General features: G+C 47.2%; 1 protein-coding gene across 8 annotated transcripts; it reads left to right on the forward strand.

Annotated features, from left to right (window-relative positions):
- Positions 1-52,988: 52,988 nt before the first annotated feature.
- Positions 52,989-120,236, forward strand: SMCO4 (single-pass membrane protein with coiled-coil domains 4). Of its 8 annotated transcripts, none has more exons than XM_054725053.1 (3): positions 52,989-53,099; positions 94,597-94,673; positions 119,482-120,236. In XM_054725053.1, exon 3 carries the CDS (start codon positions 119,567-119,569, stop codon positions 119,744-119,746), a length of 180 nt encoding a protein of 59 aa, XP_054581028.1. In that variant the 5' UTR covers positions 52,989-53,099; positions 94,597-94,673; positions 119,482-119,566; the 3' UTR covers positions 119,747-120,236. The 8 variants fall into 8 exon arrangements, with proteins under 8 accessions (XP_054581028.1, XP_054581030.1, XP_054581032.1 ...); XM_054725055.1 differs by having other exon boundaries at positions 119,485-120,236; XM_054725057.1 differs by lacking the exons at positions 52,989-53,099; positions 94,597-94,673 and adding an exon at positions 112,188-112,333.
- The last annotated feature ends 12,591 nt before the right edge of the window (positions 120,237-132,827 follow it).

Consider the following 132,827-nt stretch of genomic DNA (forward strand, 5'->3'; position numbering starts at 1 on the left):
GAGCTCCTTTATAGGTAACTAACTGCTTTTCTCTTGCTGCTTTTAAGATTCTCTCTTTGTCTTTAACCTTTGACATATTAATTATGATGTGTCTTGGTGTGTGCCTCTTTGGGTTCATCTAGTTTGCTACTCTCTGCACTTTGTGGACTTGTATGTCTATTTCTTTCACCAGATTAGGGAAGTTTTCTGTCATTTTTTCACATAGGTTTTCAATTCCTTGCTCTCTCTCTTCTCCTTCTGGTACCCCCATGCTGTGAATGTTTATACACTTGAGGTTGTCCCAGAGGCTCCTTATGCTATTCTCCTTTTTCTTTTTTATTTTTTTATTATTCTTTTTTCTTTTGCTGTCCTGATTGGGTGTTTTTTGTTTTTTATTTTTATTTTTGCTTCTTTATCTTCCAAATCTCTGATTTGATCCTTTGCTTCATCTATTCCATTATTGATTCCCTGTAGTGTATTCTTTTTTTAAAATATTTTTATTGATTTCAGAGAGGTAGGGAGAGAGATAGAAACATCAATGATGAGAGAAAATCATTGATTAGATGCCTCCTACACACCCCATACTGGGGGATCAAGCCCACAACTAGGCATATGCCCTGACCAGGAATCGAACTGTGATCTCCTGATTCATAGGTCGACACTCAACCTCTGAGCCATGTCAGCTGGGCTTCCCTGTAGTGTATTCTTCATTTCTAACTGGTTCTATTTTATGTTTTCTAGTTCCATTTTTATGTTTCTTACCTCTTTGTTGAAGTTCTCACTAAGTTCATTTACTCTTCTCTAAGTTCATTTAGCATCCTTATAACCAATGTTTTGAACGCTGAATCTAGTAGATTACTTGTCTCCATTTTGTTTAATTCTTTTCCTGGAGTTTTGTTCTGTTCTTTCATTTGGGACATGTTTCTCTGTCTCCTCATTTTGGCAGCCTTTCTGTGTTTGTTTCTATGTATTAGGTAGAGCTGCTATATCTCCTGGGCTTGGTATAATGGCCTTCTTTAGTAGGTGTCCTGTAAGGTCCAGTGACAGCCTCCCCATTCTCCCAAGTTGGCCACTCCAGTTGCGCCGCCCCCCCCCCCGCCAACCCCCCCATGTGGACTGTGTACATCCTCCTACTGTGCTCGAGCCTTGATTGCTATTGGCACATCAATGGGAGGGATTTATCCCCAGGCTGATTAGCTGCAAAAACTGGCTGCAACCATTGTGGAGGATCAACTGCAGTGGCCCACTCCATGGAGTAGGACTTACTTCCTCTGGTGCCTGCTGAGTTCACCCTTTGTGTGTGTCACTTGTGGAGATGGTTGGGTGGTGCTTTGACATGGTATGAAGCTGTCCACCAGGTGTATTGGCTCTGGGGCCTCCCTGGAAGGGCAGGCCAAGGTCAGCCACCACCTGTGTTCTGTCTGGGGCCACCTGGTATGAGCTATAAAGTGATCTGCAGATGGCTGCTACTTGAGTTGGGCTTGGAGGTGTCCAGGCAAGGCTGAGCTGCAAACCAAGGCCAGCTGCCACAGGGCCAGGCCTGGGGCCATTTAGTGATAGCTACAGAGCATGAGGCTAGATACTAATTGTTTGAGAGATTTTAGGAAAGTCTGAAGTATTAGCCACAATGGGCTGTTTGTATGAAAAAGCTACTGGAGACAGCTTGGGTGGACTGGAAAGTTGGTGGGGCAGGGCCTCAGGGAATCACCAGTATGGGGTGAACAATGAGAGCCAGATTGATAGTGACTCAGATATAGTGACTTCCTGCCGGCTCTGTGGGGGAGGGCTCAGAAATGGAACAATGGCCTCTGCCAGCACTTCTGTTTGGGAAAAGACGAGCTTCCAGCTTTTCCCCTGATGCCTGACAATTCAGTTCCTCCCTGTATGCCCCTGGTGCCTTTTGAGCTGCTGCCCTAACATTGGAACTCAGAGGGAGTGAGTCTGAGTAAGCCCATGTGTGGGCCCTTTAAGAGGAACTGCCTGGGACTCCAGCAGCCCTCCATCTCCCTCAGCCTCAATCCCTGCTGGTTTTTACAGCCAGAAGTTATGGGGACTTTTCATCCTGGCACTTGAACCCTGGGCTGGAGGGCCAGGCATGGAGCTGGGACTCCTCACTCCTCAGGGGGCACCTCTGCAGCCAAGATATCCCTCCTAATTTTTAACTGCCACAAGTGGGTGTGGGACCAGCCTGATTCCTGTCTCTGCCCCTCCTTCCAGTCTCCATGGGGCTTCTTCTTTACATCCTTAGTTGTAGGACTTCTGTTTGGGTAGATTTCAAGCAGGTCTGAATGATGGTTGTTCTAGAATTTAGTTGTAATTTTGATGTGGTTGTGGGAGGATTTGAGTAGCACACTTACTTACTCAGCATCTGACAGGAAGCCTCACTTCTCTCTTTTTAATAAGAGACTCTTTACAGGGCGGCTCCTTACATTGTACAACTGAATTATGAAAAATTTTGAAACCTAGCATTTTGCTGGCCCTTCCAGGCAAACAGCAAAGCCGGGCATGCTGGGGGCTTTGCTTAGTGGGAGTGGACATACTCCCCACCTTGGGCTGGGAAGTGTCCGTGCCTGAAGGTCAGCTGGGAGAGTGAGCCTGCAGCTCCCCAGGCACAGAGTCCTTGGCTGTCTCTGGGCTATGTGAGTTTGGCTGTGAAATAACATGTCTATTACACAGGGGCTCTACCTTCTGACAAGAAAACCCCTGGGAAGCACTGGGTGTGTCACTCACTATTAGGGGCTGGAGGAAATCCAGCTGAACAGAACAAAGTGGTTCTGAGGATAAAATGGCTCAATCAAATGAAAAGTGATTTCAGACAGAGCTGACATCAGCCTGACATTAACAGCCAGGTTCTTACTATTCTCTGCTTTTGAACCTCAGTGGGAGAACTTGCCTACCTTTGATATTATAAGCACAATGCTTCATGTTTAAAGATTAAAGCAGCTTTCTGGCTTGTTAGGAAGAAATCACAGGGGAATGGGTTTCACAGCCGGAAGCTGGGCTCCCTGAAGAGGATGTCACTGCAGCAAGATTATCGCCCCCTTTCGTGAATATCAAAAAAGCCATGACTAATTCTCTCCATTAGCCCCATGGTCCACTACTGTTATGTTTAGAATTGAAACAATAGAGTCAGATTACAATTGTGCCCTGTGCATTTTAGACTGTGAGTGCAAAATGTGAAATGTAAAAATTTTTATTTTATTTAAAAAAATATATATTTTATTGATTTTTTTATAGAGAGGAAGGGAGAGAGATAGAAACATCGATGAGAGATAAACATCGATCAGCTGCCTCCTGCACCCCCCCCACTGGTGGTGTGCCCACAACCAAGGCACGTGCCCTTGACCGGAATCAAATCCGGGACCCTTCAGTCCGCAGGCCGACACTCTATCCACTGAGCCAAACCGGCTTCGGCTAAAAATTTTTATTTTTTTTACATCTTGTCGCTCCAGGTGAGGTTAAACTTTGAAAGTGGAATTAGAAACAAAGCAATGGTAACTGAAGACTGGTCTCTTCCCTGGGACTGCACCACAGCCCACAGTGCCAATGTTTTGATTGACAGTATGTAATTAAAAGTTGCTTTAAGTGGTACTAAATATAACCAGTTATAGAAAGTGGATAGGAAAGGGTCATTTTAATATAGAAAAAATTTAAAAGTTAGACACATTTAGAATATGTGTAAAACACCTGATTAAACATTTAAAATTAAATCCCCAGGGTGTACTGAAATGGTTATACTCCACAGTTTTTGCTTTCTTGTTTATATAAAGCAACAATTTAGTGTACACTGTATTTGCAACACATTACCAGTTAATATGTATAAATATTTAGGGAAAAGGAGAAGTGTTGAGACTACAGAAGGATGGTATATTAGATGACAAATTCCAATATGCCTGAATTTATTCCTTTTGCTATTGTATTCTTTAAAATACATTTTTTTTATTGATTTCAGAGAGGAAGGGAGAGAAAGAGAGAGAAACATCAATGATGAGAGAGAATCATTGATTGGCTGCCTCCTGCAGGCCCCCTATTGGGGATCGAGTCCTCAACCTGGGCAGACGTAGGCCCAGGCCAACGCTATATCCACTGAGCCAAACCAGCTAGGGCTGCTATTGTATTTTTAAATGTAATTAAAATAATTAAACATTTTAGTCACTAGTTTTACTGTATATAAAATACACCTCAATTAAAAATTTTAATTATTAGTCAATTTGAGTACAATGTTTTGGTGGAAAGGAGGAAACATCTAAGAGAGGGGAGAGGTGACAGACAGCACAGGAGGTTTCTTCCTGCTCCTACATCCCATTTCCATAAAGGCTTATATATTTGCAAAAGCACCGGAGTTGCAATGTCACTAGGGAGTTACCAAAATGCAGAAAAAAAAAGCTTGTTTAAACAAAGATCAAAAAGTTTAAGTTGATTTCACATATGTATTTATGAGTTTAAAATAGTTCGCACTCTTTGTTAGTGTGAGTTTTATTTGTTTTTACCGGACACACTACCGTTGATGGCCAAGCCCAAGGCCACCTGGTTATGCATACCCATGCCCACGGCTGGGGAAAAGCACCGAGGGAAGCAGAGAGCATGGATGCCAGCCCCGCAGGTCTCCCAGGCCCCCACCAGGGACTGGTCGCTTTCTCACAACCGTACTTACACTGCAGCAGGCCCTGTTAATGATCCATGTTCTGAACTGTCTTCTTTTAGACCTTAAGGAAGAGATGAAAGTTACCTGAAAACAAATAAACAGGCATAGACACTCGTGATTGGCATTATTAATCTTCCCTAAGGAGAAACACAGCATGGCCCTTTAAAATGTCAGGTGCAGAGTATTCAACAGCTCAAATGTTGCTAAGCCCCGCATCCCCCTGTGGCCTACTGTGAACTGCTTTGTGACCATGGGGGATGTGGACAACCTGGGCTCTTCGTTATTCCCATTGGGGCAACCCGGGCTCTTTGTTAGGACTTGGTTCCATCCTGACTTTCACATCAACTCTGGTGACAGTTCAGGTTACTGTCCACAAGGTACTGGCTGTCTTTTTCAGCATTAGCAGTAAACTCTGCTGTCTCATCAAGCAGCCCAGTCACCTATGGGGACAAAAGTGTAAGCCATAACCCCTACCTCAAGGAGCGCTTAATCTGTTTGGGAGCATTGTACACACACACACAGAGCTTATTGGCCACGAAAAGAAGGAAGGGAGGGAGGGAGGAAGGGCGAGAGGGAGGGAGGGAAGAAGTAGGAATAACTTTGAAACAAAACCTATTGGGTCCAGGTGAGGCCATGTGTCCCTGGATCCGGGTGAGGCTGGGTCCCGGGTCCGGGTGAGGCCGCGCGCACCTAGCTCCGGGTGAGGCCACGTGCCCCTGGGTCTGGGAGAGGCCACGCGCCCCCGGGTCCGGGGGTGAAGCCGTGCCCCTGGGTCCGGCCGAGACCAAACCAGAGGGAGTCGGACCTCCGTTACCAACATTTGTCCACCATCCAGAGCTGAGAGGTCAGTGCTGACATGTACACATAAGGAACTGGTGGACATTGAAATTGGGTCTCTAAAGAACTGTTGGTCCAGAAAGAAACTCACTACAGACTGATTCATTTGCCTGTCAGCATAACTATTATTGCTTGTCTCACATTCAGTTCTTATAAGTATATCTCTAGTGACACATGATCTCGCTCATCTAGGGGAAATGATGAACAACATAGACTGATGAACAAGAACAGAACCAGAAACAAGGAGGCATCGATCGGACTATCGGGCCTCAGAGGGAGAATAGGGGAGGTTGGGGGGAGGGGGGAGAGATCAACCAAAGGACTTGTGTGCATGCATATGAGCCTATCCAACGGTTAAGTTCAACAGGGGGTTGGGGCATCCGTGGGGAGGGGTGTGGGATGGGAATGGGGGGATGAGGACAAATATGTGACACCTTAATCAATAAAGAAATTAAAAAAAAAAGAAACAAAACCTATTGCTTTCCATGTGATCTCTGTTCATTATTTTTAAATTGTATTACTTAAGATTAATTATTAGAGGTTCAATGCCTAATTTCTTAAAATCATTTTAAGAAACAATATTTAAAACAATATTTAATAGTAAAGAGAGTTCAGAACATCACAAATCTTAATACTTAATATTTTATTTTGCTTATAAAAAACAAACAGCTTTTGTTATAAGCAAAAAAATAAAAAAATAAAAAAGTTTTTTCCCCTTTGAAAGCTCTGCTTTTAACCATGTTCTCATTTTTATTATTTTAGATGAATGGGGATTTTTGAAAAATTTATCTTTATTGCTGAAAGTATTACAGATGTCCCCCTTTTTTTTTTCATGTTTTTTTCCCCCCATTGACCCTGTCCACCCTGTGCCCTCTCCTCTCAAGCCTTCACCACCCTATCGTCTGTGTCCACGCGTATGCATATATGGACATAAGTTCCCCGGGTAATGACTCCCCCTTAACCACGCCCTCCCTCCCCCCGCCCCCCCCCCCATCATTCCCTCTGATATTCATCAGTCTGTTCCATGGTTCTATGTCTCTATTTTGTTCATCAATTTATTTTGTTCATTATATTCCACATATGAGTGAGATCATGTGATACTTATCTCTCTCTGACTGGCTTATTTAGCCTTCATCTTCATTGTTTGCAATAGCAGTGAAGTCACATTCTTGCATTATCCATGAATCTTTGAGTTTCTGAGGAGAGAAATGAAAAAAAGTGTTCCCACTTCTCCACAGACCCACGAGGGGGCAACAGCTCAGTAGATACTGCATTTAGTTACACAGTGTCCCAAATGGAGACTTGCCACAGTAGTCTCTTATCACTGGTTTCACTGTCTGCAGTCTCAGTTATCCACTGTCCAAAAATATTAAATGGAAAATTCCAGAAATAAACAATTCATACGTTTTAAATTGTGTGCCATTCTGAGAAGCGTGATGAAATCTCACGTGTCTCGCTCCGACGGGCCCGGGACGTGGATCGCCCCTTTGCCCAGCGTCTCCAGGCTGCATATGCTCCCCTCCCTTAATCACGTACATAGTAGCCAACATCTGGTTTATCAGATGAACAGCTGTGGTATCACAGTGCTTGTGCTTCACTCACCCTTATGTTACCTAAGAAGGAATGGCCCAGACCCCAAGAGTGGTGGTGCTGGTAGTTTGGGTGTGACAAAGAAAAGCTTAGAGCGCTTCCTTTGAGTGAAAAGGTATGTATAGGAAAAACCATAGGACATAAAGGTTTCGTTACTATCTGAGGTTTCAGGCATCCACCGGGGGTCTCGGAACCCATCCCGAGGATAAGGGGAAACTGCCGCACACTCACTGCTTCCTCCTTTAGTAGCTCTCTAACTCTGTTGAATGTGAAAGGTGCTTAACTCCCCGCCGACCCAGCAGAAAAGGAGAGCTACAGGCCTACTCAAAAGCATTTGGTTAAAATACAATTCCTTAATACAATTTTTGAAATAATTTCAAATTTACAGAAAAAATGCAGGAGTAGTAGTACAAAGGACTCTCATGTAGCCATCACTCCATTCCCTAATCCCTAATGTGGTATTAACATTTTACCACAATTGCCTTGCCATTCTCTCTTTTTCCATACGCATTTATACACACAGATGCTTTGGAACCTTTCATAATAAGTTGCAGATATGATTCCTCATTACCCCCTATTACTTCAATGTCTATATCCTGAAAAGAAAAACATCTATATATATAAAAGCTTAGGCGACCGAACGACCAGTCGCTATGATGTGCACTGACCACCAGAGGGCAGACGCTCAATGCAGGAGCTGCCCCCTGGTGGTCAGTGCATTCCCACAGCCAACCTCCCCTGGCTGGCCAACCTCCCGTGGTCCCTCCCCTGATTGGCCCTGATCACCAGCCAGGCAGAGGGACCCCACCCGGGCACGAATTTGTGCACCGGGCCTCTAGTTGTTCTATATAACCACAGTACGGCCATCAAAATCAGGAAATGAATACTGATACAATACTATCATCTAGGCCTCAAAGCTCATTCAAATTTTTCTGATAGTTCTAATAATTCCCTTTACAGGTCCAGGATCAAACCGAGGATCACATGTTGCATTTAGTTGTAATGTCTCTTTAGTCTCCTTCAATTGGGACCCGTTCCAGTGGTGTGCTGCCAAACTGGATCACTGGAAGAAAAAAAAAAAAAAAAGCCCTGGTTTGTAGTGGTTGCCAATTTTTATGGTGTAAATATTCCCATTCTGGCCAGTTGCAAGGCACCAACTTGATATCACTGTCACTGAACTGCAGAGTTAAGAAGAGAGGCATGCAATTGATTATCTAGAGTGAGTGAGCCACTGCCCGCTGTCACTACCTCTGTCTTTTCTTGTATTTCATGACCACAATATGATTTTTGAAAAGCATTTGGGCCAGTTACTTTGTAGAGTGCCTTTCATTTTTGGTTTGTTTGATACTTTCTCATATGTAGTTCCAGTTTATTCACTTTTTGGCAGCAATGCCACAGAAGTGATGATGTGTTCTTCTCAGTGTATCATAGCAGGAGGCACCTGATGGTTATTTGTCTCATTGCTAGAGATACTAGAAGAGATGTGACATTCTGTTATCATGCTGTAAACTGGTGTCTAACTCGTTTTCTCCCCTGTAAAGATAAATTGTATTTTATACCTTAATAAATAATTAATATGCATTTTATGCGGAGATACTTTGAGACTTCTTAAATATTCAGTTCTTCCTTAAACTATTGCTTGCTAGTTTTAGCATCCATTGGTGACTCTTGCCTGAATCAATTATTCTTAGTATGATTGCAAAATAATGACTTAGTTCCATCAAGACTTTATAATTATTTGTTGTCATTCTAATGTAAGGTAGGTCCTCCTCTTTTCCCCACTTTCTTTACTTATATTAGTATGGACTCATGGATCCCTAGTTTATTCATTGGGTTATAATTTGTTCCTCTCATTGTTTGTTTTAATGCTGAAACATTGCAGACTTGGCCAGATTGGGCCTCTTTAAGATGGTGCCTGTGTTCTTTTGACAGCTTCTCATCATTCTGGGGATCGATTTCTTACTTAACGGCACCATATATTTCAGGTCCATCCTGTACTTTCCCTGCATCAGCCCTGGAATTGGTGATTTTCTGAGGAGGCTTAGTTCCTTTGAGCAGAGAATGGTATTTAGCAGCCAATATCCGGGTAGTATATGTGCTCAATCTACCGGGCTTTCATTGCTTCTTGTCCTTTTCAGAGCTAGAAAACATATGTATGTGCATGTACAGATATACACACATGCATTCACACATGTATTGTGGTAGAATCTGAGAATGTACCGTTCAGATCCCCCCTTAAGGAAGGACTTGGTGCAGAGAACTGCCTTGCCCAGTATCACACCTTTCCTGGGACAGCCAGGCCACAATGAATGACTTGATTGAGGAAAACATGTAAGTCTGGTCATTTTTGCACAAATAGGAACAACTCTGATAGGCCACGTATGCTCCAGAGTGGAGTTCACCAAGACTTTCCGGGGCCTACATTGCAGTTTAGCATCTCCTTCTACCCAACCTGTTTCCTTCCACATGTTTTGGTCCCTAATATATATCCTACACCCAAAACTCCATCTCAATGCTTGCTTCATTGATACTTCAAATTCCAATGAATCACCATGGGTTTATTCCAGTCTTCCATAATCCTCAATCTATTTACTTATTCCTCCATCCCTCTCCACATGCAAGCAATCTCCTGAACAGACAGAACATCTCTGCATCCCCACCCCCACCAGCCTGACCACACTGGCCCCACTAACCTCACTGGCTCTGTTAGCTGAATCCTCAGCACTGAACAAGGGCAAGGGAAGTCCAACTCATTTTATAAGAGAGGTGGTTATAAAGCTTCATATGAATCAGACATTTTATTTGGCTAGAATGTACACTTCAACAGTATGTGAGGCTTGTTTCCTTTTTACTGGTGACTTGAGGTCTATTAAAAATGAAACTCTGTGTTATAGTTTTGTCTTATGTCAAGTGGAGAAAGAGTCTTCAGAATCAGCCTTCTGGCACATATGATAGAAAAGAGATGTCAAGAGAAGGCCCTAATTAGGAAGTTGCACAGTAAAAATAGCAATCATTTCCAGCTGAGAAATAAGTTACAGGACGTGGAGTTTGAACTGGCTCTCTAGGATGTATTGGATTTGAATAAATGGATCAGAAGCGGATTAGGGAAACGGAAAGATGGGACATAGTGTCAATGAATAGGTAGAGTGGGTAAGAACAGGAATATCAAGGGGAAGTAAGGAGATCAATTTGGCAGAAGCGAAAGATTCATGTAGAGGGAATGGGGAAACCTGGAAAGTGAGCTTGTGGAAGATCCTGTGCTTCAGGTTTTATTTTGTGGACAATGGAGAGCTGCTTTTTGTCTTTTTATTTTTATTTTGTTGTTAATTCTCGCCCGAGGATAGGCCAGTGGAGTAGTTTGACCACCACCAAGAACAAGTGAAAACTTTTTTTTTTTTTAAATATTTTTATTGATCTCAGAGAGGAAGGGAGAGGGAGAGATAGAAACATCAATGATGAGAGAGAATCATTGATTGGCTGCCTCCTGCACGCCCCCTACTGGGGATTGAGCCCACAACCCGGGCATGTGCCCTTGACTGGAATCGAACTCGGGGCCATTCAGTCTGCAGGCCGATGCTCTATCCACTGAGCAAAACTGGCCAGGGCACAGAGTGGTTAGTGTTAGGAAAAAGACACATATTCTTTTCACAAATACACACCCATCTCCTCTCCCTAGGAGGGGCATTCCTGGCCCTTCTATAGAGTTCCTGCACATTACCCTTAGCCTGACTAACACCATGCATTTTTACTACCAACGATACCTCATACACCAATCATAAATGCACACACTGAAAAGTATAAGTCACTTGGCTTTTTACATAGCTTTTGCTTATTAAAAAATAAGTTCATGCAGCAATTAATAAAGAGAAATATCTTGCAATTCACTAAAGAAGAATCATCCATAGACGTCAGGGTTCCGGTATTTTATTCCTACATTAAATTTAAGGACACAGGGGCTTGTTAAACTGGCTTTTTATTTGAGGATTTGTGGAGTTTGCATGTTCTGAATGTCTTCGGCAAGATAATTTAGGCAAGAAAGTTTGTGCATATCTTTCACGCAGGTGACAACATCCCAGTGAAGTATTTCACAGAGTACAGAACACAGTCATTAATAACGCAACATCCTCAACCGTCATGCATATTTCTTTTTTATAACAAGCATCTTGGTAAGGGCAGGACAGCAGAGTGAATATCCTGCCACATTGAAATTCATGAAGTACCATCCATTTTATGAAATGCACATATAAAGACTTTCTGCTCGACTCTTTCTAAATTGCTGTCTCTAGCCTCATGACTTCGGGATTTGGGAAATATCCTCCTGATAATAATACTTTAAGATGCATCTCCCCTGCAGTATACCCATTATGTCAAATGAACTACGTAAGAAATTCTTAAAATATAGCCTGCCTTATCTCTGTAAGGATAATTATCTGTGGAGGACGCCGTGCCTAGAAGTAGTAGGGGAAATGACTAATGGCGCCAATGGAGGACTGTCCTGGGACTCAGCATCTCTATCAGAGCAGCTAGGAGCGCGTGCTGTCAGGATACATCAGGCAAACTGAAAGATTAGAATCCCTCTCCTTTTGTACGATGAAAGGGAAAATGAATAAAGTGCATGCTTGGCGTGGCTCTGGTTCCACTCCTCTCTCTGGGCTGTTCCGCCCAACCTTGCTGATTGAGACTAACTGGGGAGAAGAAATGCCTGACTTTTGGAATGTTTTCAAAGAAATGCAGTTTTAATACTCCTAAATACCAATAGTGGCTCAAAGCAGGCAGCAACTCTGCCAGGTCGGTGTGCTGGGTGGCCGGTGTCATGACTGGAGCTGACCATGATTTGTCAGGTAGCACAGTGGCTCTGTGTGCAGCGATACTTTGAAGGCGCTGTCTTGATGCCCGCCCCCCCTTTTTTTACTTTTCAATCTTCAATATTCTTCTTGCAACTTTGTTGACCCTAATGAGTAATCTTTCAGAAAGAAACTTTAGTCGTGTCCCTGTTTCATGCGTTCAAATTGAGTGAAACTTCAATAAAGGAGGTGTGTGTGTGTGTGTGTGTGTGTGTGAGTGTGTGTGTGTGTGTGTGTGAGTGTGTGAGTGTGTGTGTGTATGTGTGTTAAACCATTTTATTTTTAACCAGGGAAGGTGAAAAAGAAAACATCAAGTTACAGACCACAATGTCATATAAGTTCTGAGGATGGGGATAAGGGCATTTCAAGGGGAGTGAATGGATATTTAAAAAATCTATACCATGTTCCAGAAACTGGATTAAGTGGATTTTGTATTCAAAACCAGGATTTTAAAACCCAGTCCAGAAATTCTTGTAATCTAAACTTCTAATCACATAATTCTTGAAATACCAAAATTTGCTCCAACAAAAGACTTGGGACTGGCCCTGGGGATAGAAGAATAGTCAAAGGTCATTTAGGGAGCAGACTCAACCAGCTGAAACAAAGGTTATCTAGAATGAAGCCAAAATAAATAAATAAACCCTCCCCCTTCAAAACAAAAAAAAAAAAACTCTGAAGAAAAATCAAATACTGGTCAAGTAAAACAGATGGCCTTAAATCAGGAAACCGATACTCCCTCACTTCTCTTACAATACAGCTTTGGGATTCTTCACTCAGAATTGATTTACTCTTATATCGGACACAAATATAACTGGCTTGAATGACTGGTTTCTTAGCCAGCTGGAGATTAGAAGGAACCTGTTCCACTAGGATGCTGGTGGTGGCAGCTGTGATTGCTAACAGAAGGAGGAGATACAGTCCACCAAGTCTAGCAGACATCCAGACTCAATGCCTGCTAACCCAGAGTCTGGCATACAGTGCTTCGGTAATCTCTAAGGGTGTTTCTGTATTACAACAGAGAGCCCTATGACTCTGAGTAGTCAAGCAAAGATTCATTTATGGTCAGTAGACTCATGTTAAGGTGGGGAAATATCCAAAACACCAAAAGGTTTGGAGTAGAGTTTCTGCTACATTTAAGTTTTATTGATCAGGGATATGTGGCAAAGCCAGAAAAACAATGTTTTCTTTTACTTAATTTATCATTTTCCTCAATCATTGACTTGTTTGTTATTTTTATCCATCCTACGAATTTGATGTGACCGAAGTGTTACTATCCTACCTAATAAAGAGGGAATTTGCTAATTGACCATCACTCCATCACAAAAGATGGCTGCACCCACAGCTGAGGCCAAGTTCCCATAAGGAGCCTTAATGAGCAATCAGCAGGGACCTGAGGCTATGCTCTCCCCCACGCCCGTAGGGCTTGACGGGGGACCTCAGGCCACGCCCCCCACCTGGCGGGGCTTGATGGGGGACCTCAAGGTGCACTTCCTGTCCTGGTGCTGGGCTAGGGGACCTCAGGCTGCTCCCCCCCCATCCCAGCGCCAGGCTGGGGGACCTCAGACCGCATCCCCGCCTGGCGGGGCTTGACAGGGGACCTCTAGGTGCACCCCCAGTGCTGGGTCGGGGGAACTCAGGCTGCGCCCCCCTGCCTGGCTGGGCTTGACAGGGGACCTCAGGACATGCCCCCCACCCAGCGGGGCTTGACAGGGCATCTCAGGCTGTGTCCCCCACCTGGCGGGGCTTGATGGAGGACCTCAAGGCACGCCTCCCCACACCGGTCTGGGCTGAGGGACCTCAGGCCACACCCCCCGTCCTGGTGCCGGGCCAGGGGACCTGAGGCTACGCCCCCTGCCCAGGAGGGCTTGACAAGGGTGGGACTGGCCAGGTCTGGATCTAGCCCAATGGGGGTGGCTGGCCGGGTCTGGGTCACACGTGATTTTGAGATTCATGTGGGTGGGCGGGGACTTGACTCTGGGTCCCGTGGTGAGCCCCAGACTCTGACAGGAGGAAGATTTTCATATACATTTTACTAATTTTCTTTCATCTCTGACACTTCTATTATAGAGAAAGGGCAAATAGCAATATTAAATTATTTCCTCTAATTAATCCCCTTTTAATGTGCACGAATTTCGTGCACCAGGTCGCTAGTATGAGATAATAAAGAAATACTGTAGTTTCAGATGGCGTGGTTTACAATGAATCTGAAATCACTTCTACAGGTCTAAAAAAACTCAGGGTCCAAGTACAACCTGGGGAAAAGTTTCTCTGAGGAAAGGGAAGTGAATAATTTTGGAGCATCAATGAGAACCAAACCATAGCCCAAGGCGGTTCCTTTGAGAAAAGTTTGTAAGTGGGTGAATGCTCCTTGTTGTTAGTGTAGATCTTGTGTGCCCTAGCTTGTTTGGCTCAGTGGATTGAGCATTTGCCTGTGGGCTGAAGGGTCCCGGGTTCAATTCCAGTCAAGGGCACATGCCCAGGTTGCCGGCTCAGTCCCCAGTAGGGGGCATGTAGGAGGCAGCCAATCAATGATTCTCTCTCATCATTGATGTTTCTATCTTTCTCTTCCTCTCTGAAATCAATAAAAAATGTATTTTAAAAAAAGAACTTGTGTATGTACATAGAGAAAAATCATCAAGGTGAGGTTATACTTTCAAAAGAATAAAAGGAAAAAGGAACAGGGAGACACGAAGAAGAAAACAAGGGAGAAAACATTAAAACAGGAGGATGAGGCCCCCACTCAAAGGCAGTGCAAGTACTTATGCAACATCTGCTAAGCTCGGGATAACATAAACTCTTCAACTGCATCCGAATAATGCACCAACCCAGGAGGTGCAGAAGACCAGCTGGACTATGTCCTAGGGCCGTGGTCAGCAAACTGCGGCTCGCGAGCCACATGCACCTCTTTGGCCCCTTGAGTGTGGCTCTTCCACAAAATACCACGGCCTGGGCAAGTCTATTTTGAAGAAGTGGCGTTAGAAGAAGTTTAAGTTTAAAAAACTTGGCTCTCAAAAGAAATTTCAATCGTTGTACTGTTGATATTTGGCTCTGTTGACTAATGAGTTTGCCGACCACGGACCTAGGGCAAAATTTAATTTTGCTTAAAAACTCTCCTTTAAAGTTCAGTGCCACATACACATTTAGTTCTGTTCTGCTAATACTGAACCTTGCAATATGGCGGGCCTGCTCAGTCATGCAGTCTATTAAAATTGTCCCTTACTAATGAGTTCCAAAAATCTTTGGGGACACACACACACACACACACACACACACACACACTTTCATTACTCTTTCTTTCCCTAAAAACTGAACACCAGAGAAGGCAAATCTTACACAGTCAAGAGCAATGATAACAAAACTGGCTCAACAAAATTATACGATCGGCTGCTAACCTGATCCTCTCTGTCTTCTTGGAGTGCCCTTCCTGTAACATCGTCTAATTTCCACATGTATTGAGCACTTACTACCTGTTAGACTCTAGGAAACCTGTTCTCGGAAAATATGTTAGTCTCAGTTAGTTATTTATGGATGAACACATACATTGATTTAAGTGCCAGTCTAGGTGCTGGTATCTCAGCAAGTAAACAAGATAGATAATATTTACAGTCCAAGAGTACAGTCTATAAGTCAATGTGTTGCCTTTCCCAGGGCATCGGCTTTTAAATTTTCGCAAATTGCGCAATAAAATGCTTTGAACTATTTCTCTACCCTCTTCTGTTATAGAAGTAGGGCCCGGGAATTAAACTGACAAAAGATAGATTAACAGGGGAAAGGCGTACACATTTTATTTGATGTTAGCATTAACATTTTTACAGTCACAGAGACCTTCACAGAAAAGAAACGAAGACCCAAAGAGGCAGTGAGACCTGGGGGGCTTATCCCATTTTAACAAAGGATAATAAATGTAAGAGAAGTGACAAGACAGAGGAAAAAGGGTCTGGGCTTCTGGGACAGTAAGCTGAAGGAAGGTCCGCAAATGGGGGAAACTGATGAAAGATAAGGGTTATTTGGTAAGGTTTGTTCGCGCAGGCCCACCTTGGTAACAACTTTCAGCCTCTAGTGATAAGGACTGTTCTCGTATTGGTGCAGGAGGAGGAGGGGAACACCTTCACAAAGGGAAGTGCTTGACCTGCTTTAGGCAGACGCGGGAGAGACAAGAGCTCTTTCTGTGTATGCTGCCCTGAACTGCCTTCACTTCAAAATAATCCTTACACCAAAGTCGCATATTTTGGGGGTGATTCTGATCCCCTTCGGTACGTTTTGAAGTACTCTTGGACAGCGGGTACTGCAGCTGGGCCTGGGGGATTCAGGACAGGGCGACCGGATGGATGTAGACTACTACCTCGTCTGGATGAAGGAGTTAGTAAGGTGAAGGCTTTGGAAGTCTTTCCTCCTGGAACAAATTACTGGTCATCTGCACAGCACACTCTCCAGGTTTTGTGATGGTTTCCTCTAGGCCAGTGGTCGGCAAACCGCGGCTCACAAGTCACATGCGGCTCTTTGGCCCCTTGAGTGTGGCTCTTCCACAAAATACTACGTGCGGGCGCGCACGTACAGTGCGATCGAAACTTCATGGCCCATGCGCAGAAGTCAGTTTTTGGCTTTCAACAGAAATTTCAATCGTTGTACTGTTGATATTTGGCTGTGTTGACTAATGAGTTTGCCGACCACTGCTCTAGGCCAACGAACATGCCTTCTTTTTTTTTTTGTTTGTTTGTTTGTTAATCCTCACCCCCAGATATTTTTCCATTGATTTTAGGGAGACTGGAAGAGAGAGAGAAAGACAGAGAAACCCTGACCAGGGCTCAGGCCAGGGAGGAGCTGGCAACCAACGTACGTGTCCTTGACTGGAATCAAACCCCGGGATTCTTCGGTCCACAGGCCAACACTCTATCCGCTGAGCCTAACCGGCTAGGGCAGGGCACAGGATCCAAGCCTTTTTATTTTAATCAGGCTTTTATCTGAGCTTCTGCTCCTCGCACTGTCTTCCCCATATCCCCCACCCTCCCTGGTGGAGCGGATTTCCCTGGGCTGTGAGCTTCCTTGATTACTGGCGTAGGTGAAAAGCGGGCCTTGGAGACATGGACTCTGCCCTCCTCAGTCTATAGTTCAGCGACCTTGGGCGAGTTACCTAATTTTCTAAACCTCAGTTTCTTCACCTATAAAGTGGCATCTCCAAATGTCCCTGTGAGAACTGTGTGTATGCGAAACTTTCAAATAATAACTAATATGTCTTGACCACTTGTGGAGTGCCAGGCACTTTCCTACATACCTGACCTATATTTATCTTAGTAAATCTTTTTTTATAAAAAAACAACTGTATAGAGTAGAAACTATTATTATCACCCTCACCTTACAGAGGTGGAAGACGGGGGCAGGGGTGCTGGAGGGCAGTGGTTATTCAGGTGCTAGAGCTGGGTTTGGGACCCCATCTGTTCGCTTCCAGAGCGATGGTTTATCACCGCTATCCTGTTAGCAGCCAGCACAGGTAAATGATCTCTCTTTGAGAGCTCTCTAATGCTTGCTCCTGGCTGCGGTCTCCCTGAGTCAGCAGGCCTCTCTGCCGACCCCTACTGGACACCAACATAACAGCACTAGCATTCCCTTGTGAGAGCTGAGGGCTCACCCAGTAACTAAATCTTGTGGCTCTGCCCTGGCCGGTGTGTTCAATGGTTAGAGTGCCGGCCTGTGCACGGAAGGGTTGCCAAAGGGTCATACGTAGGTTTGATTCCCGGTCAAGGGCACGTACCTGGGTTGCAGGTTTGATCCCTGGCCATGTGCAGGAGGCAAGCAATCAATATGTCTCTTTCACATCAATGTCTCTCTCTCTCTCTCTCTCTCTCTCCCTCTCTCTTCCCCCCTCCTCCCTTTCATTCTATTAAAAATCAATGGGACAAATGTCCTCAGGTAAGGATTAACAAAAAACACAAAAAAAGCTTATGTCTTTGGCAGATGAAACCTGGCAAGAACCACCTCAGGGATGCCCCCTCTCTGCCCAGTTGCAGCACAGAAACAATTGCCAGTCCTCAGAAAGGCCCCCAAGCCTCTGGAAAGAAAAACTCAAGTGCACAGTAGCCTGGCACTCAGACCCTCTGATCCATTTCTGACCCAACCCACAGAGTGGTCATTTGGTCATTTGCATGCGGCGAAACTGGTTTGATGAGTGGTTTCCAGGCCCCAGGTTTGTTACCTGCTGTTAGCTGTTCTCAAGTATTTGAAGGCCTGTGGAGGGGACGAGCAAGGCATTTTTCTTTGTGTAGCACAAAGAGAGGGAACCACTAGAGGCAAATTTTGGCTCAACATAAAGAAGCCTTTTTTTTTTTTTTTTTTTAAGTAATTAAGCTTGTTTCCATCTATAGAACGAGCCACTCTTAGAAGGACGAGTTCTCTGTCCATGGAACTGTTCAGGAGGGAGGACCTCTTTTCAAGGGCACTGGCGTGTCACGGTAAGAGCATCGTGGACTTTGAAATCATACTGAGTTTGAAGCCCTACAGCACCATACAAAAGTGTGCATTGGGCGAGTTACGTAATTTTGCTGCTTTTCCTCATGTCTGAGTAAGGGCTGGGGAGAGGGTTAAATGATGACATATGCACAGCACCTTGATTGGTGCCCACACTTCGAGTGAATGGTGTTTGTTTATTTAACTGACTCAGAGGCCGTATTGTGTGTCAGACACTATTCCAAGTGCTTCGCAAATATTAACCCATGAACCCTCATGACAGTCTCATGAGGCAGCACTGTCAATGCTGTGGGTGGAATATTGGATGCAGTGGTTTCCAGAGCCCCTTCCAAGTCTGAGATGGTGAGCCCACACTCCTGTGAGGGCAGTGCCAACAACAGACCCAGACAGCGGCTCCTGGTGAATAGAGCTGATGCTTGAGGGACTGTTTGATGATGTTAGCCACCAGCTTTCCTGAGCCCAAGGGTTAGGCATTTAGATGAATGCATTCTTAAGTCCCCTTCAGCTCAGGGCCCATGAAAATACCCCCTAATCAAGCATTTTTCTGCCTTGCAGACATGTCCATTAACAAATTCTTCTATTATCCTTAAAAGCATGCTCTGGCTGCCTGGAAAATGCTTTCCTCTTCCTCCTCTTCCTCCTCCTCCTCCTCCTCCTTTTCCTGCCCTTCTTCCCTCTCATCCTCTCCTTACAATTAATTGCTACCATATATTTAATACTTATTTGTGCCAAGATCAATGTTAAATTAAACATATATGTGTTTATACACACACACTCACACACATACACGTGTATATGGCAGGTGAGTGACAGGATCTAGTTATGTTCTGGTAAATTATTAAGTACAGGTCCGAGCTGACCTCATTCAGGCCCTTGCTTATTTACATCGCTACTTTCATGTGCCTGAGACCTATGTCTGCGAGCTCTGCTATTTACAGCTAAGTAAATAGCAGACTGAGGTTTTCCATGACAACAACTTCTCATTATTTAAAAGAAAAAAAAATGCTTTAAAATGAAAGGTGAGAAAAACAAGATTGAGGTAAAAGACAAGGCAATCAGAAGATAGAAAACGAACATGGCATGTAAAGAATCAAATAACGCCACGAGAGACCAGGTCAGTTCAAGCTGGTAATTATGTATTAAGAATGATGCAATGTATCTACATTTCTCATAAGCTAACATTTTGGATGACAGATTTTCTTTGAGTAAAGACCCAAGTTTTTTTTCTTGTTGTTCTTATAGATTTTTTTTTTTTAAACCACAGGGCCTCATAGCTAAGAAGAAAGGAACACAAATAAAATAATTCTGTTAGTCACATAATCCTATATAATAATCCTATATAATAAAGAGGCAATATGCAAATTGACCATCACTCCAACACACAAGATGGCCACCCCCATATGGACACAAGATGGCCGGCATGGGAGGGCAGTTGTGGGCGAACAGGCCAGCAAGGGAGGGCAGTTGGGAGGGACCAGGCCTGCAGGGAAGGGCAGTTGTGGGTGATCAGGCCAGCAGGGGAGGGCAGTTGGGATGACCAGGCCTGCATGGGAGGGCAGTTGGGGCGACCAAGCCAGCAGGGGAGGGCAGTTAGGGGGCAATCAGGCCAGCAGGGGAGGGCAGTTAGGGGAGATCAGGCTGGCAGGGGAGTGGTTAGGGAGTGACCAGGCTGGCAGGCAGAAGCAGTTAGGGATAGTCAGGCAGGCAGGCAGGTGAGCGGTTGGGAGCCAGCAATCCTGGATTGTGAGAGGGATGTCTGACTAAATGGGCAGTCAGACATTCCTCGAGGGGTCCCAAATTGGAGAGGGTGCAGGCTGGGCTGAGGGACCCCCCTCATGCACGAATTTTGTGCACCAGGCCTCTAGTTATTCAATAATTATGTGTTAAATTTTTATTGTGACTAGTTTGGGGTCCCATAATATGAGAGCATTTGGAAAACTATAGAAACAAGCACCTTGATAAAGGGTAAAGAAATGGGCTTTATTAAAAGGCTAAAGAAAATCAGTTGTGCCTGGCCAGTGTGGCTCAGTGGTTGAGCATTGACCTATGAGCCAGGAAGTCACGATTCGATTCCTGGTCAGGGCACATGCTCCATTGCAGGCTTGATCCCTCAGTAGGCGGCATGCAGGAGGCAGCTGATCCATGATTCTCTCTCATCATTGATGTTTCCATCTCTCTCTCTCCCTCTCCCTTCTTCTCTGAAATCAATAAAGATATATTAAAAAGAATAAAATAAGTTGTTTGTTCAAGAAGAAAAATTGGAAATTTATCAGTCAATACCTTTAATTACACGAGAGGTTATTATAAACAATAGTGCTCAATTATTTTCCTTTGCCAGGCAGAAAGAAAAATAAGAAAAAACAAGTTTCACTCACAGCAAGAAGAGTTTAAAGGCTATAATGGACCTCCTTATAGAATTAAGAGTCCATGTGACTGGGCTGCATTGGCAAAGGGCATGGCCTATGCATGGCTGAAAGATAAGAAGCTCCTGATGGAGACTTCACAGGGGTGGTGAACACACAGTACAGTGTGCAGGTGATGTGTTGTAGAATGGTGCACCTGAAACCTGTGTCATTTTGTTAACCAGTGTCACCCCAACACATTCAATGAAAAGGGGGAAAATAAATAAATAAAAAAAAAGGAAATGTAAGGCTACCTGGGAGATACAGAATCAATGGAATGTTGCAAAAGCATAAGAATTCTAGAGACCAGATATTTTTCCACATTCATGCATCACTTTCTTCAAGTTTTATAGTTTCTGAAGACAGTCTAATTGACCAAGCTTTAGCTAGGGTTCACAGGGCACCTTCCTTGATTGATAATCTTAGCAGGTCTACACACAATCATGTAGAGAGGCCATTAAAAAAAAAAAAAAAATATATATATATATATATATATATATATATATATATATATATATAGAGAGAGAGAGAGAGAGAGAGAGAGAGAGAGAGAGAGATACTACCAAAGGAAGGGGCAATGGATGCTGAGTAACAACCCCCCCCCCCCCCACCGCCCCCAACAAAGATCCACTAGAGCACCCAGAGTCTCATTCGCTCTTCCTTTGCTCTCAAGCCTCATTTTCAATAAGGCCTCAAGTTTGTTCACTCAAATCTTTTGAATCCACCCACACCTATATCTACCTTGACTCCCAGTGCTGTAGTTCAAACCCTCTCATCTCACCTCTTGATTAATGCGACACTTTCCAATTTTGCTTACTTGCTCCTTCTTGCCTTCATTTCACACCTCTGCCCCCCTACACACAGTGGTCAGAATAGTCTCTCTAAAATGCTAATCTTATTATGCCCTCCCGGTAATCACGTAGTCCACAGGCTGCTATGTAATCCCTTTTCTCCTGCCCATAGAATCCCATTAAGGCTTCTCTAGCTCTCAGGACAAAAATTCAAAGTGTCTGACTTATTGGCTTTTGCCTAACTCTCTAGCTTCATTTCATATCACTTTCCAGAATAAACCTTATCGAAAAAAAAAAAAAAAGAGAGAGATAAGAAGCTCCTCAGCTTACTTTCTGTTGCTCTCCATTACCCACCACACCGACACACTCTCAATCTCAGTTCCAGCAAGACACGTTATTGGAGCTACCACTGCCAATTGCCTAATCAGAATTGCAGACAGTCTGAGTCTGGAGTTGACTCCCATCAGCCCACTTTCCAGGCCCCCGTTGGGGCAGTGGGTAGAGCAGTAAGCTCCATATTAGGAGACCTGGCTGGCGGTCCTGCTCCACATGCTACTTTCCTTCTTTGAACCCCAGTTTTCTCGTCTGTAAAATGAGGGCGTTGGTCTTAATGCTAGTGGCTCTCAATCTTCAGTGTAGATGAGAATCTTTACAGTCATTGTTTTTTTTTGGGGGGGGGAGAGGGTACTTGTTTAAAATCCAGATTTCTGCCCTCTTCCCTACATAATTTTTATTTAATCTGGAGCGGGGCACAGGGCCCAAGATTCGGTTTATTAGTAAGTATCTATAATAATCAAAGCGTAATATGCTAATTAGACTGGCTGTCCTTCTGGATGAAGCCAGGGCTGGGAGGGAAGTCTGGGTCCCAGGTGCCAGAGGGAAGCCGGTGCCGGCTGCTGGGGAAGGAAGGCCTACTCTTGCATGAATTTCGTGCATCAGGCCTCTCGTGTGATATAAGTGACCCTGCGCTAGTGCTTTAATTTGCTTGGGCTGCCATAACAAAATAACACAGATGGGTGGCTTAAACAACAGGCATTTATTTTCTCACAGTTCTGCAGGGTAGAAGTCCAAGATCAAGGTGTTGGCAGGTTTGGTTTCTCCTGAGACCTCTCTCTCTGGCTTGCAGATGCCTCGTTCCTGCTGTGTTCTCACAAGGTCTTTCCTCTGTGTGCGCATTACCAGTGTCTCTTTGTGTCCTAGTCTCCTCTTCTTAGAAGGGCTCTACTCAAATTGGACCACTCTCATGACCTCCTTTTAACTTAACCCCATCTTTAAAGGCCTGTCTCTAAATACAGTCACATTCTGGAGTATTGGGGGTTAGGACTTCAACATGTGGATTTGGAGCGGGGGCACAATTCAGCACCAAGCAGCCAGGTCATCTCTAACATTGTATGACCAGTGAGAGCTAGATCATACCTCTTTCCAGGCTCAGCCTCCTCTTTGAGTCTTCTAGTAGAACTGTGTGGGATTGCTAAAATCCTATGTAGGATTTTACCCACTTCTCCAGCCAAAGTTCTCAGCTCTAACCTGGTTACATCTGGCCATAATCTCCTGGTCCTAATTGGTATTACCACTTGCTGCCTTCTCCCCTCCACCGCCTACATTTATTTCGACCTGTTATTGCCTTACTGATTTATGTTTCCTTATTTCCTATCTTTCTCCCCTGCTAGACTATAATTCCGTAGATTAGCTAACCTGTATCATATGTTTTGTCCCTAGCACCACACACAGTGCCTGGCACACTGCAGGCACTCACTAAATATTGATGCGTGAATAAATGAATGAACAAATGAGATGGGTTGAGATGACCTTGAAGTCCTTTCCAACTGTAGAATTCAGTAATTTCCCCCCTCTTCATTCTTCCACTGGGACAGTGTTTAAGAGACTTCTTCTCAGTCAGAGAGGAGTAAACAAAATATGTGGAATACTGGATTACAATGATATCGGCCTAGAGGCCTGGAAGTGGTGAAAATTATGCCCACTTAGCATCCTACCAATGTCTTAATACTGTACTGGGGCTGAACTACTCAGAGCTAGGTCAGGATAGAGGGAGACAGTTGATCAGCCAAGAATAAAGACAGTTGATCACACATCACTCATGATGACTTGAGTCCCACAGGTGAATGTACAGAGCTCACAACCCAGTGTGAGTCTGAGCATCAGGCTTCTTGATCTTCAAGGTAAAAAGCCCAAAACTCTTATTCATAGACTTTGGGCCTGAGACATTTGCCAGGACAACATAAGCAGTTAAGCTTCTTCTTCTTTTCTTTTCTTTTTTTTAATACTTCTAAATTTTGTTGTGTTTTTAAAAAAATATATATTTTTATTGATTTCAGAGAGGAAAGGAAAGGGAGAGGGAGATAGAAACATCAATGATGAGAGAGAATCATTGATCAGCTGTCTCCTGCACGCCCCTCACTGAGGATTGAGCCCACAACCCAGGCATGTGCCCTTGGCCGGAAATGAACCTGGGATCCTTCAGTTCACAGGCCAACGCTCTATCCACTGAGCCAAACCAGTTAGGGCAGCAGTTAAGCTTCTTAATGTATGTAATTCTTTTAGGTTGTTGGAAAGATGCTAGAATGTGTCAATAAAAGCAACAATAATAATGCAAAAAAAGTAATAATAAATGAACAAATTAAAATGTCAATAATAGTTTAAACAGAGAGAGGCTGAGGTACACAGGTCAATTATAATCTCTAATTGGGTTGGTTCTACACCCAAGAAAACTAAGTCATATCTTAAGGACACAGAAGGCGGTATTTTAAAATAGCTCCCATGTATATCTTCATTGAGGAATTCAACCCAGCCTGAGTTGAAGGCTTTTTCCTTATATTTACTCAATTTGAGGGCAAATATTTGTTTCTGTCTGTTCCCTCTACTATAGCGGTGGTTCATGGAGAACAATGATCACATCTTATTTATTTCTGCATCTCCTGCACCTGCTACATGGCCCTCAAAAATTGTTTACTGAATGACTAACAAGGAGATTTGAATATTATTAACTAGACATTGCCAAAATGTTTAGTGGCAGATTAGACTGAAACTCGTGAATTCTGCCACGATCATTCCAGTATATTCTGCTCTGAATGCCTTTATTTATAGAATTCTTAAAATCTGATTTTTAGTCTAAGGCCAGAGTTTCTTTGAATAGGAAAGGCAAAGCATGTTTGGGGAAGAAAGAAGCCAGGAGCAGGATGCCTGCACGGACCAGCTCTGGGAATGAAAAATGATTTTCAAATTATCCCAAGTCAGACGCAATCAAGAAAGTAAATATATGGAAGGGGAGTCAAATACCTGTAGCACAACGGGAAGCATTTTTTAAAAAAATCAAATTGCGATCCAAATTATACACATTGTTGCTCCACTCAATAGTGTACATAATAGTAAATTGACTCTAATTATTAATTTCAACAGTCCCATTCACTGAGAAATGAGTTTATAATAAAGAGTTATTTAGCTTCCAAGCTCCTGGGGCTATAGCCAAGAACCTGCCAGAGAGGCAGTCTTGGGGGATCATTATTAATTATCTGTCCAATTATTCCTCTCTCCCTTAGGAACAGCAATAATATACGGTCCAGAATTCATGAGGGCAAGGAGGGTTCACTCGTGCCCACCTCATACTTCAGGGAGCTTCTAACAGAGAGATTGTCTGCTCAGCAGGGAACACAGCTCCTTAAGACACCTTCACAGCTGCACAGAGGTTTATGCCGGAGGAGAGACTGACAGAAGGTTTCTGCACGGGAGAAATCGTCCCCCTTCTCCTCAGCCACTGCCCCTTCTTCTGGCTCCCCCGCTATCTATCTATCTATCTATCTATCTATCTATCTATCTATCTATCTATCATCTATCTATCTATCTACCTTCTTAATCTCTCAAGATATATAAAGAATTTTACAACCAAAATATAAAAAAGAAAATATACAAGTGGGCAAGCACATGAAAAGATGCTCAACACCATTAACCACCAAATAAACAAAAAATTAAAACTACAACAAAATACTATTATATACCCACAAGAATGTCTAAAAAACAAAACAAAGCAAAACAAAAAACTGACAATGAGCCCTGGTCAGTGTCACTCTGTGGTTAGAGTGTCAGCACATGCACTGAAGGGTTGCAGGTTCTACTCTTTGTCAAGGGCACATATCTGGGTTCGATGCAGGTTAGATCTCTGGCCCAGGTCTCAGGGTGTGTGAGAAAGGCAACCAATCGAGGAGTGTTTCTCACATCAATATTTCTCTCTTTCTCTCTCCTCCTCCTCCTCCTTATCCTCCTCCTCCTTCTCCTCTTTCTCCTCCTCCTCCTCCTCCCCTCCCTCCCTTCAACTCTCTCTAAAAAAAAATCAATGGAAAAATATCCTCAGGTGAGGATTAACAAAAATACATAAACAAACAAATAAATAAGTAAATAAAAATAAAAAGAATGATGATGCAAGTGTTGGCAAGGATGTAGAGCAACATATATTGCTGGTGGGGATAGAAAATGGTACAATCACTTTCAAGATCTGTTTGGCAGTTCCTTGTAAAGTTAAGTCTATATTTATCATGTACTCTAACAATTCCACTGCTAGCTATTTCCCCCATGAGAAATAAAATCATACTCCACACAAAGACTTATTCATAAACGTTCATAGCAATTTCATTCATAATAGGCCCAAATCAAAGACAACTTAAATACCTTTCAACATGTTACTGAATAAATAAAATGTGGTACATCCACTCAATACCAGTAGAATACTACTAAAAGAAGCGAAGGCACCAACTACTATATAGACAACAACCTGCATGAATTTAAAAAAATATTATGCTGAGTAAAAGAAGCCAGACAAAGAAAGCGTGCACACTGGATGAGTTTATTTAAATAAAATTCCAGAAAAGGAAAAACGAATTCATAGAAAGCCTATCAGTAGGGACCACAGGGGAGTTGTTTATTGACTGTAGGGGCATAAAAGAACTTTTTGGATGATGGCAATACTCTGTATCTTGGTTGTGGTTGTATGGGTGTACATGTTTGTCAAAACTTATCAAACTGAATACTAATAGATGCATTTTTATTTTATGTAAAATTTATCTTTATAAAGTCAATTTAACTTGTTGGAATTTTTATAAAGTGTTCATCCAATTCCTTCTTTTTCTCTCTGTCACCTCCTACAACTAATCAATTATTCAATTCTGTTGACTCAACTTCAAACATGTCTCTCAAGTGAGCCTTTCCTGTCTCACTCTCCATTGCCCAGTCTTAGTTCAGGCCATCAGTACCTCTTCCCCGCACCAAGGTGAGAGCATCCTGTTCCCCCCCACGCCCCCATGCTCACTCCCCTGAGCTCCAGTCAATGTTTTCCTTCTCACCACTCCTAATTATATCTTGCCACTCCCTTGATGAAATAATTCCACTGGCTGCTTTCTGTCTATAGGCTGAGATACAGATTTTTCTCCCCCTCCCTCTCTCACTCTCCCTCCCTCCCTCCCTCCCTTCCTTCTTTTCCTCCTTCCTTCCGTAAGTAATTATTGGGAAGAGGCAGTCATTTAGCAAACATGCAGAGCCATTCATAAGCTGGTCCCTCTCAAGGTTCATCTTTAGTCACTTTGAACTTTCATAACTCCACACCTTTATATACGTATTTTGTACCTGTAACCTGTTTTTGTCCTTCCCTATCTCTCTCTTCCTATTTATTTCTACTTCTTAGAGATTTTCTCCTCTGTGAGGCTTTTCCCCACTTACCCAGGCAGACATAGGTGTCTCCAAACCTTTTACTTAACCCTGACAGCGTTGGCTGATTATCCCTTCTCAGTGTTCCCCTTCTAGACTCTGCATGATTTGATATTATAGACTCTGCCAGTCATACCTGTGCCTTGAACAACTAACATCATGGGGCTTAATAAATGTTTATTGAACTAAAAGAAATGGGCACATACATTGGCCACGTTTCTATCGATGATAAAGTTAACAAGATAAATTCTGCTGTTAGAATTAATTTTTTCCTCCTATCCTCCCGTAATCTTTTATCAATATCTCTCCGGTAATCACTTACTATTCCCTCACTAGATTGTGTACTTGAATACATTTTTAAATATTTTAAGCACCTATAAAAGTATGGAGAATAATAAACTCCCAGATACCCATTTTTGTCAAATGTTTTCTCTATTTGCTTTAGGTGCTTTAAAAATCAATATAACATTCATAGATAAGTTGAAAGCTCCACAGTGCTCCTTCCCAATGCCATTCCTTTCCTCCCTTTCAAAGGCAGTGACTCCCTTAAATTGTTGTGGGGTTTTTTTTTGCATATGTGTAAATTCATAAACAATTCATGGTATTGTTTTACATATTTTAAAACTTTATATAAATTATATGCAAATATTCTGCAAGTTGTTTTTTACTTTGCTCAACATGTTTTTAGCTTTATCTGTGTTGACACATGTAACTCTACTTTAAATGAGTGAGTTAAAAAGATATATGGCTGCACGCCGGGCCTGCATGGCTCAGTGGTCGAGTTTCGACCTATGAACCAGGAGGTAGCGGTTCGATTCTGGTCGGGGCACACGCCTGGGTTGTGGGCTTGACCCCCAGTGTGGGGTGGTCAGGAGGCAGCCAATCAATGATTCTCTCTCATCATTGATGTTTCCTATCTCTCTCTATCCCTTTCTCTCTGAAATCAATCTATAATAATAAAAGCATAATATGCTAATTAGACCGGAGGTCCTTTCGGACATCTTTCCTGACGACCTTCTGGACAAAGCTGGGGCTGTGAGGGAAGCCGGGGGTCCCGGGTGCCAGAGGGAAGCCGGTGCCGGCAGCCGGGGGAAGGAAGGCCTGCTCTTGCATGAATTTCATGCATTGGGCCTCTAGTAAAAATATATTATTAAAAAAAAAAAAGTACCATGAGGTCTTGGTTAGAGTCTCCTATGCACTATCGGACACTCTCCCCAACCCCTTCTCTTCGCTACACAGCTATTAGGTTATCTTTGCAAAAGGTATATCTGATCACACCAGATATAAACCCTATCTTAGAACCTTGAAGGCACCTACTATCCTTAGGATAAGGATCAAGCCCTTAACTAGCCCTGAAAGCCCTGCCTGGTCTGGTCTTGCCCAGCTCTCAGATTCCCTCTCTCCCAGCTGCCTCTGCTCTCCAGCCTCAGTGCCCCCTGCACCCCAGCCTTTGCCTGGAAATCTCTTCCTCACCCCCTCACTCCTCAATCTGGGTCAGGTTCCCTCATTATTCACGCTTGAATAACCTTGTTTTCCTCCTGAATCTATTGGTCCCTATAGTATTACACATTCGCTGGTGTGATTGATTTGATCGATTTATGGCTGACTTTCAGCTGACTCTAACTTCATGCAGGCTTGGAGCAGGCATGGCTGGGTTTGCTTTTCCATGCATGTGCACCTTGCTCAGTAAGTATTTGTTAAAGAGTAAATGGACCCCTGGGAAATGGATTAAAAAAATAGATGTAGCTCTGGTTGGGTGGCTCAGTTGGTTGGAGCATCACCCTGTACCCCAAAAGGTTGTGGGTTCGATTCTCGGTCAGGGCACATACCCAGGTGACACGTTTGATCCCAGGTCCTGAGGCAACCAATTGATGTTTCTCTCTCTCAAATCAATAAAACAAACAAACAAACACCCCAATATATCGTGAAGTGAGGATTAAAATAAGATCTATAGGATGATGCTAACCTAGCCAAAGTCTTGAGTCAGAAAATCATTTTCTTTGAACGAACAAGATTCAAGGACACTCTGAATTGCAGAGGCATGTGCCCTGTTAGGCCAGGAAACGTATTCCTCCCAAAGGGGAGGACTTGGCAATTCCTGAACCCGATGTTGGGAGCCAGCATCTGCCCACACTTTGGAAAACCCAGCGATACATTAACCCTCAGAGGCAGAGCCCAAGGACACGACTCTGCCGGCAGGCTCTCTGCCCGACTGCCGCTTCAATAGCCTGCCCCCCAACGGGCCTGACGTCAGTGGGAGATCCTCGTGCTCAGCGTCTGACTCAGCCTCGGGGCAGCTCGGAGGGAAGAATTTGGCTGGAAGACATTCCACCTGCTACCTGCGTGGGGCTTAAAGTGAAATTTGGCCCTTATACATTTTTTCCCCCTGACGTAACTTAACCTTCATTTTTATTGCATTTGCACGTCCTCCTATTTTATTATTTACAGACAATTAAATAAAAATCTGCGTGTGGGGTTGGGGTAGGGGAGCCGAATCAAATTATTCTTTAGTCTTCAGACAAAGTTCCAAATTGGCACAGTTAAGGGCACAAGGAGAAATGTTTGTCACTTCAGATACAGTAGAGGCTGTAGGATTTAAAATGTGTTTTTTGTTGCCTTTTTTAAAAAAAAAAATTATGAAAACATTTTTCAACCTTTCAAGCAAAACATGTTAGCCGATGGAATTCTGGAGAATCCTCGCCAGATGACTACGCAGAGCATCGTATTTAATAGGCCGTTTACAGAAGACATGTCCTACCATGTGTTCAAGAAAAGTGGTCACACGAAACCCTGTTTCATACGGGGTTCTTTAAAATACAATATAGCAAGGTAAGATAGGCTTGTCAGAAATGTTTGCCAAAACCTCAGAATTCACTTCTCCCACCTCAGTGCTCTCAGCGCCTTAGACACAACTCAGCCTCGCGCTTACCGGGCATCATGATACGGTGTTCGAGCGTCTCTTTGCTGAGACTGTGAGCCCTTGAGGCTGGAGTGCATCTGTTAGCTGTTTTTGACAGGCCTAGCTTCTGCCCGATGTCTGGCGTATGGCAGGTGCAAGGAGAACAGGAATTGAAATCAGAGAGCTCTGTGCTCCAATATTTTATTTTATTTTTTGTTAATCCTCACCTGAGGATATTTTCTCCATTGATTTTTTTAGAGAGAGCGGGAGGGACGGAGGGATGGGGGGAGAGAGAAAAAAACAACACATTGATGTGAGAGACACAGTGATTGGCACATGCCCCCGCCAAAGCTGGGGATCAGACCTGCAACCCAGGTACATGCCCTTGACCAGGAATTAAACCTGCAACCGTTCTGTCTGCAGGCTGATGCTCTAACCCAGGGGTCCTCAAACTTTTTAAACAGGGGGCCAGTTCACTGTCCCTCAGACCGTTGGAGGGCCGGACTACAGTTTAAAAAAAACTATGAACAAGTTCCTATGCACACTGCACATATCTTATTTTGAAGTAAAAAAACCAAAACGGCAAAAACACCTGCATGTGGCCCGCGGGCCGTAGTTTGAGGACGCCTGCTCTAACCACTGAGCAACCGGCCAGGGTTCTGTGCTCCAATCTTACTCTCACATTTTCAGACTCTAGGACTTAGGCACATACCTAACCCCCCTAAGTCCCATTATTCTGTAAAATGGGGAATCACACCTCTGCACAGGGCAGCTGTGAGAATGAAATGAGATTCGTGGCCTGCAGGTACTCGATATTATAAAGGATTTAAGAGTTAGGACACTGGGCTCTGCCTCTTGCTAGCTATGTGTGACCTTGGGCAAGTCCCATAACCTCTTTGAGCCTTGGTTGTTCATTTGTAAAATGGGAACAAAAATATCTCCCCATCAGAGTTGGGGTGAGACACAGATTTTAGACTGTTGGAGTTAATGGACCAAAAAAGAAACAAAGTCTAGTGACTAACACAAAGCTGCCAATCTTTTATTTTCCAAGTAGAACTGTTCCAAAAAACAACAACAACAAAAACTGTTGTCTACCATGACAAAAGAAAGTATATTGTAACACTCCAAAAGTAGGAAGGATTAATTTATCTAAATGCACATATCTTTAAAGAAAAACCCTTTCCAATGTTTTTTATTATAGTCTGATGAGAACTTTAGTTTGTGCCAGCACTAGTCCATGCCCAACCTTTGGAAATTACTAATTATGAGGATTAAATGAGATGATTTGTGTAAATAGCTGAGCATAGAGCTTGACACACAGGAAACACTAAACAAGTATTAATGGCTGCTCTTTAATATTTTTATCATCATCATAAATTAAAATACTTAACTATTCCATTAAAATGTTTGATGAATGGCCCCAGCCGATGTGGCTCAGTGGTAGAGTGTTGGCCCTCGTACTGAAGGGTCGAGGGTTCGATTCCAGGTCAAGGGCAGGTACCTGGATTACAGGTGGGTCCTGGTGGGGACGAGTGCAGGAAGCAACCTATCGATGTGTCACTCCCACATCAGTGTTTCTCTTTCTTTCTCCCCCTCCCTCCCTTCCACTCTCTCTAAAAATCAATGGGAAAATTATCCTTGGGTGAGGATTAACAAAACAAAAGCTTGATGAATGAACTAAATGCCTGTTAGGTCTGTAGTCAGTGGAGCTAGAGAAGGAAGAGTGGTAATCACATGAGTAACTGACCACAGGTTTTGGAATAAGAATATTATTAGCAAACATTCACTGAGGGCTTCCCACATGTCAGGTGCTGCTCTAAGTGTGTTACATGTATGATCTCACTTGTTCTTCATGAAAAGTCCATTTTTATAGATAAGGCAAGTGATGCAAGGAGAAGTAATGAAATTTCTTCCATGTACCCACTGGTAAGGGGTGAGGCTGGGATTCAATCCAGGCAGTTAGACTCTTCTGCATCCCTATAATAAAGACAGAACATGATCAATCCAGTGTAAATGAAGACATTGTATAAACAGAAGTACAAGATAATTCAAAGGAAGAGCAACAGACTGTGTTATTAAACTAGATATGAGTTAAGCATTAGAATATGGGAACAGAGTCCCATAACCACATCCAGTTTTATGTAAAAACGAGAGGCCTGGTGCATGAAATTCATGCACTTGCAGGGGGCAGGGGGTGTCCCTCAGCCAGGCCTGTGCCCTTTTGCAGTCCGGGAGCGGGCCTAAGCCAGCAGTCAGACAGCCTTAGCGCTGCCGTGGAGGCAGGAGAGGCTTGTGCCACTGCCGCTGCACTCGCCAGACGTGAGCCTGACTTCTGGCTGAGTGGCGCTCCGCCCGCCCCCCCTCCCTCCGCAGCACACTGACACAGGGAGCAGCTCCTGCATTGAGCTTCTGCCCCCTGGTGGTCAGTGCACATCATAGCGACCAGTCCTTCCGCCATTTGGTTGATTTGCATATTAGCCTTTTATTATATAGGATGTCATGTTATAGAAATGTGTCAGATATCATTTTAAGTGCAGCTGAAGAATCTGATGTGCCGAAGGCTTGGCACATCACCGTTATTTTCTGTGGGGCTTCTCCATCGGGGTTTCTGAAGTGTGGCATAGCTTTGATAGTGATGGTGGAAGGAGTGAGGGGGAAGAACGTTTGGTTCTGAGTCTTGTTTCAGCGTTTTCAATTCATAGTGTTGCCAAGGCAGCCAGGGGAGAGTGCTGGGAGGGCACCGTGTTCCAGCTGGACTGGAGGTGCGAGGCCAGCAGACGGGACAGCCTGTTTGCCACTAGATCACCTGTGTGGAACCAGGTTAATGAATCAATCCCCCATGAAGCACCACTGCTTTATTGCCTGGCACCAGCTCTGTGGCAGGGGCCAGAGCCAGCTCTGGACATGGGCCTGTGCAGAATATAATCAAACAAGAGGTCACACTTTCCCAGAGCCTCACTGCCAACGCGTGGCCAGCGCCCAGCTGAACTTGGCAGCAGTGGCCACCCAAACGTCCCTCCAGCCAAGAGCAGAGTAACTGGCTTCTTGGAGATGATTGAGTCACAGCCATGCCTGGATCCTTCCCAAAGCCAACGCTTTGCACCGGGGACCCACGAGGACGCAGCCAAGGCCCCCGTGTCGCGGAAGGGGCTGCCAAATCCAGTTGCTCTTTTGAAGACCGGAGACCTCTCTGCTGGGTTGAGGTTAAGCCTCCAAGGTTCACAGGCTGCCAGATCACACTGGCTTTCCATCATCTCATTATTAATCTTGTTTCTTATTAACCCACACACTTTAGCCTTGACTCCAGTGCTGCTCAGCACAAAATTACATCCTTTTTGGGGTTCAAATTGATAGCCTTTTCTGTGTTTCAGGCATTGCTCTAAGCACCTTATGTGGATGATCTACTTCTCACAATCACCCTTCGCAGAAAATGACAGGCAACCAGAGAGACGTGGAGTGACCCATTCAGAGGCCACACAGCAAGCTTGTCGGTAGCCCAGGTTAACGTGAAGGTCTGAGACCTTTACCCACCCATGTCAGTCCCTCTTTCTCATGAGCGTTGTGAAAATAATTGTGATTTAAGTGCTATATCTGTGTTTTCTTCCAAATGGATTACAAGCTCCTTGAGGGAAAGGACCATTTCTTACGAAGGTGCTCCCATGGTATCTGGGTTAGCTCAGGCTGCTACAATACATACCACAGATTTGGTGGCTTAAACAACTGGTTTTTTATTTCTCACAGCTCTGGAGGCAGGAAGTCCCAGATCAGGGGGCCAGCATGACCGGGTCCTTGCTGAGGGCCCTCATGTACTCACACGGCTTTGCCTGGTGGGTGCATCCAGAGAGAAATCTCATCCTCTCCTTCTAAGGGCACTCACTAATCCCACCCACGGGGGATCCATCCTCATGACCTGCAGCCTCACCTCCTAATACCTCTCATCACACAGGGGGTTAGGATTTCTACATACAAATTGGGGAGGGGACACAAACATTCAGTCTTAGTATTCATTCATACGTGTGGGAAACATTTATTGAGCACTTATTATGTGCTAGGGACTGTGCAAAGCATCTGCCAATACAAAGACAAAAAAATAAAATCATCAGGCCCTAACTGGTTTGGCTCAGTGGAGAGAGCGTCAGCCTGTGGACTCAAGGGTCCCAGGTTCGATTCCGGTCAAGGGCATGTACCTTGGTTTGCGGGCACATCCCAGTAGGGGGTGTGCAGGAAGCACCTGATTGATGTTTCTCTCTCATCGATGTTTCTGGCTCTCTCTCCCTCTCCCTTCCTCTCTGTAAAAAATCAATAAAATATATTTTTTTAAAAAGAAAGTTCATTATTAAAAAAAAAAAATCATCAGCCCTGTTCTTTGGAAGCTAGTAGTCCTATGAGGCTAATACCCAGGGAAGTCCATGAGTTATTACAAAACAACCAAGTCCACCTGGCATGACGTGTGCCATTCTAGCAGGTCTTAGCAGTTAACTAACATATTTTATTGTTTGTGCAATGAACAAGAATGTTATTCTCAGACAAAACACTTAAATTAGTCCAATGGTGGGTGTGACAAAATCAGAAATATATATTTGGTCTTTGTCCCCGGTTCCTGACACAGAGCTCCTACATCCTTTGGAATTTCCTGAGTGATAGGAATGCTAAGAATGTTTTTTTTGTCCTAATGAGGTACTCTGGGTGGGCCCCAGATAGCTTCAGGATGGGGCATATTGCCAGAAAGACCAAATCGTGATTAGAAGCCTGAAACTTTAAGCCCCCTCCCTCCCCACACCTCCTCTACTAACCTCCAGTGAGGGCAAAGGGCTGAAAGTTCAGTTAATAATCAACCATGCTTACTTGATGAAACTGCCATAAAAACCCTAAACAACAGAGTTTGGAGAGCTTCTTCTTTTTTGTTTATTTGTTTTTAATACTTTTATTTATTTTTATTTTTTTTTTTTTTCAGGTTCAAAACCATTATCTTTATTTTTTTTATTGTTTAAAGTATTACATATATTAATACATATATCTCCTTTTTTTCCCCCATTGACCTTCCCCCAGCCTCCCCTAACCCCTGTCGCATGCCCTCATCCCACGCCCCGCCCCCTCCCCAGTGTCTTGTGTCCATTGGTGTGCTTATATGCATGCATACAAGTCCTTTGGTTGATCTATTTTCCTCCCTCCCCAACACTCCCCAGCCTTCCCACTGTAATTTGACAGTCTGTTGGGTGTTTTACTGCCTCTGTATCTATCTTTTTATTCATCAGGTTATAATGTTCTTTATTTTCATAAATGAGTGAGATCATGTGGTATTTTTCTTTCATTGCCTGGCTTATTTCAACATAATGCTCTCCATTATTTGTTTTTAATACTTTTATTGATTTTTAGAGAGTGAGGAAGGGAGAGGGAGAGAGAGAGAAACATCGATGCAAGAGCAAGAGCAAAGCATCGATGGGCCGCCTCCAGCACACCCCCTACCAGGGATCGAGCCCAAAACCCAGGTGTGTGTCCTGAGTGGGAATGGAGCCAGCAACCTTTTGGTGCACTGGACAATGCCCAACCAACTGAGCCACACCAGCCAGGGCTGGAGAGCTTATGGTTTGGTGAACACTTCAAAATCCCAGGAGGGTAGCATGCCCAGAGAGGGCCTGGAAACCCACACACCCTCCCCTCCCTGCCACTGCCTTTTCCCTTGTTCTATGCACCTCTTCCATGCGGCTGTTCCTGAGTTCTAACCTCTATAATAAACCAGTAAAGTATGTAAAATCTCTTCTTGAGTTCTGTGAGTCATTCTAGCAAATTATCAAACCTGAGGAGGGGGTTGTGGGAACTCCCAATTTACAGCTGGCCGGTGAGGAGTTCAGGTGCCTTGGGACTTGTGATTGGCGCCTGAAGTGAGGGCAGTCTTCTGGAACTGAGCCCTTTAACTCGCGTGGGATCTGACACTAACTCCAGGTAGTGTCAGAAGTGAATTGAAAAAAAAAAAAAAAAAAAGAAGTGAATTGAACTGTAGGACATCCAGCAGGTGCCTGGAAAATCAAAGAATTGGTCATGGAAAACACCCCAGTGGCTTTCTTGAGAGAACAACATGAATTTGTCCATCATTAAACATGGACCTTGGAAGATACAAACATCTGACAAGTGTACAGCAGGCTCAAAAGTCCATACAACTTCATCTATATGAACTCCACTAAGGTCAAAGGGAGAGATGGGTGCTTAAACATCTCATGTTGTTGAATTCCTGTCCAGATTATTGTAAAGGCCTCCTAACTCCTCTCCCTGCTTCCACTCTTGTCCTGCTCGAATCATTCATGTATCGAGCATCCATTAAGCACTCGACATGCTTTCTCTCATTTAATCATTATGACAACCCCGGCTCTCCTGCTCTCCAATTTTCCCAGCAGCCACACCTACTCACAGAGCCCGTCCGCACCCCTGGACCTTTGCATTTGCTGTGCCCTGGCCCAGGATGCTCCTGCCCCGCTCTTCTCATGGCTGGCTTGCGTGCGTCCACCAGGTGCAAGTGCAAACGGCCACCTCTTAGGAGAGTCTGTCCTTGACCACCAATCTAAGCGGCTCTCTCTGATTGTGATATCTTTTCCTGATAACGTTCTTGCTAATGAGGACTCATTGGGGTCCGTTACACTCGTGTTTATTTCTTTTCTTGTGTTGGTCTGTTTCCCCACCTAGAATGTTTTGTGAGCTCTGCATGGCAGTTTGCTCACCAGTCTTGCTTATGAGTCTATCCCCGGTGCAGAGTGTTTGCAAAAAACAGGAGGTGACCAACATGTATTTGGTGGATGAATTGGTGAATGTATCTTAAGAATATTGAGTTAATTAAAAATATCAAGTAATATATGCTAAATTTTTTTATACATTTTTTTTTTGGTAAGTCGTGACCACCTAACCATGTCCACATTTTCAAATTAACAGGCCTGGGTTCACATATGGTCACTAGATGGGTGTGCATTTGTTGGCTGAGTGATCACATGGGAAGCAGGTCAGGTGCACCATGGGGGATATACCTAAGTGTTTCAGATGTAACTGGATAATCAGATGAATAGAGTCACATAGCTAAGAGCAGAGAACTATGGGAGGAAGGGGTGACTAGTAGACTGTCTGAAAGGCATTGGGTGTGTGAGCTTTGGATGGGGAGGGTTTGGTGTAGGCTGGAACTTGAGGTAGACAGAGAGAGAATGGAGGGGTGAGGAGTGGCAGGAGATGAGTTTGAAGGTTATAGACCACAAACGATGGCAGGAGGTGCTAAACACCATGTTAAGAGGACAGGCTTTGTGCTGGAAGCCATGCCAGCCGTGAAAGGGGGAGAGAACGTAGGAAATCAGAGTGATTAGATTAATGCCACACAGAAGAGGAAGCAGAGCCTGCAGGTAAGACATGAGGCCCTCCCTCCACTGCAGTGGAGCAGTGAGGATGACAAGGGTGCTGTGCACTGAGCTAATGCTCCACAGGGCTGCTCAGGAAAAGGCAGATACTCTAAATATGCACACTGAACCATACAGCACATTATCTGAACGGGTTGCAGGAAGTTTAGGTGATGGGATAGAGAGTTATTGTCTACATGAACAGCCCCAGCACGATTGTAAATGTAGATACAGTGTGCTGGTCAGTCACAAGAGAAAGGACTAGAAGGGCCTTCAGAGTGGACCTGTGCCCTTATTCTTTATTCTTACCTGTATGGCCTGGCTCTGTTCACCAGGGGCTCCTTCACATTCCTTGACTGTGCCACCCCACCCCCACCCCTGCCTCCAGAGGTTTGCTCTTGTAGGTCCTCCACTTTTCCTGTCTCTCTCCCATCCCTGCTGGGTGAAATCCTACTCATTTTTCTGGGCCAAGGTACATCATCATGTCTGATGCCTTCCTTAACTTGGTTCAGATATGATCAATTGCTCAACTCTGTACTCCTGTGTCATTTGTATTGAGGTCTATTATGTCAATACTAGAGGCCTGATGCACGAAATTCTTGCAAGGGCCTTGGCCGCCGCCTCTGCTGCGGCCCCTGCCCGCTGCAGCTTTGTCCAGAAGGAAGGACATCCGGTCTAATTTGCATATTACACTTTTATTATTATAAATGTATTGAGACACAATCGTGTCATGATTAATAGGGCAGACTCCATAGCCAGGCTGCCTGGATTTGCTCTTGACGGTCATATAAGTTATTGAACCATTCTGGGCTTTAGTTTTCTCATCTGTAAAAGGAAGATACTAATGATGTCTCTGAGAATACTGTCCATCTAAGGTCGTTGGAAAGATCTGATGAGCTTCTGATACATGTGAAATGCAAGAACAATCCCTGGCGCGTAGTAAGGCATTAAGTGTGTGAGCTATTTTCTTGCTAGATTGTGGGTTTCTGAGGGGAAAGGGTATAGGTCTGATTCATCTCTGGAAGCCCAGAGCCTGGCCCCACGCCTGGCCCACGGTGATCCTCAGAGAGTGCTGCCATCTGAATGGATTACACAAATGAGGAAACTGAGGCTTAGGGCAGTTAAGGGACATGTCCATGGACTCACTGGAGCATGAACCTAGGGCAGTGGTCGGCAAACGCATTAGCCAACAGAGCCAAATATCAACAGTACAACGATTGAAATTTCTTTTGAGAGCCAAATTTTTTAAACTTAAACTTCTTCTAACGCCACGTCTTCCAAATAGACTCGCCCAGGCCGAAAACCGACTTCTGCGCATGGGCCACAAAGTTTAAGTCGCACTGTACGTGCGCGCCCGCACGTGGTATTTTGTGGAGGAGCCACACTCAAGGGGCCAAAGAGCCGCATGTGGCTCGCGAGCCGCAGTTTGCCGACCACTGACCTAGGGCCTCGTGAGCTGCAGGCAGTGCTCTGAGGCCGGCCATGGAATCGGCTACCCCGCGTGTGGAGTAAGCTATTCTGTGTGAGCCTGTAGCAAGGAAGACTCTGAGCACTTACGCTCACTTTTCAGGTTGCCTTTTATGACACCTATGAAAGTGACATTTACCGTTATAAGACATAAAAAAAATGAGTAAGTGTAAACGTCTGAGGTGACTGTGATTTAAGGAATGATAGGTGTTATTTTTTCACAGGTTTTAGATGATGTGAGCGCATGCTATGGAATAAGGGGAACAGAAGTTGTAAATAAACCTGCCCAGTATGTGTTCCTAAGATGGGGCGTGATGGTGGTGTATGCCTTACGTTTCAAACATTTTCAAAATGTGTGGTGTTTCTAACAGTTTAAATGTGAAATGTTTCCTCATAATATTTACTGGCTGAAGACACTGTGAAATAGAGGCATACTCTCATGGCTTGGGGCCCAGACTCAGAGGCATACTCTCATGGCTTCGGGCCCATACATTCCCCAAGTGTATGTGTGAGGAGGAGGCAGGAGGGCAAGGCAGGCCAAGCTCCCTCCCTCAGACTTACGACCTCTTGTCCTGGACCTGCAGGTGTCCACCCTGCCCTGACTCTGGGCCGAGTTCTGATTTGAGGGGGAATTTAAAGACTCCGCTTACATGGCAAGTTAGCTCTGCTGTTGGGTCCGCTCTGATCTGGGTCCCAATTCCAGTGAAGGGAACTAACTTGTTGGTTACCCTCTCTCTGGCAGGTGCTTACTACATGCTTTACTCATTTAATCCTCATAAGACTTTTATATGTGATGAAGCAGATACCATAGAGTGAATCTTAGGTAAGTGATTTGACTTAAGTAGGATTCAAAACCTGGTGCATGGTGGAAGCAAACCAAATGCCAACTGAATGGGTGAACAGATAAATGAAATGTGTTATATCCATACACTGGAATATTATTCAGCCATTAAAAAGAATAAATTACAGCCCGGCCGGTTTGGCTCAGTGGATAGAACATTGGCCTGTGGACTGAAGGGTCTCCAGTTTGATTCCCAGTCAGGGCACATGCCCGGGTTGCAGGCTTGATCCCCAGTAAGGGGCGTGCAGGAGGCAGCCCATCAATGATTCTCTCTCATCATTGATGTATCTATCTCTCTCTCCCTCTCCCTTCTTCTCTCTGAAATAAATAAAAATATGAAGAAAAAAGAATAAATTACTGCCATGACCAGTGTTGCCCAATGCTTAAAGCATCGGTTCACGCACCAAAGGGTCATGGGTTTGATTCTTGGTCAAGGGCACAAACCTGGGTTGCAGGTTCGATCCCTGGCCCCCGTCGGGGCACGTGTAGGAGGCAACCCATTGACGTGTCTCTCTTACATCGATGTTCTCTTTCTCTTTCTTTCCTCCTCCCTCCCTTCCACTCTCTCTAAAAATGAAAAAAAAAGAACAAATTATTAATATATTTGGTAATTTTAGTATTAGTCAGAATTCTCCAGAGAAACAGAACCAATAGTATATACATACAAAATAAGAATTAGCTCACATGGTTATGGAGGCTGAGCAGTCCCAAGATCTTCCTTCTGCAGGCTGGAGACTCGAGAGAGCCAATGCTATAGTTCCAGTCCAAGTCCCAAGGCCTGAGAGCCAGGAGAGCCAATAGTGTAAGTTCCAGTCCAAGTCTGAATCCAAAGGCAGGAAAAGACTGATGTCCCAGCTTGAAAAGAGTCAGGCAGAGAGAGAGAGAGAGAGCGAGAGAGAGAGAGAGAGAGAACAGATCCTCCCGCACTCGGCCTTCTTGTTCTACTCAGCCCTTCAGCAGATTCAATGAGGCCCACCCACACTGGGGAGGGCAATAAGCTTTATTCCGTCCATCAATTCACATATTAATCTCATTCAGAAACACCCTCACAGACACACCCAGGAATAATGTTTAAACAAATATCTGGGCATCACATGGCCTAGTCAAGTTGACACATAAAATGCACCATCACACACTATAACATGGATGAACCACCAAAACATGCCACGTGAGAGAAGCCAGACACGAAAGGTTGCTTGCTGCATGGTCCCCTTTATATAAAATATCCAGAATAGGCAAATCCATAGAAACAGGAAGCAGATCAGTGCTTGCCAGGGACTCGGGGGAAAGGGGAAATGGAGAAAGGGGGCTCCATTTGGGATGGTGAGAATATTAAGAGTACATAGTGGTGATGGTTGCACAGCACTGTGAACATGCTCAACGCTACTGGATTGCACACTTTAAATTGGCTAACATGGTAAGTTCTATGTTTTGTGTATTTTTCCACAATAAAAAACACACAACCTTGATGCACCTGCCTTTGAAGACTTTGTTTTTCTCGTACAACAGGATGTGCTTCCGCCGTGTTCCTGATTCTCGGTCCCTGTCTTGTACCTGGATCTCTCCCTGCAGAAAGCTCGGTCCTTCAGTCCCTCGGCTGCGGGACGGCTTGCCTTTGAAACCACCCCTCCACTGCTCTCCCCTTTGTCCCATGGTCAGGACCTATGATGTCACTCACTCCACCTTCTGGCTGCTTACAGCTCATGGCTGGCTGTTCCTTTTATCTCTCTGCGGCTCCACCTGCCTCCAGCTGCTTGACTAAACTCTCATCTCAGCCTGTCCCTGGATTTCCATGGCTGGGCCGGCCTGGGCTTTCTCTCTCAGGGAGCTGGCCAGGCTGACCTGTGTCAAGTGCTTATGGGGTCGTCTTCCCCACTCACCTTCATTCCTTCCCCCCATAGACACTTCCTTACCCTCCTACCCTACTCCTGACTTACCTGTCCTGCTCTTTTGCCTCCTTGTGCCTGTCAAAGTGTCCCCAAAGGGCCAATTAGTCCTCTGCAGAAATTAAGTGAAGGCTACTCATTCCAGCCTCCCTTGCCCTTCCCCAGCTAAGCCCATCTTCCCAGAAAACATGTGGACGTTACCCATTGAACCCCTAATTAATCTTTCCAGCTTGTGCATCCAGGAGAGATGTCCCCCATCCCAAGGCCCTTTCCTCTCCTGTGGGTGCTTAATGCCACTGGGCCCCTTCTTCCTGCCAACATGACCCACATGTTCCCCCCCCACGCCCCCCCCCACCCCACCCCGGCAGCCTCAGACACCTGGAGACAGGGCGCAACCTGCTCCTTTCCTGAAAAAGCAGCCATACTTCATTTGCTATGACTTTTCCCAAAGTCCCTGCCTGAAAAGGATGATGTCATTAGACATGTAAAGAGGGGAAAAGAGCCCTTTTCATCTTCCAGCTACCCAGGAAGCGGCTGCGTGGAGGAGGGATGGTGTGGCAGGGAGAAGCCCTGAGTGCGGCAGGCTCCCCTGTGCAGGGAGGCAGCGGAGGATGAGTCAGAGCCCCTTCCACTGCCCCCGGGGAGGAGGAGCCGTACAGAAGCTGGGAAGCAGGCTCAATGCTTAGGCCTGAAAAAATCACATCTTGCTTATGAGCAGTGGTTTAATAAGTGGGGAGTCAGAAGGCGGGGAGCCCTCGGGTCTGAGAAGGCTTCTTGGAAAAGGGAGAACTTGAGCCAAAGTTGAACGGGTGGGATTTGGACCGTGGAGGGCATTCTAGGTGAGGGCCCCTGGTGACAAGTCAGGGATGGGGATGGAGGAGCCTGGCTGAGGGAGAGTAGGAAATGCCAGAGAAAGGGCTGGGAAGGAAGGGGGTCGGGAACTGTGGGGAAGGCTTGACTAGCTGCTTGACTTTGTGTGACCTTGGGCCCAGGTCCACCCACTGCGGCCATGGTAAGACCTTGTAGCGCTGTTCATAGAGTCCAGTGAGATGCTGGATCTTCAGCCCCTTAGCCAGCACTGGGCAACTCTCCAGGCCTTAGAAAATGTCAACTCTGGTTCTCCCTTCCTGGGCTGAGCTGAGTGGGCATCAGCATCCGGCAGGCTGGGCAGGTGAGCAGGAAAAAAATTTCAAAACCCCGGCAGAGAGGGAATTATGAAGGTTGTGAGAGGGGCTTGTGGGAGGTTAATGTAAGCCTGCTCTGAGGGAGGCTGTGAGGACCCAGAGCTCAAAGGGATACACTGAGGTCCTGGGTGCAGGGTGAGTTACCCCATGAGAAACCTTTCGGCGGGGGTGGGGGGTGAGGGTGTCTCTCCAACCCCTCCTGAGGCAGTCAGATCCTGCTGTAAATCTCCCCCCACAACCCCCCCTGAAAGCTCTCTGGAGCTCCCAGACAGTAGGGGCTGCCAAGCCCTCGTCCTCATGCGGAAGCAGAATGTGCGGGATAGAAGGTGAGAGAATCTACCTTCCCCTGTCAATCATTTTTCATTCCAGCTAAAATTTAGTAGGCATATTAAAATGCATCCAGGCAGAATAAAACCTAGTTTGAGGTTTAAAATATAGCTTGTCAGATGAGTATGTAGTGCTGTGTTTTAATATGCATAAGTGCAAACCGGAATTTAATGTGTAGGCCAAAGTACACATTAGCAGTGTCGTAAGTGAGCTAACATTGCAGTGTACATGAGCAACTTGAGGGGAGGGAGGGGGGATAGGGAGAGAGAATCAAAATATCATAAAACCTCCAGCTCTTTTTTCTTTATTCCCCTAAGTGGGGCCTTGAATTCCCAGGTGAGTTTATAATGACGTTTCCTCTTACTTATTTACCTTTTTTGCTATGCTTTATTGAGATGGAATTCACATACCATAAAATTGACCTTTTTACAGTGTATCATTCAGTGGCATTTAGTACATTCACAGTGCTATGCAACCATTACCTCAATGTAGTTCCAAAACATACTCTCACCCCCAAAGGAAAGCCTGCATCCACTCGGCAATCATCCCCACCATTAGGCAGTCAGTCACTCCTCATTTCCCTTCCCTCCAGTCCCTGGCAACAACCACTGGTCTGCTTTCTCTGTCTCCATGGATTTGCTTGTTCTGGATCTCCATCTCTCACTTTATTTTAAACATTTATTTAATTATTGCTTTTGTTCCTTTCCCGTGATTCATAGAGCTTGTGTGTTCCTCTGGGCCACAGGCAATGCCCGCTGCTTTGGAGAGAAATCAGAGGTTGCAATGCTGGGAGCCAATGTATCAAGTTGTTGAAAAAAGGCAACCACGGGATCGAACGCAGCTTGGCAGCACCTGCTTAGGCCAGGTGAGGAGACAGGCCTGCCAAGATTTTCCTGGAGGGCTAGGAACTTTTCTGTGTCATAGGCTCCTCTGATGAAGCTCTTCACCCTCTTCTCAGATTAATGATTTGAATAAAATAAAGCATGCAGAAGTACAAAGGAAACCACACACACATTGAGATGCAGTTGTAAAATATTAAAATTACTTGGTGATCAAGTAATATATACACTTCTTTTTTTATTGATTTTTTTTTAAAGAGAGGAAGGGAGAGGGATAGAGAGTTAGAAACATCGATGAGAGAGAAACATCGATCAGCTGCCTCCTGCTCACCTCCTACTGGGGATGTGGATGTGCCCGCAACCAAGGTATATGCCCTTGACCGGAATCAAACCTGGGACCTTTCAGTCCGCAGACCATCGCTCCATTCACTGAGCCAAACCAGTTAGGGCTATATACACTTCTTTATTAACACATTGAATAACAAAATCTAGCTGTGGGTCCAATAACACCATAATTTTAACGTAGTGAGAGGTGCAAATTGTATTTTGAGATTTCTCCAACACTATAATGTGATATGAAAATATCTGATTTTTATTGGTGGCAAAGGTACAGGTATTGCTCATAATACAGTTTGTTGATTACATTAATGATGGAAAGGAATGTGAATGGAAGTTAGGGAAAACAAAGATAATTTTTCTCGTTCAAGTTCACTACAAACCTTTACTAAGAACCCTTGCTCTGGGATCCATGGTTTTTAACCCATTTTCAGTCACAAATTCCTTTGAGAATCTAATAAAAGCTGCCTGTAGCCCAAGCATGTCAAACTCAAAGGCTACATGGGCCAAATAAACAAAGTTTAAGCTTATGTGGGCTGCAACAAAACAAAAGCTTCAATTTTCATAGAAACGTAGGTTTATTTCGATAGAGACATGCTGACTACAAAGGGCTGAAATAAATGAGTAATAATTAACATAAAATAATAGAACATTTAAATAAAAATTAATATTTTTTCTTGAACATCAACTTACCAGACACTGAATAACTGCACAAATTAATAAGCGTAACACAAATAAACCTATTTTTCTTATTCTTCAAAAGCAAAATATTTCCTATTGTGCACACCAAACAAGTCAGTACAAGACTAATGATGTGGCAATCGGTTGCTAAAATATTCGCTGCTAGTATTAGTGGAGAGAAATGGTGCGCCTGCCCATAAGGTGAGTAAGGGAAATGAATGCAACAGGATTATAGTAATCAGTCATTAGCGAACATTGTAGTTTGTCATTAATAACTACAGGCCTGGTGCATGAAATTCGTGCATGGGGGGGGGGTGTCCCTCAGCCCAGTCCGCACCCTCTCCAATCTGGGACCCCTCGAGGGATGTCCAACTGCCCGTTTAGGCCCGATCCTACCAGTATTAGGCCTAAATGGGCAATTGGACATCCCTCTCACAATCCAGGACTGCTGGCTCCCAACTGCTCGCCTGCCTGCCTTCCTGATTGCCCCTAACCACTCCCCTGCCAGCCTGATTGATGCCTAACTGCTCCCCGGCCAGCCTGGTTACCCCCAACTGCCCTTCCCTGCAGGTCTGGTCTCCCCCAACTGCCCTCCCCTGCAGGTCTGGTCCCCCCCAACTGCTCTCCCCTGCAGCCTGGTTTTCCCCCAACTGCCCTTCCCTGCAGGCTTGATTGCCCCCAACTGCCCTCCCTTGCAGGCCTGGTCCTCCCAACTGCCCTCCCCTGCTGGCCATCTTGTGGAGGCCATCTTGTGTCCACACGAGGGCAGCCCTCTTGTGTTGGAGTGATGGTCAATTTGCATATTACTTTTTTATTAGATAGGATAGAGGCCTGGTGCACGGGTGGGGGCTGGCTGGTTTGCCCTGAAGGATGTCCTAGATCAGGGTGGGGCTTCTCTTGGGGCATGGGACGGCATGGGTGAGGGGCCTGTGGTGGTTTGCAGGCTGGCCACACCCCCCAGCGACCCAAGCATAGGCTGGAAGCAGGTATCTGGGATTTATTTATCTTCTATAATTGAAACTTTGTAGCCTTGAGCGGAGGCTAGGGTAGGTCAGGGTGGTTGGGAAGCTTGGCTTTCTCCATCGCCGGGGTAACCCAAGCCTCCTGCTTGCTCCAGCTCTGTAGCCACCGCCATCTTGGTTGGGTTAATTTGCATACTCGCTTCTGATTGGCTTGTGGGCGTGGTTTGTAGGCATAGCGGAGGTATGGTCAATTTGCATGTTTCTCTTTTATTAGATAGAATTATGTATAATAGGATATTGTAAAAATTAAGTTGTGAAATTTTTATTAAAACGTTTCTTATATACTATTATATTGGCTGGGCCCAAAAATATTCATTGTGGGCCACATGTGGCCTGCCTGCCACGAGTTTGACATGCTTGCTCTAGACCATCTCAGACAAAGAAAAAAGAGTGTTTATCTACAGATACAAAAGGTCCATCATGTTTGTGGTCCTTCTGATGCCCTTCCATGGACCATTTTTAAGTCCACAGACTCCAGGTTAAGAACTCCAGTTCAAGATGTATCAACAGTCAAAGGCACTGCACTATTCAGCATTGGAGGGGGGGAGGGGGCAGAGATTGTAAATAACAATCTAACTCTGAAACTGGGCAGTTTTAGAGGGTGTTTGTAGCAGAAGCGACAGAACAGTCTTATCTGCACACACACAGGAGCCACATCCGGAATGTGCAAGCTCCCCTGTGGCCAGCCTATGCCCTTCTGATCATTGTTCCAGTGTCTGAATGGCCTATGGCTTGGGTCAGGTGCCTGTCCCCTCACTGGGAGAAAGCTGGGCATCTTGCTTAAATACCTCAACAGGCTAGATCTAATGAGAAAGAATAATTTCTCCCAAGGAAGTTGAGGTCTTAGTACAAAAAAGGAAATGGTGTGGACACGAGACAGGCAAAAGAGAAGACAAAGTTTACTTTAAGTCTCATGAAAAGTGATGATATGTACAGCTTTTTAAATTATTATTATAAGACATACCTTCTGGGAACATTTTAATGTTCCTGAAATCAGGATATGGCTCTCAATGTATACACTGAAAGCAGCCTTCTCCCCTCTCTCCCAGAAAAGTAAATTGTTGTTAAATCAATGCTGTATCCTACAAGTAGAGCGGCCTTAAAGCCTAGGGACTGTGGCCTCACAGTGTCAATCAAAGCCATACAAGCCCGCCTCCTTGAAGCTTGAGGAAGTGCGTCCACACCTATGCTCTTCAGGGCATTTTCCTGCAATCTCTGCTCTTATTTCACATCAGATGTTGGCCACACTGCTAAATGCTGTGATGAAATTCAGTTCCACGGAACGGGTGTTCATGGACCCACAGCTGCTAGTCAAGCTCTCTTTCAGGCACTGTGCACCTGACAGCTTAGGTGTGGGGACTGCACACACACAGGAGCCAGGTGAGATACTCACCTGCAGTGCTCCCCTAAGTGCTGTAGCCAAGGGGACTCAGGGGTTCAGAGAACGGAGTGTGGGTTGAGTGGTGAGGAGAGAACCCGGGATGTCCCTGCCCTGTGTCAGCGGCTGTCGGGGACAGGGCTCCAGGACCCCTCTCTGAAAGTAAAGAGCCACTGAGAACTCACACTCCTGCTCAGTATGGAAGACATACAGAGGCCTTGGGTGAGAAGGACCATGTGCCCAATGGGCTGCTCACTGGGTCAACGTCCATTCATCTCTCAGGTCTCCGCTTTGAAGTCACTTCCAGAAAGGTCTTCCCAGATTTATCTGTTTATCTATTTTACCTTTTAAAAATTTGCATATTTTTATTGAATTTACCGGGGTGACATTGGTTAATAAAATTATAACACATCATCTGTACATTGTATTGTGTGTTCACCACCCCAAGTCAAGTCTCCTTCCATCACCATTTACCCGCTTTTACACTCTCCCACCTCCCCCTCCCCTTTCCCTCTGGTAATCACCATACTGTTGTCTGTCTATGAAGGGTGTTTTTGTTTTGTTTTTTTTGCTTAATCCCTTTGCCTTTTCCACCCAGCCCCACTCCCTGCTCCCTTCTGACAGCTCTCAGTCTGTTCTCTGTATCTATGAACCAGACTTCTCAATTTAAAACTAGGCCCCTTTATTAAACTTCCTATTAGCGCCTTGTTGCTTTTTTTCTTCAAAATACTTAATATAGTTTGTAATTATGCTTGCTTTCCACTGATCTGTGAGCCTCTCTAGGGAGAGAAAGAACTGTATCCTTTTTGCTTGCTGCTGTGTCCACAAAGCTCGATACATGGCCCGCACACACGAGGTGCTCGGTAATAGGCGTGGCGGGATTGAGGAGTGAAGTGCAGGCCAGAAACCATCTCGCTGCTTCCTGGTAATGATGAAGCGCAGTTGGGGACAAGGACACAGTTGGTAGGAGATACTTTTGAAGTTAAAAATGTGCCCAACCCAAAGGGACAGCTGGTGTCTGAGTCACCGAGGAAGATCCTGAGGGTTGTGGATCTGAGAGATAAGGTAATTAATGTGTTGCTTTCGGTTTGGAGTTGAAAACCTATGGAGGGCTATTTACAGCCTATGGAACAAGGGTGAAGCTCCCTGCTCTGTTCCACACAGGCCGACAGGTCCTCCTTTAATGCGACTCAGGGGAGTTGTGGTGTTACTGTGGTCTGATTTTCCCAAGCAAAAAACAGAGACCCTGAAAGGAGTTGACAACCATGAAGACAGGCAAGTTAATGAAGCTCTTATGTTTCCCGAAATAGAAACTTAACATTTGCCAGCAGGGAGAAAAATGTGAAGAAATTAAGTTGAAAGAATGCAACTTAATTAAAGACTTTAAATAATTAAAGAATTTTTAATTATTTTAGAGAGAGAGAGAGAGAGAGAGAGAGAGAGAGAAACATTGATTCGTTGTTCTACTTATTTATGCATTCATTGATTTTTTTTTTTCTTGTATGTGCCCTGACTGAAGATCGAACCCGCAACTTGGGTGTATCTAGAGGATGCTCCAGCCAGCTGACCTACCAGCCAGGGCCTCCACTGATGTTCTTGGCTTGCGAGTTTGCTCAGGTGCTGGCAGTGGGCTAGGGCTGCCTTCCCGTCCTTTGACTGAAGTCTTAAATTCCACAAAAACAGGGCAGCGAGCATGAAGATCTCGGTTGAAGTTTTCATTAGCGCTCCAGTGCCGTTGTGCAAATGAAAGCTGAGATCTTAAAACATTTCCTTATATGGAATTTTATAGCTTAAAAAAAAAAATGGGCAAGGCTACCTTTACTGCAGCATTGAGTAGGTACAATTTTGTTCAAAGTCTTTGTTTAAAAAATAAAAATATATATATGATATTACTACCAGTGAGAAAAAAATTTTTTTTTACTTGATACTTAGGCAGTTTTCTCTGAGGAATTCACATCCCAGCAAACTGCATGAAATGGGTAGGCTAGCTTCTGGTAGACATGTAAGTGGATGGCACTTCATATTATACTACTTCTCAGAGACAAGAAGTTGGATATTTTCCACTCAGCTTAGAGAAAGCAACTTTTACCCCTTTCCATCTAGAAGCATCTTTCCATAATGTTGGCTTCTGGAACTCATATCATAATTAAGCACGAGGAGGAAATTTTTAGTAGCAACAAATGTCATAAAGGAAAAGCAGAAAAATCCAATGAACATTATGAAGAGCTTTGACTTGGTCATTCTATCCCAGTTCTGCTCTAAGCTCCAGGACCCTAGGAATTTGTTAGGCTCTTCTGATCTCTCCTAGTCCCAGTTTCCTCATCTATAAAATGAGGCAGTGGATTAGCTGATCTCTAACTTCCCTTCCTTATCTGATGTTTCATATTTACGGAGAAACATTGTCCAACTGGACAAGATGTCCACCATTAGGAAGTTCATGAAAAAAAATGGGAGAGAGAGAAACACAACCAACCTCTATAATGCCTGTTGTGCTTCATAATATTTAATGCACTGACACGCTGATTTTGCCAGCTCATTGTCATGTTGGCTGCCAAAGGATTTGAAACAGTTCTGGGCTCAGCAACCAATTCAATGATGTTCCTTGAAAGAAGACATTCCGGAAAGTGGGGTACTCTGCTCAGCCGAGGCATGGTGACTTTAACCGAATGCTTCTTGACAGGAAACACTAAGGAGTGTATTGACTCTTGGGTGGATTTCACCAAAACCTTGCAACTGCCACAAGGCCTTTGTATGATGTATCAGTTATCTGTTGCTGTGCAACAAACCACCCAACCCTTAGGGCTTGAAACAGCCATTGTATTTCTCACAGTTCTTGGGTTGCTTGGGCCTTTTTTGGCTGGTCCTGCCTGGGCTTCCTCAGCTGGGGGTTGGCTGGGGGCTGCCGTAGCTGGGATGGCAAGCCTCTCTCTGCCTGGGTCTTTCATCTTCAAGGAGGTCGGACCAAGTGTCCTTACTGTCCCCACAGCGTTCCAAGACCAGCGTGCCTATCAACTGTCCCTGCTTTTGCCGTATTTGCTGATGTCCCAGTGGCCAAAGCATGTCACATGGTCAAGCCCAGGGTCACTATGGGAGGGGGCGACACTGAAGGCATGCATACTGCGGTACGATTCACTCGAGGCCATTAGTGTAACGACGTTTGAACGTTCCCTTTTAGACGTGGATTGCAGGATATGCAACTTTAACTTACAAATATGATAGTGCTTTCACAAAGACACAATACACATGTTACAACTGGTATAAGGAAGCTTTTGAAGTCACCTTATTAAGGGGACTGAATCCTGCATCAAATGGCCCTGCTTGCCTCATAAAATTATTCATTAATTTTTAGCAGTGGCCTTGGGAAGTTATGTACGTACTATTCGGAGGAAAATGGCATTTACAATTATAATGAAGGAAAACAATTCACACTGCAGCACTGCCCCAATTTGCTAGTTTCCCATTTGGCATCCTCCTCCCCTCCTACCCCCCGCCCCGGGGTTTCTCTGCCCTGCTATGTACAAGCCTGTCTCCTCCACTAGACAGCAAACTCCTTTGAGGGTGGAAGTCTTACCTCACCCAGGTTTGTTCCCTTCACTGTCACAGCACCCACAGCACTCAGGAGATGTGCCCTGTTTGTAAACTCATCAATAGTTGCCTTTTCTTAAACACATATATGCTCTAGGGACTTTACTCACAGACTGGGTCACCAATTCTCTCTCAATGCCACAGGTAAACGTTATGCACCAGCGTGGAACCGAGGGGCCTGAGGTGCCGGAAGCCCAAGGTGGATGCGCTGGGAGTCCAGCCAAGTCCCCCCTGACGCCACTTCACCGCCGCTTTACCTGTGGCGCCGGAAGGAGGCCCTCAGAAGTGAAAAGGTGGCCTCAAGGGGTTGAGAGAAAGGCAAGAAGAAAACCAGTGAGAGGCAGTAGCCTGCAGGGGCCCCAACCCCTTCACCGCCTTTGCCATAAAATAAACACTTGTTCATGGAGAGACTGGCCACCGAAAGGCAGGAGGAAAGCCTGCAGCAGAGCCAGTTCCACAGCTCTTAGGAAAACCAAGACCAGCTCCTTCCAGGGGGTGGGGAGAGGAGGAACTGAGAGGCCTTGCTCCGGGGCTGGCCCTGTTGGTCAGGTGACAAAAACCACACAAGCCAGGGCATTACAGTTGTCTTCAGGTGAAAAGGTAGGTGGCCATCATTTTACACATTTGCCTATAGTGCTTACTGCCTGCTGGATCAGTAATATGCTAACAAGAGCTACCATTTAGTTACTATATGGTATGCGTGTGTGTATGTGTGTGTGTGTAAAGCTCTTTACATACAATGCGTGATCTCAATTAATGCTCCCAACAACCCTAAGAAGTAGGTTTTATTTGCTTGTTAATCTTCCCATTTTCCATTGATTTTTTTTAAGAGAGATTGGAAGGGAGGGAGAGAAAGGGAGAGGGAGGAGAGAGAGAGAGAGAGAGAGAGAGAGAGAGAGAGAGAGAGAGAGAGAGAGGTGGGGGGAGAAACATTGATGTGAGAGAGACACACCATTGGTTGCCTCCTGCACGCGCTCCAAACTGCAACCAAAGTAATGTTCCCTTGCCTGGAACCCAACCCGCGACCCTCAGGTGCGCGCGGGAGGGGAGCGGGGTACGCTCTAACCACTGAGAACACCAGCCAGGGCTGACGTAGATTTTATTGGTCTTCATTTACAGATGAGGTACGGTACCCAGGAGATCAGCTTTGCGGAGATTTTCAGCTTTGAAGTAGTAGATCTAAAACCCAGTCTTGTTGACGGAAAGCCCTGGATAACATTTAGCTGTGTGCCTCCTGTGGCTTTGCTGCTGGTCTGAGGTGGGGAATTGCGAATCTCATTTATTCATGCAAAGCTGCGCACGTGTGTGTGTGTGTGTGTGTGTGTGTGTATAATTTACAAAAAGCAAATCCAGGTCAGGATAGCTTGAGGTTTAGGAGCCTACTTGTGTGGAGAGAGGCAAAAATCTCACTCCCCGATTCCCTCTGTGGCTCCCTCAATAAGTGTTTATGGCGCACTTCGGTATTCCAGGCAGGGCGCTGCCTTAGCCCCAGGAAAGAGAAGGGTGGACGCCAGAGGCGAGTGTGCTCCTCTAACCACCGCCCGCTCCCGGTTTTACTGCTTCGTGGGCGAGGCGTTCAGAGAAGCAGGAACTGAACGGATCGACCCGGGGATGACTTCTGCCCCGGCGGCGCGGGAGCCAGGGGAGCAGGCGCTGAGCAGCTCGGAGGTCGGGGCAGGCTCCCCGGAGGCAGCGGCGAGCCCGGGGCCGGGCGCGCGGGACGATCTCCAGGTCCCGCGGCTCCCGTTGGGAACGGAGAGTTGGGGCCGGGCCGGGAGCCAGGCTGGCCGGGGGAGGGAAGACGAGGGCGGCGGGGGCGGAGGCCGCGGCGAGGGCGGCGGAGCGTTAGGGTTAGGGCGAGAAGATGCGGCTTCCCGGCGGCAGAGGGCGCCTGGCGCTGCGGTCCGGCGCTCCGGAGGCAGGGGCGCGGGCGCGGAGAGGAGAGGCGAGGCGAGGCGCGCGAGCGGCGGCGGCGGCCACTGCCACGTATTCCCGGCAGTGGCGGCGGCGGCGCGGGAGGAGGTGAGCGGAGCGCGGCGGCGGGGCGGGCGCGGGGAGCCGGCGCTGGGCGGGAGTGCGGGCGCCCAGACAGCGCGGTTCCCGCCACGCCGGCTCCGCCGCCCGGGCTGACCGCCGAGGCCCGAAAAGCCGAGCGGGTCCCGAGCGCAACTCGTGCGCGCTGGGCGGGCAGGGGCCAAGGAGACGCGCGCCCTCCCGGCTGTTGCGGCTCCAGGCGCGGGATCCCTGCCGCTGCGGGGCCCGGGCCCCGGCCGGGAAAAAGTTGGGGCGCACGGCGAGCCTGCGTGGGCCGGGCGGGAAGTGCGGGTGCCGGCGGACTGGGGTGTCGGGAGGACGCGGTGAGAGGTGGGGGGCGGGGGGGGGGTGGGTCCCGGGCCAGAGGCGGGGCGGCCGGGAGCGCGGGGTTTGGGAAGGCGGAGACGCGGGTCCTGTAGGCGGGGAGAAACGGCTGCGTGCGCTCAGAGTCTCGGGCGTGAGTGGACGAGTGTGTGGCCCGGGGGCTCTGCGGTGAGAGGGAGGGAGGCGCCACGGGTGCGGACCCTGGGGGTCGGCGGAGCAGCCGGCCGCGGGGCAGAGCGCGGGGGAGAGGGTAGTGCCTCCTCCTGGCCTGTTTCGGGGCAGACCGGGAGAGAGGGTCAGGCTGAGAGTTGGGGACGCCTCTGGCGTCTGAAGCCCCGATGGGGAGTTCCCTGTGAGAGGTGGGGGAGGGAGCTGAGAATTGCTTCCTCCACCGCTTGGGTTGAGTGCCGCCCCTCCCCGTAGGCCACATGCACCTCCCGGACTGCAGTGCTCTTGTCCTGGGGAAGTTGAGGAGGGACCCCTGAGTGGTTTAGGGGTTCCAAGGTGAGTAGGAATGGGCTCCATGAAATCCTAACTGGAGCCGGAAGCTGTCTGACTCCTCTCCCCCACCCATCTCCCGCCCCCTCATTCCCTCTCCAGTACCTCCAAGGTCTGATTCCCTGGTTTGGGCTAGCCAGGCCCCCAAACCCAGCAGCACATCTGCTCACAGGGTCCCGAGTATCCTGAAGCGGGTATAAAACATGGCCTTTTACTCTTTGCTGAGGTTGGTTATTTTAGAAACAAGTGGTTCTGGAGATGCTGGATGCTTAATTAGAACAATCTGTGTGGTGGCCCTCGACAATGGAGATGACTCATGCTGGCTTAATTTTTTCTTCCCCAGAAAAAAATTAAAAGACACAAGTGTGCGAGGTCATTAGCAGCAGCGATAGAGCTGGAGACCCACACTGTGGGCCTTTTGAGCTCTAGTTCTAGTCCTCGATATACGAGCAGGTATACGACCTTGAATGAGTCACTTGCCCTCTCTGGACCTCAGTTTCCTTATCTGTGAAATGGGATATAAAGAAAGAGAACTCCACAATCTGATAGTGGCAGGAAAAGGTTTCTGAGGGAAACAGATCTTTTTCCTTGTGAGACTAGATTAGTCACACAATCAATTTCAACCTATTCCTGTAAGGAAATTAGGATGGACTTAAAATAGATGAGAAGCAATATTGCAAAAAGCAAGACAAAACCAAAAACTAATAACAATTGGTACTAGACTTACAGTATGAATACTGTTCTCATGCAGGCTGTCTTTACTGTAAAGTTGTTTGTTGAAAAAAATAATGTGTATTTCACTTGTGGATTTGAATTTTTGTGTGTGTTTGTTTGAGCCGTCAAGCCTGGAGTGGATGCTCAGTTGGACTGGTCTGGTGCAGCCTTACTTGAAGAACATCCCTAGGATATCTCATTGCCATAGTACTATAGATTTCCTTCTGTCTGTCTGATGCTGGGATCCTAGTACCTGGACTTCTGTCATCTTTTTCTTTCTGGCTTAAAAAGTGGTGAGCTGATTCCTGTTCCATATAACCTTTCTGAATTTCTCGGGGTTCTTTTAAGTGAGTGTAATTAATGGGCAAACAGTGCACTAGATGCAGGACATTAAAAATAGCGTAAGGTAATAACTGCCCACCCCAGCCCTATTTTCAGACCTTCTGGGCAGCCTCTCACTAGAACTTCCGGGTCACCTGCTGGCCATCCAGATTTGGATACTAAGGGTCATCGCAGAGTTGAAATGACATGGCCCGGTCAAACAGCACATTAATGATCAAGCCATGACGCTGGAAGGAGAGGAGGAACTTTTGTATTTTATAACTGAATGCTCTTGTCCTGTTTTCTCCCATTAGTAGCTTTCTGAATCCATTTTGGATTTGACCACATCATTTTCAGTCATCGTTTTTGTCAGTTTCTTGGAAGCTGCCGTTAGTGGTTATCTCAGAGTTTGAGGTAGTGGTAAAATTATATTCTCTCCAACAAGTAAAGGTTTGATTAATTAGGGTGAATCTTTAAAAATATCTGTTATATACGTGTGTGTGTGTGTGTGTGTGTAGTGTGTATGTGTTTAAAATTTGCTTTAACGAAGGGCTGTTAAATTAATAAATGTCATGATGCTAATAATAGTTACCATTTGAGCCCCTACCATTTATCAGACAGTGTGAGGTGAGAAAAAAAAAAAAAAGAGTTCAAAGGGCACAGCTCTTACAGCTGGCTCACACAAGTGTACTGTTGATCTTTGAAACTAAACAGCCTTTTATAATAGCGAACAAGGAATTCTTAGCTATCTTACAGGGTTGTGATATTATATGAGGCAGTGTATATGGGAAACAACATGTAAACTGTGAAGTGCCCTCCAACCCAGGACCGTGTATTAACATAATAAGCATGTGGGGACACTGGAAGCTTATGAGTCCAAGGGTCTTGGTGTCTGGTGGGCCTGGGTACACGTCCTGATCCCATCTCCTGCCCCCTCTGAGCCTGGTGTCCGCATATGTAAAGTCAGGGTACTGTCTGCCTTACAGTAAATGAGGTACACCTGTGAATTGCAGTGGGTGCTCAGTAAAGGGTGGCGCCCACCCCTCTCTCTCCCTTTGCCCACAGGCACTCGGGATAATGGCATTGATTAAGTCTTCCAGTAGGAATTGTCCTCAAGGGAAAAAGGCTTTTAAAGTACACTTTTGTGCTTATGAATAATTCTTCCCGCCTTCACCTTCCCATTCCAACCCCCCCCCCCCCCCCACACACACACAGAGTGACTGTGGCAGGCCCTGCCAGCATCTAAAAAGGAGGGCACTGACCCAAATCAGAAGCCACCCTTCTGTCATCGTTTTCATTCTGGCTTAGGGTCTTTGATAGGAAGGTGAAGCTGGAAGTAGCTAGTTTCCCTTTGCCCATTTTGTGCCCAGGGAAAAGATACTGAATGTGGGGTGTTTCTAGCTGGAGGGGAGATATTGGGAGAGCTATAGGATAAGGTGGGGGCATGGGGAGGGGATGGGGGGGAAGGGCAGGGCAGATAAGGGCTGGGAAGGAGATGGCAGAGTTGAACCTGACACAAGAGCTGGAAAGCTTGGCGTGGGAGAGACCTGATAGATGTAAGATTTGGCTCAATAAATGGGGCCACGTTCCACCTAGCCCTGTTAGTCTCTCTTGTGGGGCCTTCGAGTACTCATGCTACAGGCAGATTTTGACTTGTGGTGGCATCATAAACGAGTTTCCATAGCAAGTAGTATGCTGAAAAGGAAATTAAGTTCCACGAGGGTGCTTGTTGTGACTGGTGCCAGAATATCTCTGAGAGTTTTATTAAGATTCAGTCAGTCTTTAAGAATACTTCTTAGTCCTCTGAAGATATTAATTAAGAAATAGTTTAAAAAAATAGAAATGTGTTCTTTGTGAGCGTTTGAAAAAAAAAAGTAATCTTCCTAAATCTTTGGGACAAAGGGAGTCCAAACAAAAAAACCACAGAGCTGTATGTTTTAAAAGCATTTCCTCCCAAAGTGATGCTCTCCTCCCCCCCCCCCCCCCCCCCTTCCCATTCTCCTCGTGCATTATTTTGATAATGAGTTAATTTTGGCTTCTTTCACATTTTGGAAGCCTAATTTTTATGTTTATGAATGACCCTAATTTTTAGATCTCAGTGTGCCTTCTTTTCTCTTGAGTAATTCATATTCATCCACTGTGAAGCAGCCGTGCACACGGTGGTGAGGAGCACAGATCCAGAGCCAGGTGGGGGAGGGGGAGTAGGCAGCGTGGCGCCCTCGGAGAGCTGGGCTCTCTACAACTAGGGTTTAATCCTCACAGCAACTCTGGAGGTTGATCGTGTCATTCCCAGTGCACAGAGCGGGAAATGGGCACAGAGACGCAAGTGTGCCCACGTAGCCAGCACGTGGTTCGTCTGAGTGCCAGCTGAGGTCTGTGTGACTCCAAAACCTGTGCCGGCAGCGGCCTGGCACGTGCTGCCAGGGTTGCACTCTGTCCTGTAGGCTGGGGGTTCCCACTAAGGGAGAGAGGGTCCGGTCTGTATTTTAGAAAGCTGGCTCGTGGGCGGTGTAGACTGTGAAGTTAGGAGAAATGAGTCCATGAGAGTAATTGGCATGAGGGATGACGAGGACTTGAACTTAAGACATTAAGACAGTGGTGATGGAGAAAGGGGGATGCGTCAGGATGGATAGCGCTTCGTGTCCCCCCCATCCCCTGGAATTGCAGATGCGAATGGTGTGGACTGAAAGCAATCTCTGCAGAAACCAAAGTCGCCTCCTTTGGTTTCCCGTGTCCGGTGGAGCAGGTGCCTGAGTGAAACCTGAAAGCGCCTTCCCCTGCTCACCCCCTGGCCTTACCATTTCTGCCTTTCAGGTTCCTCAGGCCCCCTTTAGGAAATGCTGGTTTGAGCATTCAAACAAAGCGATAGCATTGGAGGAAAAACACCCCCAAGGAAGGAAACTTCCTGGGGTGTAGCCTAAATCCCACTGTTCCCTGGTGGACCCAGTCTATCCACTAGGGGGTGTGATCTGCAGTTTTGCCTGTTCCTCAAGAGTTGACTGCCTCTAGGCAGGGCTGACTTGTGGGCACACAGCACTCGAGGGGCTGGCTGGGAAAGGGAGGAGTGTTGGGTGAGTTCACAGAGCTGACCAGCCCTTTGAGGAGGAGGTGGGACCACCCTCCCCTGAAGGCTGCAGCCTCAGTGGGGAGCCAGGCCGTACCTGGGTGGTACCTGGGTGAACCGGATTCAGAGCAAGGGGAGATGATGAGTCCTGGTGGCTAATGTCCGTGCGTCCCCATCAGGATGTACGGTGGCCACGTCCGTGATGTGCTAGTCTCATGCCCTCCACTGGAGTCAGTGCCAGACTTCGTAAGGAACTTGCGTGGGCTTCTGTTTTCCCACAGGCATAGCACGCATGCCCTTCAGAGAGTTCTTGCTTCGCTTGGGGCAGTTGGTCAGGTTTTGGATTTTGGGGAGCTGCATGCTCTTTGGGAGGAAGGTTACCTTTATTCCCAGGGTTACCTTTATTGGATTGCCTGCTTCCTGGCATCGCAGTCATAAGCCATCTCTGCGGTGAGTCACTGCAGAAGGCGCAGCTCCCCTACCTTTGCTGGATGGCACCCCTTTCCCTCCAAGATTTGACCTCTTTTCCTTGTCCGAAGGGCACCTCTTGGCAGCCCCCCAGCTGCAGACTGTGGAAGTGCCCAGTGAGTTTGGCTGGTGCTAACAGGGTACCTGTTTTAACGGGAGGAGCATTTTTGCCTGGCCGTGTCAGCTGTCTCGCCTGCCTCTTAAACATTATGTCCTAAGCTAAGCCCGTTGGTTTTTCTTTTTCTTTTTGCTTCATATTAGCTGTGTGTGTGTGTGTGTGTGTATGTGTGTGTGTGTGTGTGTGTGTTTGTTTTAATTATTACTGGGAAACAAAAGAGATACTAATTAAATATTGGAGTCCACAGAAGTGCCTCTGCTGGCAAGCAGAAAGAATGGTTACATATTTCGCCAGGATACCATTGATTTATGTCTCCCTTTTCCACATTGTTGCTGTTTTGTTGGCAGAGCCGTCTGATTTGATCAGTTTGGATGTCAGCAGCGAGTGTGAAAAGATCTCTGGGCTGTGTGCCGAAGTGGAGGGGACTCACTTGAGTGGGCCTCGGGGCTGCCAGTCTTGGCTGTGCCCGCAGTCTGAGGAGCCTGGCACACACGCCTTTGTCCGGGAGGTGGCGTTTGGCCAGGCCTTTTCCTTGACTTTGCTGGAAGCAGCTCCGTGGGTGGCTTTTCCTCTGCTGTTGGAAAGAGCATTCTCCCTTCATCCCGAAATTCTCTCGCAATCTCGGTTCCTGCTTTGTTTTCTCTCATTCTGCGGGTGAAAGGCACAGTGAGTTTGGAGCTGTGCAGGTTCAGGGTAGGACAGGTTTGCAGCTTGCACAGAGCCTTTCCAGAAGTGTTCCTTACCTCTCACATCTCTCTTCTTCCCTGTTGATCCCAATCCTGCCTCTCACCAGGCTTAGAAACGGGACTCGAACTTGATCAGTCACTCTTGGGAAGACCTGGAAGTGGGCACCAAACTTGTTCAGATTGGTGTGATAATTTCACAGCAGGACAAGAACCCTGGTTTGGTCGTGGTGGTTTTTAACCAGTTCATTCGCTTTAAAAAAAATGATAGAGATAATACATGAATATATTACACTCGTAAGCCCCACACTCCCATTCAAAGAGTACGTAGTAGTGCATAGGAGTCATCCAGTTCCCTTTCCCTACGCACCGCCTCCCTGCTGGGTTCTCAGAGGTGACCAGTGTGATGTGTATCCTAAATTATTCATCAGCCTGGATAGACACAAATACAGATAGTTTAGTTTTGTTTGTAAGCACCAATCTGGTCGCATCACATATATCATTTTGTTATTTTCTCTTTTCCCATTATATGTCTTGTAGATCTTTTCATGCATGTAACTCTTTTTATTTCTCTTTTGTCTAAAAAATATTTTATAGTATAGATAGATCACAATTTATGAGGCAGCCCCCCTTGAGAGACATCTGAACTAACTCTTTGGCTTTGCTGTTATATCTTCCCACATACCTACTGTTACGCACATATGCATGCGTTTCTCAGAAGTGGAACTGGTGTGTCAAAGTTTCACCCATTTAAACTGTGATAGCAATACCCACGCTGTGCTCTCAAGGGCTGTACTGGTTTAAACGGCCAGGACTGTATGAGGTTGCCCATTTGCTGTGGGCTGCCATTCTTCTAGGGGAAGGACATGGGTTGCGGTGAGTAGGCATTTCATTGATTATGATTGAGGCTGTGAGACTCCTCATTTGGCCTCTGGATCCTAGTGGGCGCTTCCATAGTAACCACAGAAAGTGCGGAGCTGAGCTCTCTAGGACCAAGGTGTGAGCATCCTGTTGCCAGGGTGACCCCCGCGGCTCTGGAAGCAAGCACTCCTGGTTTGCCATTCTCTTCGCTTCTCCCAGAGGCTGGGTGCGAGAATTGAGCCCTTTAATTGGGGTGTAACCTGTCGGGGTATTTCTGCCGACCTCTCCCCTGAGGAAGTAAGCATGTGTAGGCAGCACATTGAGACCCGTCGGTCCTGCGCTGCTGAGGCAGGAATTCGAGACTGGGGGGCTGAGCTGGGAGAACACGTCAAGATCACTTGCCGGAAAATCAGTCCCTCTTGCTTCTGGAATCGCCTCCATGAATGGGGTGAAGCAGGGTTCTGTGTGCGGTGGGCCTTTCCTTCAGGGGTGTGGCGATCAGTGCCCGTCTCCTGGCTTGTTGGGATATTGTGATGCTTTGCCCCTTAGCCAGCGTGCTTTGGGGGGAAGCCAGGGTCTCTTAGATGGTGTTCCAAGGGTCTGACCTGGTAGAGGAGGCATCTGGGGGCCCTCATGAATAGCGTCCCCCCTCCCTCACCCCTCCCCCTCCCTCCCACTCCCCTGCCTCCGGCCATCCCTGCAGACTGAGCTGCCCAGTGGGTTTGGGGAAGCTCTGGCCTACTGGGTGAGTGTCCTTTCCCTGCCATTCAAGGGGACCAGAGAAGAGAGTGATAGAGGATGCTCCAGGGTCAGGACCAGGGGCTTCCAGCCCCCACTGAGCACCTTATGGCTGTGGGATGTAAGCAGAGTTATTTTATCCCCTGGGCCTCAGCGTCCTCGTCTGTAAGCCAGGAATAATAGTACCAACCTCACGGGGCTGTTGTGAGGATTCAGAGAGTAAGGTTTGTAACACACTCAGCATATTACCTAGTAAGGACTCAGTAATTCTAAGTGATGACTGCTCTTATTTGTGTTCCTTTTTCCTGCATAAATGTTAGGTGCATGAATGCACATTACATTTGCTAAATATAAAACTGCCCATAATCGAGTATTGTTAAAGAAAGGAGGCCGGGAGACGAGGCCAGGAGACCAGGAGCTGACTACAGGCAGATTTGGTGGGTGGGGGCTGTGGGAGTCAGAGGGGGTGAAGGGGAAGGTTTGTCAGGGAGCCTTGGGAGGGGAGGAGGGCAGGTCTGGTGTTGACTCCTCACAGCAGTCCTCCTGCTGTGAAACCCCAGGGCCCTCAATGCATAGATCAAGAGTGCGGGTCCCCAGTACAACTTCTCCCTTTGGTTGGGGGTGGGAGGGGTGCTGAGCCAGGCCCTTTGAGGTGAAGTGCCGCCCCTGCCCCTGGCTGGCCCTTACCGAGTGGAGATAGGGAGATGGGGGTCCGGGTCTCCTCACTCTGGGGGTTGGGATTCTTTCTCTCTTCTTCACCTGCCACGTGCTGCCTGTTTCCAGATGTGGGAAAAAACTACAGTGTTAGGTGCTCTGCAAAGGTCTGCCTCCTGAGGGAGGCGCTTGTGGGATGAGGTCACTGAAGTACAGAAAAGTAAAGTCAGGTGAAGCAGGGCTGGCATTCAGAGTCAAGCCTGCCCTGCTTCAGAGCTCACGCTTGTACCTTCTACCTGGTTACGTTCCTAGCAGTGCTGGCCCTGGGTGGGTGTTGCTAGCAGTGCTGCCTGGGCGGGTGTTGCTAGCAGTGCTGCCTGGGTGGGTGTTGCTAGCAGTGCTGCCTGGGTGGGTGTTCCTAGCAGTGCTGCCTGGGCGGGTGTTGCTAGCAGAGCTGCCTGGGCGGGTGTTGCTAGCAGTGCTGCCTGGGTGGGTGTTGCTAGCAGAGCTGGCCCTGGGTGGGTGTTGCTAGCAGTGCTGCCTGGGTGGGTGTTCCTAGCAGTGCTGCCTGGGCGGGTGTTGCTAGCAGTGCTGCCTGGGCGGGTGTTGCTAGCAGTGCTGCCTGGGCGGGTGTTGCTAGCAGTGCTGCCTGGGCGGGTGTTGCTAGCAGTGCTGCCTGGGTGGGTGTTGCTAGCAGTGCTGTCTGGGTGGGTGTTGCTAGCAGTGCTATCTGGGTGGGTGTTGCTAGCAGTGCTGCCTGGGCGGGTGTTGCTAGCAGTGCTGCCTGGGTGGGTGTTGCTAGCAGTGCTGTCTGGGTGGGTGTTGCTAGCAGTGCTGTCTGGGCGGGTGTTGCTAGCAGTGCTGGCCCTGGGCGGGTGTTGCTAGCAGTGCTGCCTGGGCGGGCGTTGCTAACAGAGCTGGCCCTGGGTTGAAGTCTGTGCTGGTCTCTTATGCCACTCAGTGAGTAATGTCTGTGCATGTGTTCATGTGCATGCATGTTTGTGTATGACAGCAAGTTCATTTGAAGTCTCTAACTTGTTTGCTGATGATTTACCCGAACCGGAGGTCTGAGAACCGCAGATTGAGTGTGGGGGAAGGCTGTACCCAAGACGTCTGAAGCCGGTCAGGCTGTGAGGTTCAGATGGGGACAAGGAAACCTTGCTCTTGGAGGCTGAGCTTGGTGGGTGAGCTTTTTGTCCGTGGTCCTGGGAGGAGCAGAGCCATGCAGCAAGGATGCAGGTGGGGCTTGGGCCCACGGCATGGCTTGCAGAGGACTGTGACGTGAGTCCAGATAATGTGGGTGAGAATGAACTGTGCCCCTGGGAGAACGGTAGCCTGTGGTATGAGAGGTTTCAAAGTAGTGTGTGGTGAGTGCCCTAAGGGTAAGTCAGTGGACCCACCTTGGCTCCCAGGTCTGAGGCTTCTCTGAAGCAGCACCCTCTCAACAAGCCTGCCTGCCCCTAGAGAGCAGGTGGACTTCCCCTTGCAGATGTGGACCCCGAGGCCCAGAGGTGCGATACTTGTTCAGGGTCTCGGCCTCGGTGAGGAGCCGGCACCTGTCCTCCCTGTTCCCCACCCACAAGCGGTAAGTGATCACTGAGTGGTGCTGCCCTGAGGAGCACTTAGTACCTGGAGGAGCTCAGTTTTATTTATCGAACAAACACCCAAAGTCCCGTTTCAGTTCTGGTCCTGGCTCTTCTCTCTCTGAGCAGCGTTAGGCTATCAGCCTCTCAGTTTTGCCCTTTGTAGAATGGGTACAGCACCCCTGCCTCCCTCCTCACTTACCCTCACTCACTCATAATTCATTCAGCATTTACTTAGCGCCGACTGGTGCCAGACACTGTTCTCTGTGTTGGTCACGTTGCACTGAACAAAAGAAGGTCGGATCCGTTCCTTCTGGGGTTTATTTTCTGGGGAGGGGCGACAGATAGTAAGTGAAAGTCACGGTATGTGTGTTCATTTCCTAGGGCTCCTGTGACCAAGGGCCACACGCCCGATGGCTTAAACAGCAGAGGTCCATGCTCTCCCAGGCTGGAGGCTCTGATGGAGCACCTTCTGCTCCCCTCTCCTGGCTGCTGGTGCTGCGGCCGTCCTTGCTGTTCATAGCTTGTGGGGGCCGAGCTCTGCTCTCCGCCTCGGTCATCGCATGGCCTTCTCCCTGGGGCTCGCTCTAATTTTCTTTTAAGGATTCCCCGTTCTTGGATTAGGGCCCGTTCTGTTCCATTGTGTCCTCATCTTAACTGATTATGTCTGCAAAGACCCTGTATCCAAATGAGGTCACATTCCACGGTGGCAGGAGGTCATGGCTTTCTGGGGACACTGTTCAATCCAGCACCGTATGTGAGGTGGGGATGAAAAGCCGGGGACGTGCCGGGGCGGAGGTGGGGTGGGAGGTGTTGGGAGGTGATCAGGGCAGGCCTTGCTCAGTGTGTGAGCTTCCATCTGGAGGAGGGGAGTGGGGACAAAGCCGCCTGTGGAGGGAGAGCCTGGTAGGCAGAGGCCTTGAGGTGAGCACATGCAACTGCTGGGATGGTGTAGGGACAGCGTGGTTGAAGTGTGTGTGTGTGTGTGTGTGTGTGTGTGTGTGTGTGTGTGTGAGATAGGAGGTCCCAGAGGTATGTGAGGGGGTCAGGGGTCAAGTAGGTCCTTGCCAGTCTCTGAGAGGACGTAGGTGGGAGCTGCTGCTGTGGCTGTGAGCACGAATGGAAGTAGGACCAGCTCCTTTAGCACTTTTTCCGGTCAGATGGCCATTCTGGCACTGTGCTTGCCCCGTAGATATTTTGTAGCCACTGTTTCTCTGCAGTTTGTTGTTGTTGTTAATCCTCACCTGAGGATATTTTTCCCCCCATTGCTTTTTAGAATGGAAGGGAGTGGGGGAGACATAGAGAGAGAAACATCCATGTGAGAGAGACACATTGATTGGTTGCCTCCCACACGCACCCTGACTAGGGTCAGGGATCACGCCTGCAACCAAGGTACGTGTACATGCCCTTGACCGGGAATCAAACCCCTGACCCTTCAGTCCTCAGGCCGACACTCTAACCACTGAGACAAATCGGCCAGGGTTGCTTTTTCTTAAAGGTTAGTTCTCAGTTGACTTTTTTTTTTTTTAATTTTATTCTCTTGCTTAAAGTATTACAAAGAGTAGTACATATGTCTCCTTTTTATCCCCATTAACCTTCCCCCGGCCTCTCCTAACCCCCAGTATCTTGCGTCCATTGGTTATGGTTATATGCATGCATACAAGTCCTTCGGTTGATCTCTTACCTGCCCCCCCCCCCCCCCCCCCCCCCCCCCGCCCAACCCTCCCCAGCCTTCCTGCTGTAGTTTGACAGTCTGTTCGATGCTGCTCTGCCTCTGTATATATTTTTGTTCATCAGTTTATAATGTTCTTTATTATCCATAAGTGAGTGAGATAATGTGATATTTTTCTTTCATTGACTGGCTTATTTCACTTAGCATAATGCTCTCTAGTTCCATCCATGCTGTTGCAAATGGTAAGAATTCCTTCTTTTTTATAGCAGCATAGTATTCCATTGTGTAGATGTACCATAGTTTTCTAATCCACTCATCTGCTGATGGGCACTTAGGCTGTTTCCATATCTTAGCTATGGTAAATTGTGCTGCTATGAACGTAGGGGTGCATATATCCTTTCTGATTGGTGTTTCTGATTTCTTGGGATATATTCCTAGAAGTGGGATCACTGGGTCAAATGGCAGTTTCATTTTTACAGTTGACTCTTGATCCACCACCCTTTTCTGTCTGTTCTCTCTCCTAGAATCTAGATGCCTTTTCACCCACCCACCTCCCCACACGTAAACCACAAGCATGAAGAAGAGAAAGTAGACGGGCAGGTTTGGGGTGGCTGGGACTGCCAGGACGCCCAGCGCGAGCCGCAGCCCTGCTCCCAGCCGTGTGTTCTCCTCTAGTCCTGGGCCTGCCTGGTGGGCAGGGTCCCTATGGAAATGGAGTGTACCACCCACCAGATTTAGGAAATCTGGCCAGTGTGTGAGTCGACGCATTCAGCTCTCCAGGTCCTGCTGAGGATAATAAAGTCACTATGCCGTGGCAAGAGTTGAGTCAGCTTCCCAGGGGCAGCAGCCACACTTGGCCTTGAAAACGTAGGGCAAGGAGGGACGTCCAAAAGGACCTGCCCGGAGACCGAGGGAGCGGTTGTGCGGTCCCTGTACACGGCCCGGCGCCCTCTCGCTCCTGCCCGCGTTGTAACCGACCTGCAGCGTTTGGCACGGTGTTGTTCCCTTTTGCCAAAACACTCAGGCCTGTGGGCTGAGTATCACTCACTGGGAAGAAGGAACGCCAGGCGGTGGCTCGCCCTTAGCCGCCTGGCCTGACAGTCGGAGGCCTGTGCTGGTTTGGCTTGCTCCGTTGCTGTGGGAATCATAAATTTCAGATTCCTTGGCGTCAGAGCTGAAGGGAAATCTCCTTATCCGGCTGACATTTAATTTCCTCTTTGGGCCTCAAAGGGAAAGGGCCTGACGTGTTTGAGATTGGAGCTCTGAGCCGTGGGCCGTGGGTGGCCTGCCTCCAGGCCCTCTCCCTGCCGCACCGACGAGGGTAGCGCCAGGAGCGCCCACTGAGCGAGGCGATCTGGGAGGCCACTGGCACTGTCACCCCTCTGGGGGGCACCACTTTAGAACGTAATTATGTGTAAGCGGAGATGGAAATAGACTTCCCCAGCCGGGAGCCGGGAGCCAGGAGCCGGGAGCAGCTGCTCTTCGGAAGGATTTCAGGAATTGCCTTTGGGAGCTACTCACTTAGCTTTCCCCCCCCTCCCCCCCCCCCCGTCCCCCGCTCCTCCCCCTAAACAAAACCCACAGCCATACGAAATGAAAGTTGTGAAGACTGTTCCTAGCTAGAAAATGAACATTAACAGAGTGATTTGTGAGATTGTAATTCCTTCTCCAGAGTTATTTCTGGGCGTGCTCCCCGCCACACCCCCACACCCGAGTGCTTCCCGAGAGGAGCTGCCTTTGAACTGTGCTGCCCTCTCTGCCAGGTGATACGTTTTCATGCAGGGAGGACCCCCAGGGGTCTGTGGAGTCTGGTCTTGTTAGAGGCCTCGCCCAAGAGTGGGAGCCAGACGGGACGCCAAGTGTTCCCCTAAAACACCTCCATTCCTGTGTCCGGTGGCCTTTGTTTCTGTGCGTGCACACCCAAGTGCTTAATAAAGAAATCCTTGTTGATGGGCAGGACCTACTGGATGTGGGCCCCTGGTGCCCAGCAGGCAGCATGCTGGGAGTTAGCGCCCCGGGAGCTCCGTCGTCTTCTGGCCCCGTATGAGGACTGGTCACATCGCTGTGACCTTGGGGAAGTCATTGGCCTCCCTGGGCCTCAGTTGTCATCTCATCTTGAACTGGGGGTCGGATGAGATGGTCCCTGTCCACCCTGCACCCAATCCCTTGGTCACAGTGGACGCTCCTGAGGGCAGTGGGAACGTGAGCCCTGTCCTGTGGAGCCTGACACATGCAGAGCTGCCACGGAGCTCCCCCTGGGCCTTTCTCCTGCTTGGCCAGACCCCCCCAGCGCGCCTGCCTTCTGGGCCGACGTTGATGGGGAAAGGAGGAGCAGGTGGCGGGGGATTTGGCCTAAGTCTCCATCCTGGCTCTGGAGCAGGTGCCTCCAGTTGTTCAACGTGAGCTCCTTGTTCCACCTCAAGTTTCATGCAACTTTTTATTCTTGCCTTGAACAGAGTCCCTTTATTTCTGGATGTTGTTGTGAGAATTGTTTTTGCAATTACTGGCAAGGCAGGAAAGAGTGGATCATTACTATAAAATTGTATGTACATTACATTCCCAATTTAAGAAATGTCTGTGCATGGGAAAAAAATACTGTAAAGAATTTAATTTCGGTGACTACCTCTGGATTTTGGTATCACAGGAGATTTTTTTAATCTTTATACTAGAGGTCCAGTGCACGAAATTTGTGCACAGGTCCCTAGGCCTGGCCAGTGATCAGGGCCGATCTGTAGGGTGACCGGCGGAGTGATGCGGGGGTGGGGTGGGGGGGGTGGGGGAGGACACTTCACTGGCACCCGCCTTGGCCAGCCTGGTGCCGCCTGCTCACTGGCTCTGCTCCCCGCTGCTGCCTGCTCGCTAGCTGGCCTCTCTCCCTGCTGCCACCGCTGGTCACCTCCCTCAGTGGGGCAACCAGTGGGGTGATTGGGGGGGGTCCCTGCTGGTGTCTACCCCTTGGTGGTCAGTGCGCGTCATAGCCACTGGTCGTTCCACCGTTTGGTTGATTTGCATATTAGGCTTTTATTATACAGGATAGGATTTTTCACCATTTTCTACATTCATCATGTATTGTCTTTGTATGTAAATCAGTTACAATTACTTTAAATAATAGCTACTTGTCAGGATTTAATATGTGCTAAATAATGTTAAGAACTTGCCATTACAATATCTTATTTAATCCTTACTATGAATCTGTGAGAACCTTTTTAAAACCTGAATGTGTACTTATTTTTATTGTGGTAAAATACCCATAACCTTTTTATAGTTACCTTTTTAACCATTTTGTATAGTTCTGCGCATTAAATACATTCTTTGTGAAATCCTTTGTGAAATCCAGGAGCTGAGACTTAGGGGAAAAACAGAGTTGTTTGCCTGAGATCCCTGAGAGTAAGTAGTTCCAGAGACAGGATTTGAACCCAGGAGGCAGAGACTCAGAGATGTGGGTTCTCCGGTTGTGATGGTTGGAGTCCATGGTTACTTACCCTGCCCGCACCCACCACTTGCTTGCAGAAAGCTAGTCGCTAGTGTGTCTCTCCCCTTTGAGAGTTCTAGGGTTGGGCTTTGTGTGTATGTCAGTGGGAGCTCAGCCCGGCTCAGCATACCGGAGGCAGACATGGGTGCTGCCTGCTGATGGGCCCCGGGGTTGATGACTGTGCTCCCGTTTCTGTGACGAAGGTTGAAGTGTGTGGGCTGCTGTGTTGGGAAGGGTTGTGTGCTAGAATTCTGCCTCTGGAGGTGCTCAGCCGTGGGGCGCAGAGGAAAGAGCAGTGGCTTAGAGCTTAGACACCTGGCTATGTCAGATCTGGGTGCACTGTGCTGGGGGACCTTAGAGTAGGGATGGGGGACGTCTGGCCCGCGGTCCGTACAAGGCCTGCAAAATCATTTGGTCCGGCCCTGCCAAGGCATTAGGGGTGAGTTAGTTAAATGTTTGACCAAATATATCAGGTCATTTTTAAGTTGATAATTTTGTGTGGCTCGAGAATGATGTTAACAAATATCCAAATGTCCCTTGGCACATAAAAGGTTCCCCACCCCTGCTTTAGAGAAAGGCCTGAGTTAGGTCTGTCCTTTAGTCCTGATCTTACCGTGTGGGTAGACACGCTTTGGCCCCGGTTTCCTCATTTCTAAGTGGGTGATAAAGATGCTTGTCCTGCCCTAACCGGTTTGGCTCAGTGGATAGAGTCCGTCGGCCTGCGGACTCAACGGTCCCAGGTTCGATTCCGGTCAGGGGCATGTACCTTGGTTGCAGGCATATCCCCAGTGGGGGATATGCAGGAGGCAGCTGATTGATGTTTCTCTCTCATCGATGTTTCTAACTCTCTCTCCCTCTCCCTTCCTCTCTGTAAAAAATCAATAAAATATATATTTAAAAAAAAAAAAAAGATGTTTGTCCTGCTTGCCTTCCACAAGTTGTAGATGATTCCGTGTCATGATGTGGGAGAAAAGTGCTAGGTAAACGAAAGGGCTGCCCAGCACATTTCTGTGATGGGAATTTTGGGTGTACGGTGGTGGGGCGTGGACCATCTGGGGCTGACTTCAAGAGGAGGATGGGTCTGGAAGTGAAGAGCAGCAGGTTTGCTTTGTTTGCTTTTCCCATCAGCTCGCTTCCTCCGCCAGGGCTTAGCTGGTAAAGCACAGTGTTCCCTCGTCTACCTGTGGGAATGCTCTGGGCTGTACTCCAACGTGTACCTGCCACGGTCCTCGGATTCACCCTCCTGAAGACTCGCATCTCCGTGGTGGAATGAATTGTAATGTGGGGATGACTTTGTAGCTGTGTGGCAGTTGAAAGTATGCTGTCTGTTCCCCTGGTCCCGACCCTCTTCATTGTCTTTGTAGCAAACACCAGTCTGTCTCTTCTTGGTCTCCAGTGTTGAGTAGCCAAGCGTGCGAGTGGGCCGGGATCTGGAGGACTCGCTGGTGAGGGCAGGAGCGCACCTTCTCACAGTCAACCTAGTGTTGGATTCTCATTGCACCAGGGCACTGTGGAATATTAAGATCAAGAGGACAGGGTCTCGGCTCTCAGGAACCCACTGTTCCATGGGGAAGATGCATAGACTCAGGAAACAGTGATGGGGGTGAGGTTTGGGAGCTTGAAAAGTGACTGTCCTGAGACTGTAGCCTTCAGTCTAAGTGAGTGAAAATGCATCGTTGGTCAGAGGTCATGAACTATTAGTGTGGCTTCTGTGATTTATTGTTAAAAAAAAACCCGTTTGAGTCAGCTGTTTTAAAGCTGGGGTTTCTGTCTAGCTGCCCCTGAGATCATTTTGAGTCATCACTGTTTCAGTGCACGTTTCATCTGACAGGGGAGGCCAGGGGTCCTGGGCAGGGCCCTGCTGCAGCCACCCTGCCTCACCGCCCGCTTGCCGTTGGCTTTGAGGACAGTACTCGAAGGCTAAGTAGGTCACGGATATCTATTTTGAACCGAGTGTGGCCGGGCGGCACGGACATTACATTTCCGGATCCTGTTGGACTTTGTTTGCCCAGAGGTTGGTGGTAAGGCTCTCTGACTGGTCGTGTGGTGTATTTATAAAGTGTGAGAGCGTGGAGGTAACCAGACACCCCTTTTCCCTGTAGGAGAGCCAGAGGTGGAGAGCTCTCAGAATCCTCCAAGAGGCGGGGGAGTGTAGTTTCTCCCCTGCTTGCTTGGGCTTCCTGAGAATTCTCGATCCTCACTAACTTCATGAAACCTTTTTCTTTTAAGGAATCAAATTGATTTGTACTCAGAGGAGGTTGGCTACGGCTTATTTAGCACTAGAGGCCCAGCGCACGAAATTCGTGCGCAGGTACGGTTCCTAGGCCAGGCCTGCGATCGGGGCCATCTTCCCCAGCTGCCCACAGCCGGCCCCACCCCCGCCACGCGTCACCCTTTGTGTGTGGGGTGACCGGTGGGGCGGGGCCCTGGGCCTGGCGCCGCCCGCATCCCCGGGCCACCCACCCCCGGTTCCCCGTTTGCCATCAGGCGATCGGATCCTGCCGGCTGGGGAATGGGACCAAGAGGCGGTCAATGTGCCTCATAGTGACTGGTCCAGTGGTCGTTCTGGTAGTTCTGCCTTTAGGGTCAATTTGCATATTACCCTTTTATTATATAGGATTATTATATAGGATAGTTGGTGGTGGCTGATTTACTGTGTTGATCCTTTTATGTACATTGTATCATTTAGTCCTCACAACCTTGGAAATGGGATTATTGTGTGCATTACAGATGAAGAAACAGAGTCAGATGGTTCCGTAATGTGCCCACCAGCTGAGTGTGCAAGTAGCAGAGCCAGAGATTTGAACCCAGGTCCTTTTGGCCAGACTCTGCCTTTCGTCTCCATCCTATGGGTCCTTAGGGAGCCCTAGGGTTGGAAGACGCCCTGGCTGGAAATGGGGAGCAGGATTGCAGCTCCTGGACCCCAGGAGAGGCGGGACCTTCCTCTCAGAGGAGGCAGCTGTGGGTGTTGGGGATGCAGGTCCCCAACTCACAGGGGCTTCCGGGTGGCGCTGGAGTTGTGTGTTAGGCTCTCACTCTGGGATCACTGGACCACAGAATTCTCGGTTTGCGCTCTTTGTCGCATTTTCCTGTTCTCTAGGTGTTCTCGCCTCCATCCTTGGGTGGGTGCAGTGAGGTGGCGCGGCCCATGAGCTGGTGTAGGTGGTGACGGAGGCGTTTTAACAGCGTCCTCCGTGTGCACCGGCCGTCAACCCGAATGTTCTTCGGTACTCCGCTTGCCCGACGTTTTTGAGGAATAACACAGGCTTTGGGGTGGGTGTTGGCTTTGTCTTCCCCTGCAGTTTCTTCCCCCTCGGCTCCTTAGGGACTGCTGGCAGTAATGCTGCTGCTCACGGGCCTTTATCTTTGCTGGCGAATCAGTTTGAGGGGCTTTGCACAGGCATTGCCTCACCCTTGCAGGCCCAGCAAGCCACCGTCACCCCCATTTTCCACATGGGGACTCGTAAGGGACATCGCAGACCTGAGACTTTTAGGTTCCTCAGAAAGCATCGTAAACAACGCCAGGACAGGCGTTTACATTTACTTAGCATCGGTTGTATTCTGAAAGTGAAAGAATGCCCTCTTCAGTCGCCCTCTGTGCTTACTGGTACCCAGGGGGGTTTGAGGTCAAGAGGGCCGGGACCAATTCTAGTTCCCCTCCCGGCCATTTCCTGTCTGAGTCTGCATCCTATAAATTGGGGGTAGTAATAATATCGAAAGGAGCTGTGTGTGGTAAGATGTAAATCAGGCAAGATGTCTAAAATTACCCAGGACTCAATGAATGGGTGTTTACTTTCTGTCTTTATTTTAAAACACCGTGACTTGGCCATCATGGATCTCAGCTTCGGAAGCGGAGGCCTGAGAAATTCCCCGAGGGCCTTGGTAACTGACCTCTCCTGCAAATGCGAGCGGAAGGGGAGGACAATGCATAAAGAACCACGAAGAACCCTTGTTTTAGCCAAAATCCATGGTTTTCCCCCTCTTTTGGGTTTGGGGTGGAGTGGCAGATATTTGCTTCTTTTGCCAGGAACCAGAGCTCTGGGAAGTCTGTGTTAGCCATGTGGCCACTCTCAAGTGTCCAGGCCCAGGGTTTTTAAAGAAATGAACAACTACTAAAACAGGATTTGAGAAACGGAGGTATTTATTTTTCTTTTCTTTATTGATTAAGGTATTACATATGTGTCCTTATCCCCCCCCATTGTTCCCGCCACCCCCCGCCCCCCCCCCCGCTCATGCCCTCACCCCCCTGGTGTCTGTGTCCATTGGCTGTGCATATATGCTTGCATACAAGTCCTTTGGTTGATCTCTCTCCCTTACCCCCACCCTCCCCTGCCTTCCCTCTGAGGAGAAACGGAGGTATTTTAAATGTGCCTATTGGACACTTTCAGCGCACGTGTGTACAATGAGTATGTAATTATCTTGAGAAGACTTTAAAGTCTAAATTTCAGGACTTCTGGCCTCGCCTCTGGGAAGGCCTACTCAGGCATGCAGCAGATTCCGTTTCTGACCACCTAATGGGAGGCCTTCCCTCCCACTCTGCCTCCCTCGCTTGTACGTTTGAGTCCGGATGAGTAGAGACAAGTTCCACAGGAACCAGGAAAGTGGCCAGCGATGTTTGATCGTTGGGGATTCCAGTTTTGTGTATATTTGCCATGTGACCTTGAGCGATTAGGTTTACCTCTGGCCTCGAGGAACTTGCACTCTTGTCAGGGAGGTGGGCCTGGAGTTGTGAGAGTCCTAACATGGATGTGGGTGCAGACAAGGGTGCTTTTCTTCATGCGTTCTGGATTAGAAACTTGCAGGCTGTGTTCCTACCAAGAGGATCGCAAATAGGATTCGGGACTAGACTTTGCAGTCGCTCCTCTTGGCTCCCAGTGTTCAGCGACACCATCTGGCACGGTGACTCCCAGGTGCCTGTTCACCTGTCCCTCTGCCCAGCTTGACGGCCAGCTCGGCAGGGCAGGGACTTGGCCTGTGCCCTGTTACAGAGGTATCCTATTGTGTTGTACTTTCATGTGGAACACAGCTGATACATCCATAAAACATTTGAAGGAGTTGGGATCACTTACCATGGTGGAAAGAAGGCTGTGAGTGGATTGATGGCAACCACAGCCATCCCTCCTCCCCCCAAGAATTGGCTGTCAACCCCCAGGGGACATTTCGAGCTGCCTGGGGCCAGGCGGGGCTGAAAGTCCCCTCCCTTGCAGGCCTGTCTCAGAAACCAGGCTCAATTCCCTTCTCTACCCCGTGCCCATAGCATAGCGCCTCTGCGGAGGAAAACAGAGATAGCTACCAGGTGGGTGCTTTGTAAGGACCCCAAGCGGTGAGTGGTATTATCTCCTATTTCACAGGCCAAGATCTGGAGGAGTCACCTCGCCAGCATGGGGGTGAGCCAGTCAGCATTTGAACACAGGTCTGCGATTCCAGGTCCAGGGCCTTAACCAATGTGTGATACGCTGCTGCCTCTGCCCTGAGGACAAACCCAGCCATACAAATGTATTTAACCCGACAGCCCAGGAAACCTAAATTAGATCGAAGGATGAACTTCCTGACATTAAAAAAACAAACAAAATTAAAGCTAACACCGAGTATTCTAGAGCAGGGCTCTTCAAGCTGTCATCATAACCCGAAGTTACAGAATTAATTTGTGGGTGGACACGTTAAAAAAAAAAGGGGGGGACAGGATAAAAAATATTAGCACATCACTCATGGGAAGACTTGGTGTGTGTGTGTGTGTGTGTGTGTGTCCTGGATCATGATGGAAATATATTTCTAACTGTGGTTTATGGTCAAAAATGTCCTAGAGAGAAAGAGATTATGGTTTAGATCAATGTAGGTTAGATTGTCAAGTCCTTGGAGGCAGGGATCTGTTCTCTCTTCCTTTTTATGTTCCCTCCACCCTTAGCCCTGTGCTGAGTCCATGGTTGGCCCTTGGGTCTGCTGGGAGAACTTCCGGCTGGGAGAAGTCCCTGCACATCCTGCCTTGTGCTCCCAGGGAAGTGGGCGTGGCGGTCTCTGCCACGCTTTGTGAGGAAAGGGAGAGACAGACAGCCTGTGTGCGCTAGGTGAGAGTTTGGGCTTTGAAGTCTAAGGGACCAGGTTCGAGTTCTGTGTGCAGCATCCAGGTGAGTGGCGTTGGGCACGTTCCTGAACCCGGCTCAGCGTCACTCTCTCCCTCGTTAAGCTGGGTGTAGTGAGGGCACCACCTCGGGCCTACTGTGCGGATTAGAGGCGACAACTCCAGGTACGTGCCTTTAGCACAGTGCGCGGCATCTGATAAGCCGCCAGGAAGCATTATCTGCTGCTCTTGTTTTTACGATTAATCTTCAGAGCGATTAAGTGACTCATGCCCGGTCCGCTGTGGGAGGCACCTTCCAGAGCCCCAGTTCTGTGATGGTCATAGATCTTGAACTAGAAGCTCGAACCTGTGGTTTGTGAGTCGAAGGAAGTGAATGTTGCAATGGAGCAGGTGTCTGTGCGCGGAGGGAGACGTTCTGGTTTTGTAGGTGAGAGAAGCACAGCATCTTTCTTACGCAGTGAGAGAGAGGACTGCCAGGTGCTTTTTATTTTATCAGAAAACAACAGTTTCAATTTAATGTGGGTGTTTTCTTAAACCACAATTTAAAACAAAGCACAACTGTTTCCTGAAACTGAACATAACTGTGTGTATGATTAACCTGGTGATTTTGTGCCCAGCACAGTAATATTTTTAGTGGAAGCTCCAACATCTGGTAAATACCGATTCTGAAATCACCAGCTGGGCCTAGCAGCACCGTTATCCAGTCAGAATTAACTATGTGAAAATATATATGTGACATGTTGAAGGTGCAAGGCCCTGGACATGAGATGCTGGACAGTATCCGAAAGGGACCTGGTTTTGGCATGAATGCCTCATTTTCAAGTCTGAGTCTGTTCGGTTCTGTGGTCTAGGCTGGGCAGTCTTCAGCCTTCTTTCTCCCTGGTTAACAGAGATTTTTGTTCTTAATATCCATTCGTTCTGGTCGTTTTTGTATCTTGGAAGGGAAAGGTGGAAGACACTAAAAATTATCCCATGATGGGTAATTTTTAAAAAAAATATTTTATTGATTTTTTACAGAGAGGAAGGGAGAGGGATAGAGAGTTAGAAACATCGATGAGAGAAGAAACATCGATCAGCTGCCTCCTGCACACTCCCTACTGGGGATGTGCCCGCAACCAAGGTACATGCCCTTGACTGGAATCGAACCTGGGACCCTTGAGTCCGTAGGTCGACGCTCTATCCACTGAGCCAAACCCGTCAGGGCTTGATGGGTAATTTTTTAACATAAAGTGGGATCTGGTTTACACTGTAGTTGAAAAGGTGAGTTTCTCCCTCGATTGGAAAAAGTCGAGTACACTGGTTAAGAGCACAGACTTTAGCTAGACCTAGGTTTCCATCTGCCTGTGCTGCCCTTTCCCCCTTTTATTTATTTTTTTCAGCTTTATTGCATTATAATTATCAAATAGCAATTGTATGTGTTTAAAGAATACAACATGATGATTTGACATAGTTATACGTTGTAAAGTGATTACCACAATCAAGCTAATTAACACATGCATCACCCCACACAGTTACCACCGTGTGTGTGTGTGTGTGTGTGTGTGTGTGGTGAGAACATTTAAGATCTGTCTTAGCAAATCCCAAGTACACAATACAGTATTATTAACTGTAGTCCCCATGCTGTACATTACATCCCCAGGGCTTATTCATCTTATAACTGAGAACGTAATCATCTTAAAATTGAAAGTTTGTGCTTCTAGTCCATCATCTTGCTATTCCTCTCCCCCACGCCGCCCAGCTCCTGGCAACTGCCATTCTATCCTCTGCTTCTGTGAGTTTGACTTTTTTAGATTCCACCTGTTAGTGAGATCATACAGTATTTGTTTTTTTTGTATCTGGCTTATTTAACTTAGCATTCATCCATGTTGCAAATCTTCCTGTGCTTCTAACAAGCTGTGTGACTTTGGGCAAGTGGCTTAACCTCTCTGCACCCCATTCTGTGAAATGGGCTCATGATAATACCGCTACTGTAGAGTTTGTTGAGAATTAAATGGGATAAAATATGTAAAGCCCTCATTGCAATGTCTGCTTATGAGTTCTTCAGCACATGGGAGCTATCATCCTCATCTTCATCATCATCATCATCATCATTCATGTTGTTAGTGGAAGGCTTTCCAGGAGACCAGGATTACACACCTGGCTGTAGTCATTGGTAACAGTGGGCCCTGGATATATTGCCGAACCTCTCTGACCCTCAGTATTATTTTCTCTAAAACAAGGGCGTGGCCCAGATGCGTCAGCCTCCTTCCAGCTCGAAAGCTCTGCTTGCGTTCAGTTTCTTATCTGGTCCAAGGGATGTGATGCTGGCTGCCCAGAGGGCGAGATCCCACCTTGTGTTGAGGACCCTCTGCCCTACGCAGCCCTCTGCCAGATGCTGATGCTGATAGCCTTTGTTTTTCTTTCCTTGAATTTATATTCTCAGTGTATCTCCCTTTCTCTAGCCTCTGCCAAACTCCTCATGCTCTTATGTATATTTTCTAGTATATTCAGGCCACAGATAGGCCTGGTGGGCTGGACTTAAATCTGGGTTTGGCAGAACCTCGCACGTAGGGGATGTTACAAATTAGGAAGATTGCATCACTTTGTGTTGGTGTTTTCATCATGTCCATGTTTGTCCTTATCGCACTCAGCCCAAGCACGGAGGGCTGCCTGCATCGGAGGCTGGCCAGGGAGAGTCACTCAGGAGAAAGGAATGACTTTTAAATTTGTAATAAGCTGCCTTCTCACTCTGTTGCCTTCCTGGCCTTTGGTTTTAGTTTGAACCTTAAAGGACTGATCTCAGTGTAATTTTTTATGCTGCATGCATATCTTGACTAGCCAACCCCTTTTGCATAAGCTGAGGTGTGAGCTCATCTCTGGCCTGCCGCTGGTATTGCGGGTTATCATCTTGTTCTCGGGGACAGGCGTGCAGGACGAATTAATTGAGTTGTTTTCAGCCCACTTCCTGCCTAATCGAACACCTGCCCCGTGAATGCTGCCAGCACGCCTGCCTGTACCTGATTTGTCAGCCGTCCCTGTCATGTTGGTGTCTCGCTGGTATCAGAAGAGTCCGTGTTGTCATTTGTAGTTAGCTTGCCATGTCCTTCAGAGAACTCTTTTATCCTTCACTTAATTTAAAGGTGCTGATGTGTCCTTTTTGGTACAGTCCCTCTGCATTCCCATCTTGTCGCTGTCCTCCCAGTTAATATCAGGGGTGATGGGCAGCCTCATAAAAGCTGCTGAAAGACGAGATGCAGAGAGTGTGTGCACCCTGGATTGTGCTCATGCTTGCCTCGCTCTCCCTTGGGCCAGACTAAGTTTCTTTTTTGTTATTTTCCCCCAGACTTAAGTTTCTAGTAAGTCATTCTTAAAGTAATGCACATGGTTTAGAGCCGATTAGATATATTCTTTTAAGGGAATGGACACAAACTTTTTTTTTTTATTAGGTTCATAGCAGAAGATACAGAGATTTCCTCTGCACCCCCTGTCATTCCTTCTCCCATTTGCCTCCCCCAATGTCAACATCCCCCACCCCAGTGGTACAGTTGGTAAAATGGATGAACCTACATTATTGACACATCACAATCACCCATAGTCCCTGGTTTGCATTAGGGTTCACTCTTGGTGGTGTACATCCTGTAGGTTTGGACACATGTGACATGTATCCAGAATACCATGGGATCACACATAGTATTTTCACTGCCCTGAAATCCTCTGTGCTCTGTCTGTTCATTCTTCCCACCCTCAGTGCCTGGCAGCCTCTGATATTTCCACTGTCTCCTTAGTTTGCCTTTTCTAAAATGTCATATAGTTGGACTCCTACAGTGTGTAGCCTCCTCAGATTGGCTTCTTTTACTTTAATAATGTACATTAAGGTTCCTCTATGTCTTTTCATGGCTTGATAGCTCATTTCTATTTAGTGCAGAACAATATTCCATTGTGGATGTACCACAGTTTCTTTATCCATTCACCTACTGAAGGACATCTTAGCTGCTTCCAAATTTTGGCAATTATGAATAAAGCTGCTATGAACATTCATGCGCAGGTTTTGTGTGGACATACGTTTCCAGGTCTTTTGGGTACAAACCAGGAAGCACAATTGGTGGGTCGTATGGTAAGAGTATGTTTAGTTTTGTAAGAAATACAGCCTGATTATCATCAAAAGTGACCGTACCATTTTGCATTCCCACCGACAATGAATGAGCGTTCCTGTTGCTCCACATCCTCACCAGCACGTGGTGTGGTCGGTGTTCTGGATTGTGCCCATTCTAATAGGTGTTGAGTAGTGTCTCATTTTAATTTGCATTTTTCTGATGACCTATGAGGTGTGGCAAGATTGCTTTTTAAACGGTGCTGGGTTTTTTTGATGCTAGCAGCTCGTCTTCCCAAAGAGAAAAATGGTTTTACTAGAAACGGGAGCCAGAGCAGAGAATGCAGTCTTTCCTGATTCTGGTTCAGGGCCTCTGTTGGGTCTTCTAAACTTTCTTTGGTTTAATAGTCTTGTAGACAATCACATGGTTTTTAGTGAAGTCCTGTCTAGGTGTGACTTTGTTGTTAAAAATATTGTGGAAATGCCCTGGGCGGGTAGCTCAGGGCGTTAGAGGGTCGTCCTGCTACATCAAGGTTCGGGTTCAATCCCTGGTCAGGGCACACACAAAAAGCAACCAACAGCCGAAACCGGTTTGGCTCAGTGGATAGAGCGTCGGCCTGCAGACTCAAGGGTCCCAGGTTCGATTCCGGTCAAGGGCATGTACCTTGGTTGCGGGCACATCCCCAGTAGGGGGTGTGCAAGAGGCAGCTGATCAATGTTTCTCTCTCATCGATGTTTCTAACTCTCTATCCCTCTCTGTAAAAAATCAATTAAAAAAAAAAAAGCAACCAACAAATGCATAAATAAATAAGTGGAACAACAGGTCGATGTGTCTCTCTTCTCTCTCTCCCTCCCCCTCCCTCCTTCCCTTCCTCACTCTCTCTCTTTGAAATCAATAAAAAAAAATACACATACGTGCATGCGCACACACTTTTTTTTTTTTTTCTGGAGACACAGAAATCCTTGTTAATTATTTGGTAGAATTGCATATCTTAATTTTCCCTTCCTAATGTTCTTGGCCTTTTAAAAATAACTATACTGCTTGGGTTCCTTCTGCCTGGATTTGAACTTATTCAAAAATTGGGTGAGAGTAGGAAAATACATTTTTTAACTTCTTTGAGTTCACTTTGGTTTTACATTTTGCTTTCAGTTTTCTTTTGTATTTTCTTTGTGAAGTCTCATATTTTTAAAAACATTTTAAAGGGCTCCTCAAAATGTGAAACATAGAATTAATTACCATAGGAGCTGGCAATTCCATCCTAGGTATATTTGCAAAAGAATTGAAAACAGGGTCTCTAATCTTTGTGTACAGATGTTCATAGCAGCACTGTTCACAATACCCAAATGGAAACAACCCAAATGTCCATCAGTTAATGAATGGATAAAGGAAATGCGGCGTATCCATACAATGGGATATTATTCAACCATAAAAAGAAATGAAGTACAGATATATGCTACAACCTGGGTAAACCTTGAAAACACTTTGCTACAAGTGAAAGAAGCCAAACACAAAAGGCCACAAATTATGTGATTGCATTTATTATTTTTTTATTTTTTAATGTATATTTTTTATTGTTGACAGTATTACAGATGTCTCCCATTCCCCCCCCCTTTAACCCCTCTATGCCCAGCCCCTACCCACCCCCTCAGGTCTTCAGTACCCTTTTGTCCGTGTCCATGGGCTTTGCATATAAGTATACAAGTTCTTTGCTTTATCTCTCCTCGTCCCCCCAATCCCACATTGAGGTACCGTACTTTCCGGCGTATAAGACGACTGGGCGTATAAGATTTTCCTGGGCTAAAAAGTGGTTTTATACGCCGGAAAATACAGTACTCCAATATATCTAATCCATTATATCTAATCCCATCAATATAGTCCAATATACCTTATTTTCCGGCGTATAAAACGACTTTTTAACCCAGGAAAATCTTATACGCCCAGTCGTCTTATACGCCGGAAAATACGGTATGTCAGTCTGTTCCATGCCTCCAAGCATCGGGTCTTATTTTGTTGGTCATTTCATTTTGTCCATTAGATTCCATGTGATTGCATTTATGTGAAATATCCAGAGTAGATAAATCCATGGAGACAGAAAACACATGAGTGGTTGCCAGGGGCTGGGGGAGGGGGAGCGTGGGGATTGACCACTTAATGGTGTGAGTTTTTTGGTGGGGGGCTGGCGATGAAAATATTTTGGAACTAGATAGAGGCAGTTGTACAACATTGGTGAATGTGCTGAATGGCACTGAATTAAATACTTTACAAATGGTGCATTTATGTTATGTGAATTTTACCTCAGTTACAATCATTTAAAAAAAAGAATAGTTTATTGATTTTTAGAGGGAGAGGAAGGGAGGGAAATATCGAAGTGAGTGCAAGAGAGCACAACATTGGTCGGCTGCCTCCTGCAGGCACCCCACTGGGAATCGAGCCCGAAACCCAGGGGGCATGTGCCCTGACTGGGAATCGAACCGGCAAACCTTGGGTTCACTGGATGACGCCCAGCTAACAGCCACACCAGCCAGGGCTACAGTCATTTTTTGAAGGGACAGCACATGAGTGTTTTTGCCAAGGGTGGCTTTTCCAGGGACACCATGCAGGAGTTACTTTCCAGGGAGCCACTTTCGTGTGGGTACGATGGAGTGTGCAGTCCCTGCCACTCAGCGCTGCCAGTCCCCAGGTGGAGAGTTAGCCCCGACAGTCGCCTCCCCGCACAACCGGTTCTTTCTTCTGTGAAGAGGGCTTAAAAGCAGGCCGGCTGGGATTGCTGGGAGAATGAGGCGAGCTCATGGGTGGAAAGTGCTTCGCACACTGTAAGTGCTTGTGATACCCACGAACCTTTATCTCTGGTCTGAGGAAGGAGAGAAGGGAATGGGCTCAGGGAGAGAAGCAAAGTGCTGGAGCTAGAGAAAGGGGGTGGATTTCAGCCACGTGGGCTTAGGTTAGACCCTGGTCGGCAAACTGCGGCTCGCGAGCCACATGCGGCTCTTTGGCGCCTATGAGTGTGGCTCTTCCACAAAATACCACGGCCTGGGCGAGTCTGTTTTGAAGAAGTGGCGTTAGAAGAAGTTTAAGTTTAAAATATTTGGCTCTCAGAAGAAATTTCAGTCGCGGTACTGTTGATATTTGGCTCTGCTGACTAATGAGTTTGCCGGCCACTGGGTTAGACCTTTGAGAAAAGGTTCAAAAAGTTCTGTTTCCTAGATCCCTTTTGGAAGTCACCGTAGCCGTGTGCGGCCCGTGAAGCTGGGGAAAGTGAACGCCTGCTGCTGAAAGCACCGTGTTTGCAGAGCGCTTAGGACAGGGCCCTCGTGAGGGCTGTAGAAGTGTGTGACTCAATTAAGCAGCCCAAGGGAGCTGTGCCAGCCTCAGCAAGGCAGTGATGGGCACGGGAGGAGAGTCACCAGAGAACCTGTATGCACATGTGCAGAGCCCGTGGTCACAGACCCTAGTGTGGGGAAGGCCTGGGAGGGACGGGGGCTGGGTGGAGGGGGGCCAAGGAGGAGGAAATGGGGGACATCTGTAATACTGTCAACAGTAAACAAGAAGAAGAAGACTGGACCTAAGGAGAGGCTGCCTCGCCCAGCTGTAAGGGGCATCCAGGGTAGGCGGGGGCAGGGAGGCCGAAAAGGCTAGTCTGACTTTCACTGCTGAAGAAATAACCGTTTTCATTTCTCTGCCCCGAATCGCAGCATGGAGAGATCTAGTTTTCGGATACTACTGGGATGTAAATGGGTATATTGATCTCTCTCTTTTCCAATTCTGTTTCCGCTCAACATCTTTTCTGCACGAGTAGCACCTTATTCCGTACTGGCTGTTCTTTACTATGGTTACTTCACAATTTAGTGCCCCAATAATGCCAGCTGTGATGTAGAAAGAAGAGAGATCACTGCCCTCGGCGTCTGAAGAGCAGCGGCTTAGCAGTAGTGTGCACGAGCTTCCACTTACTTTTATTATTTAATCTGCTCAGCCTCTTCCATCTTTTGGAACTGGCATCCCCCCATGTCCCTACCCCTTCTGAAGGACTGCTTATCCTCTGACCACTCTTGGGGCCTGCCAGGTGTGGTTTCTTTTTTTTTTTTTTCGTCTTCTTTTTTTTTTTAAATAAATCTTTGTTGTTCAGATTATTACAGTTCCTCTTTTTTCCCCCCATAGCTCCCTTCCACCCGGTTCCCACCTCACCCCATGCCCTTACCCCCCCGCCCCCCCCCCCCCCCCATGTCCTCGTCCTTAGGTGTAAGTTTTCTGTCCAGTCTCTTCCCACACCCCACACCCTCTTTCCCCCCAGAATTGTCAGTCCACTCCCTTTCTATGCCCCTGATTCTATTATATTCACCAGTTTATTCTGTTCTTCAGATTTTTTATTCACTGGATTTTTAGATTCACTTGTTGATAGATAAGTATTTGTTGTCACTTTGTTGTTCATAATTTTTATCTTTACCTTTTTCTTCCTCTTTTTAGAGACTACACTTCTGCATTTCATATAATACTGGTTTGGTGGGGATGAACTCCTTTAGTTTTTTCTTGTCTGTGAAGCTCTTTATCTGACCTTCGATTCTGAATGATAGCTTTGCTGGGTAGAGTAATTTTGGTTGTAGGTTCTTGCTATTCATCACTTTGAATATTTCTTGCCACTCCCTTCTGGCCTGCATAGTTTCTGTTGAGAAATCAGCTGACAGTCGTACGGGTGCTCCCTTGTAGGTAACTAACTGTTTTTCTCTTGCTGCTTTCAAGATTCTCTCTTTGTCTTTTGCCCTTGGCATTTTAATTATGATGTGTCTTGGTGTGGTCCTTTTTAGATTACTCTTGTTTGGGGTTCTCTGCGCTTCCTGGACTTGTAAGTCTATTTCTTTCACCAGGTAGGGGAAGTTTTCTGTCATTATTTCTTTTTAAAATATATATATATTTTATTGATTTTTTACAGAGAGGAAGAGAGAGGGATAGAGAGTTAGAAACATCGATGAGAGAGAAACATCGACCAGCTGCCTCTTGCACACCCCCTACTGGGGATGTGCCCGCAACCAAGGTACATGCCCTTGACCGGAACCGAACCTGGGACCTTTCAGTCCGCAGGCCGACGCTCCATGCACTGAGCCAAACTGGTTTCGGCTGTCATTATTTCTTCAAATAGGTTTTCAATATCTTGCTCTTTCTCTTCTTCTTGCACCCCCATGATTTGGATGTTTATACGCTTGAAGTTGTCCCAGAGGCTCCTTACACTATCTTCATATTTTTGGATTCTTTTTCTTTTTGCTTTTCCGGTTGGGTGTTTTTTTGCTTCTTTGTATTTCAAATCTTTGACTTGATTCTTGGGATCCTCTAGTCTGCTGTATTTCAGTCAGTGTATGCTTGATTTCTGATTGGTCCTTTTTCATATCCTTGAGGGTCTCACTAAATTTCTCAGAGGTTTCTAGAAGATTCTTGAGTAACCTTATAACCGTGGTTTTGAACTCTATATCCAGTATTTTGCTTTCATCCATTTCTTTCATTTGTGACTTGTTTCTTTGTCTCCGCATTTTGGCTGCTTCCCTGTGTTTGTTTCGATGTACTGGGTAGCTGCTAATTCTCCTTGAGTTGATAGAGTGGCTTTGTGTGATTGGTGTCCTATAGGGCCCAGTGGCTCAGCCTCCCCAGTCACCTGAGGTAGACGCTCTTGTTGCACCCCTTTGTGGACTGTGTGCATAGTTTTCCCTTGATTGCTGTTGTTATCACTGGGAGAAGTTGACCTCCAGGCCAGTTGGCTGTGATAACCAGCTGTGTCTATACTGGAAAATCTGTTGCGCAGGAGACACCCTTATGGAGCAGGACTTGCTTCAGTAGGGCTTTGGTGCTCACTGTGTCTGCCCCTTGAGTGTGTCTCTTATGGATGTGAAGAGTTGTAATCTGCTGTGGTCTCACTCTGATCTCCAAGGAGGTGCAAGGTTAGCCACTGTCTGGGGCTGCCCAGCAGGAGCTACAGAGACATCTGCAGATCCCTCCTCTTTGTATGGGCTTTGGAAGTGCCCAGACGAGGCCCAGCTGTGAAGCAAGGCCGCTGCTGGTGCCAGGCAGTGGGCCTTCTTTTGGAATCTCTGGGGCTCTCTGACCCAGCTGCAGTTTTTTTTTTTTAGGTGAAAGGACAGGCCATTCATATGCAAAAGCCGATCGATGCCCACAGCTTGGGTGGGATTGTAAATTGGGTGGGATATCTGGGAATCACCAGGGCAGAGCAAACAGTGATGGCTGCCCTGAACTGGAGAAGTTCCAGGTTCTCTGCGCCCCGCACCACCCACACCCCCCCCCCCCCGCCCTTGAGCAGGAACAATGATCGCTATGAGCACCTCTAAGAGTAAGCTGCCCTCGCGTTCCTGTCCTGATGCCAGACAGTCCAGTTTCACCCCATATGTGCCTGGGACCCCCAGAGTCTCGCACAGAACTGGCGTTCAGAGCAAGCAGGAGCTTGTGTCTCCCTCCTGGTTCAAAGAGCAGCACATCCAGGTGCCAGCACTTTCCGCGCCTCCACACCTCTTATCGGTCTCAGTGGGCTTTCTTCACCTCTCTAGTTGTGGAACTTCCACTCAGCCAGCTTTCCCACAGTTCTGGGTGGTAGTCGTTCTGCCGTTTAGTTGTGGTTTTGATGTGGTTGTGAGAGGCAGCAAGTGTAGGTGATTACCCATGCTGCCATCTTGGTTTCTCCCAGGTGTGGTTTCTGATTGGTCCCCTGTGCCAAAGGTGTACCCTTGACCTGACTTTGCTAGACAGGACACTCCTGGATTCATTCTTTCTTTCTTTCTTTCTTTCTTTCTTTCTTTCTTTCTTTCTTTCTTTCTTTCTTTCTTTCTTTCTTTCTTTCTTTCTTTCTTTCTTTCTTTCTGTTCTTTTCTTTCTTTCTTTTCTTTCTTTCTTTCTTTCTTTCTTCCTTTCTTTCTTTCTTTCTTTCTCTCTCTCTTCTCTCTCTTTCTTTCTTTCTTTCTTTCTTTCTTTCTTTCTTTCTTTCTTTCTTTCTCCTTCCTTCCTTCCTTCCTTCCTTCCTTCCTTCCTTCCTTCCTTCCTTCCTTCCTTCCTTCCTTCCTTTTTCTTTTCTTTTCTTAAGGGAAGAATTTATTGTTAGGCCCCAGGTGTCTCAGTGACTTGAAGGATGTCATTGCAGCCATGTAATCAGATGTTAAAATGGGGCTTTTCCCTGCCTCTGTTTCTACAGAGCCACAGGCACAGGGATGTCCTATGCATACCAAAGTGAGTGTGAGGCAGCCTCCTATGTGGAAATTAAAAGGAAAAGCCCAGAACTGGTTTTGCCACTTTTGGACCCCTCGGCCTGATCAGAGATATTAAAGGAGGGGGAGGGGGGGGCGGTGAGACTGTGGAGAGGGGAGTGGATTTAATGGAGACGTGTCCTTGGAGAAGCTGCCCCATCGGTCCCGATGTTCCCACCTTTCTATCACTCAGCACAGGCTGGGTGGCTGTAGAGGCACAGCGGGCATCATTTCAAGCCCGTCTGCCTGCAGTTTTGAACTTGAAGCCCAAGAGCCTTGTCCTCTGAGTTGGTGAAGCTGAGGAAATGGGTCTGGAACTCAGGTGGCCCTGGTTTCCCGTCTGGAGGAGGACGCTGGGCTGCCGTGGGGCAGGAGGAAGCCTCAGGCAGAGAGAAGCCGAGGTTTGGGATGTGCTCTTCAGGGAGCCCTCCGCTGGCGCTGCCCTTCCTTGGGGTAGTTTCTCTTTGCCTGTGCCCGGGGTCGGCAAACTCATTAGTCAACAGAGCCAAATATCAACAGTACAATGATGGAAATTTCTTTGGAGAGCCAAATTTTTTAAACTTCAACTTCTTCTAACACCACTTCTTCAAAATAGACGTGCCAAGGCTGTGGTATTTTGTGGAAGAGCCACACTCAAGGGGCCAAAGAGCCGCATGTGGCTTGCGAGCCGCAGTTTGCCTATCACGGTCCTAGAAGATTTTGCCTCCCCCGCTCCAATTTGCTCCGCCTTGTTTTCGTTCCTGCGGCTCTTTGGGAGTTCCATCGTGTTGAATCTTGGCTGTCGATTCAGCAGATGTTTGTTGAGCACCTACTACAGGCAGCTGGCAGGGCCGTGGGCTCAGGAGGCCCGAGGAGGAGGGAGGTGAATGAGCTGGGTGGCCCCTGCCCTGGAGCCACTCACTTAGTAGAAGAAACAGATGGGCAGACGGGCTCTAATTAAATGTGATTAGTGCTTATTTTGGTCGGATAAGGAAAGACATTTGGCGGGAGCCCCAAATCCTCGAGTCCCCCGCCCGCTACTTAATGCTGTGCTTCATTCACAAAGGCTGACTACCTCCCCGAGCCCAGTCTAGAAACCTGCATTCTTTCTCGGTAGCTACAGTCCTGATGTGAATCTTTCTGCCTCGTTCCCTGATGGTAAAGTGCTTACGTTCCTTTTATCACCCCACTCAAATCCTCCTCCAGGCAGAATGTCTAGGTGGAAATTCTAGATCTAGAAGTTTGTTCTCTTCCTCTCTTCCCACAGACTCACACCTGCTCCTTTCCTGGGTTCCCCATCTCATCAACCCAGAGGCCTGTGAGTACCTTTGACCCTTCCCTTTCTCACCCCTACTTTTTAAAAAATATAGTTTTATTGACTTCAGAGAGGAAGGGCGAGAGAGAGAGTGATAGGAACATCAGTGATGAGAGAGGATCATTGATCAGCTGCCTCCTGCATGCCCCCTACTGGGGATAGAGCCTGCAACCTAGGCATGTGCCCTTGACCGGAATTGAACTCAGGACCCTTCAGTCCGCAGGCCGACACTCTGTCCACTGAGCCAAACCGGCTAGGGGTCTCACCCCTCTTCTTTATTATTTCCTTCTACTTACTCTGGGCCTTTCTTGTTCTCTAATTCTTTTAGTTGTAGGGTTAGTTTATTAGAGATTTTTCTTGTTTTTTGAGGTAGGCCTGTAGTACTATGGACTCCCCTCTCAGGACTGCTTTTGCTGTGTCCCAGAGATTTTGGGTTGTTGTGTGTTCGTTTCATTTGTTTCCAGGAAGTTTTTAATGTCTTCCTTGATCTCATTGGTAACCCATTCATTGTTTAATAACACGCTAGTTAGCCTCCATGTGTTTGAATGTTGATTATTCACCAAGTCCTGTCAATTCTGTCTCCTCCTCCTCCTTTCCTCATTGCCATCTCCCAAGTCTAAGCCATCATCTCCAGCTGTAGGTCATGACCCAAGCTATTGGGTTCCAAAAATAATTTAGAGGATCTTTACTAGCATTTAAAAACAAAAAAGAAAGAGAAGTAGAATGAAAAAGTGGAGTCCGTGTAGCGAGGCTGAGTTTTATTTTGTGAAACTTGTACTTGTGCACAATGATAGTTTTACAGAGAAAGGTTAACATTGCTAAGGCTTTCACATATATTGACTGACTTATCCTCCACAACAGCCTATGCTATGCTGTAGGATCATTATTGTTATCCTTGCTTTACAGATGAGGAAACTGAGGCTCAGGGCATTTGAAAAACTGGCCCAGCATCACAGAGAATGCCAGTGTCCCAGCCCACCCACCAGCCCAGGCTGGTAGCCAGCCTCTCATAGACTGTGTGTGTGTGTGTGTGTGTGTGTGTGTGTGTGTGTGTACTGGGTGGCAAAGTAAGTGTCCTTATTCTGCAAGTTGTGGTAAAAAAAAAAAAAAAAGTTGGAGAGTTTATTTTTGACAGATATCTGTACCTTCACCCTTATCCCCTCCAGATCTCCAAGCAGCAGCCACAATAACCTTCTACAATGCAAACTGGATGATGCTTCTCTGTGGCAGGGTCCCTTACTCTTAGGAGAGTGTGCAGTCCATGTGGTGACAGGCCTGTGGAGCCTGGTCCCTGCTGGCCACTTGGGCCTTGCAGCTCATCCTGCCCCCAGAGACTTTGAGACCCCCCCCTCCGAGCCCTCTGAATGTGCTCCCTGTACCTCAGCTCAGGCCCTTCATGACCTGCTCCCAAGATATCCTGGACTGCAGTTCACAGCATGTACTGTATCCATAAAGTAATAGTTTCTTGTTCAGTTGATGTCTGTTGGGGGTAGGGACACACAGGCTGGCTCTCACCCGCAGCCCTGGGAGCAGCGTCTGGCATGTCAGTGAGTGAACGCTTACTGGGTGTTCCACCAGCTGTTGGTATCCGACTAACGGGGTCCATTTGCTTGCCTGCATCGAAGCCCAATAGGACGCGAACAGGAGCTTGCAGCAGAGAAAGTGGCCCAGGCCTAGAGTCACAGGTGAGCTAATGCTCAAAGGCCTGTCTCTCAGATGGCTTCCAGGGGATGGGCTGGCTGTCTAGGCGAAAATTCATTAGCCGTGGTGACTAAGGGAGCTAGGATCACGGTCCGCACTGATTGGTGGTCACTAGTCCTTGCCTCTGGTCCTGATATCAGCCATGGCATCGCGTTGTCTGGTTTCCCTGCTCTTCGGGGCCTGAAGCTGAAACACAACTGAGGCCTAGATGTTATCTCTTCTTCCAACGAAATTCTTCCTCCCTTTGTGGTCAGCAGACCTGAGATTAACGGACAAACCCCACACCGTGGTCTCATCACCCCAGTGTCCAAATGTGTCCTCTACAGGGTGAGCTGAATAAAACCACGTCATGCGCTTTTCATGCTCCGCTGCCCTGACCTGCCTGATTTGGAGTAATTCTTTTCTTCTCCAGCATGCAAAAGAAAACACAAAATACACCCTACCTTCTATTTGGTCCATACAGTTCCCCCTGCCCATACATTGGGGGGAAATGTTAATACACTCTTTCTATGACTATGTTTAATCAAAGGACTTGATGTGGATACAGTAAATTGGCCTTTGGTTTTCTGTCTGCATAGATGATAGCAGGAGGGTTTTGCAACAGAATAACCTTGGAGTCAGGACTTCGGTAAGAAGATCAAGCCGCTCTTTAATTTGATGTTTCATCCTGTGAAGTCACCTACAGAGAAATCAGACATTTACATAAACCACTGCTTTTGGTTCTTGGCATGTGGCCGGCACCACTCACTTTGGGCTGGATGAGCTCTGGGAATGCATAAAGACCTCCCATAGCTGCCTCCCCCCCCCCCCCCAATCATGTATAGATAGATGGACAGGAAAACATGAGCTGGGCTATGTTTACCAGCCCAGAACATCCTCTTGTTTCAAAGCCTGAAACTTCTTCAGCCACATCATGCTCCTGCCAGAGTCTGAAAACGAGCAGCCTGGGAAGGCCAAGAGATGCGTGAGCCTTGGAGAATGGCATGCCTCTATCTGCCTTGCTGATTTTTCAGGTGCTGTTCTGAGACGCAATTAAGAAAATTCTCAGGGAGTTTTGGTCCTCTTGATTTCTAATTTTTGTGATGGAATTAGAGTCGCAGAAATATCGTGAGTTGCTAATTTAAAAAAATAATTTTCTTTTTTTTTGTGTGTATGAGCAATTCACTCTGATTGTAGACATTTGGAAAAATATCAAAAGCTGTAATGCTGAAAATTACCCATAATTCTAGTATTCAGAGATAATCACTTACAAAACATTGTGTTGTATTTGCATGCATCTTTATATGCATAATTAAGATCATTGTGTATGAATTTTTATTTCTATTTTCCCCATTGAACATATGAATATTTTTTCTTGCATTGAGAGCAGTACGGTGTAGGAGCTTGTCTTCGTTTCCTCTGGCGGCCGTAATAAATTTCCACAAACTGGGTGGCTTACAACAACAGAAATCTAGTCTGTCACAGTTGTGAGAGGCCAGAAGTCTGAATCAAGGTGGAGGCAGGACTGTGCTCCTTTTGGGGGCTCTCAGGGTCAATCCTTTCCTCGCCCCTCCCAGTTTCTGGAGGCTGTTGGCATTCCTTGGCATGTGGCCCCATCTCTCTAATATCTGCCTCTGTTTTCACATGCCTTTCTTGTGTGTTTGCCTGTGTGTGTGTGTGTGTGTGTGTGTGTGTGTGTGTGTGTGAAATCTCCCTCTGCCTCTATCATGAGGACACTTGTGGTGGCATCCAGGGCCCACCCAGAAAATCAAGGGTATCTCTTCCTCTCAAGAATCTTATCTTAATCACATCTGCCAGATCCTGTAACATTTCAGGTTCCAGAGTTAGGGCCTGATGTCTTTGTGGTTATTATTCAGTGTAGTGTAGGGTTTAAGAGCTTGGACTTTGGAGCTGGGCACGGTGGACTCAAATCCCAGTGCTATCTCTTAGTAGCAGAATGGCCTTGGGTGAGCATCTTAACTCTTGGTGCCTCCATTTTCTGATCTGTAAAGTGGGGAAAAAAACAATACCTACCTCTTTGAGTTGATATAGGGATTGGGGGTTAATAACATGCAAAGCACCTAATAAGCATAGGATAGTGCCTTGTCCATGTAAGGATTAACTGTTACTAATATAGTTGTTATTTTAATGAAAATTTTTTTGTAAAACGTTATTTTAAATGGCTTTATTAATCTACCATAATTTATCTAATTTCCTTTTCTTGGCTATTAAGTTTATTTTTAGTTTTTTTTGTTGTTGTTCTGTTTTGTTTTTAATTTCATATAGAACACTGCCATGGATACCTCTGAGGGTTCGGTTTTGTCCCCGTTTCAGATTGTTCCCTAGTGAAGTTCTGAGGATGGAGTTACAACATCAGATGGGTGGACAGTTTTAAGCCACTTGTAAGGATATAACAAATTGCTTTCCAGAAAGATTGTGCCTATTTCACTCCTACCAGTCGTTGAATGATAGAGTGCCCACTTTACTATAGCTGTACCTGTATGGAGCGTGATCATTTTAAACATTCTCAGGTATTTTGGCTTGGTCTGCCCTTTAAGGCGGAGATGTAACAGCAAAAGAACTCAGCACAGTGGTTCCGTTAGCAAGGACTACTCGTGCCGGCAAGGCAACTTCTAACGCGAAAGTAAATCCTTGCTTTGTTAAGTCTCCAAGTGTTGTCTCTGTTCTGTATGAAGCCTGGAAACTTCCTGAATGTTCTTGAGGGTATAGGGAGGGGTGCTGGGGGAGAGGATATGTCAGTCGCAGGGCAGTGCAAGATACCCAAGGATTTTAATGAAAATGTTTTGTGTCTGTTTTCAAACTTGGACATTGAGAACTCTGAGCATTTTATGGGATGAGGGAGGCACTTGAACAGAAAACAGAGCAATTTAATCACTTTACAACTAAAGCCATGTGAGGGATGGGAACATGGTCGGGAGGGGACAGCTTCTGCACTGCCTGTCCGAGAAGGTGGGGACCAGCCCTGGGCAGGCCGAGGGCACAGTCTGCACCTGCTCTGTGCACCCCTGCCACCTGTTAGCCGCCTCTCCTTTCTTGCCCATTTCGTGGTCTTGCCCAACCCCCGCCTCTGGGTTGTAGAGGAAGAGCAGGGTCCTAGCTGAGTGAAAGGTGGGGGTGTTGTTTTTTCCTCAATGGTGAATTGGTTTGTGTGCACCATGTACAACTGGCCACACACAAGTTCAATGCTATGCAAATCAGCTGTACTGGACTAAATAGTAGCCCCAAAGATGTATCCAAATAATGTTCTCTCATTTGGCAAGAGGGTGCGTAGATGTAATTAAGATAAGGGTTTTGAGATGAGATCAATTTGGATTTTCCAGGTAGGCCTAAATGCCATTACAAATGTCCTTATAAGAGAACAAGAGGGAGATCACACACATACACACACCCTCACACTCACACTGCAGTGAAGTGGAGGCGTGATGTGGCCACCAGCCACCTGACGCTGGAAAAGGCAAGGAGCAGAGTCTCCCCAGAGCCTCTGAAGGGAGTGTGGCCCTAGAACTGTGAGAAGCTACGATGATATTAGTTTACACCACTCAGTCTGCGGTAATTTATTACAGCAGCTGCAGGGAACCCACATATATACCAGTCTGTGCTCCATTTAATAAGACAGTTCCACGGATTGTGTACTTGGCTGTGTAGCAACATCATCCTATATAATCCTATATAATAAAAGGCTAATATGCAAATTGATCGAATGGTGGAATGACCAGTCGCTATGATGCACAATGACCACCAGGGGGCAGATGGTCAGCTGGAAGCCGGGATGACGGCTGGCGAGTGCAGCGGTGGTGGCTGGAGTCTCTCCCGCCTCCGCGGCAGTGCTAAGCATGTCCAACTGACGGCTTAGGCCCGCTCTCCCCCGAGGGCTCCCGGACTGCGAGAGGGCGCAGGCCAGGCTGAGGGACCCCCCCCCCCCACCGAGTGCACAAATTTTTTCACTGGGCCTCTAGTATGCTATAAAAGCTTCGAAGGCTCTCCGTTTCTGTACTTGTGAACCAGCAGCAGAGTTGGAGAGTGGCACTGGTTTGCAGACCACCCTTGGAGTATCACCGGTCTCTTCGTTTTATGAATGAGGCCCAGAGAGGAAGTGGTAGGGCTGAGATTAGAGCATGGTGCCTCTGCTGCTTGCAATGGATAGATGGGATGTGGCACCAGCCTCCTGGGGCCGGGTCTGGGGTGAGCAGACAGGAGAGCTGTCCTGCTGCCTGTTCTGTAGGCCAGCTGGTGTCCCCGTCACTGTTCTGTACCCTGCTGAGCGAGAGCGGATGCTCCAGGGAGCCTCTTAGAAGGCCCAGGGACCAGGGGAAACTTGCAAAGCCTCTGCTGCTAAGTCATTGCTTGCTGTCCACTTAATTTCCATTTGACTGCTTTAGTCCTTGTGGTTTGGGTGTTATTTTCTGCCTGCAGTCCAATTTTAACTTTCTACATTTCCTGAATGGTAGTCATCACGTAGAGAATGTGGGATTGGACTACAGTCATCTTGACTATTAGGCTGCTGGAATCAAGTCCGTCCAACTTAATTTGGCATTCAGCGCCCCCTGAAGAACCTTTCACACACCTTAATCCCGGAACTTGACCAAAATCATCACTCGAGTACAGGAGGGGACTAGAAGAGCTTAGATTCTTGAAGCCCTATAGTAGGTCAGTTCATGGTTGACTAACTCAAGTGCCAGTGGGAACCTATAGCAAGGATATACATCTTTGAAGATCTCAGGAAAGAAATGTCCACATTTACTAAAATAGACTATAAAGGCAACACAAACAGCTGGTACCAGACACCAGCATCTGGTCTCCCATTCCAGTGCAGTTGAATCACCAGGTGATTGTAGCCAGGCGCAAGAGCAGAAGAAAAACCAACCGGCTGAGCCCAGCACTCATTGCTGACCTACTTAAACCATGAGCAAATAAAATATTCATTGTTTAAGACAGAGAAATAAAGGGCAGCACAATGAATCAAGACTGAGTTGTTACACTTCCTTACTTTAGTAACGATGGGCATTGTATAGTTACTCAATTATTCCTTGCTTACTGTGGGCACTTTTCAGTCTCTCGCCTTTCTGTATTTTCAATGGAATTTTTATTTATTTTGTTTGGTTGTGGGTAACACCCATATTAGGAGTCCCTTTTCTCCAGTATCTGGGCTTCCATCTTACTATTAAACACTGCTGGGATTTTATGAATTATTTATTGGGTCTGTTCTCTGGGTCTCACACGCCTCTTTCTTTCCTGTCAGATATTACGGGGCGGTAGTTCAGAGACCCGGGTCACCTCTCATCTTTTATTTTTTTCCAAGGCTTTGTTTCAGAAGCCTTTTTTCTTAACCCTCTACTTTTGTTTCTTTTTCTAGCCTCAACCCTGGATCTCTTATTTTTAAATCAGCGATTTTTGGTTGCAGGGAAAAGAGATGCCGTGGCACCAGCTTAAGTTAGTAGAGTGTTTGTTGTAGGAATGTCGGGGGTTGCAGGGAGCAAAGCTTGACCGCCTGCTGGGAACTGGAGCGGGAAGGCCCCTCTAACTCAGGGCTGCGCGGTCCTGCTCACCGTGTGTGTGTGTGTGTGTGTGTGTGTGTGTGTGTGTGTGTGTGTGTGTGTGTGTGTTATGTGTGTGTGTGTGTGTGTGTGTGTGTGTGTGTGTGTGTGTGTGTGTGTGTGTGTGTGTGTGTGTGTGTGTGTGTGTGTGTGGTGTGTCTGTTTCCCTGAATCAGGGCTCACTACGGTGTGCCTAAGTTTGCAAGTCTTTATTCTCAAAGGAGGGAAGGCGGAAGGGGGCAGTGCGGCTGATGGTGATACGTCCATCCCCAACTCAGTCAATTCGGGGAGGGGAGCCATGTGATTGCCCTCTCAGCACGGACTTGGGGGATGTCCCAAAAATAGGGTGTGTGGAAGGGTAGCCTCCCCAAACCTATTATACCTCTTCTTCTGATTTCTCAACAGGAATAACTCAAGTCACCTCTGCTGGAAATCGGTTTGCTGAAACTATTGAAACAGCAATTCTTGAAGTTGAAGAAAAGGTAAGGAGACATCAATTCATATCTACTCTAGGTTCTCTTATCAGGGAAACCCACGTGTGGGGAGGGAATCCGATCCCTGTCGTTCCGCAGACATGCCTGGTTCTGGATGTCCTATTGCACCCCTCCTCTCTGCCTGGCATGTTCCTCCATCCCTCAGGGCCTTTCTCAAACGCTGCCTCCCTGGAAATGAGGGCTCTTCGGTTCCTTCCCGCTGACAGTGGTTTCTCCTGCCTTTGAGACCCCATGATACTGTCTCCTTCTTACCGGCATGTATTGCATGGGCCTCATGTTTTCCTTGTGCCCCTCCTCGGACTGCTCTTCTCCCACAGCTGTGCTGAGTGGGGGGCTCCTCCTCTGTGACCTCCCCATCCTGGCATTTCCAACCTGATTATCGTTGCCTGTTTGTGTGGTTTTTCCAGGAAGCTCCTCGAGGGCCGACCTGAATTGTGCCTGGGACGTGGTAGATGCTCCATAAACGTTTATTGAGCAAACAGTGAATCGGCCTCTTGCCGGCTAGACTGTCAGCTGCTGTGTGGGCTCCCTTTGCACCTCCACCTCTCCCCGCGTTCTCACGTTGGTTCTGGTTCTTTGAACTTTCATCAGAAATGGCTAATCTTCTCTAGTTGTCCTTTGTGTTTTGACTTGTTGGTGAAATGAAGCTCAGAGGAAAGCTTTTGTATCTGATTTTTCTTTTTCATGGGCAATTTGAGCCCATGTTAAGAGCCATAATCCAGAAGCTGGAAGGGAAAGGAGGTGACAGGCAGGTCAGGAAACCAGTGACTGCGGGAGCCTGGCTCCCAGCCTGCCTCCACCTCCCTGAGGCTGGCGGTGAATGGGCCTTGCACGAGGTTGGGGTTTGGTCCTCCTGTCTGCTGGCATCCATCCTGTATGCTCTTCAAGCTGCTTTAATCAGTGGGCGATTGCATTTTAACCCACTTCCTTGCTCCAGACATTTTTGCATAAATGAATGCGTCAGCAGTTTCCCAATTTCAGACTGTTCACTGCGCTTGTTAAGTATCCCAAAGACATTCCTTACCAGTTCTACTAGTTTTCTCGGTTACCATCCTCTTCGAGGCCTTGTCCCAGCCTTTCCTACCTCACAGTCACCAGCATTTGTCTCTCGGAGCTGTAGAGTTCTTCCCCTTTTACAGGGGCTTCTACACACATCATCGGATCTTTTCCCACCAGTCCTAGCCAACAGGCAGGACAAATGGTCACTTCTCGTGTTCAGGCAGGAAGCAGACTCAGCAGCTCAGTGTCTTACATGAGGGTCACATCGTCAGTGTGAATGGACTTGGGTATTCTCTCCTCTGCACCATCGTACCATCTTGGTCCTTCTCCGTGGAAGCCCCCGCAGCCGTCACAAAACCTGACTCTGTCTCTCACCTGTCTCTTACTCACCCTCAGTGTTTCTTTTGGGGAGGGGAGCCTGGATCTCTTGGGAGATGCAGTCTGACCCTGGTGTCACCCCGCACCCCAGCCAGGCTGCCTTCTTGAGAAAGTAGATGTCTGTGGATATCTTTCTCCCAAGACCTTCCAGTCAGTCTGGTAAGTTTCATTTTTGTTAGGGCTTACTGAAATGCAGGAAGCTTCATTCATTCACGTTAATGCTGCCCTGTGTTACTCTGTGAGTGAACGGGAAGACGCGAAGGGAGGTTTGATCAGCTTACTCTGGCTGTATCTCATGATGTTCTTTCCCTCCCTTCTCCTTTCAATCATTGCAAATGGCCCCATCAATCAAGGCGGCGGCTCACTGCTCTATGGCCATGTGGGATTGTTTAGTTAAATGTGACTTTATAAAAATGGCTCAACGTTTAATTAGAAAGCAGATTGTCGAGTGACATTTTGGTTTGTCCTCTGATGGGGGAATTGGAAACGAGGCTCGACATGATAGGAAACAGGCTCTGGTGCAGAAGGAGGCGTATTAACTGAGAGCAGCATGGGATTGCAGTGAGTCATTGTTTTCCTACAATAGGCCGTCTTCTCTGGGCTTTTTGTTGAGAGAGACCTTCCTCTGCATCTGATGCCCCCTTAGATTTTCCGAGGGGAGACTCTAACTTGGAACCCCCAAATGGGGTGGTACTTGGAATGGTGTACTTATCAGGGTGCAGGACTAGATACCAAGAACCTACTGGTGCTACTTAAAAACATCAGTATCGAGAAATCAGCAAACCTATTACGATGCTTGTAATGGAAGAAAATAGCTTACATTTTTTATTTCCAATTGTGGTGTGATGCAAATACCATTTTCCTGTGAAAAGTTACTGTTTTCTTAGCCACAGAGCTGGTATCTGTGTTACTCCTGGGGGCCATCATGTCCTGGCTGAGTTTGGTCCCATAAGCTCCTCATGTGTACCTCACCTTGGCTGGCATACAGGTGGACATTGGAACACCACGAGAGGAGGTCAGAAAGGGCCACCAGTAAGAATGGCCCCAGGAATCCACCACTCCACATGTCACCTCTGTACGATGTAGCACTTTTATACCCTTTATATCAGTGAGAAAACTTGTATATCCCATGGGCATCTCAAGCTTAACAATTCTAAATATTAACTCTTGATTCCTCCAACCACAAAACCTTTTCCAGACCCTCCCTCCTCCCCCCGCCATGTCATTAAGGTGCACAGCTGTTAACTTGCTTTTTCAAGCCAGAAACTGGGGAGTTGCTCACCGTTCTCTTCCTCCAAATCACCAAGTCCTAGGGATGCTTCTGAAATGCATCTGCCGCCCTCCACATCCACCTCCCAAGTCCAGCGACGGAGTCATTGCCTCGGTGACCGCAAAGGCCTCTGAACTGGCTGCCCTGCTTCCACTTTCCCTCCATTCCGTTCAGCACTTGGCACCTAGAGACATCTCTAAAGGCACTTGTCATATCGTCTCACCCCCTTCGTTAACCCTGTGAGTGACCACCTCCTGCTCTCGGACGAATCCCCTACTCCCAGCATGGCCCACGGGGAGACCGCACCGTCTGGGCCCCAGACCTGGCTGGCGGTCCCACAGCACTGCTGACATCCCACTGAGGTGGCTTGTAAGACCTTCTCCCTTTCGCTGTTGACTTGGCAGATAGCAATGGCTTTCATTTTCCAATTGCAGTAGAATAACTGCTCACGAAGGTATACTTAGAATGGATATTGCATCCTGGGAAATGGTACAGGGAGTGATTTCTTCCTCCACACCCCGGAATATCAACTCTTACAACACAGAGGCGGACCACTATTTCATTTGGATCATGAATAAGTGAATAACCAATATGTAATCAACCAAAATTATAACACCCTTGCGACTTTCCAAGTAGCACTCTCCCCCAAATATTTTGATATAAAAATGTGTGCAATATTTTAGCTTAGGAAATCATGAATAAAACTTGTTCCAGGCTGGTAGAAGAAAAGACCAATTTTCAACAGGGGAAATAAGAAACACACTAAATATTAGCACACAGCTTTCCTTTTTAGACACATTTCTCCTATCCTGAATCCTATTTGCTTCCCTTATTTACTCTTGAGCTATACTGTTGTGTGTGTGTGTTTGTGGAGCCATATATATACAGCCACACACCTGAAACAGAAGTTCTTAGTTGAGTGATGCTCCCCATTTTCCTCAGGCCTTTATTCAAGGTAATTAATGGGAATACTGAGTTTTCCAGCTTTATTTTTGGTGCACGATGGCCTCAAATTAAGGCAACTTTTCTATGACCTTGAATTTGAAACTTTTTATGCTACCGGTTTGGTGGGTCCCTCTGATGAGTTACAAGCGAAGACTGTAGTGGGAATACCAGGCAGGGTAATGTTAATACAGCGTGATGTGCACTGTGGTAGAGTTGGTCACTAGCTGTCACGGAGCAGAGGGATGAAACTTCACTCACTTTGGGGACTGGGGAGTCATGAAATGCTTCCAAGGTATGTTCCCTTTGAGATAGGTCTTGAATGAAGAGCTTGCCAAGGGGAAGGAGTGACGGGGAGAAAGAGGTAGAACAGGGCATTTCAGACAGCTGCAGAGAAGAAAATGTAAGCTATTTTCTTCCATTACAAGCATCGTAATAGGTTTGCTGGAGACAGAGGCCGGGAGTCAGCAGGATCATGCCGTGCCGTGCCCAGATTGCTGCCTGGAGGGCTGCTGTGGCCGCACCACTGAAGGCCTGGGAGGGGTGGGGGCTGGAGGGCGGGCAGGGGCCAGATGGTGCAGCGAACGCCCCTGTGGAATTTTCCCCTGGGTAGGCACTGGATACTGGATCCGATTGGTCGTTTACGGCAGGGTTTCTGTAGGCTCGGTCTCTGCTTTGAAGGCTTCTCCCAAATGGCAGGAGAATGGTGATCCGATTCAGACACACAAGGTCTTTTATCAATTTCTATGGGTGTGAGACTCAAAATTCCACAGACTTCCAACTGCAAGGTATGACTGCAGGCCACCCACCAGTGATTACAGAGGCGTTATTAAAAGTTCCTGAAATGTGATTGGTGATAAATGACTGCCCTGTGGATGACTGTGTTTCATATTTCCCTGGGAGTTCAGCTGCCGCGCCTGGCTCAGCAGTGTGTCTCAGGGTCCTGTGGAGCAGTGTGTGTTTGGGGTTCCTGGGGACCGGAAACAGTGCTCTAATGCCATCTTGAATTTGTGACACTTTTTTATTGCTAAGAATCTAGATATTTAATGATCAGTAACTATTAGCTTGGCTTTCTAATGATCAGTTTAAGCATGGTTTGGTTGGTTGTTAACCTGGAAGTGTGAAGATACTTATAGCAGGGAGGTGTTTTCACTTAAGACGTTCCAACAACTAGACTTTAAACACATAAGACGTTTAAATGAATCATCTGTACCCCTTTGCTAGAGAAAATGTATACATCTGCATCCACCCCTACAGCGATTCTTCACGATTGTTACCACGTTCTGTTTTGTTGGTAAGGAAAAGCGTGTGGGATGGGCAGGTAGTATCCTTTGCCCTGCCTTCATGGGCAGTGATTTTAGAAGGACTTAGAAATGTTTGAACTAAGGACTTGTATGCATGCATAGAAGCATAACCAATGGACGCAAAACACTGGGGGGGTGAAGGCATATATGGGAGTGGGTTGGGGGGGCAATGGTAAGATATGTACACATATAATACCTTAATAAAAAAATGGAAAAAAATTGGCAATTAAAACTGTGAAGGAGACAGAGAAGAAAGGGATTCGAAGGAGCAAAAGAAAGATTAAGTGTAATATCTTTTCAAAAGCTTTAATAAACTGTGGCATAATATTAAATTTGCCAAATTATAGTGGTAAGTATATAGATATTTATCTTTTTCTCATCAGTTTTCAGATATTTCATAATAATAAAGAAAATAAATGAACTGTGGTAGGTAGGTAGACAGACCTGAGCCGAGAAAGGATGATGGGCCAGGTACCAGGTACCAGAAGGTCACCAGGGAGGAAAGCCCTTGGTGCCTAGCAAAGCACAATTGCAAGGCGGGACCTCGCCCCCAGGATGACCTTTCCTCCCCTAGCATGTCACTGGTTATGCATTTTGGATCTCCTGACCTTTCATATCACCGGTCATGCGGTTTGAACGTCCAGACCTTTCCTCCCTAGAGATAACATCTAGGCCTTAGTTGTGTTTCAGCTCCAGGCCCAGGAAAACAGCAAAACCAGACAAGTGACGCCATGGCTGACCTCAGGACCAGCGGCATTGATTAATGGCCCCTCTGGTGCTGACCAGTCAGTGGACACCGTGATCCTGAAAGGTCACACCTAGAAAGCTAATAATATTTTCTTGGGATCCATCCCTTAAATCCCTGCCCTTAAAAGCCCTTAGGATGGAGGACCCAGTGCACTCTCCCTCCAGGGAGCGTGTGCTCCCCTCCCCATCCTCCTCCCCGTTTTTCATCCCCACCTCCTCATCCCCCCACTTCCCCTACTCCCCAACCCCACATTTCCTTGCCTCTTTCTCCTAAGCTCCAAGAGCCCTTCTTTTACTTCTGTAACTTCTTTCCTAAAGCCCTCTTCTTCCTCTTCGGTGACTTTCTAAATAAATTTTCTCTTACATTAAAAAAGAAAAAGAAAGAAAGAAATGTTTCTTGGCCAGTTGAGCGCCATCCCATGCACCAGAAGGTCGCCAGTTCAATTCCCGGTCAGGGCACATGCCTGGATTGTTGGCTCGATCCCGGTAGGGGTTGTGCAAGAGGCAGCCGATCCATGTTTCTCTCTCATCAGTGTTTCTCTCTCTCTCTCCCTTCTTCTCGCTCTAAAACCAATAAACATATTAAGAAAAAGAGAAATGTTTGTACTATTTAGGGCTCAAGAAAGTGGAAAGGGAAGGTGGGGAGGCACAGGTTAAGAGGCTGTTATAGAATCCTCATGAGGGCCTGACCTAGGGGTGGTGGGGATGGGGCTGAGGGGAAATGTTTGGAAGATGTTTAGGATAAGGGACTGGAGGACTTGGGGAACAGTTTGATGTTGGGTATACGGGAGAAGGAAGGCGTCTGGGTAACCCCCAAACACTAGTAAGAGGAACAGGCTTATGTCATTCAGCAAATACTAGTGGGGAAGCTGGCAGAAGGTGATCAACTCTTTAAACAGGCAGAACAGAAGAAGGGCTATTTTAAAGGCATAAGAATAGGCAAAGGGCAATTGATTTTGACTGAGGGGACCAGGGGAGTTTTCTCAGTGGTGTGAATACTTAAAGCCAGCCAAGATGGAAAGACATGGTCCTAGGCACACGTTGACTTGTTCTACCTCTACATGCAGAAGTCCAGCTGCTTGACAGGGCTGGGCTTGGCACACGGGGCCTGGAAGGCCAGGCCAAGTCTGCACTGTTGTTGGCACTGGGGGCCACTGAAGGCTTTCTAGTTAGGGGGCTAAGATCACGGCTTGGTTTAAGTGGAGTCATTCCGTCTGAAGATTGAGGAACCAGGAGGTGGGAGGCAGGAGGCTATGTGGGGAGAGACATTGAGGACCTCATTGAGGGCAGGGAGAGCATGCAGGCTTGGAGTTCGGAGTGCATGTGTGTCTGTGCAGCATTTATTTCATCGGGAGGTGGGGTGAGATGTGGAATCTGGAATCAGTACGGAGGGGGAGAATACAGCCCCTAGAATGGGGCTGTGGTGGGTAAGTGGGGGGTGGGTGGGTGGCAGGGGTAGTGGTGGAAGGCGGAGTTGAAGGTGGCTCGGAGACCCCCCCCTCAAAGGGGCCATGACGTGACTGCGTTTGCCTTAGCAGCAGCAGTGGTCTTCCGGGACCTAGCTCATTGCTGACCCGGGGACTCCCTGGACCTGGCAGAATCAGTCAGTCTTGTCTTCGTTGGTCAAAAGCCCTCTTGTTCTGTGCCCTTTTCCCAAACCATCTGTATGACCATTCTGTTTGGTAAACCAGCTTAAGTTTCAGCAAAAAGAGGTGGCATTGAAATAAAAGCCACATACTTATCACACAGCGACAGACTCAATTTCAACAGCCAAGTTCATTGTCTGATGGGGTCCTTCTCCTTCCCTTCCCCCCGAATCCACCCTGTGGAGACTTGAGAACACAGACAAGTTGCTGTGTAAGTATTTGCTAGCAGCTCGGTTTGCTGTCTGCATTTTGCAGAATATTTTAATTTTGGCAGCAATCGAGGCCTATGGTGGAAGCTTTGAGACATTCACCAGTGGACTGTAGAGTCCTTTTCGGATGGATCTCCGGGCCTCCTCTGCTCTTCTCTCACTCGCTGGACATTAGTAGCATGTCCCAGTCGGCCGAGGGCCCCTCTTCCCCTTGTCTGCTCCAGGCTTCCTCCTGCTTTTCCTTCCATCCTCTGCTCTCTCATCAGGGATGCGGTCCCTTGTAACACTCTCTGTGTTACAGCATGTCCCCTCCTCTGTCACCTTATGCTGCTTCGTGTTTCTTCACAGCACTTCACTCCTTGACATATTACCTGTTGATTCGTCTCTGCCCCTCTCTCTCTGCTAGCACGCGTGTTCCTTCAGAGCAGGGACTCTGTGTTGTTCATTATTCCATCCCCACTGCCAGGACAGTCCTCGGGCATCACGGTTGTCCTGTATTTGCTGAATCAGTGACTGATCCGATGGAGCAGTCGGTTGATCAGTCTGCCTATTCACAGCCGGTTCGTCTGTGCCTGGCAGGTGGTTGGCGCTCCGTGAGTGACTGAATGAATGAATTGGCGCGTGAATGACTGTGTGATTAGTCCCAGCACTGTTGAATAAATGAATGAATGGATGAGTGAGCGTTCCCGCCTCTTTCTGAGACTGACCCTCGCCCGATGGGGGAACCCCCAGCTTCCTTGTTTGTGAAGGCCCAGATGTATGTTCTTGAGTGCGTGAGGTTGCTTGTGTTTGATGATTCAGTCATTAACTTACTCTTTCTCGGCATGTCTGCCATCCGCCAGGCTCTGTAATTAACTTGCTGTAATTTGGCTTAGAGCTGAATTTTTCATTTTAAAGATGCCATAAACAGCCGCCGCTTGTGATATCTTGGTTTTTAATGAAGACGCTGCCAATAGAACATGAGGATGGTGGTACGTGTCTGGGAGCAAAGGGGCCGTTAGCTCAGGCCTGGCCACAGCAGCGAGGACAGGCGGAGGGTCCTGGGAGAGCAGTGGGTCCCTGCTCCCGGGGCGCCCACCGTATGCAGGCAGAGCCCCGGCGTGAGTGTGCGCATCTTCCTCCAGGGTCATGTCTCACCCAGAGATTTGGGGGAAATAACACTGAGAGAATATGAAAACAAACGTGAGTGTTTGTTAGAGGGAATTTGACATAGCTTGGTGGCTAAGAGCAGGGCTCTGGAACCAGACTTCTGGGCTGGAATCTGTCCCACCACTTCCTTGCTTTGTGGTCCTTGTTCATTGCCTCTAAGCTGGGAGCCTGTGACGCAGTAGAGCCTGCGGCATGGGGACCATGTTGTCAGCATTCAGTGAGAGCCGCGCAGCCTCTGCCACGGTGCCAATCACATGGAAAGCAAACAAGGGCTAACGTTCTATACCAGTGGTCGGCAAACTGTGGCTCGCGAGCCACATGCGGCTCATGAGCTGCGGTTTGCCGCTCTGTTGACTAATGAGTTTGCCGACCACTGGGATAGGGGCTTAATCACAGGGAACAACAACAGCCTGTAATTATTCGAATCGAGAGTCTGGGTTAGTGGTTAGCAAACTCATTAGTCAACAGAGCGGCAAACCGCAGCTCGTGAGCCGCAGTTTGCCGACCACTGTACCATTGCTTGACATTTTAAGATAAAAGAGGAGGCAAATGAAATTTTATTCTTGCAGTGAATCTGCTTCAGACCTGGCCTCCAGGGATGAGTGTGCACTCACTTCTGCCATATTTGAGATGGAAAAGTTAGCAAAGCATCACCTTAGGAAAACCAACACACACAATTGCCTAGTGTGCATGTTTTCACCAAACCGCCCCCCAACCCTGTCTTGGTCTTGAGCTGTCACAGAGTTGAGCTCTTGTTAACAACGTGCTAAATTTACGATGCTTACTTTTAGAAACTGCTGTCTTAAACACCTAACTGAATAGCAGGTGAAATTGAAGGAACCCACAGGTTTGGATAAAGGATTGCCATTTAAGGAATGCCAGTACCTAGAAAAGCTTGTGACTTCTGAGCGCCTTCACACACATTCTTTCCATTTCATCCTCGTAACAGCTTGTTAATCATCAAGGTAGAGAAGACGTCAGAGTGGAAAGAATCTTCAGTAACTCTTGGGTCGACCTCTTTCCTCTGATTTCTGAATCCCTTTTCCAGCATCCCATTCGTCTCTTGGTTTCTCCTAGAGATGGGGAGCTCCCTACCCAAAAACCAGTCCAGTCTCGCTCCCTGTAACTTCTGCCCCTTGGTTCAGCTTGTCTTCTGAGCACACCTAATCACCTAATCCTAGCACTTCTTCCGCGTGTGATTAATGTTCCTTTTGGTATGCAGACCTTGTGGCCCGAGTGTTTCTACAACCTTTTTTCTGGGAACATGACTTAACCATGTAGTAGCCCTTAATGGGGGTATGTCTTCTTAATCCAGTATTTATCAACTGCAGGTCACAGCCCATCAACTGATTGTGAAATCTCCTTTAGTTGACTGCAACTGGCAGTTTTTTCCCTAGTGAAATAAGACAAAATAGAAAAGATGATCAGAGTGTTGTGCATCATCAGCTTGCATATTACCTTGGTAAAACGTGGGTTTCGGTTTGTGTGGTGTGCGCTGCTGTTAACGTTATCTGTGTATCATAACTACTTAAAAAGCCATTGTTTTGGACCCTCTTTCAGGAATTTCAAGTTGCTTCATTTCTGTTTAGTCATCATCTTTGTCCTTTCCATGGTTGAACTTGCTTCAGGTCAACTAATTAAAACGAAGTTGCTGTGCTGGGGGTTGGATCACTATCCATTTAACTCTAAAACGCCTCTATAAAGAAGAGCAGTGAGCTGTTGGGGTTAAATAAGAAGGTCCACCAAAGGCCCTGCCCTGTCTGTGTCCCCACCGTTCTTCTTCGTGTGCGAGGAGTTGGTGGTTGAGCACCTCGGGAGCTCTGAGCAATTGCAGGGCAGGTCCCTGGAAAGCCAGCGTTTCCTCCGCCCGGGTTCTTGGAAGGAGCGTGGAGTGGGGACCAGCCGGCACTCCCACGACTTCTTTGTTCTCCGAGACAAGCAGGAGAGGTGTCATCTCATCACAGCTTGGCCTGAGAAATGTGACAGCACCTGGAACTGAAAAGGGAGGGGCGGGAAGAGCAGAATTGAGAGTCGCGCAGAGTTTTCGGATCCTGAAGTCCCTGTGTTTGTGGGGATGGGAAGGTGGCTTTGGGGGGAGGGGATTCCTGGGACGGGACACTTAAGCTCTGGGGACAGCAGCAGGGCTTCAGAGGCCCGGTCCTGTGCCAGTCACTTTCCTTTTGTGATCTAATGCAATCCTCACATTGTGTTTCTCTCTCTGTGTCATCCGGGCCTGACAGAACCCATGCACTCGTTAAATCCAACATCCCCAGCCCCCAGCCCTGTACCTGCCCCTGCCTCACCCCCCTGTGAGATCTGTACCTCTGACCACAGGTGGCTCTGGTCCTGTGGTTCCTGCAGGGGTGACACAGTGGTCCTCTAACGGATTTGTTCTCCCCTCCTGGAGGACAGCTATTTAATAGCTTCTCTCTCTCAGACTTCTCCTCCCTCAGCCTGCATCCTTAGTTGATGACACTCTTCCCATTTCCCTGAGAACCTCTGAGAACTTGCACCAACTCCTGCCTCCACGTCGGGCCCCAGTGCAGGGCCAGTCCCAGCTGGTGCTTCTCTCTCCCTCAGTTCCTTCTGGTCCGTCTTCCCTCTGATGCACACATTCTGTAACCGTCCAAACAAACAAACAAAACACTTGTCCTCATGTTCTAAGTCTGACCCTATTTTTATAATAGTGTGATGCATTACCTAATAATGTTTCCATCAGTGATGGACCACATGTTACAACAGTGGTCCCACAGATTATAATGGAGCTGAAAAATGTATGTTGCCTAGTGATGTCATAGCCTTTGTAACGTTGAGCAGCGCATTGCAATTGCTTACAGTGTTCAGTACAGTAACATGCTGCACGGGGCTATAGGCTACACCATATACCTAGGTGTGTAGTAGGCTACACCATCTAGGTGTGTAAGTGCACTGTATGATGCTCACACAGTGACACATTTCTCAGAACCTATTCCCGTCATGAAGTGACGTGTGACTGTAATGATGACAGTGATGGGTGATGATGGCAACTACCACATAGTATTTCGTATGTACCAGGCATTATTCCCATGTATCATTTCACTAGGTATGATGATTGTCCCCATTTCTCAGATGAGAAATCTGAGGCACAGAAAGGTGAAGTAACTTGCCCAAGGACACAGGGCTGATGGATGGCAGAACTGGGATTTCCGCGTAGACTCTCAGCCTCCGAGTCCTGTCTTGAGAGGAGTTGCCTGCTTGTGGTCTCCATTCTCTCTGCTCCTTCCCACTCTAAGACCTACTCACATCTTCCCCTCCCACCTCTCCACCGAGCTGTTCTCTCATCACCCATCACCCGCACGTGGCCACGTCCAATGGCCAGCTCCTTCTGTTCATGTCCTTTCAGCCTCTTTTCCTGACTCCTCTTCGCTTCCCAAGATCTACACGTTAGATTGCACCAGGGCTTGGTTCTCAGCCCCCTTCTCTGTCTGCACTCACTTACCGGCCTCGAGGCTTTCCGCATCAACAGCTCCCCTGTTCCTGCCTGCAGTCCAGCCATCTCCCTGAATCAACTCATTCTTCCAACTGCCTGCTCAGGATGTCCAATAGGATCTCAAAACCTGACGTGTCCATGCTTCCCACCCTGCCCCCTCACATCTCCCCGGCTCCCTGAATGGCACCTCCAGGCTTCCACGTGCTCGGCACACAGAGCCTCAGTCTGTCTTCTTTTTCACACTCCAGTTCCAGCCTGCTGGTAGCTCAGGCTGACTCTGCCTTCAGCGTGCACTCACTCAGTCTCTGACCACATTCGCCATACCTGCCCCTGCCCGGCACAAGCTGCCATGTGTCACCTGAGTCATTCATTAGCATCTTCACTGATTTCTTGCCTCAGCCTTACCCCTCTGCCGTGTATAGTCTTGACTGTGCAGTTTTAGATACGAGCAGAGCCCCCTGGTGGCCACCATCTTGCCCTCCACCTGCTCCCACTCTGTCTACACTTCTCAATGCTGCCCTCTGCCCTCTCCAGTGCTGCTTCTCAGACCTGCTGGGGCTGGAGCGGGGGTGGGAGAGGGCTACCTCAGGGCCTTTGCACATGCCCTGCCCTCCTGGGAGATCTTCCTAGGAATCTGCACCTGTCGCTTCCTTCGCGTCTCTGGTGCAGTGTCACTTTCTCATGAGGCCTTCTGATTGATTGCTCTAAACTTACAGCCCCTGGACGCGCCTCCCTTTATTTTCTCCGCAGCACACAGTGTCATCTGACACGTATTCTATTCATTGGTCAGTTGTCAGTCTCCCCCCCTTCCCTGTAAACTGCACGAAGGCAACATCTTGCCCCTCTTGCTCACAGCTGCACCCCCAGCATGTTCCCTGACACAGAGTAGACGCTCAAAAAGTGTTTGAAGGATAGGTGTTTGTACAGACAAGAGTCTTCGAAGGTGTGAGAGGTTGAGTTACTTGCTCAGGGCCCAGATCCTAGAAGTGCCAGGAAGGGGGATTGGAGCCCTGATAGGAGCTTAACTGCTCGGTATTCTCCTTTTTCCTGTTAATGAGGACAACAAGCACGTAACAAGCAGGATTGCCGTGAAGATGAACCGAATGCACGGGAAGCACTTTATAAACACCAGTGTGCCGAAGGAATGCGATCTAATGTATTGAGGACCTTAGCTTTTGATGTGTAATTAGCAACCTACCCAAAGGTTCTTTCATGTTCTCGGGTTTTTTAAGGTTCTGCTGACACGAAATGACCCATTTTCTTCTTCCTTCTGCCCTTGGTGAGAGAAGTAAGTGCACGTGTGTTGGTCTCCGTCGGCTTCTGTCTGTCTGTAGCTCTGATCCCCCCCCACTAGCTGTCAGTTCGTGAGCCCCCCCGCCCTACACCTCTGAGGCTGGTCAGCAGGGGACGGCCCTGGAGCTGGCCCGCGTGTGGCTGTCATTGTTTGTTCATGTCTGTGTTCCCGGGGAAGGCGTTCATGTTATCAGCAGGTGCTTAGCGGGTGTCAGGAGTCCCATCTTGCACAATTCTCCTGGCAGCCTGCCCGCCCCCTGCCCCCACTCTCTGCGGCAGACTGGAGTGAAGTGATCACAGGCCCATTATGGCCACATACCGGGGACATAAAGTGAAGCCAGCACACTTGATGAACCGCAGAGCCGCTGCTCTCTCTCAAGCACACAATTTATGTTTCCCTGGTCCCAGGGCAGCTTCCCCGGCTCCTAGCACGGAGCGTGGAGCAGTCCAGCCCTTCCAACGCTCACGCTGTGACGATGCAGCTACGAGAAGGGAAGGGAGAGACCCTCCCACACAGACGTTCTTGTGTGCTGTTTATTCATTTGAGTTCCCGATCTGGAAGTACGAGAAAAATGCCTCTGCTTTCTTGGAGCACCTTCAGCTGCCTTTCCTGAGGACAGGCGAGCTGTGGCACTTGAGGAGAGGATGGCAGTGAGAGTCCGTGGGCAGCCTCTGTCCTCCATCCCTGGGCGTGGTCTTCTGGGGCAGCTGCCACCTGCGTCTGGTGCCTGCACTTGCTTTGATTGTGCGGGCAGGTGGGGGTGCAGCTGACACAGTCCACAGCCCGTTAACATCGTCACCAGGCCAGCTCACACTGTCTCGGCGGGCACCCCTTCAACAGCCTGTGACCTCCTGGGCCTTTCGAGTAGCCTGGCCCACCTGGGACGTCAAGCAGGATGTGGGGCATCTTTAAAGCCAGGGCTGCAGTGCCCTGGCCAGGTGGCTCAGTTGCTTGGGCATCCTCCCACGCATCAGGAGGTTGCCAGTGCGATTCTTGGTCAGGGGCACATGCCTGGGTTGCAGGCTCGATCCCTAGTAGGGGATGTGCAGGAGGCAGACAGTAGATGTTTCTCTCTCTCTCCTCCTCCCTTTCTTTCTCTAAAAAACAAAACAAAAAACAAAAAAATCAGTAAACTATTCTTTTAAAAAATAAATAAATAATAAACCCAGGGCTGATGCACAGCCGGGGGCATGCATGCAAGGAAACCTTCCAGGAATCCGGGCAGGGGTGTGGGTGTAAGGACCAGGCTTTGCGTGCTGCTTAGGGAGACCAGCTCAGGAGGGCCTGGGCTCCCTCTCACACACTTTCCCTGTGTCTGCAGCTTCTGGAGCTGATGGACTGGAACAGTGGTCGGCAAACTCATTAGCCAACAGAGCCAAATATCAACAGTACGACTGAAATTTCTTTTGAGAGCCAAATTTTTTAAACTTAAACTTCTTCTGACACCACTTCTACAAAATAGACTCGCCCAGGCCGTGGTATTTGGTGGAAGAGCCACACTCAAAGGGCCAAAGAGCCAGCCGCATGTGGCTCACGAGCCGCAGTTCACCGACCACGGGACTAGAACCAGGCACGGACTCCTGATTCTTAGTCCCATCATTTCCAGGGGATGTGTTCCCAGGGATGGCCAGGCCACCTGGAGGCAGCTGTGTGGGGTGGGAGGAGCAGTTTCTGAGCTAGATTTAAATCCCAGCGGCACTGCTGACTTGCCACCTGGGACCTTCTCTGAGCCTCAGTCCCCTGGTCTGCAAAATGGGATGAAGGCCGTGGTCAGGTTTGTGTGTTTGTAAGGGCTTTGCGGCGGTAGCATGACAGGTAGTGAGCCTTCCGGACATGATAGCTGCTGTTCTTAGTTGTGGGGAGACTGGGAGGGTCAGTGGGGTCACGCAAAGAGGAATTCTGGGCTTTGGAATTTGGTCTGGGTTCAAATCCTCATACTGTTCATTCATTAAATACTAGATGAGTGCTTACTATGATTTAACACCAGGGTTGAAACTGTGCTGCTTTCCTACTAGTCTCTGATCACAGGCAAGTCACCATACTTTTCTGAATCTTAGTTTCTTCATGTAAAATATGGGTAAAAATATTGATCTTGCAAAACTGTTATTCCTTCTGTGTTTAGAGTGAAATGAGCATTTATAAGTAGTTGCTAGCTACTTTACTTTTTTTTTACTATAACTTTTTCGACTATAGAATTTCTATAACTATACAGTTTGTACATAAGATAACTTGCCTTTAATTTAAAAAGATATATGCAGCTCTGTGTTCATTGCAGCATTACTAGTAATAGCCAAAATATGGAAACAACCTAAGTGCCTATCAATAGATGAATGGATGAAGAAATATGGTACGTATATACAACGGAATATTATTCAGCAATAAAAAAAATGAAATCTTACCATTTGCAACAATGTGGATGGACCTAGAGGGTATCATGCTAAGTGAAATAAGTCAGAGAGAGACAAATACCATATGATCTCACTTATATGTGGAATCTAAATAAATTTAAAAAACGAATAAACAAAACAGAAACAGACCCATAGATATGGAGAACAAGTTGACAGATACCAAAGGGGAGGGGGAGAGGAATGGGAATTTTAAAAATTAGGATCTCTAGCAATTTCTCTTTTGGGTACAGACCCAAAAGAAGTGAAAGCCGGGTCTCCATGTGGCATATGCCCATTTAAAAAGGGGGGTGGATCAGGTTTTGGAATGAGATTTTCACCTCAGCTCTATTTGCTAACCTGGTGACTTCAGAAGTTACCTAGACTTTAGTGTGCCTCAGCTTCCCTATGCACAAAGTGGGGGCGGGGGGGGGGCACAGTAAAACTAAAACAGGTGAAATTAATTTAACAATATGTTTTATCTCACCCACTATACCCAAAATATTATTTCAACATGTAATCAGTATAAAAATATAACGAGATATTTAACATTCTTTTTCTTTTTTGTACTAAGTCTTCACATGGCAAAACAGCTCAGTTTGGACCGTGGCCACATTATAAATGCCACCTGTGGCTTGTGGTTGGTGGCTGCCGGGCAGCGCTGGGTTAGCAGGTCTGGGATATGGGAGCTGGGTGGGATGTACAATCCTGGACCTTTCCTCTGTAGCTGGAACCCACCTTCTTCTCCCATCAGACCCTTGAGCAAACCTGCCCAGCAGCAGATTGGTGAACCTGCCCCGGGGAAGGAGGAAACACGGAGGGATTTCATTATCTGTGGGTCATGTGGGGCATCTCCACCGGACACATCTTCCTGGATAGAAGGTTACTATGTGCCACTTTTTTAGCTATTATTTTTAAAAAATCAGAATTTTTTTTTTTTTAATCACCACGGACATACAATATTGTATTAGTTTTAGGTTCACAGCAGAGTGGTTAGGCATTTATATAACTTACGGAGTGATCACTCGGATAAGCCTAGGACCCATCGGCACCGTCCGTGTGCCATTTATGGGGCATCTGGCGTGGCCTTGTCCACAGAGTTTACTAGATGCTTCGGATCATACATGTTTTATAATTTTTTCAGTTACTCTACAAAGCTGGTTTCCTTACTCCATTTTGCAGAGGAGAAAAGTCAGGACATGAGAGATTAAGTACCTTACCCAAGGTCATACAGCTAGACCCAGCAGAGCTGAGGCTCAAACCTGATTTCAGACCCTTGTTCTTACCTCTGCTCCTGCTGTGTCCCTAAGAGGATCCATCCCATTATAGTCTCTACATTTGAGAAAAATATACATAAAGAATTAAATGTGTGCATGTGTGTGTGTACATATATATGTGTGTGTGTATATATGTGTGTTTATACACACACACACATATGTACACATATATAGAAAAAAAAAGACTGGAATGCTATAATCGGAGAAAAATTATGAGTTTAACAACAGTTCTATCAGAAAGGATGTGTTCCCCCGCTCTCTCTCTGCCTCCCTGCCCCCTGCCCCCACATACTGGGGACCAGGTGGAATGTCTAGGGCTGACCAGTTGCCGTGAGTGTTGATGGGGAGGGGGCAGAACAAGTGGAGTTTCCTTAGAATCGCGTGGAACTCAGCTGTTTGTGACATCTTCCGTTTCCCTGGTTAGGGGACCCAGAGGCAGTGGGGTGGCCAGATGGCGGCTGCGGTTGGGAAGCGGGAACTCATCTAGGGTCTTCTCCAACCTGCCTGGACTGTTTGGCGGGAAAGAAGCCAGGCTGTGCCGTGTGAGCCTCATCCTTGCCTTCCTCTCTGCCGGGGACTGGTGAGCAATGACGTGGCCCCACAGTGGGTAAAGGGCTGGGAAGGTATGTGCGGCTGGCACAGAAGGATGGGACTATTTAGGCTTGGGGTCAGGCAGATGTGGGTTTGACCTTTGACCTCTCCACTCCCTCATTTTGTGACAGTGGCAAGCCTATGGATTTCCCATTTGTAAAAGCGGATTCATCACTTTAGCCTGGCTGTTTTGATAGTCTGGCTGTTTTGATACAGAGGTCCACTGGAGCCAGCTCAGGGTAAAAGCGGTGTCTATCGTAAGATACAGAAACAGGTCAACGTAACCTAAGGACAGAAGCTTTTATAGAGCTGGGCCTTGCAGGGACTGCACTAGAGAGACAAGAGCGGAGTCCCCTCTCTCCGAGTCAGGGGTCCTCCCCGCTGCTCCCATTTCTCTCCCCACCTGGCTTCCTCTATTGTCTAGTGCATGTGGCATCGGGGGCTTCCACGGTGCCTACATCTGCGTGATGGTCCAACTTCAGCGTCCCTTCTTGTTTCTTGGTTTAGATTTCTGAAATAGAGGCCCCACTTACCTTTCCAAGGCAAGCCACACATTTTAAAGCTCCCGGCAGAGTCTGGATGAGCCACTCCTGGCCCAGAGGACCATCTGGTCCAGTGGGCTGAGGCCAGACCATTTGATAGGAAGAGGTGGGACCTGGATATTAAGCATTTAAGAGCATCAATCAGAAGAACTGGTGCTTCCCTGCTATGTTGTTGGCTTTTTCACTCTGCAAGAGGGTTGTTTCATGCCTTCTTTTTATTTTATTTTATTTTAATTTTATTTTATTTTATTTTATTTTAATATTTTTTATTAATTTCAGAGAGGAAGGGAGAGGGGGAGAGAGAGAAACATCAATGATGAGAGAGAATTAATGATCGGCTGCCTCCTGCACACCCCACACTGGGGATCAAGCCCGCAACCCAGGCATATTCCCTGACCGGGAAACGAGCTGTGACCTCCTGGTTCATAGGTCGATGCTCAGCCACTGAGTCAAGCTGGCTGGGCCATGCCTCCTCTTTGCTCAAGCCTGCTTCCCAGCTCCCAGACTTAAAGCAGAAACCCTTTCCCTTCACTGAGAAATAGATGCCTCCCGTTCCCACCAGAACAGACCTGCCTCCGGTACCCGTCTCCTCCACCTCCCCTCTGGCTGGATTCGAAGTTGTGCCTGCGCTTCTCTCACAGGCGAAGCTGTCCTACGGAATCCCTCTCTTTTTCCGCATCCCATTCTGTGGACCCTCAGACATCCTCTCCTTTCTCTCTCGGCCCCACGTGTTCCTCTGGGAGAAATTCAGACCCGGGTCTATCGGAGTGCTGCTCGAAGTGTCGGCGTGCAGACCATCGATCGATCACAAGTCGTTAGGAAACTAAGGAGTGCGCTCCAGAATGTCAATCAGCGGTGTACTCTGCATGGTTTAGTTCAGCTGGCATCTTTTTAGGGGCAAAACTTTCTCAACGGAGGAAGCAGTGTGAGCCTTGACATTCTGGCACGAGCTTCTCTCTCTCAGACAAGTAACGGTCTGTGGTCCACGCCTCATCTGAACCTCACTCTCCCTCCACTGACGTGACTCAGGTCACATCTCCACGTGGCAAAGTCCTCTAGATGCTTCTTTAGCTTCATTGCCTCTCGATGGAGTTTGGTGCCCTTCCTGACTCTCGTGGTCCCAGGGACTCCTCATTCTCTTCTACCCCTGCCTCTTCTCTCCGGGCTCCGGTGCTGGCTTCCCTCTACCTGTCCTCTGACGGTCAGGTGCTGCAGGGCCCTCGCCAGGCCCTTTCCTCCTCCTGCCTGCCCTCCCTGAGCTCACCTCGCCTTTGGCTGTGACTTCCTAATACAGACCTGCAGCCCACACTGAGCTCCTGACTCTCTGAGCTCCTCATCGCCGCCTTGATATTCCCATGGCGATGTCTAGTAGGCCTCCCCTCACGTGGATAGGTGTGAACGGAGCACCTCATGCCCTTTCTCAAATCCACACCCCATCCTCCTCCATCTCGTGAGACAGCATCACCACCCACCAGTTGCTCAAACTCCGAACCTTAGGTCCACCTGCGACTCCTCCTTTTCCCTCATCACCGTGTCTGATCTGTCAGGAGGTCCTGTCAGTTGTACCCCCCAAATATGACCTGACTCCACCCTCCTCTCCATCAACACTGACCCTCCCTCCTTGACCTGCTCCAAGAGCCTCCCTTTGCATTCCCTGTGCCCCACTCTCCGGGGACAGGACATGTGCTTCCCGGGGTGAAGCCCTTCCGTGCCCCAGGCTGCTCTTGGAATAACACCCGACTCCTCACCATGGTCTGCGAGCCCCTGGATTACCTGCCCCCCGCCCCCCACCTCCAGATTGCTTTTAGTTTATTCACAGGCCTGAAGGGGAAGATAAATCAGAGTGCTGCTAATGGCTCACATCTTTTAAAATGGTTTTGTGAGGATGTATCGGGGAGTCCTTTCACTCCCGCTGCCTGCTGCTCTTCCCCACTTTCGTCCTGGCTGGTCCCTGTCCTGCTCCTCACGTGTCATCTCGGATGGGCTCCCCCTGACGCTCTGCCCCGGGGAGAGCAGGGCTGTGGTTTGAGGCCCACAGCACAGGTGAGGGAGGACAGGAGGCCATCCGCATTAGCCCAAAGAAGAACCCGCAATTCAGACCACGGTGTCCTTTAGATCCTGACCAAACCTCCGCTGTCGCCAGCAACTCAAGGCCTTTTTCCGAGCCTCCGGGAACTGCGTGTTACAGATGTCAAGAGCTGGTCCTTTAGATCCTGACCAAACCTCCGCTGTCGCCAGCAACTCAAGGCCTTTTTCCGAGCCTCCGGGAACTGCGTGTTACAGATGTCAAGAGCTGGTCATCACGTCAGCTGGGGCTTGTGAATGTCAACCACAGCCACGTGAGAAGACGTGGGCAGCAGCGAAAGGAGCTGGGTGAAAACAGGGCTGGTGCTGCTAGCAAGCCTGCCGGGGCCTTCTTCTTCTTCTTCTTCTTTTTTTTTTTAAATTGATTTTTTACAGAGAGGAAGAGAGAGGGATAGAGCGTTAGAAACATTGATGAGAGAGAAACATCGATCAGCTGCCTCCTGCACACCCCTTACTGGGGATGTGCCCGCAACCAAGGTACATGCCCTTGTCCGGAATCGAACCTGGGACCCTTCAGTCCGCAGGCCGTCGCTCTATCCACGGAGCCAAACCGGTTAGGGCACTGGGGCCTTCTTTCCTCCGGGTCCCCGGGGCTGCCTGCCTGCGGCCAGTCCTGTGCCAGCCACTGCGGGGTCCTCCGTTTATTCACAAGCCTGAAGGGGAAAATGGCTACAAATCAGAGTGCTGCTAATGGCTTGCATCTTTGAAAACGATTTTGTGAGGATGTATCGGGGAGAAAGTGGGCCGTGGCTCAAAGCTTTGGACAAGGGAGGCTGCCCACTGCTCTGTGAGAAGCCACTGAGAGTATACACAGACGGGTTGACACTGACAAGACATTTTCCCTCTTGCTCCTTGGTTTTCTCATCCCTAAAGTGGGGTAATAAGCCTGCTCTGTCTGACGCACAGGCTGTTGGGGGAGTTAGTAGTGTCAGCTACGGTGGATTGGCGCCTTCTCTGGGCCACGCACCATGTGGCCCAGATTCTTGTCTCATCCTCACCGCGGTCCTGTGAGGAGGGGGCGGGCGCTGTCATTGTTACCTCCTCCCAGGTGGTGGTTGAGGCTTAGAGAAGCTCAGTGAGCTCTGCCCAGGATCACGGAGCGGGTGAGGGGTGCGGAGAGGAAGCGGCTCTGTCGGGCTCAGCCGGCCTGGCCTGCTTTTCTGAGCGTGGGGAGACACCACCTGTGCGCCATCCTTCATGAGAGAAGTTGTTCTCATTGTTCAGGTGATGACCTTGAGGCTGAGTGAAGTGAGGTGACCTGCCCCAGCAAGGGGTACATCCTGAGTTTGCAGCCAGCTCTGTCTGAAGTTCTTTGAAAGATCTGACAAGGAGAATTGGTAAAGTCAGGGCTTTCTACACCTGTCAGGTCTTAAGAAAGTAACAGTGGGTATTTTTAAAAGCCTAATGGAAATCACACACTTGCCCCAATGGGGTCGCCCTGACCTGTAGTAGTTGCTTTTGGCTGGCATTATGTCATCCCAAGGGAGTGAGTGATAGTAGTCATCTTGCACATAAGAATCTCTGCCTGATTGTGGATAATACAGAAACAGTTCTGGGGTCCATACAGTAAGAGATAGGATCGTTCTACCCACAGGAAGGTATCGTGTGAGACCTTTCCCAACTCTGGGTTCACATTCCACAGTCTTCCTCCTCCCACGGTCACTCAGATGTCAGTGTCATCTTCCTCATCGGTGGGGCAGGCCCCCCGCTGCCCTAGGACAAACTGGGCACACAGCACCCTGTTACAAAGCCTCTTGGTTAGAGGAGTGGCGGCACACACTGCTCTTCTATCTCTGAGAGCTCGTAACTCCATGCTAGTCTCCGGGGAGAGTAGGATGGACATTTGTCTTTATTTTTTCTGCCCCATATCCAGTGTCCACTTCTTCAGTACTCCACCTACGATGGAGGTTGGAAGGCTGGGCTGGGGGCATGCTGGGCCTCGCTCCACTGGTCAGATGTACATGGGAGCTGGTGATGCTGCAGAATTCATCCTGGAGGCAGTGACAGCAGCTGCGTCAGGTTTCCAAGGGTGGAGGCAGTGGCCTCAGGGCCTGTGGCTCCCGTGTCCAGGTGGTGCTACAACCTGTGGCATCCTCGTGGCCTATGGTGTGAGTTGGGCTCCGGTCTTGCTCATTTCCTGAGTCTGGTCCTCCAGCTTTTCTGGGATCCTGGGGCTTGCCAGAGACCTTTGAGCAAACTCCTCAATTTAAGTCAGCCAAAGTGTATTTCTGTTGCATTTTAAATATATATGTGTGCGTGTGTGTATACTAGAGGCCCGGTGCACGGGATTCATGCACTGGTGGGGGTGTGTGGCCTGCGGGGATTGGCCGGCTGTGGGAGTGCCGCTCATCCCTGTTAGCAGAGTGGCCGTGGACCCGCCCTCTGAGTGGCTGCTCCCTGGTCTGGCATCTTCTGTGGAGCTGGAGCACTCACCTCTCCAGGGGACCCGGTCAGGGCCGGGTCCAGGGACAATAGCACTGAGAGGCGGTGGAGTAGGCCTCAGTCCCGCAGCGGCCACGAACTTGCCTCCCAGCCTGCGAGCCTGGCAGTGATGCTGCGTGGCCTGCGGGTGTCCAGAGGAGGCAGCAGGGAATGAGGAGGAGGAGCCTGGGGCGAGGAGCCCGGGTTCCTGCCCATAAGCCCGGGGTTTGCAGTGGGAGCAGCCGCTCATCCCAGCCAGCCAAGCGGCGCTCCCACTGTGGTAGTGCACTGACCCACCAGGGGGCAGCTCCTGCATTGAGCGCCTGCCCCCTGGTGGTCAGTGCGTGTCATAGACACTGGTTGACCAGTCATTCTGGTAGTTCCGGCGTTTGGTTGCTGGGTTTTTATTATATAGGACTAGTAGCCCGTTTGCACGAAGATTCGTGCAATAGACCTTCATTCACCTGGCTGCCTGCACCAGTTTTCTGCCGGCACCAGGGACTCAGGCCTTGGCTGTGGCCACCGCCTTCTGCCTTCTTTCAGGGTCGGGGCTTGGCCCCGGGCGGTGGCCTTGGGCTCGGCCGCACCCAACATCCCTGCTAAGGATCGCAGGAGCCGACCCCCGGTGGTTTCCTGCGATCCGTGCAGGCTCCCCGCTGGTGCCCAAGGTCAGGAAAGCCTCCGCCCGAGGCTTTCCCGGCCTTGGGCTCCGCCACACCCCAATGTCCCTGCAACAGTTTGTTTCCTGGTGGGCGTGGCTTGGTTGGTGGGCATGGCTTGGGCGTAGCGAAGGTGCGGTCAATTTGCATATTTGTCTATTATAAGGTAAGATAGGATACACACACACACACATACATTCTTTTTAAAAAAATATATATTTTTATTAGTTTCAGAGAGGAAGAGAGAGATAGAAACATCAATGTTGAGAGAGAATCGTTGATTGGCAGCCTCCTGCACGCCCCCAACTGGGGATCAAGCCCGCAACCCAGGCATGTGCCCTTGACCGGAATCGAACCTGGGACCCTTCAGTCCGCAGTGACGCTCTATCCACAGAGCCAAATCAGCCAGGGCTACCTATTCTTTTCTAATTGATTTCAGAGAGAAGAAGGGAGAGGGAGAGAAACATCAATGATGAGAGAACCATTTGATTGGCTGCCTCTTGCATGCCCCCTACTGGGGATCGAGCCTGCAACCCGGGCATGTGCCCTGATTGGGAATCGAACCATGACCTCCTGGTTCATAGGGCGATGTTCAACCACTGAGCCACATGGGCTGGGCGAGCACTCTGTTGCTTTTTAAAGCTAAGAGTCAGACTTGTATAGAGCTGTTGCTCTGTAGTTATCCTGGATTTTATTCCTCCCCAGGCCCCTGTCGGCACTGCTTCACCACCCGAGCACCCTCCCCGGGCCACAGAACTTACGAGAACCCTGAGCTGAGAACCCTAGGTTAGGTGGGTGGCAGACCACAGACCTAGCCGTCTCTGTTCATTGGCTGACCCAGATTCCACTCTGGCGTGGGTGGTAAAGGAACCAACGGAAGATGGGAGACATTGGTGCCTCCGAGCCCTCTTCAGTCCCAGAGAGGCTTCCCCGGCCTGAGATCAGGCATCCGGGCAGGCGGTCAGCCACGGGCCTGCAGTCTGCAGGCTGTCTGCGGTGTGATCCTGGAGCTTGGCTGGGGAGCCTGGAATCTAGCACAGCAGAGTAAGCAGGTAGAGCCTTGGAAAGGAGAAATGTGCCCCCCTCTCCTGGGAGTGGAGGCCGTGAGGTGAGTGCTTTTGCAGTGATGGTGTTTCTGTGGAACGTAGGGCCTTGCCCAGCCGCCCGAGGGGCTGAGAGGCGCTATCTCAGCACAACCGTGACCCACTCACAGCACACCCGTGCGTGCCGCTGGGCCACGCCGATGGCGGTGTTACCCTGGTATATCCAGCTCCCCGCCCGCCCACACTTAGCGGGGCTGACGCTGACCCCTGCTGTTCTTAACTCCTTACAAGTTGCAGATATTTCCCCCTAGCTTAGCATTTGCCTTTAATGTTACGGTTTCTCGTTCCTTTCACTCCATTCGTTCTTGACTGTCGTTCTCTCTGCAGCAGGTTCCGCGCCTTTGACCAGAGGAGTGTGGCCCTTGCTTCACAACCCTCTCCGGACACGCCCTCCCAGCATCCCCCGGGAAAGATGCGGCAGCTCAAAGGGAAGCCCAAGAAGGAGACGTCCAAGGACAAGAAGGAGCGGAAGCAGGCCATGCAGGAGGCCCGGCAGCAGGTCACCACGGTGGTGCTGCCCACCCTGGCCGTGGTCGTGCTCCTGATCGTGGTGTTCGTGTACGTGGCCACGCGCCCCACCATCACCGAGTGAGCGCCGGAGGCGGGGGAAAGCCCCGGAAACATGGCTTGCGTCCTCAGAGATGTTCCCCGATGCTGAGCTCTGAGCAGGGGCACCTGTCTTCTCTGCTCTTTGACTTGATTAAAGTTTTTCCACTTTTCTTGGGAGGGAATAGGGAGCGTTTTATCAGTGAATGTGCCATACACCTTATGGTCCACTTCATGTGCCTTTCAGACTTCAAAGCGGGGTGTGTGTGTGTGTGTGTGTGTGTGTGTGTGTGTGTGTGTGTCTTTTTCTCCCCTAAAACCCATGTGCAGCTCCCCCTGGCGAGAGGAGGGGCGTCGGGATCATGAATGAGTTGGAATCAGTGCTCACCCCACCCCCATTGTTTCAAACATGACTCTTTTCCCACCTGTGTCCACAATTTCCAAAGGGACTGTATTTCTTCTCTGTGCTTAATGTGATTTTCAAGATGTCGACTCAAAAGTGAAATATTTATTTTTCGAATAAAGGAGATGATAGCCTTTAACCACTGGATGTTTATCTGGTTTTCCCAGAGGCGCTGTCTGTCCCCGGGGCTCCCTCGCAGGCCCTTGGCCCCTTTCCCTGCACACTTTCTCCCCGCCCCACCCCCACTCCCTGCTGTGAATCACTTCCAGGGAAATTGCGCTTTTTGACCAGATCATTTTGAGAGAATCTGGAGAGGGCAGCAAGGGTGTGTTAATTGGTCTGTCTCAGCAAAATAAGAGTTCTAATTGGAATGGTGCTTTTTACAGCACGTAGCAAACAGCGAGGAAGACACCACAGTCCTGGAGGGGAAGGTCAGGTTGGGTTCTGTTCCTGCTGAAAGGATGCAAATTGTTGCGGGGGGGCCACTGAGTGTCTGATGCAGGTTGGCCATGCTGGCAGGGGGGCTGTGTTGTATGCTAAAGGCATTGGTAGCTCTGTCCTGATTCCTGACGGAGCAGCCCCTTTTTGGAAGTCAGATTTTTCCAGGACTCTGCCGAGTGCCTGTCCTACTGTCATTGCTGATTACAGAGAGATCTGCAGGGGGGGTAGGTGGGGGAGCTGTTTTAATCTCGGAGGCTGCGCGATGCGCTCACGGACGGCCAGGCTGTTCCTGAGAACGTGGGGCCTCTCTGAGTGAGTCTCAGGAAGACAAAGCAGCTGTTGAAAGGAAGGACTCCCGCTGATGCTCGGAGATCCTGGGCCTGGCAGGGCTGACGGGGCTCTTGGGCCTCCCAGTGGGAGACACTGTGCCACCTTGCCCTCAAGGGCCCGTGGCCCTGGAAAGAGATTTACTGAAATGATTGTCAAATGCAGAGGCTGATCGCATAACGTTCCTCTTAGGTTTCTGTTTCTATCCCCTTTATGTGGTTCTCTTAGGCGCCTCAGGGCTTGTTGGTTTCATTCAGCAACATACACAAAAACAGCATGCTACAGGATCCGGCAGGGACCCGCTGGCCGGCTTCCGCAAACCCCACCCGGGGCCACTCCTGCTCATCCATCTCGACTGCCTCGCACCCCCAGACACTCAGGTGCACACCACATGGGATTATTTTGCAGCAAAACAGGAGATGGGACTTAAACCCAGCCAGTCTGGTTTCGGAGTTCATGCTCTTCAGCATTAAGATCTACTGCCTCTTCGTACTGACTTCCTCCACTTCACTCTCCCAGTCTACAGAAACCTTTCCTGCCCAGGTGTGAGCGAACTCTTTTGTTTGGGGATTATGTATTCCCAAATTTTCATGGGCTTGTAATGGGCCCACCCCGCTCTGGCTGATGGACGATCTCTGTTCCCAGTTTTGACTGGCAGCAAGCACGTTCCTGACGTCACCCTGACTCACTGTGCACGCACCCATCTTCCCCTCCGTCCAGGCCCTTCCCCCAGTAATCTGCAGGGAATGGACCGGTGGTTCCCTGGGGAGTGTGAAATTGCAGCTTCCTGGTGAAGCTGCCCAGATGACATGCCTTTGCTCCTTTCCTGCTATTAATAACTAGCTAATTACAGTGGTATCAACATCATGCCTAGTGCATTTTAGGTGCTCAATAGCCATTCCCTCCCTTCTTGTCTGTGTGTTCAGCTCACAGAACATGCATCCAGGCCTGCCTCTTGAGGCTTTACTTGCCAGGCTCACACCACACATTGTATAATAGACCCTTTAGGTGCCTCTGGGTCTTATTTTCACTCCCTGTTTTCCTCTTACTTGTCCATCAGGAGGCCTACGGGATTTGAACTGGATTTTCAGAAGGCAATTACTGGATGGGCTTGGTGAAAGCAGGCTGAAAAAGGGCGTTTAAAAGGAATATAACTTTGACATGAGCCACCTCCTGGCAGGGACCACATGCCAATTTACTGTGGACGTGCTGGGGGCAGTTTAACAGTGATCTGGGTAAACAGAAGTCCCATGTGGATGGACTGGGTCATTTCTTGTTTTGAGACATTAGCTTTCAAATTGGTCCCAGTTACTCAGTGGCTTCAAGCAAAACTGAATAATTTATTAGCAGTTTCACAGAAAGTCATGCTGGGTTCTGCTGTAGGATACGGGGCTCTTGGCTTTCAGAGTCCTCATTACCGAGCCTTAACGTTTCTTGAAGAACAAATTCCAAAAGAGGAATCGGGTGAGAAACAGGAATAGCAACCATTGTCATTCATGTAAAAGGTGCCACCTGATGTGTTTGTGTATCTGTTGATTCTGAAGCCAGCAGCTTAATTTCTGCCCTTTGAGTTCAAAGATAAGAGCAACACACGCCCATCATTCCTTCCTGCATCCTTCATGAAGCAACAGGAAGGAACCTGCAGCCAGACTCACCTGTAAACTGAGATGGTAACATCTGCCTCCGGGTTGTTAGAAGGATTAAAGAGATGACTGTCCATCCCTTTTCCCCAAAAGGATTTCACATCAATATTTACTCACTAGAGGTAGAAAAAGAAGGAAATCTCTTGAAATTGTGGCTTTTAGATGTCTTTGTGGAAGTCTGCCATCATATGCGTGTGTATTGATGTCACACACACACACACACACACACACACACACACACACACACGTACGTACCCCTTATAGCTCTGTATTGAACATGTCTCATGTGGTCTGACACCTGAAGGTGTGTCTCTTACTTTGAATGCAATTTATTTTTTAGGAACCATGTCTAATTCTGTTCTCTACAATATTTACCACAGACTTGCTAAAGCTTTAAAGTGAGATACAGAATCTTAGGATCAGGGAAACATGAGTAGCTTCCTCTCAGTCTTTCCAGAATGTGCGGACTAGAGTTGCATAAGGGTTTGCTCATCTGGATTCCTGTCCTGCTCTCCCCCATACTTCAGAGTAAGTTTTGCCTCCCTCACTTATCAGGCCTGATTTTTTCTTATGGGTCTTTTTGTTCTTCAGTAGCCAGTCTGTCCTCGTCTACCAGTATTCTGAGTATTTTCTCGTCATTCTGCAAGCATAAGTCTCTGACGTTGATGTATTTCAGTGGGGTCATCTGTATTATCCCCCTGCCTGCCAGTTCTGTGGAAAGGAGCCAGTCTTTAAAAAACAACATTTAATCTCTTGAGCTATTGGGTAATACAGCAAGGAATGGAGAGCAGAATGAGCATGTGGATGCTCAGTCATGTCGTGATGAAGGCTCGCTCCTTTGTTGTTCCCTTCCCTATGGTTATATGAAGGTTGTCTGTCTTGGAAACCCCTCCCTCCCCGCCCCCCCCCCCCATCACTGAAACTTCTCCCCTAGCTGTGGTCGTGCTCCTGATTGTGGTGAATACTCCTTTTTGATATAAGGCACAGCTGGCCACACACTGAACACCTCATCTCTTTCAGAATGCGTATTAAGCCTTTTGGGATTAGGCCTGACTCCCAGGCATAACTCGTTTGGACTGGAATAAATTAACGCCTGCTATGAAATTCTTTTGCAGTCTCTCCACCTTGAAACCCCTCTACCTCCAGCTGCACTGCTAGCTCAGTGGAGGGTCTGCCCATCTATGTCATCCACACAGATTCGCCAGAGCCATTGACATTCCCTGCCTCACAGTCCTCCAGGTTGGTTTAAAAAAATGTAGCAATATACACTGAGTGGCCAGATTATTATGACCACCTGACGTTTGTAGGCAAATTAGCCGTACACTGCATCATATGGGATATGGAAGCTGAAGGCCTGTTCAATAACCTTTGCTGTCTGCAGTTACCAAGATAAAACGTCTCTCATTTGCACAGGAACACAAGGATTGGACAGTCGAGCATTGGAAAAAAGTCATGTGGTCCGATGAATCACGTTTCCAGTTGCATCATGCAGATGGCAGAGTGAGAATTTCGCAGAAACAGCATGAAAGCATGCACCCCACATGCATGTGTACAACCCTTCAAGCTGGTGGGGGCAGTGTTATGGTTTGGGGCACGTTTTCCTGGCATGATTTGGGCCCTTTAATTCGTGTGGAACAACGTCTGAATAGCACAACATACCTAAGTATCGTTGCTGATCAAGTTCATCCTGTCATGTTGATGGCGTATCCCAGTGGAGATGGCTTCTTCCAACAAGACAATGCACCATGCCACGGTCTCATATTGTGCAGGAGTGGTTTCAAGAACACGAGGGAGACTTTACCTTGCTTAGGTGGCCCCCACAATCACCAGATCTCAATCCAATTGAGCATTTGTGGGATGAAGTTAAAAGAGCCATCAGGCAGCTGGTTCCACAACCATCAAATCTCACAGAACTGGACAGTGCTATTCATCAGGCATGGTGTCAGATTCCTCACATCACCTTTCAACATCTCATGGAGTCAATGCCAAGAAGAATCGCCGCAGTATTGAAGGCGAAAGGTGGCCCAACGAAGTACTGATGGGGTGGTCATAATAATCTGGCCACTCGGTGTATATAAAATATATATTTAAAGCAAAGATGTACTGATGATTGAACATTTAAGAGATGGAAAAAGATATGTCAGGCAAATTGGACAAAAGCCATGGTGGCAATTTTAATATTAGCAAAACAATTATAAGATGAACATGTCATCAGGGCAAATGATGACATATATTAGTAACATAATAATACATGATCTTACGATCGTGAATATATATGTTGCTAAAAATATAGCCTCAAAATATACAAAACAAAAGACTATAGACAGACTAGAAATAGATCAACACTTTTAGTTGGAGGTTTTAAGATACATAAATAGCCAAGAAGAGCAAAGATTAGAATATTTGAATGATAAAACTAACTTGATCTAGAAGATAAATATAGGTCTTTTTACTCAACAGGATAAACATTTTTTAAGGGCATACATGGACTAAAAAATAATAAAAATTGGCTTACAAATTTTTTAATTTGATGAAAATTATAAACTCAGATTCAAGAAGTTAAACATCTCCAAGCAAGATCAACACACACACACTCATACACACACATACCACATCTAGCTACCTCAAAGTCAAATTGCTGAAAGCCAAAAATGAAATGTAGTGGAGGTAGAAGTTAGGCCTCAAACTTCTCTTTTATTGCATTTAGTACTAGAGAACAACGCTGACAATTCTCAGGAGGGAAAAGCCTGACCCAAGACCTTTTTTGTATTTTAACTTTGTATGTTGTTTACTTAATAAATTTTTATAGTGTAACTATATGCCAGGAGGTGTTCTTGGCATTGGAGATACACCAATGAGCAAAACAGACACACATGGCAGAAACATATTAGTAAATGGAGACTTTCGTTCACCATTTTCAGCTCATGAAGAGGAAGTAAATAAAGGATACATGTTTAGAAGACCCAAACAACATCATAAAAGAGATCTGACTCATAAATGTCTAATTATGTCCCTAAAAATGTTTTTTTCAAGCTCTAGAAATATCACAAAAATTATTTATTTGCTTATTTAATGTTTGTCTACTTCCTCTAAATTATGAGCTTTATGAGATGGGAACGGACCTTGTTTGTCTCATTAACCCTATTTCCCCAGGGCTAATAGGTGACCAATAAATATTCTTGAATAAGTGAAAGAACACATTCATAAAAAATACATAAATGGCCAGTAAACCCATGGTAGGGAAAAAGCACAACTTTATAAACAAAGGTATTTCTGTTCAAATAGTAATAGAATACCATTTTACCTATCAAATTGGCAAAACTTTCAAAAAGTTACATGCTCTCAATCCTTGGTTTGTGTACACTGAGTGGCCAGATTATTATGATCTCTGAGCACATAATAATCTGGCCACTCAGTGTATATCCTATATAATAAAAGGCTAATATGCAAATTGTCCCCTCGATCAGGAGTTCGACCAGCAGGTAGGCCGGCCAACCACCCATGTCCCCTCCCCCTGGCCAGGCTGGCTGGATTCCACCCGTGCACGAATTCATGCACCGGGCCTCTGAGTGGCCAGATTATTATGCGTTCAGAGATCATAATAATCTGGCCATCAGTGTATATAAATGCATACCTAGATAACATGTCAACTCTGCAAAATATCAAGCAACACAGATAGCAGAAATAGTTCTTTCAGTTCCCAGTCCCCACATGCAAACATCCAAGGTGAGCCATGAACATCAGGAAATGTACTACTTGTGTATGTCACATCCTAACTACCTCTCTATTTCCGTGGGTGGCCTGGCCCCAGGCAGGATGGCATGTCATCCTGATAGACCCACAGCAGAGGTTGACCTACTCCTACATGGCCCCCAGGCAATCTCTGCTTAGCTGTTCTTGCCCATCGCTGAGAGTCTGCCCCACTCTGCAGCAATCAGTGGAGTATCTCCCCCAGCCTGGCAGTTGTAAATTTGCTACATGGGGCTCAAAGTACATTTTTACATAGAATAAAAGTGCATATTTTATGGTTAGATTTACAGACTGTTCCACAATTTTAGAAACTCAGAGTCAGTCTATTGAATTACTGGTTCAATCTTCTACCTCTTCCTGCAGCACCCTGATAGATGCTGATGAAGTGTCTAGGATTAGGAGAACTTACAACTATTGAAGATGGGCCCCTAGATGCTAGTATTAGCAAAACAAAAAGCAGGAGAAGATTCCACATTCGAATAAGGATATCTTACTGTACTTCCAAGCTAGGCTTGGGATTTGACCTCCTGCCCACTAGTCTAACCATCTGCAGTAATGACAAGAACTAATCTCAGCTACACCAGAATGATAATTTGAGTCCATGTGCATGAAGTAGCCGTGGTCCTGGGGATATGTCATTCCAGCTCTTCACTGGATAAGAACGATGACAAACCCAGATGTCATGTTAAACCCTTGACATCCTGACGTGTTGGCTCAGACTATGACTATTTGAATAAGGATCTCCTATCAGTGATGGAGAAATGAACGCATGACACATGCTCCCGGTGGTGATAAAACAATAGTACAAGAAAAGGAACTAAATTCCCAGTGGGGAGAGAAAATGAGCATAGAGAAGAGCAACAACAAAGGTGGAAAGCGAGTGAGTGGTAACTGGCCGAGCATACCTGAGGATGTTGAATTATAAGCTAAAGAATTTTGAATTTGTAAGTATTATCAACAGAGTACCTAAGAATCAATCTAACTTTAACTCAAATCCCCATAAAGCTCAAGAGTTGATATAACCAGGTTGTTCTGGAAGTAATTGTGAAGGTGGAGCTAGAAAAAAGGAGATTGGTTGAAAGTCAGTCAACACAAAGACCCCAGACTTTCCCTCCAGGCAGAGGCAGGTGATTCTTAGGAGAAGGTATCTTGGCTGAGGGCACCAAGTATAGTTGGAGGAAGAGGTCTTGTACTAAAAGTGTGAGGCTTTGGTGATATACACATCAAATGCTGAGATCCCAGCCTGTTCCCACACCTAGCCCCTGAAGGATTAGACCCTTCGGATAGAAAGTAAAGCATCTTCTGCAGATAATTTAATAGGCCTGGAGACACTAACATTGTGAGCTTCCCAAAGAAATGATCTATTGGATTAGCCTTCAGTAAAGACCTGGGGCAGTAAAACTCTAGCAAGCCTTACCCATCCATGGGCACAGAGCTTTTTAGTGCCCTGCCCCTATACAATCAGCTAAGGATCACAATGCATTTTTTTTTTAAAGAGGCCAAAATAAAGAAGTAGTTTAAAAGCAATGCAAAGTAAACAGAGACTGTATGTAATGACTGAATGATGATTATCATATTGGATCAATGTAAATTTCCTAATATGAATGTGGGAAAAGGTGTTTTAAATATGGTTAAAAAATTTTGTGCTGCACAGTGGACAAAACTGAGATTGTAAATAGAAATACTGAGAAAATTAAAGTCGATCTATACACTTCAAACAGAAACCTGTTCAAGAAACAATCATATTTGTGTGACCCACAACAGAGTTGATTGAAACAAATACCATCCTGGAAGTGAGAGTCTGGGATGTAGGAAGGTAAGAGCAGTGCACAGCTGGAGAAGATGAGCTCACGGTGCTGTTATGAAAGCAACAGAGAGAGAGGATGCTGAAGATTCCAAAGGCCGAGGAGGTTACATCCTCACTGCTCTTCTCCTCTTCACGTTAGGATTGGGAATGGACACGTACCCTGCAGAAAGCCACTGCATTATTCTAAAAACTAATGACTGAAAACACAGTGTAAGACCTCTGAGTGTGTGTAGATCTCTGTATATTTTTTGCTTCTAAAACACCATTAAACTCACAGTGTTCCTTGGTGTTTGCTTTAGACTATAAAACTACAACAACCTGTGGGCCAAATCCAACCTGGTACTTGTTTTTGAACAGAAAAGTTACTTTTAAAATTAACCTTTTCAGCCCTAACTGGTTTGGCTCAGTGGATAGAGCGTCGACCTGCGGACTAAAGGGTCCCAGGTTCAATTCCAGTCAAGGGCATGTACCTTGGTTGCGGGCACATCCCCAGTAAGGGGTGTGCAGGAGGCAGCTGATCAATGTTTCTCTCTCATTGATGTTTCTAACGCTCTATCCCTCTCCCTTCCTCTCTGTAAAAAAATCAATAAAATATATATATTTTAAAATTAACCTTTTCATTTTGAGATAATGGTAGATTCAAATACAGTCATAAGTCATAAGAGAGATCCTGTGATCCTTAAGCTACTTCCCCCAATATTAACCTATAGTACAGTATCAGTACAACCGGGATATTGACAGGGGCACAGTTAAGGTACAGGACAGATCACCACAAGGATGCTCCTGTTTCCCTTTTATAGCCACAGCTGCTTCCCTCTTGCACCTACCCACTCATCGTCCATGGCAACCACTAATCTGGTGTCCATTCCTATACTTTTGTCACCTTAAGAATGTTACATAACAAAAGGTAATCATTTGAGCTTAACTGTGTCCACTCAGCATAATTCTCTGGAGGGTCCTCTAAGTTTTGTATGAATGAATTGGTTTCTTTATTGATGAACAGTCTTCCATAGTGTGATGTACCATTTTTTTTTTAACCATTCACCTATTGAATGATTATAACTCTACCAAGCCTCACCCATAGGCACAGGGATGTATGTTTTGTTTCCAGTTTGGCGCCACTATGAGTAGAGCTGCTATGAACATTCTCATGCAGGTTTTTGTATGTGTGAACACGTCTTCACTTCTCTGGGATAGATGCCAAGTGCAATTTCTAAGTCATATGGTAGCTGCCAGACTTTTCCAGAGTAGTGGCACCGCTTTACATTCCTACCAACAACGTGATCCAATTTCTCTGTGTTCCTGCCAGAATTTTGTGTTGTCACTATTTTCAATTTTTAGCTGTTTTGTGGATGTGTAGTAATATCTCATTGTGGTTTTAATTTGCATTTCCCTAACATCTTTTTATGTGCTGATTTGCAACCTGTATAATTCTCTTCAGTGAAATGTGTCCTCCTGTCTTTTACCCATATTCTAATGGGATTATTTACTCTTTGCTGTTGTGCTTTGGGAGATTTTTATACATTCTGGATATATAGTTTGCAAATATTTTGTCCCAGTATCTTTTATCATTCTGCTCACAGGGTCTTTGGCAGAACAAAAGTTTTCAATTTTGATGACTTCCAATTGATCAAATTTTCCTTTTTACGAATTGTGCTTTTTCTTTATGTCTAACAACTCTTTGTCTAGCCCTTGATTCCATAGCTTCTCTCCTATGTTTTTGTCCTAAACACTTTATAGTTTTACATTTAAGTCCATGATCCATTTTTTGTATAATTGACTTTATAATTTGTTAGTTACCCAAAAAGGTTAATTTTTCTATAAAGTATGTGTTTCATGAAGAGGCTGGGTATACAGAGCAGCCCCCAAATGCTGAATGAGCAGAGGGGTCAAAGAACGAAGCAGAAAAGTCCAGCATGTCAGATTAAAGAGTTTTAATAGGGAACTTACTTGCAGAAATGCATTCTGGATAACCGCAGGATAAAATGGATGCCTGCCCCATTCACAACCTCCCCCACCCTTATCCCCACCCCCAAGACCACCTGTTTTATTCCCCTACAACATGGACCTACCTATTCCTAAAGGGATGCAGGGGTGATTGAGGAGAACAAAGGGGGAAGATGCCGGGCCCTGGTGCCAGGGTGAGTTAAAAGATAACTTTGAAGGCACCTTTCCCCAGAGAAAGGACTGAAGGTGAAGGAAGGATTAATGGGGGTAGTTCTGATTAACCTGGAGTCTTTCCACACATTTTAGAGTCTACCTGTGGAAAACGGGAGGGCATCAAGGGTTCAGTTTTATTTTTTAAAATATATTTTATTGATTTTTGACAGAGAGGAAAGGAGAGGGATAGAGAGTTAGAAACGTGGATGAGAGAGAAACATTGATCAGCTGCCTCCTGCACACCCCCTACTGGGGATGTGCCTGCAACCAAGGTACATGCCCTTGACCAGAATCGAACCCGGGACCCTTTAGTCCTCAGGCCGACACTCTATCCACTGAGCCAAGCCGGTTAGGGCAAGGTAGATTAGTTTTAAAAGGGAATCAGCTTTTGAATATGGAGTCAGGTCTATCTACACAGGATGATACTGATATGTCTTATGTCTTGCTTGCTTTCCCTATATATTAAGTCTTAAAATTGGGTAGATTGAATCCTTTTTATTCTTTTTCAAAATTTTTTAGCTATTATAGTTCCTTTGCTTTCCATATAAACTTTAGAATAATCTTGTTTATGTGTTCCAAGAAATCCTGCTGAAATTTTGATAGGAACTGTGTTAAACCTATATATTGATTTTAGGAGGACTGAGATCTGTCCTATATTGAGTCTTCCAATCCATGGCATATCTCTCATTTATTTAAATCTTCTTTGATTTCTTTCATCAGTGTTTTAACATACAAATCTGCACGTGTTTTGTTCGATTTCCACCTAGGTATTTCATTTATTTGCATAATTATAAATAGTATTGTACTTCTAACTTTAATGTCTATGTGTTCATTGCGGGTGTATAGAAATACAATTGATTTTTGTATGTTTATCTTGTATCCTGCCAGCTTGCCAGACTAATTAATTCTAGGAGTCATCTGCAAATTCATGTCATCTGCAAATAGGGAAAGTTTTATATCTTTATTTCTGATCTGGATACCTTTTATTTCTCTTTCTTTGCTTATCACACTGGCGGGAACCTCCCTTACTGTATTGAGTAAAAGTGGTGAGAATGGACATCCTTTCCTTGTTCTCGGTCCTCGGGAGAAAGCACTCTATTTTTCACCATTAACCAAAATGTTATCCAGCCCTGGCCAGTGTGGCTCAGTGGTTGGAGCATTGTCCTAATAACCAAAAGGTCGCGGGTTCAATTCTTGGTCAGGGCACATACCCAAGTTGCGGGTTTGATCCTCAGCTGGGACATGTACAGGTGGCAACTGGTCAATGTTTTTCTCTTAATATTGATGCTTTTATTTCTCTCTCACCCTTTCTCTCTCTCTGAAATCAATAAACACATCCTCTGGTGAGGATTAAAAAAACAAAACAAAAAAATGTTATCCATAGGTTGTTTTTTTTTTTGTAAATGTTCTCTATCAAGTTGAGGAAGTTTCCTTCTAGTACTATTTTTCTGATAGTTTTTGAATCAAGAAAAGGTATTTAATTTTGTGAAATGACTTTTCAATAATTGATATCATCAGGAGATTTTCTTCTTTAGTCTTGTTAATGTCTTTAGGTGGATTAAATTGATTGATTTTTTTAATATTGAAATAGTCTTGTATCTGTGAAATAAATCTCACTTAATTATGGTGTATAATTATTTTTATATATTACTGAATTTGTTTGTTAATATTTTGTTAAGGGTTTTTACATCTATTTCTGTGAGGGATATTTGTATTATTATTATTATTATTATTATTGGTATTGTCTTAGTCTAGTTTGGTATCATGGTAATTTAGTGTCATGAAATGAATTGAGAAGTCTTTTATTTTTTGTAAGAGATTATACAACATTTATGTTAATCCATATTTAAACATTTGTTAAAATTTTCTAGTGCAACCATATGGGCTTGAATATTTCTTTCTTTTTTTTTTTTTTTATTGTTTAAAGTATTATATGTGTCTCCTTTTTCCCCGATTGACACTCACCCACCACTCCCACCCACAAAGGCAGGCCCCCTCCGCCCCAGTGTCTGCGTCCATTGGTTATACTAATATGCATGCATATAAGTCCTTTGGTTGATCTCTAACCCCTCCTTCCCTGCTTTCTCTCTGAGGTTGGATGGTCTGTTCAGTGCTACCTTGTCTCTGGATCTATTTCTGTTCATCAGTTTATGTTGATCATTATATCCCACATATGAGTGAGATCATGTGATTGTATCTTTCTCTGACTGGCTTATTTTCACTTAGCATAATGCTCTCCAGTTCCATCCCTGCTGTTGCAAATGGTAAAAGTTCCTTCTTTTTTTACAGCAGCAAAGTATTCCATTGTGTAGATGTACCACAGTTTTTTTAATCCACTCATCTGCTGATGGGCACTTAGGCTGTTTCCAAATCTTAGCAATTGTAAATTGTGCCACTATGAACATAGGGGTGCATATATTCTTTCTGATTGGTGTTTCTGGTTTTTTGGGATATAGTCCTAGAAATGGGATTACTGGGTCAAATGGGAGTTCCATTTGTAATTTTTTGAGGACACTCCATACTGTTTTTCGCAGTGGCTGCACCAGTCTGCATTCCCACCAGCAGTGCAAGAGGGTTCCTTTTTCTCAGAATCCTC

Source organism: Eptesicus fuscus, chromosome 13 (assembly GCF_027574615.1).
Source record: "Eptesicus fuscus isolate TK198812 chromosome 13, DD_ASM_mEF_20220401, whole genome shotgun sequence".
Classification (NCBI taxonomy): Eukaryota; Metazoa; Chordata; class Mammalia; order Chiroptera; family Vespertilionidae; genus Eptesicus; species Eptesicus fuscus.